Source organism: Vigna radiata, chromosome 9, assembly GCF_000741045.1.
Source record: "Vigna radiata var. radiata cultivar VC1973A chromosome 9, Vradiata_ver6, whole genome shotgun sequence".
NCBI classification, from domain to species: Eukaryota; Viridiplantae; Streptophyta; class Magnoliopsida; order Fabales; family Fabaceae; genus Vigna; species Vigna radiata.
The window spans coordinates 3,771,106-3,915,284 of NC_028359.1; the positions used below are offsets into that span (position 1 = coordinate 3,771,106).

General features: G+C 33.6%; 8 protein-coding genes across 42 annotated transcripts; 3 read left to right on the forward strand and 5 right to left on the reverse strand.

The window, feature by feature from the left end:
* The first annotated feature begins 2,736 nt into the window (after nucleotides 1–2,736).
* LOC106773993 (copper-transporting ATPase PAA1, chloroplastic) lies at nucleotides 2,737–38,068 on the forward strand. 2 transcript variants are annotated; one of them, XM_014660764.2, is made up of 17 exons: nucleotides 2,737–3,281; nucleotides 3,360–3,413; nucleotides 3,798–3,951; nucleotides 6,292–6,366; nucleotides 6,503–6,780; nucleotides 7,917–8,150; nucleotides 13,684–13,782; nucleotides 14,744–14,893; nucleotides 15,873–16,019; nucleotides 20,055–20,105; nucleotides 20,193–20,365; nucleotides 30,081–30,213; nucleotides 30,497–30,594; nucleotides 30,989–31,229; nucleotides 36,485–36,688; nucleotides 37,200–37,280; nucleotides 37,440–38,068. In XM_014660764.2, exons 1-17 carry the CDS (start codon nucleotides 2,862–2,864, stop codon nucleotides 37,674–37,676), a joined length of 2,829 nt encoding a protein of 942 aa, XP_014516250.1. In that variant the 5' UTR covers nucleotides 2,737–2,861; the 3' UTR covers nucleotides 37,677–38,068. The 2 variants fall into 2 exon arrangements, with proteins under 2 accessions (XP_014516250.1, XP_022642035.1); XM_022786314.1 differs by lacking the exon at nucleotides 13,684–13,782.
* A 332-nt stretch (nucleotides 38,069–38,400) lies between these two features.
* Nucleotides 38,401–49,327, reverse strand: LOC106773994 (potassium transporter 7-like). The gene is made up of 10 exons (XM_014660765.2): nucleotides 48,823–49,327; nucleotides 48,468–48,696; nucleotides 48,108–48,356; nucleotides 47,851–47,901; nucleotides 47,187–47,447; nucleotides 41,613–41,665; nucleotides 41,391–41,505; nucleotides 41,031–41,285; nucleotides 39,766–40,288; nucleotides 38,401–39,354 (listed from the first exon to the last, which is right to left on the reverse strand). The coding sequence occupies exons 1-10, from the start codon at nucleotides 49,084–49,086 to the stop codon at nucleotides 38,814–38,816; spliced, it is 2,541 nt and encodes an 846-aa protein (XP_014516251.1). The 5' UTR covers nucleotides 49,087–49,327; the 3' UTR covers nucleotides 38,401–38,813.
* A 7,612-nt stretch (nucleotides 49,328–56,939) lies between these two features.
* Nucleotides 56,940–63,090, reverse strand: LOC106773995 (pentatricopeptide repeat-containing protein At5g18390, mitochondrial). Of its 22 annotated transcripts, none has more exons than XM_022786124.1 (6): nucleotides 61,483–63,076; nucleotides 60,763–60,836; nucleotides 59,091–59,232; nucleotides 58,228–58,275; nucleotides 57,999–58,051; nucleotides 56,940–57,488 (listed from the first exon to the last, which is right to left on the reverse strand). In XM_022786124.1, exon 1 carries the CDS (start codon nucleotides 62,930–62,932, stop codon nucleotides 61,565–61,567), a length of 1,368 nt encoding a protein of 455 aa, XP_022641845.1. In that variant the 5' UTR covers nucleotides 62,933–63,076; the 3' UTR covers nucleotides 56,940–57,488; nucleotides 57,999–58,051; nucleotides 58,228–58,275; nucleotides 59,091–59,232; nucleotides 60,763–60,836; nucleotides 61,483–61,564. The 22 variants fall into 22 exon arrangements, with proteins under 22 accessions (XP_022641845.1, XP_022641843.1, XP_022641842.1 ...); XM_022786122.1 differs by having other exon boundaries at nucleotides 56,940–57,550; XM_022786121.1 differs by lacking the exon at nucleotides 59,091–59,232 and adding exons at nucleotides 59,485–59,564; nucleotides 59,725–59,838 and having other exon boundaries at nucleotides 56,940–58,051.
* Nucleotides 63,091–66,778: 3,688 nt separating this feature from the next.
* LOC106773997 (serine/arginine-rich splicing factor SC35) lies at nucleotides 66,779–71,324 on the forward strand. 7 transcript variants are annotated; one of them, XR_002669633.1, is made up of 11 exons: nucleotides 66,779–66,988; nucleotides 67,097–67,175; nucleotides 67,276–67,355; nucleotides 67,448–67,514; nucleotides 68,073–68,144; nucleotides 68,922–69,128; nucleotides 69,222–69,438; nucleotides 69,538–69,678; nucleotides 70,094–70,136; nucleotides 70,240–70,418; nucleotides 70,512–71,324. XR_002669633.1 is itself a non-coding variant. In XM_014660772.2 (8 exons), exons 1-8 carry the CDS (start codon nucleotides 66,913–66,915, stop codon nucleotides 69,541–69,543), a joined length of 804 nt encoding a protein of 267 aa, XP_014516258.1. In that variant the 5' UTR covers nucleotides 66,779–66,912; the 3' UTR covers nucleotides 69,544–69,818. The 7 variants fall into 7 exon arrangements, 1 of the variants encoding a protein (XP_014516258.1); XR_002669634.1 differs by having other exon boundaries at nucleotides 70,531–71,324; XR_002669637.1 differs by lacking the exon at nucleotides 70,240–70,418.
* A 1,520-nt stretch (nucleotides 71,325–72,844) lies between these two features.
* Nucleotides 72,845–76,458, reverse strand: LOC106773998 (heavy metal-associated isoprenylated plant protein 45). Of its 4 annotated transcripts, none has more exons than XM_014660773.2 (4): nucleotides 75,959–76,458; nucleotides 74,995–75,069; nucleotides 73,367–73,439; nucleotides 72,845–73,272 (listed from the first exon to the last, which is right to left on the reverse strand). In XM_014660773.2, exons 2-4 carry the CDS (start codon nucleotides 75,016–75,018, stop codon nucleotides 73,076–73,078), a joined length of 294 nt encoding a protein of 97 aa, XP_014516259.1. In that variant the 5' UTR covers nucleotides 75,019–75,069; nucleotides 75,959–76,458; the 3' UTR covers nucleotides 72,845–73,075. The 4 variants fall into 4 exon arrangements, with proteins under 4 accessions (XP_014516259.1, XP_014516261.1, XP_022641852.1 ...); XM_014660775.2 differs by lacking the exon at nucleotides 75,959–76,458 and adding an exon at nucleotides 73,989–74,517 and having other exon boundaries at nucleotides 74,995–75,014; XM_022786131.1 differs by lacking the exons at nucleotides 74,995–75,069; nucleotides 75,959–76,458 and adding exons at nucleotides 73,989–74,032; nucleotides 74,504–74,517.
* Nucleotides 76,459–76,607: 149 nt separating this feature from the next.
* Nucleotides 76,608–77,806, reverse strand: LOC106773999. Of its 2 annotated transcripts, none has more exons than XM_014660778.2 (3): nucleotides 77,397–77,806; nucleotides 77,101–77,271; nucleotides 76,608–76,968 (listed from the first exon to the last, which is right to left on the reverse strand). In XM_014660778.2, the coding sequence occupies exons 1-2, from the start codon at nucleotides 77,734–77,736 to the stop codon at nucleotides 77,138–77,140; spliced, it is 474 nt and encodes a 157-aa protein (XP_014516264.1). In that variant the 5' UTR covers nucleotides 77,737–77,806; the 3' UTR covers nucleotides 76,608–76,968; nucleotides 77,101–77,137. The 2 variants fall into 2 exon arrangements, with proteins under 2 accessions (XP_014516264.1, XP_014516263.1); XM_014660777.2 differs by having other exon boundaries at nucleotides 77,128–77,271; nucleotides 77,397–77,805.
* A 7,985-nt stretch (nucleotides 77,807–85,791) lies between these two features.
* On the reverse strand, nucleotides 85,792–89,110 carry LOC106774000. 3 transcript variants are annotated; one of them, XM_014660780.2, is made up of 4 exons: nucleotides 88,904–89,108; nucleotides 88,531–88,807; nucleotides 88,236–88,309; nucleotides 85,792–86,334 (listed from the first exon to the last, which is right to left on the reverse strand). In XM_014660780.2, exons 2-4 carry the CDS (start codon nucleotides 88,750–88,752, stop codon nucleotides 86,241–86,243), a joined length of 390 nt encoding a protein of 129 aa, XP_014516266.1. In that variant the 5' UTR covers nucleotides 88,753–88,807; nucleotides 88,904–89,108; the 3' UTR covers nucleotides 85,792–86,240. The 3 variants fall into 3 exon arrangements, with proteins under 3 accessions (XP_014516266.1, XP_014516265.1, XP_022641853.1); XM_014660779.2 differs by having other exon boundaries at nucleotides 88,531–88,754; nucleotides 88,904–89,105; XM_022786132.1 differs by lacking the exon at nucleotides 85,792–86,334 and adding an exon at nucleotides 86,873–87,615 and having other exon boundaries at nucleotides 88,531–88,754; nucleotides 88,904–89,110.
* A 42,842-nt stretch (nucleotides 89,111–131,952) lies between these two features.
* LOC106773595 lies at nucleotides 131,953–136,651 on the forward strand. Its single transcript, XM_014660302.2, has 5 exons — nucleotides 131,953–133,983; nucleotides 134,073–134,235; nucleotides 135,043–135,206; nucleotides 135,705–135,963; nucleotides 136,245–136,651. The coding sequence occupies exons 1-5, from the start codon at nucleotides 132,359–132,361 to the stop codon at nucleotides 136,350–136,352; spliced, it is 2,319 nt and encodes a 772-aa protein (XP_014515788.1). The 5' UTR covers nucleotides 131,953–132,358; the 3' UTR covers nucleotides 136,353–136,651.
* Nucleotides 136,652–144,179: the final 7,528 nt, after the last annotated feature.

Below are 144,179 nucleotides of genomic sequence, written 5' to 3' on the forward strand. Positions count from 1 at the left end.
TGATTAATTAATAGTTTAGGCAATGAATATAAACAATAATTGATTCAAATAAGTTACAAACATATAAAGTTACTAAATATAAAGGTTATAAAGTGATACAAGTAAAGATTCATCGGAGTTGGGCTTCATCACCCAAACCCTATGAACTCATGCACATAATATATCTCTAACATATTCAAGCATTCATATCACAAGTATACAAGCCCTAATCCCTTAGAGACAAGTTCTAAAACTTTATGTGAAAATACTAATCCCTTAGATATTCAATCACAAGATTTACATTAAGAAAAAATGTCTAGAAGGACTAAAAGCCTTAGTATATGTCTAAAACCAAGCCTCTTGGTTCTTCTATCCGTGTCTAGGTTACAAAGCATTTTCCAATGATTAGACACCATTAAAATAGCATAGATATTCCATCACGCAAGTGAATATAAATGATAGAACACAAGAAATATGAAAGATATTCTATTACATAGAAAGAAATACAAAGAGTTTAGGTACATTACATGCAACCCCAATGAATTGAAGTTTAGCTACTCTTATACATCTAAAACATAAGAATGGATTGAAATGATGAAAATGAATGAGGAAAATGAATTTCTTGAGCCCTAGAAATGCCTTAACCTATGTCTTGAGCGTTTGGTTCGTTTCCACGTCCAAAAACTACTTTTTTCTTTCACTCTCGACACTTTAAACCATTCATTAAAAAGTGCTTTCTCGTTAGGCCAGAAAATCCTATCATTGGGCAAGAGATGACTTTTTGACATGTTGGCTTGTTCAACTTCATGGGCTTCTTGGCTGGGCTAATGTTGTTAAGATCTCGCTAGGCGAGTGTGTGTGACTCACTAGGCGAGTTGCTTTTGGCAACATCTCTTTAATCATCTTCAATCCTCCATTTTCCTATAAAATAAACCAAAAAAAGATAATTGTCTTTATCTATGAAAACTATATACAAGTCTTGCATCTTTTCATGGAATTAATCACAAAATAAATGACAAAAAAACAAATAATGTATTCTAATAAGTGTGAATAATAAGTAATTATCGCACTTATTAGTAGGTATAGCTCAACCGTCACAAAGCCTCAACCATTAGATTTGCTTGCATCTAACAACCCAAAAGACTCGACACTTCAAATCCCCGGTTAAAAGTGACAAGCGTGAATATTGAACAATCTCAACCTTCATCCTCAACTGTCATATTTCAAACAAGACTTGGACGGTTGAAGTAGGTTCCCAACGATGCCAATCAAAGCAAATCCCTTCACATAATCTTTAACAATGCTCGAGCTTGGGAGCTGTGTACAATAAGAATCGACCAATCAAAGATCTAAGCATCAACTGGCCAATAGTTAGCCACTCAGTCAATAAAACTGGTTAAACCCGCTTACTACACCTTAATTAGAAAATTCGACCAATTAAGTTGGGCAAGTAAGTAATCTTGATTAAGTCAGTAATGAGGTTTAAATATATTTGAGTTGTGATTCGACTGATCTTCATCAAAAACCCATTGCGAAATATGGATTAAGGTAAAGTAGTACATTACACATTTAATATAGATTTATTACCCTTACATGTGAATCCGAATTGATTTTAACATCAAACTACTTTTCACATATATCTATCTACATTATAGACTTGTATAAGTGATTCACCAATCTTATGAAACACTTTCTCTTCAATACACTCTTTTTCCTTTTTTTTTTTTTCACTAATCCACTTTTAATAATTAATGTTTTTTCATCTAAAAAATTAGAGCTGTCAAAACGAGTAACCCGGCTCGACCCGGCTCTGCTCACCACGAGTTGGTCACTTAGTGAGCCAACCCAACCCGACTCACATGTTAGCGAGCTAAAAAAATTCGAACCTGGCTCGACCCACCACGGGTTGGTGAGTTAAACGGATTGCCTCACTAGCTCACTTAATTAGAAGTTTGTTTTTTAAATATAAAAAATTATAATTTTTTTAATTCAAATCTAAATAAATTTCACTCTAAAATGATCTTAAACTCTAAAGACAATTAAAAAAAAAGTATCATACAATCCAAGGCGAACAAATAAGTTTTTAATATCGATAATTTTTGTATCACTTGTCATTTATAATATTAGAGTCTTGAATAGATAAATTTATAATATTTTTCTCTCTTGAAACATCTTTTATTTATCCTCTTTTACAATATAATAAAAAAATGCTACCTAATAATATTGAAACACAAAATAATAAATAATTAAATTAAATTAGGTAAGTTGATAAACCAACTCAACTCACCACAGGTTCAACCCGGTGAGTTCGGGTTACAAGTGTTGAAAACTAACCCACATAAAAAAATTATATTTTTTTTAAACTTAACCTAACTAAAACCCATAGTGAGGTAGGTTGACTCGCGGATTATAACCCATTTTCACCGCATTAAAAAAAATCATTAATTTATTAGTTAGGACAAAATGAATAAGAATTTGTTTTATAAAGATTTTTAATAATAAATTTTTTATGTTAAGCTAGTCTTAAGAAATTGTTTTTTTGAATTAATCTTTTATATACGTAATTTAAAGAACTTTTTTTATATAAAAATTTCTTTTTAATTTTACATCTCAGGTTTGTAAAGCCTATACTAAAATCATATTTTTCTTATAAATTAAAGAATTAAAAATTCCATTAAAGATTCTCTTACTAAAAAACAAAAGAAAATATATAAAAAAAGGTGTGAAATTGGCATTGTCTATAGATAATTTTCTATTGTTTTAAGATTCCCAAAACCAAAGTCAAGACCCACCATAGCGTGCATAGCGTGGACGTCTGTACTATTAGAACTCAACTACAACGCTTGACGACTCTTCTCTTCTCTATTTTCCTACCCAATCCGATGGATTCTGCATTCTCCGTCACCACGACGGCGCACATGGCGTTTTTCAGAGTGCTCCACCGTCATTTTGCCGGCGCTCCTCAACGCACCTTCGTCCGCCGCAACCTCAGATGCCTCGTTGCTTCCTACAACAACTGCTGCCGCATTCCATGTTCTTTTACTTCCGCACCGTCGCCGTCCTCGCTCCGCTGCTTCGGCGGATTGCTCCAGCGAAAGCCGTGCCGACTCCGCTGCATTTCGAGCTCCGCCGCTTCCTGTGCTTCTTCCACCGGCGGTGGAAATGGAGGCGGTGGAATCGGTGACAACGGCGGTTCTGGCGGTTCTGGCGGTGAGTCTGGTGATGCTAATCTCCAATTGGTTGGTGACGCGTCACAGGAGCTTTCGGCACTTTCGCCTGACGTTATCATTCTCGATGTTTCAGTGTGAACTCTTCTCTCTGTGTAGAATTTTTCCTGTTAGTTTTATTTTTAGTATTTCACTTTTTTGTGCGTTTGATAGGGAATGGTGTGCGGGGGATGTGCGGCGACTGTGAAAAGGATACTGGAAAATCGAGTAAGTATTTCAAATTTGTATTTGGTTATGTTTACAGTCTAAACTCTGGATGCTTCAATTATTTTATTTGTAAGATGATTGGTATACTGCTTCTGTTGTTGAGGGCTTTCTGCTAGGTTTACTATGAGCGTGCGGTATTTTTTATTTCGTAAGTCTGTGGATGTCGTGGGAGATGATTGACCTTAATGCGGAAAAATCATGTTCAACAGTTTCAAAAGAACGCAGTAGTTTAGTCATTGGTGTCTAAATCCTAAAGGTGATTTTGATTGCTTGAGTGTAGAAGTTTTTGTGCCAACAGTACATAGTTGATAAACCCTCTCTATACTTTTTTACAGTAATCTAAATACTGTTTCTTTACTCTTTATGCAAATGAACATTGGGTAGCCACAGGTGTCATCAGCTAGTGTAAATTTAACAACAGAAACAGCAATCGTTTGGCCTATATCTGAAGCAAAGAATGGACCAAATTGGCAAAAGCAATTAGGGGAGGCACTTGCAGAGCATTTAACCAGTTGTGGTTACAATTCTAGCCTCCGAGGTATTATTCATTCCTACCAGTTGAGCCAGCCATTATTGAGTCAATTCAGTGTCTTTTTATGTTTTTTTACCTTGGTATTTGCTTATTTTTCATAAAATCACTTGCGTGGTTGGTTATACTACTTTTACATCATTTAATTATATTATTTTTCACAGATGCCCATCCTATCTTATTTATGTCATTTGGCGTGTCTGTTAACTTACTCAAAGTCATGTCTGTTACTTCTTGGAATTGTTAAAGTTGATTGCTTGATTCTTGGAATATTTGTCATAATGGAAGCGTACTAGCATAATTTCTTTGAAATATTTGGCTTGATTGGTATTAAACTGTTAAACTGTTTCAGCTTTCTAGATATTTTCTATTGGCAATAGAAATTGCTTTTTAAAGTTACCAAAATATGATTATACTGTATGTGTGTATTTATATAATAATGGTATTAGTACAATTGGCCTGCTATTTTTGGTCTATTGATAATTCATAAAGCTGTGAATAATTGTAATACCTATATTAGTCGGGCCTTTCGTTGTAATACAATGAGCTTGCTATCTTTTGTCTATATATCTCTGAATTTTGGATAAATATAATTCACGTATTAATTGAAGCTGTAAATAATACCATACCTATTTTAGTTGGGCTCCTTTAAGTCACACTTTGAAATGAATATCTTGTTACCTGTGAACAAGAACTTGGAATTGAGTATTCAAACCTTGCTTCATTTAAAATTATTTGCACCTTAATGTTGTCCGTTTATTTCAAAATCCATACATCTCTATATAATCAATGTTTTGAGTCCTTATATCATTATTTAGTTTTAATTTGTAAAGGTTCAATTGTACTCCATGGACTGAACTAGAAGTTAGGAATATAGTTTGAAATTAAAATGTGTGAATATAAATGACAAGCAACTGGTCTTCCTACCAAACTTCAATTGGGAACAATATATACTAGCTCTTTCCGAAGTAAGAATAAGATTTTTACGCATGGATTTAATAGACACAACATGCAATATTGGTCACATGACTCCTATAGTTCTCTGGCTGTCCACTTAGCAGTCATTACTTCATATGAGATTAAATCTTACGGCATGTCATAGAATTTCATTTCATTTACATAAAATTGGCGGGTTAAGTGGCAGGTGAAGAAGCTATCTACTGAAGGAGTTATTTCACCATATAAATGCAAAAGTGGTTTTCTGGAGTCAATGGTATGCCATCAATTCATGGGGTTCTAAGTTTTAATGCTTTACCTTCTGTATGAGTAAATTGTTTTCAAATCTTATACCCACCCCACTACTTAGATATATAGNATATTTTAAAATCCATTATTCATGTTATACTTTCTCCCTTCAGAAGGTGAATCTCCGTGGCTTCTTGTGATGGGTATTGGAGAGCCATGTCTGTGTTCTGGAGCCCCTGCACGGTGAAGAATTTTGCTGATGTTGAATATGAGACTAGTGATCCTTGTGTTATAATGAATTTTAGCGACTCTTATTCATGTGCAATTGGTTTATTTTGTTTTGTGCGTATGATTGGTGGGAATAATGTATGATTCAATGGTTGATTTTTCACCATATATTTATGTACCCAATTAATGTATAATGCTGTATTTTATTTTTACAAGCTCCAGTATAATAAACCCCTAACAGCTTTATATAATGCTGCATTATATATATGTGTTTCTTTGCTGTTCTTACACACACGGATTCCATTACACATGACTCTACCATTTCTCTCTACTATAACTATATAGGAAACAAATCATGAGATAACGAAACATGGTAAGTTGATGAGCAATCCTAAGAGGTATTGAGGGAATAGGTAAACTAATTGTTAAAGACAATCTAGTATAATCTAAGATACGATCAAGATAGTATTGGGCATTTCATAACTTTTGACATTTTCCACTGAATTTTGTTCCTGCAAAGGCCCGATTGGAATGATTATTTATTCTGCAACTTAAGTGAATAAAATATTGATTAAACTACAAAAAAGATGCAGGATTTCTTGACATATTTCCAGTGAAGGAATAATTAACCACTAAGTGATTAATTAGGTGAGGTCAGTAGGTGGTTGCTTATTAATCACTAGCCAGATGAGTGGTTAATGTTCTCAAATTTTAAACATTTTCATCAAGAATTTTCCTAACCTTTCCCTGTGAATAGTGGTAACAATCAGATGCTAGTCATTTATAAATTTTGATCTTGGTTCAAATTATAATTGTCAGGGATTATGTTTTATTTTTTGTTTTAGTTGAAGCTTAAGGCTTATATGTAGTTTAAATGGGAACAGATTTCTCCACTAGTGTGTTTGATTGCTGACCATTCTGATCCTGAAAGTGCAGATTCTACAAGAGAGAATTTCCTCCAAATTTTTGAAAGGAAGATGGAGGAAAGACATAGACAATTAAGAGAAAGTGGTAAGCACTAATTAAATCTACACTAATATTGCAACAAGAGCCCACTCATGCTATTTCTGAGGGGTTCTCTGATGATTTTACTGTTTTAACTTCTGGGACTAATTGGTGACCTTTCTTTTTTATGTGCTGTTTAAAGGTCGTGAACTAGCAGTTTCTTGGGCTCTATGTGCTGTCTGTCTTGTTGGCCATTTCTCTCATTTCTTTGCAGCAAAGGCACCGTGGATCCATGTCTTTCATTCCATTGGGTTTCATCTATCGTTATCTTTGTTTACATTGCTTGGTCCTGGCCGCCAGCTTATCCTTGATGGTTTAAAAAGCCTTCTTAAATCAACACCAAACATGAACACCTTAGTTGGTCTTGGGGCTTTGTCTTCATTTACTGTCAGCTCATTTGCTGCCTTAGTTCCAAAATTGGTAAAATGTCTTTCTGAAGTTTGTTATCTCTAATCTGTAATTTTGATTCAATTAGTTGCTGGCAACATTTAGTATAAGCTATCTTCAAATCATTAAAGAAAATAGAGAACTCAAATTTCTTTTGTTGCCGACTGTCAAGTTTATGATTCCTATATAGGTATGGTTTGCAAGATGGCTAAGTACTAGTAGCTCACAGATTATAATATGTAAATTCTCTTCTGGTTTGTTTTTCTAGATTCGGCTAAATATTCTCAGTGATCTCTTTTATCAAATCATTGATACATGTGTGTACACATTTTGATCCCCACACTTTCAGACAAGCATTGCTCATGAACAAGTAGGTTGGTAGAGTCAATTATATTGATCCAACAGACTGTATTTTTTAGCTATTATTAAGAAATAGTAGTGTACGTCTTCCTCCACAGTCCATGTTCATGATCATAGTTTGATTTGAGTTTTTAGCTCATGCTTATGTTCATTTACATTACAAAGCTATAGCTTTTGCTTGTCTTTTTCATTTTGGTAAATGATGGTGGATGTGTTAGGTAGGGGAGTACTGAGAGGGGTTGGAAAGTATATTAGAGGAATAAAAAAACGAGGTGTTTAGTTGTTATAAGAGGGTGAGACTTATGTTAGACAAAAGTCTATATATTCATATCATCCATGGTGTGGGAGGTTGGGAGAAAAAGATAGTTGTGAACAGGGAATGCCTTGTATGGAAGGAAGAAATTCCTTTGTATTCTTTGTACCTTGTTTTTCTCTTGCACATTAATTTTCAATAATAGGAGAAGTGGTCTCTTTTTCTTCTAATTTGTATCCTTGTTTTGTTACCTTGAATGAAGGCTCATGACAGGATGTGACTTAGGTTGATTCTTATCTATCTAGTTTTGTTTAATAGTGCTCTATTCATCTCATCTCATATAGGAAAAATAATAACTTATACTCATCACATTTATATTACACCAGTCAAAACCAGCTGTTGGTTAGACTTAGATGCTCAACATGTGCTTGTTTATATCTATTAATTAGAAGCTAGAAAACATATTTTCTTTGTGAAATTATGGAATTGGATTTGTAATTATATGTGTAAAGATAAATTTAATTGTGCTAAATGATATTTTTTAAATGTTATGCAGGGATGGAAGGCTTTCTTTGAGGAGCCAATTATGCTAATTGCATTTGTGTTGCTAGGAAGGAATCTCGAACAGAGAGCTAAAATTAAAGCAACCAGTGATATGGCAGGACTTCTTAGTTTGTTGCCACCAAAAGCTCGCCTTCTAGTTAACAATGAGGAAACAGAGGATGGCTCAGTTGTTGAAGTTCCTTCTGAAAGTCTTTCTGTTGGAGACCAAATTATTGTGCTGCCTGGAGTGAGTAATATCAGAATCTACATATTATCGGATACAACCTTGTAGCTCCTTCACCCTTTTTTTAGTATCGGAAGAAGCTTCAGTCGTGTATTCTCTCCAAATGGATGTTTTTAGTGGTGTAATTTTGGGTTCAAAAAGTATAAGGTGAACTGTTGAAAAAGAAAACTGCTAATATCAATACACTTGTTAGGAGGTTGAGAGTGTATGAGAGAAGAAAGAAATATCAATAGCCTAACTGCCTTGGCAGTTAGGAAAGGTGGGAATTGACTTTGTATAAATAGTGTTTGAATAACTGTTTAGAGGATTTTTGGATTGATTGTAGTTTCTAACCGGAGTTGTTATCCTGTGGGGGGAGGTTAGGCTCTCAGTGTTCTCTGTACATTTTCTTTCTGGTTATTGTTAATACAAGAAGAGGTATTTCATTAGCTGATGTGTGCGTTTTGTGTTGATTGTGAAGGTTTCTTGAGTAGAAACCTATCAATTTGGTCTGACCTGCCGGATCCTAAATTGGGCGCGAGAACGAGTTATGGAGGGAACCACAGAGGGAAGACTGGAGGCATTGGAGATTACGATGGAGGGGATGAAGGCAGAGTCAGCTGCCGTACGACGGGACCTGCAACAATTAATGAGGATGATGGGGGCATGCTAACAACAATGACGGCCACTCCGATGGGAGTCAAACATCCGTAAATGAGAATCAGCGGAGGCGCGAGGAGGAAACTGGAGGAAGAGGGGGCGGCGATCACCAGGAGGTACAGAGTAATTGGAGGAAAAGGGTGGACTTACCCACGTTTGAAGGGCTGGAACCTCTCAATTGGATCAATCGGGCGGAACGGTTTTTTGATATTCAGAAAGTGGCGGAGGAAGAGAAGGTGGAACTCGCATACATCGGCATGGAGGACAACGTGGGTTACTGGTTCAAGTTTTGGAAAGAAAAGGCCAAGAATCGTTCTTGGGAGGGACTTAAAGCAGCCATGATCGGCCGATTTGGAGGTGGATTCCGGGGGACGGTGTTTGAACAACTGGGGACGCTGCGACAGGAGAACATCGTGGAAGATTATGTCCGAGAGTTTGAGATATTGGTGGGGCAAACACGTGGCGTGATGGAGGAGCATATGCTGGGATACTTCCTCGCCGGATTGCGCGAGGACATTAAAGGGTAGGTTCGAACTCACGATCCGCAAGAGCTAATAGTGGCGATGAGAATCGCGAGAGACGCGGAGGACGCAATGCGTGGAGCGAGAGGGGGAAGTTTGAATACGACCAAGATTTGGCAATCTTGGGGACGAGGGGTTGGGGTAGTGACAAGAAACGAGATTAGTCGCCCTAATCTGAGTCGACCGAGCGGGGCATAAAGCGTAGGATCGGGGAGAAGAGAAGGCCCAAACGATATTGGCGGACCGAACGGTATTGAGGGACCGAAGGCCAACACTAGACCGAACTGTACGGGCAGACCGAACGACATTGGAGGAAGCGACAACAAAAACCGAACGGTGATGAACTTGCCCTATCCTGAGTTCCTGAAGAGAAGGGAAGAGGGGCGATGCTTTCGATGTGGGGAACCATTTGTGCCCAGTCACAATGTCCAGAAGGGAGCATGTGGGTGGTACTTTTAGCAGAGGATGAAAAGGGCGATAAAGAGGGAATGATCGAACGGGAACAAAGGCAAATGGAACTATCGACTTTTTCAGCCAAAGGCTTAACCCAGCCAAAGACCATGAAGTTGCAGGGAAAAATTGGGGAAAGAAAAGTGTTGGTGTTGATAGATAGTGGCGCAAGCCACAATTTTATTGAGAAAGGGCTGGCGGCAAAGTTGGGTTTAGGCATTATAGCGACAAACCCTTATCAGGTGAGCCTAGGAGATGGGCAGCAGAATAGAACCAATGGGTGTTGTGAGAAGGTTCTATTAACTTTGGAATAGAACCAATAGAGGAGAACTTCCATTTGTTCGAGTTAGGAGGAGTGGACATCATATTGGGGGTAGAATGGTTAGCAAAATTGGGGAAAGTAATGTTGAACTGGGGAGAAATGACAATGGTCTATAGTCAGGAAGGGAAGAAGGTGAAGATCAGAGGGGATCCTACCTTGGCTAGGCGGGTGATTGAGCCTAAAGGGGAGCTGACTAAGGAGTAAAAAGGGGAGCCTGGTGTGGGATTTGGGTCACACTAACAAGGTGGAAGATAGGAAAAGGCATATAGAGTTGATTGAGGAGAAAAAAAGGGAGTTGAAAGAGGTTTTGAAGTTACACTCGGGGGTTTTTCAGGAGGTGAGTGGGCTGCCACCCGAACGGGGAATGGCACACCAAATTGCCCTCAAGGAAGGGATTGAGCCAGTGAACGTACGACCCTACAGATATCCACACTTAATGAAGGGAGAAATAGAGAAACAGGTTGCAGACATGTTGAGAGCAGGGGTCATTCGGCCAAGTACCAGCCCATATTCCAGCCCTGTCATCCTGGTCAAGAAGAAGGATGGAAGCTGGTGGTTCTGTGTAGATTATAGAGCTCTGAACCGTGCGACTATATTGGACATATTTCCGATTTCAGTGATAGAAGAGCTCCTAGATGAATTGAGGGGGGCTAAATATTTCTCCAAGATTGACTTAAAGGCTTGATACCACCAGATTCGGATGGGTGAGCGGGATATTCGTAAGACCACTTTTAGGACCCATCAGGGTCACTATGAGTTTCTGGTAATGCTATTCGGCCTCACCAACGTGCCGACCACTTTTCAGAGCGCCATGAATGGCCTATTGCAACCATATTTGCGAAAGTTTGTGCTGGTTTTCTTTGACAATATATTAGTGTACAACTTGACGTGGGAGGAACACTTGGACCATGTCAAACTAGTATTACAAGTGTTGGAGCAGAGTAAGTGGGTGGCTAATAAGAAGAAGTGTGACTTCGGGCCGACACAGATTCGGTACCTGAGACATCAGATATCTGAGAGGGGTGTACAGATGGACTCAGATAAGACCAAGGCCATTCGGGGGTGGGAGGAGTCGAGAACCTTGAAGGGCTTGAGAGGATTTTTGGGCTTGATAGGATATTATAGGAGGTTCGTGAAGGACTATGACAAGATAGCCAAACCCCTAACTAAATTGTTGAAAAAGGGCAATTTGTGTGGATCGAGCGGGCCAGAGCTACAATGGCTAGGTTGAAGGAGGCTGTGACCTCGACACCAGTTTTAGTGCTGCCAGACTTTAACCAGACTTTTCATATAGAATGTGATGCTTCAGGGGGAGGAATAGGGGCAGTGTTGACGCAAGGGAAGAAGCCCATTGCTTTCTTTAGTAAGGCGTTGTCAGAGGGATCTTTAAATAAGTCAATATATAAAAAAGAGTTGATGGCTTTAGTCTTGGCGATCCAACATTGGAGACCCTACTTGGGACAGAAATTTATAGTGCACACAGATCAGTGTAGCCTTAAATACTTGTTGGAGTAGAGAATAACTACAAAGAACCAGCAGAACTGGATAGCAAAGTTACTGGGGTATGACTTTGAGATTCAGTATAAAGCTGGCAACACCAATCGGGTGGCGGATGCACTGTCGAGAAGAGAAGAAAGCGGAGAAGAAGAGGAGAAGGAGATAAGACTGATCACAAGGCCATATTGGCAAGATTTCGAAGAAATATTACAGGAGGTTGAGGAGGACGAGGAGTTGGTAAAGGTGATTAAAGATCTTAAGAAGGATCCCGAGGCTCATGCAGCTTTTACTTTAGAACAAGATCGATTGCATTACAAAGGGAGGCTGGTGTTGTTTGCAAAATCAGCTTGGATTCCAAAGCTACTAGCCGAGTTCCACGTAACCCGAACAAGCGGTCATTCGGGGTGTATAGACATACATGAGGGTTGCACAGTCGCCGTATTGGAGGGCAATGAAGAAGTCAGTCACTGATTTTGTTGTAGGGTGTTTGGTGTGCCAACAGCACAAGTACTTGGCAGCCTCTCCTCAAGGGCACCCTTACCCATACCTCAACTATTTGGGAAGAGGTGAGTATGGACTTTATAGTGAAGCTTCCAAAATCACAGGGCTATGATGTAGTATTAGTAGGGGTTGACCGGCTGAGTAAGTATGCTCACTTTGTGCCGCTCAAACACCCATATTCGGCTCGGACAGTGGCAAAGGTGTTCGTCAAGGAGATAGTGAGGCTGCATGGGATCCCAGTTTCGATTGTTAGTGATAGGTACCCCTTATTCTTAAGCGTTTTTTGGAAGGAGATATTTAAGATGCAGGGAACCCATCTCAGGATGAGCACAACCTATCATCTTGAAAAAGATGGCCAAACGGAGGTATTAAATTGGATTGTGGAGGGCTACTTAAGGTGTTTTTGCTCCGAGCAACTAAAGAGCTGGAAAGCAATGCTACCTTGGGCCAAGTACTGGTATAATACCAGTTACCAGGGGTGGCCAGATGCACTACATTGAAACTGTTTATGGTAGGGCTCCCCCATCTTTGAGTAGATTTGTGCCAGGAGAAACACCAGTGGAAGCAGTTGCTTAGGAGCTGAAAACAAGGGATGAAGCACTTAAGCATTTAAAATTTCATTTGACTCGAGCCCAAGATTTAATGATACAACAAGCGAATAAAAGGAGGAGACCAACGAATATTAAGGTGGATGATTGGGTTTATCTTAAGATTAAACCTCATAGACAATCTTCCATGCCAGTAAGATTTCATCCAAAGTTGTCAGCTCGTATTTTGGACCGTTTCAAGTAGTGCAGAAAGTGGGAGAGGTGGCTTACAGATTCAAGTTAACAGAAGCAGCTAGGATCCACTCAGTTTTCCATATGTCCCAGCTAAAGAAGGCAATAGGTGACAAGAAGGTGGAGAAGGACTTACCTTCAGAATTACAGGTGGCCTGTGAGAATTCTGGACATTAGGCAAGTACAACAAGGAGATGAGCTGATAAAACAAGTTTTGGTGGAGTGGCAAGAAAGAGGAAGAGAGGGTGCAACGTGGGAAGACAGGGTGACCATCCAAGATCAATATCCCGAATTCAACCTTGAGGACAAGGTTGTTGAAGAGGCGGGAGTGTATGAGATAAGAAAGAAATATTAATAGCCTAACTGCCTTGGCAGTTAAGAAAGGCGGGAATTGACTTTGTATAAATAGTTTTTGAATAACTGTTTAGAGGATTTTTGGATTGATTGTAGTTTCTAATAGGAGTTGTTATCTTGTGGGGGGAGTTTAGGCTCTCAATGTTATCTGTACATTTTCTTTCTGGTTACTCTTAATACAAGAAGAGGTGTATTTCATTAGCCGGTGTGTGCGTTTGGTGCGTTTTGTGTTGATTGTGAAGGTTCTATCACATGTTGTCCACTAGTTGGGAAGGAGGAGAGGAGGGAGGGCAGTACGCCTATAATCACTGCTTTCAAATTTGTCATATGTGATGTTGCTTGTGCTACAAAACCATTGCTAATATCATTTCGAAGTTTGAATTCTTCTGCTTAGATTTTGACAAGTAATATGCATAAATTACTTGTCAAAGCTGCTTGATTTTTGCTTTTAACCCATATACCCCTTTGTCTAGGACCGTATTCCAGCTGATGGAGTTGTGAGAGCTGGTAGAAGCACTGTAGATGAATCAAGTTTCACTGGTGAACCACTGCCTGTAACAAAAGTGCCTGGGGTACATTCTGCCTTGACATATTTTATGATAATTTGATATTTATTTGGCTTCTGACACATATTGTTGCTTCTATTGGTTCCTTTGAGCACCTATGGATGTTGTCCCAGTGGCAAATGTCTCTGTCACATACAATAAGCAATACCCTTGCCGTCTTACCGGCAAAAGTCTTCTATCAACTGTATTCTCAGTTCTCAAATTGCAAATAGCTTCTCACAGTCCAAATACACACAGCCTTTTATCATATATGTTGTTAGGAGTCCCTCATCGAGTGGGATAAACTACATATTTTCAATTTTCTAAAATTATAATGATTAATTTTAGAAAGGCGCCGACTCATAAGCCTGAGACAGAATGATCGAAAAGCTCATCTGAGCCACAAGCTGAGCAAAAATTGGTTTGCTTCAATTTAGGCTAAATATTTTCAGTCTGACACAATCCATTTTACGTACTATTCTTGAAATTGGGCTGTTTTGCAAGCTCTACCTAGAAGTTTTCTCCTATATAACGGACTAGTCTTTTAGTTGGACCGTTAAGTAGGATAAACTACTTGATGTAGTTCTTAAACCTTGAGTTGGACTCTCCTCTTCTGCCTAAGTCTGACATATGTTCTCCTAATACATAACTACCAGCTGTTATTTTCTACAAATAACTGTCATCCTGCAGTTTCTAATATAAAACTAACTACAACTAATATAGAACTGTTTTCTAAAGCAGTGTGTTGAGTGCAAACATAACTGTCATAACTGCCCTGAACTGAGTTTCCATCATTTTTTTTTAATCAGCAAATTTCTATAATGTGATCATGGAGTGCAATTTATCAATAAAACAGAAAACCATTTGGTTATGTCTTAACCGTTAATAAGAAGGCTTAATTTTCTGTGTATGTATGATTGAACCCTTCACGTTGTGAAGTGCTGAACAGTTGATTTTAGTGACTGATTGATGGATTTTATGTCTGTAGAGTGAGGTAGCAGCTGGTAGTATAAATCTTAACGGAACTCTTACAATGGAAGTGCAACGACCAGGTGGCGAAACTTCTATGGCAAACATTGTTCGTCTGGTTGAAGAGGCACAAAGTAGGGAGGCTCCTGTACAACGGTTGGCAGACAAGGTTCTGCTGAATCTCTAATAATTCTATAGCAAGTTCTATTTTATTCCTACGTCAAGCTGTTTTGCTAGTTGCTAAGGTTAGTTTCTGCAAATAGTGACCTAGATGTACAAATCTAGTATTGTAGTTGATGCTTTCTTCTGGATTGGAAAAAATTTCAATCTTGAAAAATAAGATGGAAAGCTTGCAGTCAGTGTAAGATTTGTTCTTTGTTTTTGAAGGATGGAGTTGTTGTAGTTGGCCTTTCTAGTGTAGTTAATGCACCTCTTACAAAGTGGATTGAGGTCTAACTTACCTTATAAAACAAGTATGTAAGGGTAGGTTTGCACTTATTGTATATAGTGAAAAACTAGGTATAAAATTAATCTTCTTTGTATAGAAAATATACATGAGGTACTGTATCGTTAGGATTCTTCAAGATTCTAACAATACACAACTAAGTAAACACATTTTTTAGAAAAGAAGTACAACAATAAGGAATCAAATTATCTACTTCACTATGTTTCATCCTTAAGATTTGAGCAATGAAGATAAATTTCCAACTCAACTTTTAATAATTATGGAGACAACAAGGATTGAACTCTAGTAGTGGAGATCTAATTTCAGGAGGGGACCCAACCCAACTCTACTTGAAATACTAGCTCAAGGGAAGAGGATTCCCAAGTCTTATAAGAAGTACATTTGTTTGTATTGGTAGTTGATATGGAACATTTGAGCATTAGCAATGGATGTCTTCATATATGCAACAAATCTATTTGTAGGCATGTTTCATTTGTATTACCTTTGTTGAAGCACGTGTTTCCTGTGCTGAAAAAAAATCAATAGTCTTCCAATATTGCAATAACAAACATTGTCATTCTGATATCCTCGTGATTCAAATGGTCTTATTCCTTGAGTCTTCCTTTGTTCTACTTTATCGGTAACTGAGTATTACTCTTGCATCTTTTATTGAATTGAGTAACATCTTTTTGTTTATATCCAGGTGGCTGGACATTTCACTTATGGAGTGATGGCAGCCTCTGCTGCTACTTTCACATTCTGGAGTCTGTATGGGGCACACATTTTGCCTCCTGCTTTATATCAAGGAAATTCAGTTTCACTGGCTTTGCAGCTTGCTTGCAGCGTTCTGGTATTTTTCAATTCAAATGCTTTCCATGAACCACATATATCCAATGCGTATAATGATGATTGGGGCTCTGGGCAGCTTGAGTGTATTTTCCCTTCATCTTAATGATTTTGGATCAGAATTATAAAGTCTGTTTTGTTACTCTTGCTTGATGGCTTGGCCATTAGACTAAATATTCTTTGACACTATTAGAAACAATATTAAGAATTCTATAATAAGAAGAAATGATTTTATGATAGGCCTAAAGAGAAGCAAGGATGGATTGTATATGAGAGGAGGAATAAGAGAGTTAGTTAGATGGGTTAGTTGGGAGAGCGTACACTTAACTGTCATACAGTTAAGTGGTGTGGGGGGAATGATTGTATAAATAGAAGTTGATTGGTTCAGTAAGACACTTTTAGACACTTACTTGATTGACTGGTTTCATCCAGTGGTGGAGGGTTAAGCCTCTGATATCCTTGTTGCATACTACATTCTTGTTGAATAATACAATTCAATTCTTTTCTTTTCTGTGTTTTGCTGTTGAGAGAGTAAGAAGAGTGCTTGCTTGGGTTTTCACATTGAAAACCTATCATTTTATTTACAATCACACCTATTACATTCTTAGCTCCTCTGTTTGTAACAAAAAATCTCTCTAAATAAGAAAACAAAGTATGCTGAAATAAAAATATTATAAAAATATTTTATCTTAATCAATATGGATATCCTGAAGAAATTTTTATCCCTATAAACCGCTATTTTATCTGAATCAATACATGTGTCCCTAGTAAATATGTTTAACATTTGTCATGTTTTCTACTTAGAATACGAATTAAAGGGTAACGATTAGAAGGAGTCCAGTTTTCCTTATTTATTATGTTTTGCTGGGGAATAGTTTTGGCTGATTAGCAGCATTGTTTATTTTTTGCATCTCTACTGTCTTCTAAATAGGGATCAATAGTGTGTACCGAAAAATATACAACAAATACAGAGCACTTTATGATTTATGATATCCTAAATGATGTCAGCCACCAACATTTTTCCAATACCCAACAAATGGGCCACGGATAACTTTAATAGCCCTATGTGTGGTGAGTTTGGTTCTAAAATTTCAAGCCCAGTAGTAATTTGGCCCAGCCTTGCAACTGATTGGCCCATAATGGGCAGAACCATATTTCCTTATTTTTGTACTTAGATATGAACCCTTATATGTTTGGACTAGGTTTTTTATAGTGTTTAAATCTGCATGTTAAAAGGAATTAACAAGAGATTAAGGGTAGAAGTTATTTCTGATGACCTTCAAGTTTTAAATAAAATATGATAATTTAATAAATATAAAATTTTGAAACATAATATGTTGGATTATGATAGAAAATTAGTGGTTTTATATAGATTTCATATACCTCTTAATTATTATATCATTGACGTTTCTATGAAGTACTTTTTATTAAAAAGTAAATAGTAGACGTTTGGGCTGTAGCCCACTTAGTGACTGCTCAGTGTTGGGCTGCGCCAGCGAATTGTCAGCCTGCAACTTAATTGGTGCAGCTCAGCCAGAAATGTGTTTGGTCGCTGCAGTCCTGCCTGATGGATCAAACCAGCCAAAATGTGTAGTAACAGTCTAAAAAGATTGTTATTGTTAGATATATCTTTATTTTATATTTATCTTTTATCTTTAGTTAGTTTGTTATTATTTCTTATTTGTATTTTGGATTTAGTCCATATTTCTTCTATTATAAATAGAGAACCCTATGTGTGTATTTAACGTAAGAGAGATTAATCCTAAATATAGTTTTTCACTATATTCAACATGGTATTAGAGCCTAAGGTTCTTTTGAGGAAAAAGTTTTTGGTGCCTCTACCACTAGATTTGCCGCTGTCGGTGGTGGTGCCATCTACTGTTGTCGCCGGTGTTGTCATCTACCGCTATTGTCTACCGCTGCCACTACCAATGTTCTAGTTTCGACCGAAGGTCACATGGTTTTTGTTGTCCCGGCTAGGAAACCATCATGCCATCAACAACGCCTTCATTGGAGCTCCTACGCGCTCTTAGCGTCTTTTAAAGTTGTGGATCTTCTCCTTTTTCCATCATGCATGGTGGCATGTCTCACAGCGATATAGAGCATCGAGGTCACTCTTTTTCATCGTGTGTTGTTGCACATCCCGTCTCCTCTCAGGCAGTTATTCAGAACATCGAGGTTGCTCTTTTTCCTTTTTCAGTTGCCTTGATTAGAGAATTTTTTTATTTTTATAATTTCTCTCTCTTGTTCATTCATGGTTTCTTCTGCTGCTATCTCTTCAGACCTCTCTTTTGTCACCATTGCGTTTGACTCGTCCATATATGTTTTTTTTTTCATGGAAAAGATGGTTTTGTTAGCTTATTTATAGCCGTGGTGGCTCTCCAACAATTACCTCTTTATCCATTGGTGGCATTCCTCAAGGGCGATTTGCAAGAAGAGATTTACAGGGAGCAACCTCCCAAATTTGTTGCTCAGGGGAGTCTTTTGGGTTGGTATTTCGTCTTCTATGTCGTCTTGCAAATCATTAGCAATCTGGTGTCACTCGAGTGCAGAAGCAAATATTTTCACCAAGTCTTGATGGATTATATTAGTAACAAGCTTGGTACATATGTATGTACCAGCTTGAGGGAGAATGTTAGATATATTATCTTTATTTTATATTTATCTTTTATCTTTAGCTAGTTTGTTATTATTTCTATTTGTATTTTGGGTTTAGCCCATATTTTTTCTATTATAAATAAAGAACCCTATGTGTGTATTTAACATAAGGGAGATTAATCAGAAATATAGTTTTTCACTATATTCTATAGTTATTTTATTGCTACTAGTTGTCAAATGGTTTTGGATGGGCTATCACTATGGGTGCTAGTGAATTGATAAGTCAACCTCTAGGGACTCTTTACATAGTTTCTTTTCTTTAGGGATTCTTTACTTAGTATGGGGATTTTCCAGTTTTTGTACCTCTACTCTATTTTAAACCAGAAGCAATATATTGCACAGAATAACATACAACGATAGAATATATTCAGATTTTGCACTAGCATTTTATTCTTTTATATCTCTTAGATGGCATTTGGGGCACCTTTTTTTGGTTTTTCTGCTCCTTAAAAGGAACAGTGAGTAAACACGATTTTAAGAAGCGCTCTAAAAATTAAAGGAGCTTCCACAAAAGCTCATTGGGGTAGTGTTTAACAGTGCAAAGTGTTTGCCATAATTTACAATGATTTTGGTGCTATCAATTTTATCAAAATGTTTTAGGTGTTTTCTTTTTTATAGAATGCTATGATAGTTGTTAAGCACCAAGTGTTGTAGGTGCCTAGTTAGCATTTGACCGAACTAACTGAAATCAGTTATGCTGAGCTGTCAGTTAGTTATATCTTTAGTCTAATTGCAAAAAGGTGTAACAAACTAACTGAAGTCAGTATGCTGAGATGTCAGTTTATTAGATCCATAGTCTTGTTACCAAAGCTTGAGCATATACTCTTCACATAAGAAATGCAATAAATCACTTTCAGTTTATGCAAATTCTGTTCCTTTCTTTTCTCAGTACTGCATTACTTCCTTCACTTTTGTTAGTGAGAAAAGGGAGGGGATAAATAAACTCTCTTGTGTAGTTTAATTGATCGACCATTTTTCGTATGCAAGCAGCTAGGATGTCAGAGATTTAGGTAGAGAGCAAATTGGTATATAGAGTGCAAGGGATGTCGAATATTTAGATCTGTCTGCATTGTTGTATGGGTTTGTTGTGCATGCCAAGTGTTTGATGAAATTGTTTGTGGTATAGAAGTTTCAGATAAGCTGTAAAACCATAAAATCTCCAAACGGTTTTAGCTTTACTTTTGAAAGTATTGTTTTTAAACTTAAATTCTGAAGTAACTTTTAAATTGAAAAAGAAAAAGAAAGGGAACTCCAAATGCTATATTATTCCAAGGAATCAGTTTCTTCCGTATATTTAGGGCTTCAAGTACATCGTTTTTTCCCTTGATAGAAAACGGAAAATAAGCCTATTTTAAGCCTTTAATATTGTTTATTGGTGCAGGTTGTTGCTTGTCCATGTGCACTTGGGTTAGCCACACCTACTGCAGTGCTGGTAAAGTTTTCTGAAGACTACATTTATCATCGTTAGTTATAATTATGTTTGAACTTAGCCATATTGTACAATTTTGTGTATAAAAAGGTTGGAACATCTCTGGGGGCTAAAAGAGGTTTACTTCTACGTGGTGGAAACATTCTAGAGAAGTTTGCAATGGTAAACACTGTTGTGTTTGACAAAACAGGGACCCTCACAATTGGTAGACCTGTTGTGACAAACATTGTCACTGCGCCATGCATGAAAAATGCTATTTCAAGGTAGTGTAGGGATTTTTTATGTTCATTTATTACAAACATTGCTAAAGATGTGAACTTTGCCTAGTTTTTCATCTACCCAACATATCCATATTACAAGTATAGAATCAACCCTAGGTTTGGAGGAACTAAATGGGTTAGAGGAAAACTCTTATGATATTACAAGACTTAAACTTTGGTACATAAGAAAGGTTTTGAGGAAACAATGAAATGGGCATTATTATTCTTAAGGATTAGAAGGAGACTGTGGTGCATATAAAATGAACGTGAAACATAATTTTATGTGTAAAATAATATTATACTTGAGAAAAATAAAATGAAATTAAAATAAATTTGAGAGTGTTTACCCCTCTCAGGTTTTCATATTTATAGTAGTTTGAGATACATTAGATACAATGGATGAGAGAAAAGAAGAGAACTCTAGAACATGCTACTAGGAACTAGGTCTAAAGCATGCTCCTGGGAACCAGGTCCAAGTCCAACACATAGTACAATAAATAATAAGTAGAAAATAGGACTGATTTTATTATTTTGATATCATAAAAAATACATTCTCATACCCTCTATTTGTAATAATCTAATTTTCCAAAAAAGGGAAATAGAGAAACTAGGAAAATAAAACAAAATAAAAGATTATATATCTATTTCCTCTAATTAGGAAGATTCTAAAGATATTATCTCAAATCACTCCCCCTCAAGTTGGTAAATGAATATCAATCATTTCCAACTTGCTTACAAGATCTTGAAATTTACCCGAGGAAGCTCTTTTGTAAAAATATCTGCTATTGGAAGTTCTGTAGGAACATGAGTTGTAATCAAAAAGCCTCTGTCAAGATTATCTCTGATGAAATGTCTGTCAATTTCAATGTGTTTGGTTCTATCATGTTGTACTAGATTATAGGCTATGCTCATAGCAGTCTTATTGTCACAGTGTATGGGTTTTCCACTTTGACTTTAAGATCATCCAAAATGTTTTTCATCTAGAGTCCTTCACGCATTCCTTGAGCAAGGACACGAAATTCAGCTTTTGCACTAGAACGGGATACTCTATCTTGCTTTTTGCTTCTCCATGTTACCAGACTATCTCCAAGAAATACATAATATCCAGAAGTAGATTTTTTGTCATTAATAGAACCTGCATAGTCAGCATCAATATATTTCTTCATAGTCAATGTCTCTTTCCTTTTGAATAATACCCTTTTCCTGGACTCGATTTCAAGTATTGGAGAATTTTGTCAACTGCTTGCATGTGTCTCTCTCTTGGGTCATGCATAAATTGACTCACTACACTAACTGCATAAGCAATGTCTGGTCTTGTGTGTGATAGATAAATCAATTTTTCCACCAATCTTTGATATTGGGTCTTCTCTACAGCAGCACTTTCTTCACTTCCAATTCTGTGATTCTGTATTATAGGAACTGTTGAGGTTCTATATCCCAGCTTTCCTGTTTCTTTCAGGAGATCAAGTACGTATTTCCTTTGAGAGATGAAAATTCCATTCTGGGAATAGGCAACCTCTATTCCAAGAAAATATTTGACTTTTCCTAGGTCTTTCATTTCAAATTGAGCTGCCAATTTTTCCTTTAATGCCAATTTTTCTGTTTCATCATCTCCTGCAATAATCATATCATCCACATAGATAAGCAATAGAGTGAGTTTACCTGTAGAAGAGTGCTTTATGAATANAGTATGATCTCCTTGGCTTTGTCTGTATCCCAAGGAAACCATTGCTTTTGTAAATCTTCTAAACCATGCTCTAGAGGATTGGTTAAGACCACACAATGCTTTCTTCAAGAGGCATATCTTGTTTCTTTCATTTTTCACTTCAAAGCCTAGGGAATCTCCATGTAAACTTCCTCACCTAGATTTCCATGAAGGAAGGCATTCTTCACATGCAGCTGGTGTAAGTCCCATCCAAAATGGGGAGCCAAAGCGAGAGTAACTCGAACTGTATTCATCTTTGCCACTGGGGCAAATGTTTCCTCATAGTCAATCCCATATGTTTGGGTATATCTTTTTGCCACCAATCTAGCTTTATATCTTTCTATTGTCCCATCTACCTTATGTTTCACTGTGAATATCCATCTACACCCTACTGCCTTCTTGTCTCTTGGCTTATCAACAATCTCCCAAGTTNAATTTCTTTCTAATGCATTCATCTCTTCTTTCATGGCTTGATTCCAATGTTCAAGTTTCATGGCCTCCTGGATTGAGGGAGGAGTTTTTGTGACATAAATGGCAGCAATAAAACTTTTGTGCTTATCAGAGAGATTGTTATTGCAAACATACTGAGAAATAGGATATTTAGAACATGATCTTCTTCCCTTTCTCAATGCATGGGTAAATCCTCAGTAATACTTACCTCCTCCTCATTGATATCTTCAGGGATCCTCACCTTCGGATTAGACAATTTTTCTTGCTCGAGAGTCGAAGTGGGTTGTTCTCTTCTTTCATATTTTTTGTTATAAAATATGTCTTCTTCCTCTTCTTCGTCACTGTGGACTATGGTAGCTTCATTGCTCAGGTCTTGAGCATCCTGCAAAGACAAACACGGTAATGACAAGAAGGAGAGTTCATCCACTTCAAGTGCTTTCTCCCCNTGAAGTGGTGGACTAACATAAAAGGATTTTTTTTCATGAAAGGTGACATCCATGGTAATAAAGACATGACGACTCTGAGAATGACAACATTTGTATCGTTTTTTATTAGAAGGATACCCATTAAAGACACATTTAAGAGCTCTGAGATCTAATTTGCCACGGTTAGGATGATGAGAGTGAACAAAAACAACACATCCAAAGACTCGACTAGGTAGACTCGTTATTAGGGAAGAAGGAACAAAAGACAATAGAGACTCTATAGGACTAATATCATTTAAGATACGAGTGGGTAACCTGTTGATGAGATATGTGACCGTTAACACAACATTTGGAATAGACATTTGAAAAAGAAGAGCTCTAGTTACTTTAAGAAGATGACGATTCTTTCTTTCAGCAACCCCATTTTGTTGAGGGGTGTTAACACAAGTTAGTTCATGAACAATACCATTATGAGAAAAAGAAATTGAGAAATTCATGATTCACATATTCAGTAACAATATCAGACCTAATTCCTTTGATATATTTTCCAAATTGATTTTGGACAAGACGGAAAAAATTAACAAAAATTTGAAAACCATCGGATTTATTTTTTTATAAGGTATGCCCACATGACACATGTACAATCGTTAATAAAGGTAATGAACCATTTGGCTCCGGAAATAGAATCTATGATAAGACCCCAAACATCAGAGTGAATTAAATCAAATGGAGAAATACTTTTTTTTTATTACTAATATGATAAAATACACGATGGTGTTTTGACAATTGACAAATATCACAATTAAAAGACTCAACAGACTCCTTGGTAAACAAATGGCGAAACAAGGACTTGATAAGACTAAATGATGGATGCCCAAGCCTTTGATGATGTAACCATATTTGAGATTTTGCCCACGTCTCCGATGTAGTTTGTTGACTCATGATTTGTGTGTTGCTTTGGTCATCAAACTCTAAAAAATACAACCCACTTTGCTCCTTAGAAGTTAAAATTGTCTTCCCTGTGGCAAGATCCTGAAAAACACAATAAGTTGGAAAAAAATATTACTAAACAATTTAAATCCTTTGTGAGTTTTTGCATAGAGATAAGACTATTAGCTAATTGAGGAACATGTAAAACATCCTTCAATATAATAGATGAGTCCAAAAATATATTCCCAGAACCACATAAAGGTATACCCTGACCATTTGCAATAGTAATGAGTTGTTCTTTATTGCTTTTTCCATGAGTCAAAATACCCACTAAAAGGTGTCATATGATCAGTTGCACCTGAATCATGGATCCGAATACCTTGAGACACATGACCAACAATATGGAGACAAATCTCACCTTTTATGGATAGAGTACATGATCCAGTGGGCTTACTCATTGATTCAACTATTGCTTTCAAGCGCTCGAGTTTCTCCTTATAAGCTTTCATATCAAGATCTGATGGTGGTGGTGGATTAGACTGGGAAGGACTAGATTGATTGGTAGGTTCCCGTTCTGAGGTAGTATGATTTACCCATGTTTGAGTAGGCCCTTTGTTTTTTCCCATGCGCTCGAGAATATTCTTTCTTCCATGGAGTTTGAAGCATGTTTCCTTGGTATGTCCAGATCTTTTTCGGTATGAACAATAGTCCCCATGAGTATCTCTTCCAAACGTCTTTCCCCCAACGTTTGTTCCCTTGTGGACTTCCTTTCCAATTGTCATGGCAGAACCTGTGTTGGAGATCGCTCCATGAAGCATGACAATTCTCCGAGTTTCTTCTCCTCTCACTATAAAAAAACTTTTGACAAGGGTGGTAATTTTTCTCTTCCAAAAATTTGAACCTGGATTGGGTTGTTCTCATGATTCAGGCCTTGGAGAAATTTAAAGATTATTTCCCTTTCAATGAATTCAGCAAGAGCGACAACATCTGTTTTACACATCTTTATTGTTTGGATCTGATCGAGTTCCATCCAAAGACCATTCAGGATTCCGTGATATTTTGATACAGAAAGGGAGCCCTGTTTTGTATTAAATATCCTGTTCTTGATGTCATAGTAAGCAACAAGATCCCTTTTTAAAGAAAAAGTACTTTGTAAATCATCCCATATTTTTTTTAGAAGAATGAAACAATTTTTCCTTATCTCAGGAATCATGGATTGCCACATCCAAGTCATAATTAATGAAACGTCCTTGTCCCAAATTCAAAAATGAGTGTCGTCTGGTCCTGGTCCTCCTCCATCAATGTGATCAAGTTTTGAACGACCCTTGAGAACCCTTAGAATAAATTGGCTCCATTGTAAGTAATTTTGGCTATCCAACCAATAGGTACTTCCTATATTTGGTAGGTCATTAGGTACCCCCAAAGGAATACTTTTTTCTTCAGACATCCCGTACCCAAGAAAAAAGAGCAAAAACTTCAAACTCAGATCTACTCAAAAAAAGGCCAAACGGGTCGTCACCAACCCTAGGAACAGACTCATGAGGCTCCGGCGACTCTTCTGTGGCGGTGATGGCGAGTGGGTCACGTCGAGAAAAAAGAGAGCAAAACTTAAAACTCAAATCTACTCAAATACACCCCAAACGAGTCGTCACTGACCCTAGGAATAGACTTAAGAGGCTCCAACGACCCTGTTTATGGCGGCGACGACGAGTGGGTCTCGTCAAAGGTGGGCGCGTGGGCTACACGTGCCAATGACGGTGGCGGCGCGTGGCAGCTCCTCTCAGGGAGCGACTTCCGACATTGTGATCGCCGGTGTTGGGTGCACCTTTTTGCGTTATCAACAGCCCCAACCGGCGACGTCGGCAGCGGCGGTGGTTGGACAACGGCAACGGTGTGACTTGTTACAACAGAACCAAGACCTAAGATCAGGAGCTCTGACACCAAGTTGAAAATAAGACTTATTTTATTATTCTCAATGATGAAAATACATTCTCATACCCTTTATTTGTAATAATCTAGTTCTCCTAAAAAAGGGAAATAGGAAAAGTAGGAAAACTAGGAAAAATAAAATAAAATAAAATAAAAGATTATGTATCTATTTCCTTTAATTAGGAAGATTCTAAAGATATTATCTCAAATTACAACAAATAGCCCATTTACTGGACTTGACCTTAAGTACAGTAGAATTTTGTCAACTACTGGTATGTGTCTCTCTCTTGGATCATGCATTAATTGGCATACTACACTAACTGCATAAGCAATGTCTAGTCTTGTGTGTGACAGATAAATCAATTTTCCTACCAATCTCTAATATTGGGCCTTCTCTACAGGAGTATTTTCTTCACTTCCAATTTCGTGATTCTGTTCTACAGGAACTGTTGAGGTTCTATGTCCTAACTTTCCTGTTTCTTTGAGGTGATCAAGTACATATTTTCTTTTGGAAGATTAAAATTCCATTCTTGGAGTAAGCAACTTCTATTCCAAGAAAATATTTGAGTTTTCCTAGGTCTTTCATTTCAAATTGGGCTACTAATTTTTCTTTTTGACATTACTTTTTCTATTTCATCATCTCTTGCAATATTCATATCATCCACAAAAAAAACCAATAGAGTGAGTTTACCTGTAGAAAAATGCTTTATGTATAGAGTATGATCTCCTTGGCTTTGTCTGAATTCTAAGGAAACCATTGTTTCTTGAATTCTTGAAAAAGAGAATGAATTTTATTATTTTCATTCATGTTTATTACATTCTACTTACCTCTATTTGTAACAATCTAATCTTCTAAAAAAGGGAAATAAGGAAATGATATACTGAAAAATAACTAGAAGACCCAACAAATATTTTCTCTAATTAGGAAGATTTTCCTCTAATTACAACACTCCCTTTCAAGTTGGTAAATGACTATCACTCATTCCCAACTTGCCTACAAGATCTTGAAATCTACTCGGAGGAGCCCTTTTGTAAAAATATCTGCTATTTTATGTTAGAAGTGGACTTTAAGCCTAACTCAACCCCACAAAACCGGCTTGTAGGGTGAGGTTTGCACCCACTTATATACACTTAAATGACCTCATCTCTAGTCGATGTGGGACTTTCAACANNTNNCCCCCCCCNCACGCCGAGGTATATACATCTCGAGCGTGGGATTAGACTTTTTAATGGGTGGTCCAATAGCGGCCCGATAGCGGGTGGAACAACATGCCCAACGACAATAGAAATCGCTAGGATAGGCTCCAATCATGGCTCTGATACCATGTTAGAAGTGGACTTTAAGCCTAACTCAACTCCACAAAACCGGCTTGTAGGGTGAGGTTTGCACCCACTTATATACACTTAAATGACCTCATCTCTAGTCGATGTGAGACTTACAACATTTTAAGTTTTGTAGCAACATGAGTTGTAGTCACATAGTCTCTGTCTAGATATTATCTTTAATGAAATGTCTGTCAATCTCAATGAGTTTGGTCCTATCATGCTGTACTAGATTATGGGCAATGCTTATAGCAAAGTTATTGTCATAGTGTAGTTGCAAAGGGTTGTCCACCTTGACATTAAGGTCATCCAAAATGATTTTCACCCAGAGTCCTTCACACATTCCTTGAGTAAGAACTCGAAATTTAGCTTTTGCACTAGAACAAGATACTCTATCTTGCCTTTTCCTTCTCCACGTTACCAGACTATTTCCAAGTGTGAGAAATATTATATTTAGTTTATATTTATCTCTTATCTTTAGTTAGTTAGTTTATATTTCTTATTTAGTTTGTTTATATTTCTTATTTGTATTTTGGGCTTAGCCCATATTTCTTCTATTATAGATAAAGGACCTTATGTGTATATTCAACACAAGGGAGATTTCTCCTAATCTTCTTCCTATTTCATATGGTATCAGAGCAAGGTTCTCTGATTCTTTAGCCATTGTCTTCGCCGTCTGCCGGCGGCCGGGCGCCATGGCTGCCGGCAGCCCCTACTAAAAGTCTTTCAACCTATGTCATTCTACTGCAGCCAAGAAAGGCCACTGCCGCACCGGAGCTGCCGCCATCACCGGAACCTCACCGGAGCATCGTCGGAGCATCGCCGGAGCATCGCCGGAGCCGTTGACGGAGCCGCCGCCGGAGATTTGATTTGATAGAGAGAAAATAAGAATGGGTAGTTATGATTTTATGTTTATTAGATAGAATATTATTTTATGATAGAATGAGGATATTTTATTTTTAGGTAAGTTAATATTTTATTGTCAGTTTTTATTATTTGTAATTGGCCCAAGGCCCGATTTGCACCTATTTAAAGGTTGCTAAGGTTTAATAAAAATAACCCACCATGGATTGAAAAGTAATATTATTTGTGTGGGTCAAACCCACAATGGATTGAAGAGTAATATTATTTGTGTGGGTCACGTTATAAGTGTGTATAAGGAGATTTTTCCCAACAGTGAAACACACAATACCCAAAAGTAGATTTTCTGTCAGTAATAGAACTTGCATTGTCAGCATCAATATATATTTTCATGGTCAAAGTGTCTTCCCTTTTGAATAATAGCCCTTTTCCTGGACTTGACTTCAAGTACGGGAGAATTTTGTCAACTACTTCTGGGTGTCTCTCTCTTGGATCATGCATAAAGTGGCTCACTGCACTAACTGCATACGCAATGTCTGGTCTTGTGTGTGATAGATAAATCAATTTTCATACCAATCTCTAATATTAGGCCTTCTTTACAAGAGCACTTTCTTCCCGTTCGATTTTGTGATTCTGTTTTATAGGAATGTTGAGGTTATACATCCCAGCTTTCCTGTTTATTTGAGGAGATCAAGTACATATTTCCTTTGAGAGATGAAAATTCCATTCTTGGAGTAAGCAACCTCTAATCCAAGAAAATATTTGAGCTATCCTAGGTCTTCCATTTCAAATTAAGCTGATTTTTCTTTTAACGACAACTTTTTTATTTCATCATCTCCTGCAATAGTCATGTCATCCACATAGACAAGGAATATAGTGAGTTTACATGTAGAAGAGTGCTTTAGAATAGAGTATGATCTCCTTGGCTTTGTCTATATCCCAAGGAAACCATTTTTCTCTTAAGACCATATAATGTTTTCTTTAGAAGTTATACCTTGTTTCTTTCATTTTTCACTTTAAAACCTGAGGGAATCTCCATGTACACTTCCTCTTCTAGATTTCCATGAAGAAAGACATTCTTCACATCCAACTGTTGTAAGTCCCAGCCAAAATGAGTAGTCAAAGTGAGAACAACTCGAACTGTATGCATCTTTGCCACTAGGGTAAATGTCTCTCATAGTCAATCCCATAAGTTTGGGTATAGCCTTTTGCCACCAATCTAGCTTTATATCTTTATCCGGTGTCTCCGGTGACCCTATCCGAGATGACGACGATGTGTGGGCTACACCGGGAAAAAGGAGTAGAACTCAAAACTCATTTACTCAGATCTGGGCCAAATGGGACGTCACTGACCCGTGGAACGGATTTAGAGGGCTCCGGCGAACCTTTCTGTGATGGCAGCAGCGAGTGGGTCTCGCTGGAACTAGGCGCTTGTGCTACACGCGCCGGTGACGATGATGGTGCATGGCGGCATCTTTTCCGGAGAAATTTTCGGTGTTTTGTTTGCTGGAGTTGGGCGCACCTTTCTTCTCTATCAACAACCCCAACGGCTACGGCGGCAGCCACAACGGCTAGATAGCGGCAGCGGTGGCAACTGTTGCAGTGAAAACGAAGCTCTATTTGTAACAAGATTGGTAGCTTTGGTTCCAACTTAAGAAGAGAATGAATTTTATTATTATCATTCATATCTATTACATTCTCCTTACCCCTATTTGTAACAATCTAATCTTCTATAAAAGGGAAATAAGAAAACAATATACTGAAAAATAAACTAGAAGATTTTACACATATTTTCTTTAATTAGAAAGATTCTATAGATATTTTAGGAAGATTTTCCTCTAATTTCAACCGTCTACATTTCCATAATTAACTTAAAACTCTATATCAAATAGTTTTTGTAACACTCAAAATAACGGTTTGTAGGATGCTTTGGTCCAACAACTTTAAGAACAAAGAAAAAGAGTGGATATATTTTGGGAAACATAGATATAGTGAGAAATCATATCTCTAGATTTAGCGCCTATACTCTGAATTCGGATACTTTTTATTTACTTTATGAAACTAAGAGGTTATATAACCGTGTTTTCTAATGCAGCGAAACTGAAGAAAATGCTTTGTCTGATATTGAAGTTCTAAGGCTAGCAGCTGCAGTAGAATCGAATTCCATACATCCAGTTGGTAAAGCGATTGTGGATGCTGCTGTGGCTGTTAATTGTCATAATGCTAAGGTTCCTCATCTTATTTCTTGTTAATGTTCTCTGTGTTTGGGGTTATCTTATTGCCTTATTCAAGCATTTGTCATTTTCCTGTTGAGATGAACACCAGTTGACCTGTTTAGCAACTTATCTTTTTCTACAGTTTGGTTACTATTTTACAGTCAGTATTTTAGTTGTCAGACTGACTAACAAGTATTGTAGAATTGAAACAGAGGAGTTATAAAGTATGCCTTTTATTTTTCAAGTACACATTAGCTTCTTGTAGTCAGCTTATGCCTTACAGCAAATTTTACAGGTAATAGATGGAACATTCCTGGAAGAACCTGGGTCTGGTGCTGTGGCAACAATTGATAACAAAAAGGTTTCGGTTGGTACATTGGAATGGATCACCAGGTAACTGGTCATTTATCCAAGCATACACAATATATGATGTTACTCAATTTCTTTAATATTTCTTATTTATTGGATTGAATGCCTATCATTAATAATTCGTAGTTAGGGTTCAATTCTTTTACTTAAGAATGTAAGGCTCCAAATTTCATGGTTCGATTATAACTTGATTCACTTGGCCTACGTCATGAGACAATTAATACACCTTGCAGCATTACTTATTTATTTTTTATTACAGCAGACAATTCCTTCAAACAATTGCAGCATACTGGTGTTTACTTGCTTTAGACTCAGTTCATTTCACTAAGAGGCCAATAGCTTTCGTTGTATCTAACAAACATTTATTATTTTTTCTTTATAAACTTCAAACCTTCAGCAGGTGATTTACTTTGTGCAGGCATGGAGTTATTGACAGTTTAGATCAAGAAGTGGAGAAATATAATAATCAATCCTTTGTCTATGTTGGAATTGACGATACTTTAGCTGGCCTAATTTATTTTCAAGATGAGATAAGGGAAGATGCAAGAGACGTTGTTGACAGATTGTCAAAGCAAAATCTAGATATATACATGCTATCAGGAGACAAGAAGAATGCTGCTGAGCATGTTGCTTCTCTTGTTGGAATTCCCAAAGATAAGGTGAAAGGCTTTCAACTATGATATAATTTTATATTAAGATCACATGTATGGCTGAGATTTTAGTACAATATTGTTTAGATATGACTGGTAGAGCACCGGTCTACACTTGGTCAATGCCATATTGAAGATGTTACTCCATCGAAAAGAGGCTGAGAACTGAATATTACTTTGTTTTATACAACGAAATTTCCCCACTATAAATTATCTTCAGCAGCTTTGAATCATCAATGGCTTAATAATCAGAAATTTTTACTTGTTCACTTTAGATGATAAGATACAAGGTGGAGCTACACAAGATGTATTATGCATAACTTCCCATGCTTAAACATGTGAAGTTTTATTTTCCTTTCATAGTAAGCTTACAAATATTAAAAAATCCAATTAGAAGTTATTGTACAAGGCTTGAATTAAATGTGCTACCTATTATGGTTTGGTAGCAATAAAGCTTTAACACGCAATTTTTCCCTCTCTTAATACAATGAGTAAATTCTCAATAACACGTACCTTCTCACTGTTAATTTTAACGATCCTTACATCCAAGTCAGAAAACAATTCTTTCTTGAGAGCCAAAGTGGGTTGTTCCCTTTGATAATTTATGCAAAGAATGTGTCTTCTTCCTCTTTCCTTAGTGTGGGCTAGAACTATCCCATCTATGGTGGCTTCATCTTGCAAAGACATGACAGGAAGGAAAGGTCCTCCTCTTTAAGAGTTTTCTCCCCCAGAAGAATGGCTAACAAAAAACGAATATGCTCCATGAAAGGTGACATTCATAGTTTTAAAAACATGACTATGAGGAGGAGGATAACATTAATGCCTTTTTTGTTGGAAGGATAACTAATGAAGATTCATTTAAAAGGTCTAGGGTCTAATTTACTACAATTAGGATTATGAGACTGAACAAAAATAGCACATCAGAAAACCCAATTAGGTAGACTTTACTCTAAGAGAAAAACAAAAAACAATTGACAATAAAGACTCTGTAGGACTAAGGTCGTTTCAGGCTTGAATAACTTATTAATGAGGTATGTATCAATAAAAATAGTCGTTTCAGGCATGAATAACTTATTAATGAGGTATGTGTCAATTAACACAGCCTCTTCCTAGTAGGTTTAAGGAATAGACATCTTGAAAAGAAGGGCTCTAGCACAATGATACTAGTAGAAAATAAGACTGAAATTTATTATTCAAAATTAATTGAAAATGTATTCTCATATCCTATATTTGTAACAATCTAATTATCCTAAAACGGAAAATAGGGAAACTAGAAAAACAAAATAAAATAAATAAAATAGAAGATTGTATATCTATTTTCTCTAATTAGAAAGATTCTAAAGATATCTTCTCTAATTACAACAATACTTTAAAACAAATAGTACATTTGAAAGACTCAATAGGCTCTATGGAAAACAAATGAGGAGACAAGGATTTGATAAGGTGGAATAATGGATGTCCAAATCTTCTATGATGAAGCCATATTTGGGAACTGCTCACGTTTACGGTGTTGCTTGTTAGCATATGATCTTTGTTTATTTTTGGCCCTCTGACTCAAACACATAATACATCTTCCTCGTATCAAGGTTTTGAAATACACAATAAGAACAAAAAGTTATTGAATTATTCAAATCTTCTATAAGTCTATGTATAAAATATGATTATTGGTGAGTTGTGAGACATATAAAGCATTCTTTTATATAATATATGATTCTAAAGTTATGTTCTTGGATTCATATATGGATACACTATCATCATTTGCAATTTAATGAGTTGTTCTCCAATCATTTTGACATATGAATTGAAGAGCATAGGAAATGGAGTCATGTGATTAGTTGCTCCAAAATCAATAATCCAAAAACCATGAGACATAGGACCAACTCTTACCTTTTATGACCAAAGTAAATGATCTAGAGAACTTAAGCATTCATTTAATTGGTGTTCTGAAATGATATATTTCCTCCTTATAGACTTTTATAAGAACATCCAGTTGAGGTGAAGCAATGGGTTGATCTATTTCTTCATGTTCTAAGGTTGTATCACTTGCCCATCTCTAAGGTTCCTTTGTTGCCTCCCTTGCATTCCAAGACTTTATCTCTTTCATGGGGTTTGAAGCATGTCTCTTTAGTATGATTAGATTTTTATACAATGTGAACAATATTATCCACGATTGCCTTTTGCAAAGGATTTCCATCCGTTGTTTGATCCCTTGAGGACCCACTTTTTTCCTAGTTTCATGGTACAACCAACGCTGGAGATTCCTCTATTAAGCATTAGAACTCAGGGTTTCTTCCCCTTTAAAATAAGAACCAGTGTTCTATGACAAGAACCAAGAGAATCCTTTCTCAATGAATTTAAAATTCAAATATTGACTATTAGATATTGCATATAGTAAAACTATGTATAGGATTAATCTTCCTTATGTAAAAAATATACATAAGATAATGTATTTATAATAATAAGAATGTGGACAAAGCCCAAATACAAATGAATATGTAAAAACAATATAATTAACATAGAGACTGTTTCCCTAATTAACATAAAACACAATATATCTAACACAAACAAAGTAACACTTAACAAATTTTTAATAATGGAGGGAACATGCAACAAATTTTTTAACTGAAACAAGACTCTAGAATCATAAGGTTTGTTAGGAGTTGGATAGTTATTCTCGGATTCCTAACAAGGTGTGATACAAAAGATGAACCAGCACCATAGATACTCAAACCTGCACCATTTGCAATGAATATCTGATTTGGACCTTCAAATTGTTGGAGTTGTTTAATATTCGGTGGTTCACCAATGACATGAAAACTGGCAGCAGAATCTGGTATCCAGAAGCATGAGCATTTCCTTGAGAGTTAGACTTAATCAACATAGAACTAGGTTGATTATTGTTATTAGATTTAGCATTCAGATTAACCCAAGTGTTTGAAGTCTTCTATGAACCTGCTGAATAGGGAATAGATTGTTGTGAGCTGGATCAATAAAAAACAGTGACTCATGCGTCTGATTAGAGAAATCAAATTTGAAGTGCAGACATTGGTTGTATGACCAAATTTTAGACCAATTTGGCATTGAAAGTTAGCAAACCTCCACCTCGTCCTTTGGCAAGACCTCCATCATGAGAGGATCCTTGATAACCTCCTCTTTGATTGGCACCACGAGAGTAAGAGACTTGAGTGTAGTTTAGAGACGGTGTAATTAAGCTGAGTCTCTTGTACATAACGAGTAAGCCATGTTTCCATGACCATACAAGAGAGCTTCAATCTCAGTAATGGAAGGAATGCACTTCTTACTTTCAATGACAGAAACAACGGTAGCATAATTGGATCCAAGATGGCATCAACAGGTTCTACATGCCTGATAGGAACACCAACTCCAAGTTCGTCAGCATAGTTCTTAATTTTTAGCAAGTACTCCTCTATCAATTTGGAGTCAAGTTTGATACATTGCATAGCAGTACGTAGCTGTCCCGCACAAGATTTAGTCTGGAGACTAAAGTACTCGTGAATCTTCTCCCACACCTCATAGGAATGAGTGCATCCAAAAACACGAGACATAACAGATTTGGAGAGAGTAGACTGAAGTCACACTAGCAGTGTTTGATCTTGAACTTCCCAAGCTTCATATTTAGGATTAACAGTGTTAGCAGCACAGTCATGTTCATTGAGATATCTAAATGGAACCACTAGATTAACAACAAAACGCTGGAGTTTATGTGACTTAATTATTGGCTCAACATAGTGATGCCAATGTAAGTAGTTAGAATCATCCAATTTCTTAGCAGTAGATGTAGGAAACGAAGCAAAAGCCATAGCAAGCAGAATTATGAAGATTGCAAAGCAAAACAGAAATGCTTAGCAAAAAGAATAAGAGAAACCAGCAATTCACTCTATGCATATCCAAATCACCATGAGCAAAGCAAGTGAAGCCTTCGCAAAGTGCAAATTCAGAGATACGGTTGAACAGAGAAAAATAAGAACAAAGAACAATTCACCAATTGAAATGGAAAACACTTGAAAAGAAGCAATCACGAGTCAGATCAGGATCAATTCGGCGATTGAATCCTTAAATTAACAAAGCTGAATCAATTTCGAGCTGAATTGAGAACATATCACCAATTAGAAACGTGAATTAAGGAAGTGAATCAACCTTGAATAATTACTGATTGAATTCAAAAGGGGATGAAGTGGAAGCAATCGCAACTTGAAGAAGCTAGATTGTTGAAGAAACTCTAGATACCATCTTAGAGAAATTGAATAGAGAAAAGATATCACACTTAGAACCATGGGTACAACATGTATTTATAGGTGTAGTTTACTACTAGCTATTATAAGAATTGACAGTTGTACAAAGTAGTAAAACAGTTTACAGGTAAACCTATAACTATTCAAAGAAAATAAGTTGTACAATACATTTGTAAACTATACAAGTTAACTGTAGTGTGTATACTAACAGCTGGTACTGGTGGCACGTGGCAACTCTACTAGGGTGCACCTTTCTAGCTCACTATTGACCTCATCAGACCTCAACAGTGGCCGCGATAGAGTAACAACAATAGCAGCTTTTTACACGGCAATGGAAATAGAGCTTCTAGGATCAAGATCTCTAACCAACTTGAACTATAAAAGGAAAATAAGAATTATTTTATAGATAATAATCACACCCATTACATTCTCGTCACCTCTATTTTTAACAATCAAACTCTAAATAGGGAAAGAAAATATGCTAAAATGAATAACATTCTAATGATATTTTGATAGGATAATGGGTTATAATGGGTAATAGGGAAGGACAGAGAAAACAGTTTAGGAATTAATTGTTGTTGGGTAGTTAGAAGTGGACTACCTTTATAAGAAGGCAGGGGGAGTCTGGTGGCATAAGAGTTTTTGATATTCAGTGTATTGATAGGAGGTTGTTCATGTGGAGGGAGAGTGCTCCCTTGGGGAAAGATTGTAAACACTTCACTCTTTGATTACAGAAGCAATATACATACATATTCTTTCTTTTTTGTGTGAGTGGGTACTGTGAGGAGTGAAAGATTGGTTTCTTGACTAAAGAAACCTATCATATTCGTTTCCTAATCAATATAGAATATTGAGGATATTTTTATCCAATAATCCTTCTTTTATAACAGGTAGATATAGATGTCTTGGATCTGAATCCTTGTGTGCCTAAATATTTTTTGCTTGTTAATATTTTTTTAATAAACGGAAAAAATTGTTTATTTAATGTTTGGCTTATGTTGCCATTTGCAGGTGCTATCTGAAGTGAAACCAGATGAGAAAAAGAAGTTCATAAATGAACTACAGAAAGATAAGAACATTGTTGCTATGGTTGGTGATGGAATTAACGATGCAGCTGCCTTGGCTTCTTCACATGTTGGTATTGCATTAGGTGGAGGTGTCGGGGCTGCTAGTGAGGTGTCTTCTATTGTATTAATGCGCAACCAGCTATCACAGGTCATTGTTATTTAATTAAGCTTTTTCTTGAAACATTCTTATATTTGTAAGAAGTCATGTTCTATTCTATTCAATTATTTTTGAATTATTTTATTATTTGACTTCATCTTTCAATCTCCTTTTGTACTTCGGAAACAGCCCTTTTTGATGGTTCTGTTGCCCTTGTCAATGAGCCTCTTAGCTTATAATCACTTCTGAAAGTTTAGAAGACAAACTCGTTGGAATGTTGCACTAATATAATATATAGGATTGGCCAGTTTTATTTAACACTTTTGCATTTTTCTTTTAGTGCACTTGAGATTCTAGGAGACACCTGGGTGTGGATTGAAAGTAGTTGATTTACATAAAATACGTATTTTTACTTCAATAACCAAAGAATGATTAGGTTACGTTCTCGATGCCTTTATTTCTGCTAAGACACTTTATTATGTGCACCCAGACTATTTCTTGGATGTGGTTGATTTAGACAATCGAATGTTAGTAGATAATTAATCTTTGTATTTAATTGCAGCTACTTGATGCATTGGAGCTTAGCAGGCTGACCATGAATACTGTAAAGCAGAATCTTTGGTGGGCTTTCGTCTATAACATTGTAAGTTCTTCTACCACCCAAATATAGAAATTGATGAGCGTGTATGTCTAAGAATTTGATACTTTCTTTTGTTGTTTTAATGTTTCTGTTATTTGCGATTTTGAAATATCTGGAAAAATATCGTTCTAGATTGTTATTCAACCTTCATGGTGTATACAGGTAGGAATTCCAATTGCAGCTGGAGCGTTATTTCCCATAAATGGAACTATTCTGACTCCATCAATTGCTGGGGCTCTCATGGGGCTGAGTTCCATTGGTGTAATGACCAACTCGTTACTTTTGAGATTAAAATTTTCCTCAAAGCAGAAACAAATATATAGTACATCGCCATATACCAAAGTCCATGTGGATTCTGATCTGGCACAACAAAACCAGAAAACAAGCCGACCATACTAGGATGTTGGATACACGCAGGCACAACGTAGAACAACGGACTCTCCTGACGTCAGCTCTGTGTGTATACTGCTAAACTTTGATTTATGGTGGATGAAAGGAAATCGGTTTACACGAGAATTCGGATGCATAGAATTGAAAGATTCACACCTTCAGGAAACGGCGAAAACTAATGAAGCAATTTATGTTATGTGAAAAAGAATAAATTGCACCAATCATTTTACTCTCTTTATGAGCTCTCTAGCTTTCTCTTTCAACCATAAGCTTTTCTCTATAGCAGTTTCCACTGATGGCAGGTTCATTATTCCTTGGTCTTTTTGTTGTTTATAATAAGATCTTCAGTCTTCGTCTCTCATGAAAATGACTCTTTAATCCACGAATCTTGGAATTTGAAAGGGACTGCAGTAAAATCCATTTATATTTCTGCATCTTAAAATATCTCCAAGTGTAGTCAGAAAGCCTTTTAGAATACAACTATAGTTTCAAATAAAACTTAAACATGCGTAGTTGGGATGAAGTATTGGTTCCTCAGTTTTGTCAATTTCCAACTATTAACTAGCGTCAATATCCAGAGCGTAAGGATTACGTACTTTCGGAGTAAAAAAGTCAAAATTAATATCTGTTTTAAAATAGTTATTATCAGTTTTTCTTTATTACCATCATCTATTTTCTCGTCAAAAACTAAGAAATCCACAACGAAAAAATCTTCAAGGGCCATAATGTCTTGTAGTCTAATCACTAAAATGACTTGTAAGATGAGATCACGCAAACTACAGAAATTTGTCTTTAGATAGTACAAAATTCGTGTTCAAGTGGAATTTGGCACATCCACGATATGTGTACATAACAGCCTACAGTTTCTTTTATGTAATGACAATTCTACATTTATCTCCTTTTTCTTTTCTTTTTTTGCTCAAAGCTATGTCATTTCCATATATCTACAATCCAAGCTCACAACCATAAAAAACATTGGAACAGGATCCAGATTATGAGCTAGAAAGATATATAGCAATATGAGGACCCAAAAAAGTGACGATAATGCAAATAGAACTGCAAAATGAGACCTTTCCAAGACCAACTCACTGCTACCAAATTATAATTTAAAATTACCTGTCAAATGTTGGGTCGGAAAATTGATGGTTAAACCATGTAGGTCATGCCAACCTGCATCAAATGTGAATGGGGTACACTTAAATTTGTGATCCCCCTCCGGCAGTTCTTTCTCAGAAAAGAATAAAAATAATTTATAATTAGCTTCTTGATAAACCATGAGTCTTTCCTAGCCCTTATATCCCCATGACCAAGAAGGTAAACCACTCCAGATTCTTTAGCCTTGCGTATAAAAGATAACTCTCTCTCAAGACTCTGCTCAGCATCAAGCACTGGGGGCTTAGGAGATTCAGGGTTTGCATCCTCAGATGTGCTTGCTTCCAAATTGGGTATGGGTATGTTTGTATCAATAAAATCAGCCAGAAGAGGGACGCCAAGAGAATAAACACTCCCATTGGGAGCTATGAGAACCCTAGAACCAGAGTACTCATCCTCAGAATCAGAATCATCATCCCCATCACTCTCCAGTGACCTCTCCTGAGCTTCACGACGTATAAACTTCTCTAGGCTTTCCATCAACAGTTGCTCAAAAGTCTGGTGATTTTCTTTTCGAACATCTTTGTAACCATACCTGTTGAAAATGTAAAATGTTCTGATCCGGCTTATAGAATTGAGAAAAATGAAACTATAATTAAAGTATATATTCCAGGAAAAAATACAAAAAAGATAGTAAAAAGTATTCCTGTTTCTGACTGTTGAAAAGTGGCTAAAGAGCAACCATTGATTAACTCAAATTAGCAACTTATCAATTGTCCTGAATTAAATACTTTACCAACAATCACAACATCGAGACTTTTCCTTGTATTATTGACTATTTTCCTTGAGATTTCAAGTAAAGCTATAGCACAATTCCAAAAGTAACGTGTATGTAGGACTTCTTTTTCACAACCTATTTGGCTTTTTAAAAGATAACACTTCCACTGATCCAATACAGATGAAAAACGCACAAATATCCCAAAATGTAAAATATTTAGCTTATTACCTGGCAATGCAGCGAAATATATGATAGCTTCTCTGGCAAACTCGCCGAAAAAGAAACCTTTCACTCTGAGGAACCATAGGAACTGGAACATATTTAATACTCACTAATATAATCATAGAGTGTATAGCTGGAAGTGTGGTTAGAAAATGGCCAAAAATGCCTGGAATTCCTTTCACCAACTCATTATAGAGCAAACCGATTCCAGGAGCTCGTATTGTCCCAAGATTACAGCCTAATTCTCGCATCAAATCCATTGACAGTTTTTGCTTTACTTCAGTTTCATATTTGAGCTTGCTCCCATAATTCCATACAAACATTATAAAAAACATTAATACAGCAAAGACCAATATGATCCAACTCCCATCTGTTACACTCCACAAAACTGATGAAAAGAAAGTCAACTCCAATCCCAGGAAGACTACTGCAAAAATCAGCACTACAATGATGTGAATCTGCCATATAAGAAGCATAACAAGAGTTACTAAAATAGTGGTCATCATCATCACACCCAGCTCAGCAATGCCTGAAAGAAGACAAAGGAACAAGCTGTAAACAAATTTGCATTTTATATAATTTTATGTAGTATAGTAAAATAATAGTAAAGGTAAATTCAGTGTATAAAAACCAATGAAAGATTAACTCCCTCCTCCCCGTAAGAATCGAATTATTATTGATGTATTCATTTTACAAATTTACACGTAAGGTGAAAGCTTGTCCTGAAGTAGACTGCCAGTTTCCAATGAAGGCTAGTTCGACCACTAGGACCAAACACCACATAGAGTTTTTGCTTGATTCCAATCAGTGGGTGTGGGTAAAGCCCTTTTTGAAGCTTTTGACATGACCTAACCTTGAAAACCGGTAACCTGCCTGTTTGACCACATCCATTTGGAATAAAATGATAACCGCCACCTCTTAAAAATGCTGTGAGTGCAAGATAATTATATCTATATTTGTACAGAAAGTCATTTTTTCTAAAAATAAAGTCAGTATTTGTAAAACTGCATAAATAATGGTTTTATTTTATACACTTTAAAGGTTTCTTAAAGAAAATTTGGTCAAGGCTCGACCTCCAGTTTTATTATTCTTTCAAGTGTGATTATAAGAGAGAAACTCAATGTCTTTCCAAGCAGTTGCAATACCAATATGCATTGATCCCATAAAAAAAGCAACATGATTTAAAATTTGACATGTCATGTGAATAGGCTGACAAAAATGACATTATTATCTTAGAAATAAAAATAGAGAAATTGAAACAAAATCATTACCATATGCATTTCCAATCTCATCAAGGCTGGATATAGTACAGACAAACACCAAAGAAACAGCCAAGAGAAACCAGTTTATGACAGGGATATAGATCTGTCCCATAAATTTCCGAGAGGTATGAACTATTTTAAGACGAGGGAAACAACCAAGTGCAGCAGACTGTTTTATACAAGAAAATGTGGCTGTTGTCATAGCCCGACTTGCAATTAATGCAGCAATGTTAGCAATGAGGAATGTTGGCCAGAATGCCCCACCTGCAGACACAAAATAGTCTTACATGAAGGTTCTGTAAAGTGCAAAGAAATGTCACTGGAAATGTTGACAAACACTAGTACAGAAACCAAGTAGACTAAACTTACTTGGAACAGAAGAATAGAAAGCATTGCCAGCATCAGCATGGTTTTCCATAAGGTATGCAGCTTGACCCAAATATCCCAACATTAGGCACGGTAAAACAAGAAATACAAATGTAAGCTGCAAAAAAACCACCATCGGTCTCATCAGGTATTAGCTTATAAGATACAGAAAGTATAATAATGGAAACATAAGCTGTCAGTTATAACATAGTCAGCATTCATTACCTGAACTGACCGTACAGGGAAATAGCAAAGATCTGCAAACATTGCCTCCGAGCCTATAACAAGATCCAGTAACAATGTTAATCAACAGTTCAAAATAATATGTACCTTAGCAATTTCAAAATGCAAATTGCTTATTCACCGCATTACAATAACAAGAGATTGGTTTCAAAAGGCAGGGATAATGTTGCAGATAGCATATTATTAGGATAAAAATAATCCCAATATTTCCACAATATTAGGAAAAAATATCTTCAAAATCTCCCTATTTGTTTAAGCATATTTTTATTTCCTTATTTTAAAGGATTTGATTATGACAAAAGTAGAGATGATGAGAATGTAATTGGTATGATTAATATTGTTGCAAATCCTACATTAGCTAGTAATATAGCCAAATTGTAGTATATGGGTGGGTGAAATCTCATTTTGCAAACCAGTTTTATAATTGAGTTAAGCTTAAATTTCACTTTTTTAAGAAGGTATCAAAGTCATTCAGAGTCTTAACATAATCAAGTTTGTTAGACCTATCATATCACCTTCTATCAGGCTCCCCTCTAGTCTCACTCCAGATGTCTAGTCCTTAGTGTGGGGTGGTGTGCCGGAGATCCAAAATTGACTAAAGATATGGTTTATTCATATAATATATATATATATATATATATATATATATATAAGAAAAAACTAAAGAAAATTCAAATTCACGTAAGACATCCCAAACCAACTAGAAATATGGTCAAATTAAAACATGTAAGTATATGCAAACCTTACATTTCAAACCAATTTTCTGAAGTTGGGTTAGGGTTAAATTCCACTTTCTTAAGAGTTATCAATAAAATAATTCTTTATTTTCTTACATAGCTCAAGTGATATTGTGATAGATAGAGCAAGCAATTTTGTTTGGAGAAAAATAGAGCTAGTGATGTTTTTGTAGATAAAATTTTGTTTCAGTAAGCATTTAGGATTCTAACAGTTCCAATGCATCTTAGATTTCAGTTCATTCTATCATTGGAAGTCTTATCAAGTGAGGATAGACCTTTTATAGGTGTGGGACCCTTCCGCTACCACATTTTCAATCGACATTCTAAACTCTCCACCTTGAGTATAGCTTCCAAGTTCACTAAGCAAGTACTCCATATCTAAAATAAAGAAGCCTAAAGCAAAGATACCACTTTTACATTTTAGAATTGTTGGAGATCTCATATCCACCAGTGGTATAGCTAAACTAAAATATAAAAGAGGGGCACAAATGTCACCTCACAAACCAATTTTGAGGTTTTGATTTAGGTTTAAACTCAAACTCTAAGATAGTACCAAAATATATCCTTCATTCATTGAAAGAGTCACTTACCACCGTATTATACACACATCGAGGCTAATAGTGTGAGACCTGAGAGATATATTGAGAAAAACTTCAGTACCACATTGAGTGCATGGGGTTAACCAAAGAGCATCCCCCACCTCACAAACCTATTTTATAAGATTAAATTAAGCTTAAACCCAAATTCTAAGAACAACATACATATATCCTACAAAAACAATCAGGATAAGATAAAGAAAACTAATAACTAATAATCCTAAGACATAACAATGAAATAGTTTGTTAGTTTTCTTGATGGTTATCCCATGTCACATGGACATGTTATAAAAAGTAAGTCCGACATATTTCTAATCTTTGTTAATTATTTCCATCTTGTTGAAAATCAACATAGAAAAAACATCAAAAGAGTTAGGTCCAATAATGGGACTAAATATGTGAATAATGAATTTTCCAAATTTTGGTCTCTCACTGGTATTGCCCATGAACTAAAATGTGTTAACACTACAAAACAAAATAGAGTTGTAGAAAAAAAGAATCATCATCTCCTAAAAGTAGCTAGAGCTTTGTTTTTCCAAATGCCTTTTCTCAAAACATACTAGGGAGAAGTTGTATTAACTACCACATGCCTCATTAACAGGTTCCCAACTTGTGTCTTAAATGGCATGGATGCTATTAAGTGTATATTATCTTTTGTTCACTCTTCTCCCCTAGTGTCAACCTTGTCATTGGTCTTTGGTTGTGTTGCTTTCATTCACTCTCATAACCATAATTGCAATAAATTGGATCTTATAGCTCTTAAATATGTTTTCACAAGGGGCAAAAATGTTATCAACCTCAGAGTCATCTTGTCTTTATCTCAATAGATGTCACTTATCATGAAACTGAATCCTTTTTATAAGTCCTTCGCTTGAGGGGGAGGAACCACTTGAAGCAGAGGATCTATACTTCTTGTCATTAGATTTAAGTGATGAAGCCACCACAAGTAGGATAGAATCACATGATAGTAAAGAAGAACTCAAATTCTATGGGAAAAATATCAAAGACAGCCCACTTTGTCTCTAAAGCAAGAAGAGTTGTCTCACTCAGAGGTGGGGAACCATAAAGGTAACCGTGAAGAGGTAAATGTTACTAAGGATTTACCCATTGCATTGAGAAAGAGAAAAAGATCATGTCTTAAATATCCTATTTCTCATTATATATGCACTCACAATCTCTCTTATAGACATTGAAGTTTTATTGTTGCCATTAATGCCACAAATCCTACCTTGATCTAAAACTCCATGAAAAATGAGCATTTGACTCAAGCCATGGGAGAGGAGATGGAGGCATTAGAAACAGACTCGAAATGGGAGATTGTTGACAAACCAAATGACAAAAAGGTTGTGGAGTGCAAATAGATATTTACAAAAACACATAAGGTGGATGGCGGAGTAGATAGGTATGAAACTAGATTGGTTGCAAAGAAGTACAGTCAAACTTATGAAATTGACTATGAGAGACTTTTTCACCCATGCCAAAGATGAATATAGTTTGAATTTGCAATTCACTTTGGATGGACTTGAACATGTTGAATGTGAAAAATGTCTTTCTTCATAGAGCTTTAGAAAAATTGTACCTGGAAATTCCACTTGGATTTGATACTCATAGTGAAAGGGATTAGGTTTTCCTCCTAAAGAAGGCCTTACATATGGTCTTAAACAATCTCCAACGGTATAGTTTAGGAGATTTACAAAAGCAATGGTGTTGGAAGTCCCACATCAACTAGATATAAGACCAATTTATAGTATATAAGTGAATGCAAACCTCACATTACAAGCCAATTTTGTACGGTTGAGTTAGGCTTAAAGTCCACTTCTTAGCATGGTATCAAAGCCAGGTTAGGCCCATCCTAGCGAGATTTGTGTTGTTGGACATATTGTTCCACCCGCTATCAGACCACCCATTAATGTCTAGTCTCACGTTCGAGATGTATATACCTCGGTGTGAGGGGGGTGTTGAAAGTCCTAGATCTACTAGAGATAAGGTCAATTTATAGTATATAAGTAGGTGCAAACCTCACTTTAAAAGCCAATTTTGTGGGATTGAGTTAGACTTAAAGTCTACTTTTTAACAAATGGTTTCCTTAAAATGTAAGCAAAGTCAAAGAGATCATACTTTATTTGTAAAGCACTCCATTACATGATTATTGCAAGAGATGATGAAATAAATAAATTGGGTTTAAAGGAAAAATTCACAGGCCAATTTGATATGAAAGACCTAGAAAAACTCAAGTATTTCCTTGAAATAGAGGTTGCTTATTCCAAAAAGGAGATTTGCATCTCTTAAAGAAAATATGTTGTCGATCTCACTTGAGATTGAAACTCTAAAATAATTCTAGAGGGCTTGTAAGATCTCTCTCACTCTCATTCTATATATAAGAAAGTTCTGATACAAAAGTACATGGAAGATTATGGGTCTACCCCTAGAACCCTAGGCGCAGACCTAGGTACTACTACTATAGATTATAGGGTAATTATTCTAACAATCTCCTTCTAGAAACAATTAAGTTGGTATGTAAACCCTCAAAAGTTCCTATTGAACAGAATCATAAAATTAGAAATGAAAAGTGCACTCATAGAAAAAACACAATAGAAGATACTATATGTTTATGGAAAAATCCTGGTCATCTAGAGAAGCAATAAACAAGATAGAGTATCTTGTTCAAGTGCAAAAGTTGAATTGTAAACCCCTAATCAAGGTGTGTGTGAAGGACTTTAGATGAAGATCATATTAGATTACCTTAAAATGAAAGTTGACATCCATGTGCAAGTGTACTGTGATAATAAGTCAATTAAAGCATTGCTCATAATTTCACGATCGGACCAAATATATTAAAATTGACTGAGGTAATGTGGTCACAACCAATGTGCACAACGAAAGTTGAGAATGACCAATATTTATTTACCAACTTGAAGAGAAGTGTTATAAATAAGGGACTATAGGCATAAAAATATCATAATATCTCTATAGTTATCAACAAAAATATCCCTTGAATCTACACATTCATTTTAGCTGATTTTATTTCCTCTTTTAAAAGAGTGTGATTGTTACAAATACAGGGGTTGAGAATGTAATAGTTGTACTTGTAATAAATAAAATATTTATTTTCTCTGTTTTTGATAGGTTCAAAGGAAATGTTTATATTAGAAGAAATAAAAGGGACAGACAGTCATAACTGTCTGTGGGTAGGTTTTGTTGTCTCAGACTTTTATAAAGTCTGTGTAAACAGTTGTTTTTAGCAGTTTTTTTGAGGAAGTTTGTAAAGGGAAGGCTAGGGAGAGTCTGGTCCTCTCAAAAGACCAAGGCTAGTGTAACAATTTAGATTATTGTGCTTGTTTCATTGTTAATAAAGTTGTCTAGTTTCTTTGAGTGAACATCCAAGAACCTGTCTTGGAAGTCTTTACAGTTTTAAATAAATTTGGGTACCTGTCAGTTTTTTTGGTCAAGTCCTGTCATAAAATAATTACCCAACTGATGACTATTTGTACAAGTAACAATTGCAGATCAGACTTCATGAAGATGTATTGAATTCATCAAATACGAACATTTCACGTATTTAATTTTGGTCTTCCTAGACTAATACCCTCACAAAGAAATGAACCAACCAAATTCAAACAGTGCCTGAGTATAATGAATCCATTCCCAACTTCTTGGATTTAAACAAAGCTTGTTTGAATTTGTCCATTACTAATCTATTCACCCTATCAAAATAAATTCATTACCAGAAGTCTGATTTCACTAGAAGTTTAGTGGTCCTACCAATTAGTCAAGCAGTTAAAAATAATAATTTTATCCCACACCACAGCTAGGAAGATCTAAATCTAATACTTCAATGAACCTCGCATTCTAATAAAAGTCATTGGGCATGTTGTTCCATCAAGACAGATAGCGAGCATAAACTTAAGGCCTACTTGTTTTACATCAATAATCAATTTCCCACACTGTGCCCATGTCCCAATGTGAAATTTGTGGTCAAGATGAATATTGGCACACATACCAATTACATTCAACAGACCTAAATCACTTCTATAAAAAATCAACTATACTCAACTTTAGAACAAATGAGTACTAGGAGATTAGTCATTCAATATCATGCAAACAATTGGTTTATAAATACAGAAAAACAAACACGGATTGAATTGAATCCACAAATATACATGAGAAGCAGAACATATATTACTGAATATGCCATATCCATTATCCTACATATATGTGCTTACCAGTTGCACACAGAAGACAGCCCCCAAGAGAATACCATGCTTTAGTTGAATTCCTTGCAAAGAAATAATATATGTGAATAGGATTAAATGCCCTCAAGACACTGCTGTCATATTTAACAAGGTTGTATATACCAATGCCCGCCAGAGAACAAAACCATATAAACAAAGCAGGCCCTACAACAAGCCCCACTTTACTTGTTCCATATTTCTGTACACTGAATAAAACGATAAGGCAGGCAACAGAAATCATCACCACTTCATCTGCATAATAGAGGAAAAAGAAGAAAAGATTAATTCAACTTCAAATTACACTAAAATAACAATATTTAGCCAAATTCATCTACAGTCTCTACCAGGATTACCTAAATTCTAAGAACCTCATCCCATACCATTACACTTTGGTTGGAATGACATGCAGAGCAAAAGAATTCTACAAATACATGACTCAATCTGTTCAATACTAGGACCAAAGCATAGTTCAGACAATATTATAAACGAAAAGGCATCCACAAACACTGTTTTATAGGAAAAGCTCCAAAAATTTATTCCATAGAAGAAGGACAGAAATCAAAGTTCTCCAGTTGTGTTTGTGCATAACAACCTAAAATGCAAGTGTTGATTAATAACTATCGAATATAAATTTGTTAATAGGTTAGCGTGATACCTTGTTTAATTGCATCTACCCCAACCTTCAAACCATTAACAGATGATAGCACTGCAGAATGAAAAAGATATAAAGAAAGAATTAATATGAAGAAATAAAGAAAAGAAGTGGTTACTGAAGAACAACAGTGACCAGGTACAAAAGCAACAGGATGTCATTACATTACAAGTATGACATTGGCTTCAGTCAAACACAATGTGACAAAATATTATTGTAAAAGAAGTTATAGAAGATATGACCCAACAGCATTAAGCAACCTGACATTGCCGGCGTAACCACCCCATTAGCTATGACCATGGAAATACCAGCAAGAACTAATAATAGTATAATCTTCTTAAGAGTCAGCGAATTCTCTAGTCTTTCCTTGATTTTTAAAGACCTTTCAAGCTCGGGAGATGGCACCTTCAGTCTAAAGCCCGATATTCGAGCATCCGATCGCAACTGATTGGGAAGAAGACTCACCTTAGCATTTCGACAAATCAACGAGTACAATGCAAACGTACCACCTGCGGTGGTTATAAAATAAGCATAAACTTGAGTGCAGAACCCCGTGTGAAAAAGAGAAAGAAAGAAAATAATACCGAATACTTATCATTAAAACACCCAAGTTAACATACCTTCCCCATCATCATTGGCCCAAAGAACAACAAGCACATACTTCAGTAAAGGAATCAAAATTAAAGTGTACAAAACAAGTGATAAAGCTCCAAGAATATCTTCATTTCCATTAACAGGAGCCTTCCTGAACATAACACTGAACGTATACAAAGGACTCGTTCCAACGTCACCAAAAACAACACCGAGAGTTTGAAAAGCCAACAGAATCCCCTTCCCCACACTAACATCCTGCAACAACACACAAATCAACGACGACAAGCAATAAGAGAATGCAAACAACACAACACAATACACATCACCAATACATCATAATTGAACGCTTCATAAGCGGAAATCAAGCTCGGAATAAATAACCTCGTAGTCATTTCTCTGAGCGCCGGGGACCTCGAGAGCTTCGACATCAAATGAATCGATTCGCGGACCGGTGCGAACGAGTCTATGTTCGCCATTGTCCTCGTCCTCAGAATCAAACATAGGCTGGTGGCGTAAATCCGCAGCGTCGAAGTCCTCGATCTCGGAGGGATCCTCGTCCTCCTGGAAAACCCACCGCGATTCGTATGATTCGGGATCGCCCTCGCCCCCCAGCGAATGAAGACTCTTGGTTTTAGGGTTCGCCATGGGAAATGGGAATGGTAGTGATGATTACTGATTACTGCTTGGACCGGTGCTTAGTCGTAACTGAAATTGTGTTTGAGATACTGAATCAACAACAGCAACATGCGCTGCCTGTGCACTGTGTGTATCAGTGTGAGTGGAGCAATGCACGAATTGAAATTTTTCACGTCAAGAATCTCATCTATCTCTGTTGATTATGAATATTTTCCAAGTGTTCTGTGTAGAATAGTCAGTTAAAGAAATATGTTGTTACCTTTTTTTGGTTAAATAACGAGATAGGTAGTGATAGTTGTTTCCCACTTTTCCGAATACAGAAGGGAAAAGAAGTAATAATTTTTTTACAGTGGTGTTCATTATATTAGTTGACATCAATTTGTTTTTATTTTAAAATAAAATAGAATCATGATCACAAAGATATATAAGTCACTACTATGGTCTGTTTATTTTAGAACTTAATTATAAAGTTAAAGTATTTATTTAATTTAAGATTATTATACTTATATTTTAGAATTCAATTTGCCTTGTGTTTTTTTTTCATCTGTTTGATTTTATTACAAGTTTCTAGATGTTATTTTATCATAATTGAAATAAATTATATAAGAGAATTTCAATATGTAAAAAATAATTTAAAGTCATACCGTAACAGTTGATTATCTTAAAATTAGTATTTTATACAACCCTATAGTTTAAGATTGCACTATAATAATACTATTTTTCCTAAACAATAATCAAGGAAAAGTCATTGTTTTTTAATATAAATTATGGGCAATTAATTTAACAAATTTTTAATCTAAAAATCATCATATCTTTAATTGGCAGAAAATATAATCAAACAACATATTTATACCACTTATTTTAATATTTTATTAAATTATTTATATTGATACTGATAACATTGATTCAGTATGAGTATAATCTTATTTAAGAGGTTCTAAGTAATTAATATAGTTTAAATAAACTAGCAATTACATATGCAGTGCACTGTATGTGCAGTAAATTCAAATTAAATTACCAGTTTAATATTGTTTATTCTTCTTGTTCTTCTATCTACCTCCTACCAATTAACATTTGTGTGGTGGTTGTTTCTAAATAAATTTATGAATTATTCCATATCGGATATATTTTAATTTGTTATATATTATACAAGTAAAATATGTTGAATACAAAATCAAAATGATAAATAAATAAATAATAAGGTTATTTTAAAATGAGATAAAATTGAAAGAAAAAAATGTAAAACTTAGAAGATTGATAAAAAAAAATATGGTGGCACCTTTATTCTTGTGACTCATGTTTTTTAGTAGTAATAGTGGTAGGAAATAAGGTGGCTAATATATATATATATATATATATATATATATATATATATATATATATATATATATATATATATATATATAGACTGTCCAATCTTATATAAAAATTTAGACTAATTTTTTTACTCGTTTGAATAACATTTTGTCAACAAGCTGTAAGTCAACAGCATAAGGAATTATTAGTTTTGTAATTTTTTTTCCTTTAGTTATATTATGTAAAATATTAGAGTTCAGGTTAACGACCTTATTTTTATACAATTAAATTAATAGAAATAATAAATTCTATAAATCTTTTTATGAAAATAAATAATATTCAAAAAGTTATAATTTCTAATTTTTAAACATAAGTTTGTTAGAAATTTCATAATAAATGTATATTAACGTGAATATAAAAATATAAGCAAAAGAAAAATCAAAATTAAATATTTTCTATATAAATAATATGCAAAGCAATGAAATCCCAAAAATAAAGAAAAGAGAAACTAGCATATACCAAAACTTTTAACCTGTGAAAATCTGTGAAAGAAAAATCTATCGGATTTAGTCTAGTAAAATCTTTTACTAATAATAAGTAATAGATACACCACAATATAATAAAATATTTTCTTTTTAATAGACTTGCATAAGATAGCTCTATTTTTTTTCTCGAGTTCATGGTAGCTTTCTTTTTTTTTTCTCTCACTAGAGGTATTTACATCTTTTGTTTATCTTTTTCTAGGAAACATGATGTAAAAGATTACATAACTTTAAATTGCATAATGGACTGGTAGAGCATAAAGAAAAATATTTTTTTCATTTCTTTTCCTTAAAAATTCTCTCTCTTACTAATTAATTGAGATCATAGTCAACCAAATTATTTTTCAAGTTACAGCTAGCAAAATATTTTTTTTCAAATTCAGATTTTTATCATCATATTTGATTTACTATTGTAAGTGTGAATTTTTCTAATTATAGTTGTTTCATCGTTAATGCATCCCATATCCAATGATATTAGACTTTAATATGCTTTGATCTTGAAAAGTTTAATTTTTGCTAAGATGAATTACATGATTATTACATTACAAAATATATTTTTCTTGTAATAATCTCAACTCTTTTACGAATTTATTCATCCATAGAAACTCCTTAGCAGCTTTTATAACAACAAAATATTTTGCTTATATAAAAGATAGAGCAACACATATTTGTAGTCTAGATTTCCATGACATTGCTTCCCCTACAAAGGTCATCATGTAACTAGAAGCAAACTTCCTATAATTCACATCATTAGTCATGTCTGCATATGTGTAACCATTTAACACAAGCTTACTAGTTTTACAGAATAAACAAACTCTAGAAGTACCTTTGAGATACCTAAGCATCCATTTCATATATTGACAATGCTCTTTCCCATGATTATAAGGAAGCGACTCACTACACCAACAACATGAAAAATGTTTAGTCTTATACACACCATAACATACACCAAACTACCAACTGTAGATGAAGTGGAATCTTCTACATTTCTTCTTTCTCTTTCTCACTTGTAAGATAATGTTTTGAGCTCAACTTAAATTAACTGGAAAGTGGAGTGTTAATCGACTCAAAATTGTTCATATTAAATCTCTCTAATTCCTTTTCAGTATATTTTTTGTTGGGACAACCACAACTTTGCATTATTCACATCACGAACATTTCTCACAAACAATTTTCATCCTTGTATTTCAAGTTTACTAGTTTTCTAACAAGGAATGCCTTGTTTAAGGAATTTTTAGACTCAAACAACTAGTTTAATATCTTCCATAAGTTGTAAGCTAGAGTATCATTTAATACATGCTGATAAATTGATTAATCTTTCCATTGTCTGATCATGCCAATAATCTTTTTATTTATTCTTTTTTCCAATCCCCCCTTAGATTTATCTAATGCTTTAATACTTTGTTCCTTAATAGGACCATGAAGGTCTTTGCAAAATAAGAAATCTCCCATGTCGGATTTCCATAATGAATAATTTGTAGAATCCAATTTAATCATGGTTCCAACAACATTATTATCTCCTATTTTTATAACACAAATCAAAGCTCCTAACTGGAGTTTTGATACCATTTTTTGGGAATATAATAAAAATAACAAATAACAAGTAGAAGAAAAAACCAAATCAAATCTTCTCTATATAAATAATATGCAAAACAATGAGATACACAAAATATAAAAGAGAGAAACCAATAGACATTAAAACTTTTAACACGAGAAGGAAAACCCACACGACCTAATATAGTATCACTAACAATAACTTATGAGTACACTAACCATTAAGGATCAAAAGAAAAAAATAAAACTTCTTCATCAACAAGGTGGATAACAAAAGAGAAAACCTCATGAAATAAAACCTTTTCTCCAAGTTAGCTTATTTGCACATGATATTTTTCTCACCCAAGGCACTCACATTTTATCTATATGTCTCCCTCATAAAAACTTAATGCAATGGGTTGCATAATTTTAAATTGAATAATGGGTTGGTAGCCCATGAAGAAAAATATCTCATTTTTTTTGGGTATTGCTCCCTCCATCACCCTAAGTGCTCCTGCACCTCCTCATTATTTTCTTTTATTCTAAAAATACTCTACATCTCCCACTATTTTCTTTTATTCCAAAAATACCCTACACATCCCCACTATCCTCAACAATCTTTCTATTTCTCTCTCTACATTAATAGAGCATTCACCTGGCTCAGAAATAAACTTGTGATATATTGCAAAATTTTATTTACACTTTTCCTTAAATAAGTTTGATTCAATCTTATTTTCATTGTTCAATATTTTTTTTCTTCAAATTACTTAATAAATGGTAAAATTTTGTTCTAAATTTCTAGAAAAATGTTTATATATATATATATATATATATATATATATATATATATATATATATGTGTGTGTGTGTGTGTGTGTGTGTGTTTTTACATTTAATATCTATTTTTTAACATTATATTATTGTTTAAGTTACCTACATGTTTGACTCAAATAACTTGAATAAAGTATTTAATTTATTAGATAAATAATATAAAAAATATTATTAAATACTTAAAATATAAAAGAAAAGTTATTTGTTAAAAATTTGGAATTTATTTAGTTCTTTCGTCATTATAAAGTTAGTATATAATAATAATAATAATAATATATTATTATTATTATTTACTATTAATATTATTATGTTTATTATTTTGTATTTGTATCTAACTTTTAAGTTTATAAAATGGAAGTGGTAGAAGCAATAATATTGAAAAGTCATATAAATGTTCCATTAATGTAGAGAGAAAAAGAGAAAGATTGTTGAGGATAGTGGGGAGGTGTAGGGTATTTTTGGAATAAAAGAAAATAGTGGGGAGGTGTAAAGTATTTTTCGAATAAAAGAAAATAGTGAAGAGGTGTAGAAGCACTTGGGATGGTGGAGGGAGCAACACTCCATTTTTTTCTTAATTAAGTTAGTGTGAGCCCAATAAATTTGCAACCCACCTGACATACTTAAATAAAACAACAGCGAAAATTAAGTTTGTAGTAACTAAAGTTTTCAAACAAAATTGAGAATTGATAAAAGACCCTTTTGAAAGTAAACTTAATTAATGGAAAATTCACACAATACTCATATTAGTGAACACATCATAAGTTATGGACACATGTTGAGAAAAATCTACACAATGTGAGCCATGTGGACCAACCTGTCCTATTCCATTATTGGTCCACGTGGGCTGTGGGTTTTGCAGGGTGGACCTAAGTGGGTTAATGAGCCAAATTACTCAGGCCACCTTGTACTCAAGCTATCGCCCTTAACATGACTCGCTCTGCATTTTGATCCTAACCTAAGGTAGTAAGATTTAGAGTTTGCATAGGCCCTTATTGGATAAGGTATAAAAGGATTCTTTTGTTGAGATTGTTGATAAGGGAAGCACTGTTTAGCTAACCTTAATCTCACAGTGCTTTAATCACTCTGGTTTTTTATGATGACAACACATTATTAATAACACATGTCTTGTTATGTGTTACATGTTCTGTTGCTTATTGTTTGATATCTTACCATGTATTGTGTTGATCTTGATATATGAATGCATATTCAGTGTTTTGATATATGTTACATTTGTTGTGATTGCATTACATATGTTTTGGAAATGGAAAACCACATGCACTTTGATGAACTTATATTGTGTGACACATCTGCATGTCCTAAGTCGACTCCATTATCAATAGTGTCAATTAAGCCTAAAGACTTTACACAGATTTTCAAATACAGTGTTATGTGAGATTTTACGTTAAAAGAATTTCAATATGTGCATATGTGTTAAAGTCGACTATGTGCGCTATGTACTCGACTTTGTTAGTTGTTTTATTTGGAATTATGTTATGCTTGTGAATAATAAAGGCTATATTTTCAAATGTTAGTTAAGCATTGAATGAGAGTCAATTGTATTGAATGTGGAATTAATTTGTTTGACTTGACTGCTACTACTCTGACTTAACTGTTATAACTGTCAAAAGATAGTCGATTGTATTAGTAGCTTAGTCGATTACATGAGCCTCTGATTTATGGAAATCTATAAATACGCGAGACCTGAGTTATTCAGAGAACTTTTGGAAGAACTGGCATTTTCATATTCTGTTTCAGATTGATTATCTGTGATTTAGTGCTCCAAGAACAAATCAAGAAGACTGTGGTAATCATTCTTTGAAGAGGTTCTGAAGGAGAATTCTGTTGTGCTTACTACTTGATCATTATCTGCACAATTGAGGTGTTCTTTGGTTGATCAAGGCTCGTGTTACAATCCGTTGGAGATTGTCGTACCTGTTGTGATTACAAGGGGTGGATTCGTGGAGTCTGGACACTTTGAGGATTGTTCAAAGTGGGTTGAAAATTGCAGAAGAGGGGATATCTTGCTGCAAATCTTTGTGTGTTTCTGCCTATATTTTGGTTAGAGGGTTAAAGAGGTGTTTTATATTTTTGACGTGAATGTCTCTATAAAAGCCTTGTTGTAAAAACCTTGACCATTATAGTGCATTTGCTTCTTGGGATTGGAAGGACACTGGATGTAGGCATTAAGGCCAAACCAGTATAAAAATCTGCGTTTGAATTCTCTATCCCTATTCTTTTACTTTTAGTCGACTCTGTGATTAGCGTAGTCTACTTTGATTTTCCACTGCACTTAAATTTTTATTACTTGCGATTCAAGAAATTGTGCAAAGATTTCTACTTTGTGAAAAAGATTGTAAAAAGACTCTGATTTTCAAACCTCACCAATTCAACCCCCTCTTGGTGTTGAAACAAAACCTACTTGTTTTCCAATATCTTTTAAGATCAATCCATTTACCTTAAAATTTGGTGAGAATGTTTTGGCACAAATCATTAAAAGGAGAGACAATTGGTCCAATGTCATTAAACTTGGATAACTTTAAACCAAATAGCTATTAGGCAAGCAAATAATGTCCGCATTGCCCCCAACTACTATTACAAAGGTTGGGACAACATGTATAAATATGACGATGCTATGTAACATGTATTGTATAGAGTGAACTTTGTAATAAAGTTAGTGGGCAAGAACATAGTTTATAAGAAGTTTTACTCACAAGAAAAAGAAATAACAAATCTACAATGAGTTCATATTACAAGAAGATAGTTTATAACTTTGTTTGAATTAAAAAGTTTATTTTTTTATTAATTAGATAAGTTGGTATTAAGTTCACAAAAATAATCACTAAAAAATCATTATTATTTATTGTAAAAATTTGTAAATAAAACAGTTTTACTTACAAATTACTTTAGAGTAAATTAATCATAATTAACATTACTTAAATATCTATTTGTAAGTATTTTATCTACAAACTCTATAATTATATACATATAAATTAATAGATAATTACCTAATGACAAATTTGTAGATGATTTACCTATAGATAAATTTATAATTAATATATTAGTTTGTTTTAATATTAGTGATTTTTTTCAATACATAATGTTGTCAAAACGGACCAATGTCCTAATCCGATCTAACTCATCACGGATTGGTCATTTAGTGGATCAACCCAACTCAGTTCACTTATTAGTGAGTTGAAAAATTCAAACTCGACCTGGTTAACCACAAGTTAGCTCACTAGCTCACCTAATGACAAGTTTTTTCTTTCAACTAAAAAAATAACAAATTTTTTTAATTCAATTATAAATAAATTTCAATATAAAATTATGTTAAATTCCAAAGACAATTTAAATTAAAAAGAAAAAATAATGCAATTCAAAATCATCTTAAACTCCAAATATAATCCAAAAACATACAAAAAAAAAGACAAAATTAAGTGGATTGATGAGTCAATCAGACTCACCATGAATTTAAGCTGAATGAACCAAATTCTTAATGGATCAAACTCAAAATTAGTCAAAATTTCAAAAAAAAATTTCAACTCAACCAAGCCCAAACCCTTATGGACCAAATTGGCTTATGGATACCAACCTATTTTGATAACACTTGTTATAGAATCCTAAACATTGAAGTTTATTATAAAAGTTCATAATATTATTACATTGCAAAGAATTATATAATATATAAGAATCAATCATGGAAACAAATAATTTAAATATACAATATTCGTAAATAGGTTTAACAATGTTAAAAATCCAAACATTATGATGACAATCACCCGGGCTTACAACATGGGTCCATTGATTGACCAAACTTTAGTTTCTTTATTTTTAAATATACAAATAATGTCTGCAGAGTTCCCATGTTACCTGCCAAGCTTTCATTCTGCCTGTCGAGTTAGTTATACTACCAACCGAGTTCTCATGCTGCCTATCGAGCTTTCTTGCTTCCTGTTAGACTAGTTATAATGCTAGTTGAGCTTCCTCGCTAACTACCAAGCTATCATACTACCAATCAAGTTCCTATGATGCTTGTCGTGTTGTATGCAAATATGTTAAACTTCTATGACTGCTATGAGGTTGATCTTCTAAGTGTCGGGTTGTCGGGCTATATGCGTGAGGCCGATCCATCCTTTTTTGCCATGTCTCAACCCATTTTCTTCTTCTTAGACATCTTCACAACTCCTAACACCATCATCACTTTCACTTTTCCTTGCACACACAGAACCAATCCACAACCATCAACCCAAAGAAAACCATCCTCCAATTCACACCTTACAATACAAATCAGAAACAGAGGAAGGAGAATAAGGGTTGTGGCATTGGGCCAAATATCATTGATTAAAAAACACCAACAATCTTTCTATAGGGTTATACTTTACACTTCCTCTAACTTCAATTTATAAGAACTAACACTAAGTGAGCCATCATCAAAATAAGAAACTAATTTACAACTTGGGTGGATTGGACTGGATGGCATATGAATAGCATCAAACATGAGAATTATTCAAGCAGTTAATAAAATTAGAGAAGAGTTTCCCCACTTATTGTCAACACATTTTTTGAAACAGGTCTAGGTCATCCTATATATAAAAATTAACAAAATTAGCCAAATGAATTATGCCACCAACGAATCTTCTCAAACAAAAAGTACCTATACCCTACATTATACTTGCTAACAACAGTAAAACTATCAAGGCAAGCAAGAACAGGGAAACCTACTTGTTGAATAATTCGACCCTATATTCCATCTTCTTTTCAACCATTCCAAATACCTGTTCCATTATCACATGAATGATTGAAACTCATCGAAAAATAATAATTACTACATAATCAAATAACACCAAAATGACCTAAAGTTGAAGTTGAACTTATTTTCAAATTATCAGATAATAACATCAATCACCAGGTTAGTTTTTTCAAAATTGGCGGAATAAAAAGGAATATCTACTTGTTCTTTTTCAAAGGCAGAAGGTGAGATATTGTCAGCCATAGTAGTCTGAAATAAGATAATAAATTATTAGACCATAAGATAAAAGGCATCACCGAGTAGATTTCCTTATGTTTAATCGCAACCATTTACAATCCAATAAAATGTCAACTATTATTCCTAATCAAAATCATGAATCATCTTCAACTAGAATAGTCATATCATATTTCATACAAGTCATATTAAGAAGCATAGAGGTGGTCCTTGTAGACTAAGATTTGACTAATTCGAGAATTAAAAGTATATAAACATGATCAACAAAATGTTGAAAGAAACTTATGTCTACAATCTGGTATAAAAAGTTTGCAGAATTAACCAAATAAAACAACACTGAACAACAAAACATAGGAAAACACTACTTTTAAACTAAAATCATACAACTCTACTATCATAAACATACTACTTTTAAACTAAAATCCTCAAAATCATAACAAGTTTTACGTACATGCAGAGGCAAATCAACCATTATTATACCAAACAGAATAAAACTATTGATAAATATAAAACTATTGATTTGTCAATTTCCAATTCATTTTTAAAGATTGCATATGAAATAAAACAATTGATAAAACACCAGGCTTTTAGTATCCAAGAAGGTTTTCTTTCACCACCCCTGTAAAATTCTTGAAAGCTCATTCCGGTACAAATGCAAGTGTATAGGAATTTTACGGGATACAAAAAAAAAAATATCATCAAAGAACTGCATACTAAAATCAAAGAACTGCATACTCCATTTATCTTTTAAAGCAAAAAATCTCGGATCCAATAATGGCATTGCATGGGAAACAAGAATAAAATAAAGCGTGACTACCAAAAGGACCTACTTATGGGTGGCTCTGAACGTCAACCAACATCTGGTGTTACGCAAACAGCTTGATTAGCTTGGACTACCTTTCTGTTCACCAGTATTACCTTGATTAGGTTTCCCGCCACAACAGAAAAAGCGTGGAAGCCTAACCACAACCCCTACGGAAAAAAGTGAGGTTAATTACTCACCTAAAATGAAAAAATACAAAAAGTTTAATATTTTAATCTTTTGGCAAAAGTATGGAAGGGACCTACACTAAGCAAACCAACCTATGCACACCGTATTTATACAATAGAAATTCAGTTGAATTTTATCAGTGCAAGCATGCTTCACTGGCAGTTGATGATGGAATCCACACATCGCAGATATATGGGAAATAAGATATATGGGAAATAAATTTTAAAGTTTACCCTTCCCTGCCTCTCTTTATCCCCTTTTCACAGAAACAAGTTAACCTCTTCGATAATGCTGAATCGGCTAAAAGGAGTGCCTAAGAAATCATGATTCATGAATCAGGCTATTCAAGAACTAGGTTGAAAGCGAAGTTCCCAAACTATTTTTATAATTTTCAAAAAATTGGAAATCAATTCTCCTACAAAACATGGTGAGAGAAAAAAAACAAACGTTATTAATATTTTACATATACGTACTCTAGCTTAAAGTCTACCAATTCTTGGTGTGATGATTCTCAACTACTTGTTCTCCTTCAACTTTGTATAAGAATAATTTGGAACTGAGAGATACTGTGAGCAACTTTCTAACTTCTGTTAACAGTTTGAGTAGCAATAGAAACAAACAAAAACAAATTTAGTTATTTGATAGCTCAATACAGTTTTTAAGCATAACTAGAGCATATCAGTGACTTTATTGATTAATTCCTCTCGAACTGGTACCACAGTAATGGTTTAGAGGAGTAAAGTGTAGTAACTCTCTCCTCGTGATCTTACCATAATTACTGTTTTCTAGACTGTTTATTAGCAGGTTTGACTCATTGTGGAATAACATGCGAGCAAGAAGGGGACCACATCTATGGCATGCAATGAAATAAAAAGTCCCATTGCTCTCCAAACTGCAGAGTAGTTTCGCTTTAGCTCAAGTATAAGGATGAAGTGTCTTTTAGACCGCAAGATATAAAGAAATTCCACCCTCCGTTCTAACCTCTTCCTTTTATCTCCAGCATTGGTTCTTGGTTCATTAAAGAAATATTTTAACTAATTGAACATGAACTCTTCATAATATTAAATTATTGTAAACATTTAAAAAAAATTATGGAATCTCATATTACCAGCAATTAGTTAGAAAAATGTATTTTCTTTGTTGTGATCCTTAGCCTTTCTTTGGCTTAACAGATTGATTTACCATTCAACTTCTTCAAATTCAGAAACTCAAACTATTTCTGTTGCATGATATAAATTTAAAACGTACAAAGAAGAAAGGACACAGTTCGCAAGCTGAGGGAAATTACAAAACTATAACATTATAGACTAAAAGATATGACCAGGTAGAATTGAACTGTTCATTAGAAGTTTATTTCACGCCTAAATTGCACTGTCTTACACTGATATATATTTCATTTAAGTACCTATCCTTCAAAAGTTCTAATATAGCTGATAGCAGAGAAATTACCCGATATTTGCAAAATACACCAAATAATAACAAACAATAAGGCGAAACAGACGAAGTCTTACTTGCATAGGACAACCACGGGGATAGGTTTCAGAGCTTTTGGTCCATTTCTTGTTCCTCTTTCATGGGAAGAAACCTGTACGATAGACAGAACCATTAAAAATATGTCAAAACACAAAGTCGAAACGATAACAGCGCACAAATAATGACACTCACAGCAAGTTCTACAATAGCTCGTTTTTTACTATTGTAATTTCTTCTTCAACAAGTTGAAATCATTTCTAACAGGAAGATGCCGGTGAAAATAATTTCAATGCACATAGTACTTACTATTCCTAAAAACATGATCACCTGATGGTATTGGAACTAGAGAAAAAAACGGTGATGCATCCGACATAAAGAATAGCTTTCTCTATATGCTACATTCTGAGATATTTCCCAGGACACTCATGTGCTAAATGATAGTAATATATTTATAATGACAACATTCTCTTTGCTCCGTCTGTCTGTCTCGTCTTACACGTCACAAATGTGGTTTGCTCAGGTTTTCAAACGTCATTCATTCACAATGTGTTATGTAATGTACGTTATTCTGCCAAACAACAATAAAGGTTTTCAACTTTTCAGAAAGACACAAGAGCAAGCAGTGCAACCAACAAGTTCCTTACAGGAATGAATTTATGATATAAAAAAAAAATCAAGTTTGTGAACACAATTGACAGAAATAAGCTAAGAACTTTAGCCCAACACAGATGGAATAGAGAGAGTAAAGGATTTGAGACCTATATTCCAATGTATAGAGAACTTTTGAGCTTGAGAGAGGCAGGGAATGAGCAATAATGGTAGAGACAAATACATGATGCATCAAACACCACGGATAGAAACTTCGAGCTGTTGCACTCTACTAGCCAAATCATGTTTGCCAGAATTCTTCAACCCATCAGTAACCATGTCAAAACAGCGCGAGATGGGGACCAACCCCATCTCAGTCATTTCAAAGAGGTAGTTAGCGGCCTCCACAAACTTCCCGGCACGGCCGCACATGGTAATCAACATGGTATAGAGAGGGCGGTTAGGGGGATGTGCCTTGGCCTTCATATCCCCAAAGAAACAAAAAGCATCATCAAACTGCCCTCTCCTACACAGAGCCTTAATAACAGGCGCATACAAGCTAGGAAATGGGCGGTTACCATCTTCAACGAAATTGTTGAGTAACCTAAATGCCTCATCAATGGAGCCACTTTTTGAAACAGCGGGAATGAGAATCTTGTAAGTGTTGACATCAGGAACCATCCCTAAAGCACAAACCTCGTGATAAAGATCAACGCAAAATTGAACGTCTTCCTTGCACACTGTCTCCACCACGGCATTGAAAGTTCCAACGTCGGGAACGATCCCTTCCTTGATCATCTTCCTGACCATTCCCTTGGCGGATTCAACGTAACCGGCGTTGAGCAGGCCTTCGACGAGAAGGTCGCGGCCACGAAGGGGAGGGTTGAAGCCTTTGTCACTCATTTCCCTGAGGAAGAGCTTGGCCTCGCGGAGTTTGCCGGAGGAGCACCAGGCGTTGACAAGGATAGAGTAGGTGGTCTTGTCGGGGTGGACGCCCTTGCGGAGCATGCGGCGGAGGAGGGCGTAGGCGCCGTGGAAGAGGCGGTTGTGGCAGAGGGATTTGAGAAGGGCGTTGTAGAGCGGGAGGGTTTGGGGGCAGTTGAGGACGGCGGCCTTGTTGAAGACTTCAACGGCCTGGTCAATGTGGCGGTGGTGGCCGTAGGCGTCGATGAGGGTGGCGACGGCGGCAGGGGAGAGGGAGAGACGGTGGTGGAGGGTGACTTGACGGATGAGGGACCACATGGTTTGGTAATTGTTGGCGTGGGCGAGGGTGGTGACGATTTGTTCGAACTCGAGAGAGGTGGGGGTGTAGGAGGGGTGGGATAGAGCCCAGTTGAAGAAGCGGAGGGAGGGCGTGGAGGCGGTGGAGCACGCGCGGAGAACACGGAAGACTAGCTCCGGGGTGACGTGAATGCGGAGCTTGTTGAGGGTGCGTTCCAGGTAGAAGTCGCGGCGCACGATGTTGGAGACGTGGTGAATCACTGCAAAGTACTCGTCTCGGGGTGAGGCCGCGGTGGTTAGGGTTTTAGGGAATGAATGGGAATTGAGGAGAAGTGTTTTCGAGAGTTTTGCGTAACTCTGCAGCATTGCGTTTGCAGCATTTCTCAGGAGCCTGTTCATGTCTTAGTAGCCTCGATGAAATTATTAAGCAACAAAATCTCAAGTATATCCTCAAAACTCGTCAAGACCGAAAACACGTATATTACAAAGACTAGGACAAAGGAGCAGAGAAAAAAAACAATACACAAATTTCATAAATATATCAGTTGCTAATTCATTTTTAAAGATTGCATATCAAATAAAAGTATAAAGTATTGATAAAAATAAGACTAGGCTTTTAGTATCCAAGAAGCAGATGATGCCATATCTTTCATTCTTACGGTGCAGCCAATGTCACTTGTGGTGCTTGGGGAAAACTGGTTCATAAATATAGACTTGAGGCAGTAGTTTTATGCTGGAACTAGTGCTGGACAGAAGTGTATGCTGGAGCATTTATCTTGGTGCAGCAACTGACGCAGTAATACTTGGAAAGCAAAGACGAACGTATAAGCTGGACTGATTGCAATGTTCATTTTCTGGGATGAATGGCTCACTAGAATCAATGCTGGAAGGAAGTAGGTGTTTGACGTGCTGTAGTGTTATTTTTGGATGGAATTCAGATGATGGAAGCAGGTCTAGGAGCTGGTTTGGATATGGAATTTCTGGTCCATATTTGAATGCAGTGTAAGAAATGAATACTCGAACATTAAACTGGTGCAGTGGATTTATGGACTAAATTTAAACTGGAGTCAGTTAGCTTCATGTTGTTTGTTGTTCTGGATTGAAATTGAGTGCCGGAAAGTTTAAGATGTGTTAATATTACAGTTGATAGGTATTTTAAAATAATTGATTATTATAGTTAACAGGTATTTTAAAATAATAAGGTTAAACATTTTAAAGTTAAAATAATTCAATAATATAAATAAAAAAGTTTAAATTCGTCTCATCATCAAAAATATTTGTCATATCTTTAGAATCTTTTCTTTTAGTTCTCTTTATATTCTTTTTACAATTTCTAACATTTAAATCATCTGTTTAACGATTAGGAGGTGTTTGACTGATCATGGTAAAGAATTTTTTTTCTTTTCTATCAAATCATTTTTCCTTGTACAACAAGTAAGTTTCTCTTCTTTTTTCCTTTAACTTTTCAATCAAATTCATACATAAGAGTTCTCTACGCATGTGTTAAATTAGTTTTCTTAGTATCTCTTCGTTGATAAGAGATTCTAAAGACTTATTATGATCATGTTCTTGTGGTTTATAGGTTTTTCTAAAGTTTCTTGAGCTCGAAGCAAGAGTAGCGAGCTATGTAGAGCTATGGTTGTTTCTTTTTATGTTAAGGAAGTTAGTTTTATGATTTGAGTATTAAATTTAAAGTATGATTGATGAATTTCTATATTGATAGGATGATTTGGTTATATCAAAGATGAATGACTTAGTGATAATTATGTTTTGATTAAGTGAGATTAGTTGTGTGATGTTGGATGTTTTTTATAAATATGTGTTTTGATTGAAATCAACTCGTGAATTATATTTTATGGACTGGTGATGTTATATTTTGGTTGAATTGTTGGGTGGAAATGCATTTGTTGAATTTTGGATCATTTTTTGATCAAAATGGGTGGTGTTGTTAGCTGACTTTTGGAAGAAATGGTAAAATGGAAGAAATGGGAATTTGGAATCATTGGTAATGTCATTTGAGACTGGTTTGGGTGATGGGTGAACATGTGAATGGTCTAGGATTGTATAGTAGAAGATATGTTGTGTTTTTCATTGACTTTTAGGTATATATTGAGGTTTTGAGTAGTGAATTTTAGAAGAAGGTTTAAAGGAAAAAGGAGGATTTAAGGTTTGTTTTTGAGTTCATTTGGACTTATTCAGCCTCGTTGCTTGGTTATGGGCAAGAATTAGTAGATTTGAGTTTTGATCCATAAAGTATAAAATGAGTTGATTTTGAGTGGAATTTCATGGTAGAAAGAGTCACGACTTGTTTATATTAGGTTATTTGCCTATACACATGTTGGTTGTAGCTCAGATTACCATTTGAAAGTGTTAGAAATTGGTGGAAGTGCATGAGAAAGGACATGTGAGGTTGGAGTAATGTCATTTGGCAGTTTGGAGTGTTGTTAGATTATGAAGAGGGGTCTTAATGAGCAAACTGCTCGTTAAGCGAGTAAATCAGGATTCTGACATTGAGTTCAGGGGTTGGGCGATCTTTCTCACTAGGATGTAGGAGTTCTCTTTTTTCGCTCTTGTTAGGCGAGTGGATTGGTTCATTTGACGAGTTTGTAGGGTGTTTGAGTTGTGGTTATAGGGGCTAAGCGAGTAAGCTCGTTGGGCCTTAAAAGCTCACCGGTTTTGCTCTCGCTATATGAGTGAAGACTACTCGCTAGGCGAGCAAGTCTGGATTCTTTTGGTTTTTTTAATTGATTTTTTATATTTGGTTTAGTTGTAAATGGTAGAATGATGTACCTTGTATTCTGTGATATAATTGAAAAGTGTGATGACATCTGAATGATGGTTATAAGGATTTCAAGGAGAAAACCTTTAAATGTATATATTGGTATAGGAAACTAGTAATTAAAGATTATTTTGATGTTCTCGATAACTTGAAATTTCAAAAAGAGAAAAATAATTGTAGTTGTAAATGTTGTATTTATATTTATAGCTGTTTGTAATTTATCTTTTTTTTTTCGACTTGTAAGAAATTTATTGATAAGATATTTATCTCTTTTATAGTATATGTTATATTACACTTCTCATAATTATTCTAATTTTATTGATATGTGATTTATTTTATAATAATGTTAGTATTATTGAAATTGAAAGGTTGAAGATAAAATAATTATTTAAAAAAAATTAAATTTAGAAAAAAAAATTTAGAAAAGCAGTTACAGAATTAAATTGGTAAATATTATTTATTAAAGGATAAACTTGGAAAAAATATATAAAAAAAGGAATAATTATATCTATTAATGAAAAGACACGTGTTCTTGAATAATTACAAGTAATAATAGTAGTGATAATTATTATTATTGTAATTATGAAATTATATATGTAATTATTATAATTTTGTTGTAAATGTTTTTTATTCTATAAATATTTTTATAATTAGAAAATTGTTAAGTTGGAAAAATGGTTAAATTTTTAAAATGGTGAAATTGACAATATAATTATTTTAATTTTAAAAAACTTTTATTTAAAATGTAAATTTGGAAAGAAATGTATACATAAAAATGAATAATTTTTTATTATAATAATTATTTAAATTCTCTTTTTTATTATAATTATTTTTAATTTACTTTTTAAATAAAAATTTCTTTAAAATAAAGCAATTATTTTTACAATTTTATTCTTAATCACGATTGCTTTACATTTACTGTGTTTTTTATTTAACTATTTTTTAAACTTGCCCAATTTTTTAATTATAACTATCTACAAAACGAATAAAAATAATTCACAAAGTTATAAAAATATTTATATTTAGTTTTATAATAATAATAATAATAGTAAAAATAATTTTTTATTATTATTATTATTATTTTACCATAAGAAAAAATTATCGCACACGTGGTACATGTATCATGTATTTTCACCAATAATAATATTATAATAGATTTTCAAATAATTCAAAAAAAAAGTTTAAATAAATATTAAAAATACAAGTATAAAAGAGAAATAATGATTAGCATTGAAAATGAGTAAAGGACAATCAAATAAATTTACTGATATTTAAAATTTAAAACATATATAAGTATTTAATTAATTTAGTATAATATAAAAATTTAACAAATAATATTTTTCAATTTTAAAAAAATTGAAAAATCAGGTGAATAAATATTGTGAATAGTAATAATTCATTTGGTAAAAAATAAAATAAAAGAAAGAGTTGGATGTGAAGATAAATAGAGGGTTTGGCACAAGGAATGTTCAAGAAGGTTTGGTTTTTGCGGCCAACGCTTCACAAACCCAAACCCTAGCCCCTTCTTCTTCTTCTTCTTCTTCTTAATCCCTAATTTCTTATCTTCTTCTTCGCTTCTGTCTCTCTTTTGCTAACAAACATGTCTCACTTCGGACGCTCGGGTCCTCCTGACATTTCCGACACTTACTCTCTTCTCGTTCTCAACATCACCTTCCGTAGCTTCTCTCTCTCTCTCTCTCTCTCTCTCTCTCTTTCTCTCTTTCTCTTTTTCTTTAATTTTTATGCTAAACCCTTAATCTAACGTTTAATCTTCTTGTGTTCAGGTACCACCGCCGATGACCTATTTCCTCTATTTGACAAGTATGGGAAGGTTGTCGACATCTTCATCCCCAAGGATCGAAGGTACTTTTAAATTTCATTTTCAATTTTTTTCTCACCGTTTATTCATAATCTTTTTCTCTATTTAATGATTTCTTCTTTGTTTATTAATTTTGTCGTAAAGGACCGGTGAGTCGAGGGGTTTTGCCTTTGTGCGTTACAAGTATGCTGATGAGGCTCAAAAGGCCGTTGATAGGCTCGACGGTATGCTTTCTTGTTTTTGTTTTTGATTCGTTCATTTAGTCTTTGTTTTGTTAGATTCTGTTTTGAATGGCCGAGTCTTGTAACCCTTTCAGGAAGAATGGTTGATGGTCGTGAAATAACGGTCCAGTTTGCCAAATACGGGCCTAATGCTGAGAGGATGTAAGTGGTTCCTTTTACTTTTATACTTTTGTTATTTATTTATTTTGCTTTTAATATCTCAGTTGTAAATTGTAATTTTTGTTGGAATCAACCTTCACTGTGTTATTTCTGCTTTGGGTGGTTTTTTGTTTTTGTTATTTCTGAAAATGAAAATTTGTTGGGGGATTATTTCCTAGACCCTCTTTTTCCCTTTTGAAGTTGTTGCCATTGTCTGTTTCTCTATTTAGATATTCATCATGGTTTTAGCTTAATTTGCAAACATACACTGTTGTGTTTGGGGTGTTAGCATTCCATGTGGCAGTGGTGATGTTGCTAGGTTTTGAGATTGAGAAGTGCGAAGAATTAAAGAAAATGATATCATCTAATTTGTGTTCTCAATTTTCTCTCTATAAATTTTGGCCCACGGTTTGAAAATGACCAGTTTCAGAAGTTAACCTTATTAATAACAAAGAGTTTTGGAAAAACAGTAATCAGACTGGCCTTGCTCCAATTTAATGATTTTGCATGAAGATGACATGTGAGTTTGTCCATGGCTTAGTTAATTTTTTCAATTTGCAGTCACAAAGGAAGGATTATTGAAACGGCCCAGAGATCAAGGCACCGGTCAAGAAGCCGTAGTCCCAGGAAAAGGTTTGCTGTTGTTGAATTTACTTGCTTCTTTAAAGTGTTCTGTTGGCTTTACTGTAATGAGAAGTGTTGAACTACAATTGTAGAATTATTTAATTTGTTGATAAAAGTTGTGCTAGTATGCTTTGATTGCCTGTTTTTGCCTTGAGTTTGATGTTCAATTTCATATTTTTTCTTAGCTTTTGTTTTTATGTTATGTGATGTCCATGTTACAGCTAAAACAATATTTTGGAATCTAAATTGGTACACTATGAGCTATGCTTTTGTGGCAATCAAGCTGTACATCATGCAATCTAATTTTGTACTTATGTTGTTTTTCAGAAGTAAATGCATAGCTTTTTTTTTGTTGCTGTTTTTTTGCCTTGGATTCTTAATGTTGTTACCTGAAGTTCAGGGATAAAAGGGGAAGTTAAAACAGGCCCGTGTTCAGCATATACTAGCCTTCTCTTATCTAGTGAACGCTGAATGCTTTCTCCCTGGCAACTGTCATTTATTGGACAGAGTTTAGTTAACATACATTCAAGTTGTCAAATGTTTTTAAAAGAATTGTGTTAGGATTAACAGGGTTTGGGAAACATTTTTTTTTTCAGTTTTCTTTTTGAAGAGAAAAGCTATTATTCCCCCAAAATATTATTTTCAAACATACCAAATGCCATTTATCCAGTCATTATGAAAATGATCTTTAGCAATTAAAACGAGTTTTTATAGCCAATGTAGTTTAGTCGTTCATTTTTTCAGTTGATGTAGTTGGAGAAATGAATTTATTAATGTCATCTGCAGGTATCGTGATGACAGAGACCGGGATTATAGAAAGAGAAGTCGCAGTAGAAGCTATGATAGGTATGAACGTGACAAGCACCGTGGGAGAGACAAAGACTATCACCACAGAAGCAGAAGCCGTAGTACCAGTCTTGATTACAAGGGTCGTGGTAGGGCACGCTATGATGATGAACATCATAGTAGAAGCCGCAGTAGATCAGTTGACAGGTCTTCATTTGTTGATATATAGTTTCTTGCAATTGTTTTTACCCCATTCCCTATTGCAATTATGTTTGACTCTTTCCTTGATATTCCTTATAGTCGCTCCCCTGCACGACGCAGTCCTAGTCCTCGAAAGAGTCCTTCCTTACAGCGGAGCACTTCTCCACAAAGGAGTACATCCCCTAGGAAAAGCCCACGGGGTGAAAGTCCAGCAAATCGTAGCCGTGATGGACGTTCTCCTTCCCCGCGCAGTGTATCACCACGCGGTCGCCCTGAAGTTTCACGAAGCCCTTCCCCTCGGAATTCGAATGGTGATGTAAGTAACTTGTCTTAATGCAGTAATGAAATTTTTACCAACCTTTTAGTCAACAAGGTATTTATTTATTGTGGCTTTTCCATATTTTTTCTCTTGCAGGAATAAGATATGCTTCCCATGAAAAATTCTAGAGTGCCGGACTATTGCACCTGTAGCTGTTTTGCTATTGTTGGATCTTTTAGTCTGTGTGAATGGTCTTATCAGAGTCATTGAAGGATTTTATGATCTAAGTGCTGTTTGGTAGGGTCAGACTTCCTTGATGTTTGGTTTTTATATTTGGACTTGCTATGTTATCTACTTCAGTGTTTGGTAACTATTAGACCTTGTAGTTGATAGGATGATTCTACCTCAGTTTAAGGGATTTTTGCATTTTATTTTCATTCTGCTGTTTACAATTTTCTCTCCACATCTCCATTTTCATTTCCCATTATAGGAAGGAGTGAGATCTAGTTAAAGCTCAGTTAATTTATATTGAAAAACTTATTGGGTTTTATAGTTATGATCCGGAAAAGTGATGGGGGCCTGATAGGCGCATGTTGGCATTGTTGCTGTTGATGCTGTTTCTATGTCATTGATGATTGGTCGTGAATTTGATGCTGGTTGCAAGAATATGCTGATTTAAGACTGATTTTTTACCAATGTGCTGATTAAACAGACAATTAGTTGACTTGGTTTTTTCCTGAATGATCTGATCATTGGTAAGCTTTTTTTGGTCAATTTTTTTTTTCTTCTGAGATCCGTAATAACCATTGAGAATATTCTGATTTTTGATCTGGTAATCGTGTTTGGCCTCGGAAAAAGTGTCCTAAACGGGATTCTTGATGCTGTGACGAACAAGTTGAGCATATTTTGACATGTAGCCGATGCCTCATAGGAGTTGGACCTGTCATTTGTTGATTCAGATGCGGATACTAAACATTAAACTGTGGGTCGTAAATATGAACTTTAATGTGCTGGTGTTTATTTGGAAGTGGACAATGGTAACACACTCATGGTTACTTTTTTTAGGGTATTTTAATGGATAATTTTTAACATTGACCTTTCGAGATTATAACATCTGTCACTTAATGTAGTGAGATACGTTTGTTGTAGCACACTGCTCAATGACACTGTAGCTGTGAGGTGGTAGCTGATGCATCTTTAGTAGTAAGATATGCATGTGTTCGTGAATAGTTTGAAGCACTAACCAGTTACTGTAGCTGACTGTTGCTGCCCTCTTTGCTGAGATCGGGTTTGCAACGGTATTAGCAGTTGGTACACTGATGATGGCTGTCTAGCTGTGCTGCTGGTTTCTGTTGATTCCAAAGCCGCATGACAGAATTGTTTTTCACTATTGAACTGGTGTTTTATTTTCGTATCCTCAGTTAAGTTATTCATTCGTTCTTATGGCATTAAAAGATTTGTTGCTTATTCAATTGTGATCGTGGTTAACATTGTGTCTGGTTGTTATTGTTTTACAACTGAAGCGACCAATGTGTTTGCAACAAGTTTCTCCTCAACGAATGAATTTCTCTCTAGGTTGTAGGTGTGCACTTCAATTTATTTCAGTTCTTGGCCGTTTCCTTGAATGACTGTCTACTATTAAACAAAGGTTATTAAAGAGTGCTATGCTGGCTGTCGAAGCACGCAGAACCAATAAACAGTTTTGAATAGGCACAATGAATATTTATAGTTGGTCAGTCTTGAGCATATTAAGATCTGGTGGGTAATTTTTTATTTGAGGTATTATAGGTATTTCTAGGGTGTTAAGCTGAGCTATTCCCGGTTTAGAAGACTAAATCATTGGTGGGAATTGTGATCGTTTTGCTTTAAAGAGAATTGTGGATGATTTAAGGTTGTGGATTTTTTTCGCGTACTCAATAGTTAAATTGGAGGACTCTTGATGATGATGGAATTGCCGTTGGCTATTTGCTTTGCGTGACATGAGTTTTTTTTTTTTTGTTTTTTTTTTCTCTTAATCTGGGTTAAAGGAATTTGATTCAATTAATTGTAAATCAGAAAACTAAAATTTCTAAGTTTTGTGGAATAACATTCTTATTTGGCTGAGTTGTATGTTGGAGATGTGGTATTTAGAAGGGGTCAATCTAATCAAAATTAAAGCTGTATGCTTTGCATAGTCTTATTTATATATTGAATGATTTATATGTATGGTTGTATTTTCGGAATAAATGTTTGATGTTTAACTTTTGACATTCATATTTTAATTAAATATACTTTGTGAACTTTTACGTTTATTTGGTTTCTTATTCTCTATATTATATGTGGCTTCTTGTAGAAGTAATTTCAAATACACAACCAAGAAAAATATGAAGTTTAATTTCGGCTTAAATTTGAACGTAAATAATGTTTAATGATCGACTTTTAAAATGGGTCTCTCTAGTCAATTAATTTCCACTTTATTTGATAAAATAATTATGCTTTTGTATAAATTAAGCCTTTTTGAAGGAAGCATTTCATAAATGGTTACAATTATGTTATAACTCTCCACTTAAACATAATGGATGTGTTAGAAAATTAATTCTCATGCTTATATTAACAAATTTATAAATTTGGTAAGTTAAGACCCAAAGAAAGTTCAAATTAAAATACTGATGTTTAGATGATTGAGTCCTTCTATAATTGCAACTTTATCTGTGGCTATAGGAGGTTAACTCGTAGTTATATTCTTTTATATTTATCCAATTTGAAAAATTAAATCTTAATAAAGGCCACAACTGTGGAATAACTATATTTAGATTAGTTGAATCATTCTGAAACCCAATCTGTTTTCTCAGGTAGAGAATAAAAATGTTGAGGAATATCGCAGAGGGATAATTGGCACGAGTTATTGGTCAGAAAGGAAGAATCATTGAGAACTTGTGATTGTAAATGTAATACATGACATCGCAATGAAGATTGACCAAGCGGTCACTGCAATCATGAAGTTTTACAGACACATGTACGAGTATCATAACAGTAAGGCATCAAATGCCGAAAAGTAAAATCTTTATTTGAGAAAAAAAAGAAGAAATACTTTAAAAATTATGTAAATCTAAATAAAACGAAGATAATGATTTCACCAATAAACAACGAGAAAACTATAGAGATAAAATATATAAAGTATGAAAAAAGAGATGTTTTTGTTTTGTTTCTAATGAAGATAGGCAGAACAATTTGGTATTTCTGATAGTCGAGAGAATTGTATAATTTATGTTGGCTTAAACCTTCATAGAAGGAACTTTAGTTTTCATTTTTGTTTTTTCATGACATTGACAGATTCTTAAACCAACTTGCATTAAACTTAACTACAATTAGAAGTAAATAAGAACATGTTTGAAATGAGATTTTAAAAAATACATCTTGTATATTGTAGTTTATGATCTTTCAATAATTAACTGGAGTTGCATGCAGACAAAGAAAGCTTGAGTTTGAAATTTGTAAAAACACCAAAAGCCTCAAAATTAGTTGGATATGTCTCTACTACATATTCCTTGGACATTGTGATTGGTGATGATTTCTATGGAAATGAGAAGCATTATGAATACAAAGTAGTGTATATATCTACCGTCTCACACTGGACAGAAAGTACTAAAGTCCAAAAAGAAACCCTCAAAAGAAAAGAATATATGAAATTTGGTGTAACTGGGGATGATAAAAACTAGAAGAAGCTGAAGGGGTTGAATCTCAAGTTGGTATAATTGGCACTGACATAAGCATTAAGTAACTCATTTTGAGCAGACCAGAAATCAGCCTTCAGACCCCCTCTCCTAATTGCCTTTAGAATTTTGTTCTTGTGTGTGTATCCAGTGACTACTACTTTTTGGCAGTTAGTGTCTACCTCCACTTTCTCTATCCCTGCATGTAATGATCATCCATATGTTAGTACAACAACAACTAGCTCAGAATTATGGTGACACTGCTTAGCGAAATCTCTTTCAATTAAACAAACCTTTCAATTTTGAGAGACATTTCCTTAGTCTTTTCTCGTGTATACAAACCATCTCCACCTTTAACTCAACAACCTGCAAAGCAAAACAAGTGATTGAATGTTATTGAACAGATTTGGCTCCAATGCTAAGAGACTAGCCTGTTAACTGATATTATTCTTTTTATAAACGGATTTATCTGCTTAAGCCATGGTAATAACCTTTCAGTTTATAAACAATACATTGATGCAATTCTCTAAGATGCTGTTCTCCATCAAAATTAGAATTCACCAAAAGCAAACTTATACTGATATTTAATAACTACAATAAAACTTTATTATGCAGAATATTAAAAAAAAATAAAAATCCAATTCTAAATTGAAAACAACATAAACAACACCCTAAGAATGTCCACGATTTCTTTCCAGTTTATTTGGTAATCATTTTGTTGATAGATCACCATGCATGTTTTCATTTATTAATTTAATGAATAGCATACTATAAAATACAGAGATTAAAGTTAAAAATACACACAATCATGATTTTTCTGCATAATATTAAAGGCCATGTATGCAAGGATGAGAGATAATGTCTAAACAAACCACATAATAGTCAATAAGAGATTAAAGGTTAGAAGAATAATACCTCCATAGAAACAGCTGAGAGGAAGTGATGCTACAGAATGATGACTTGGAGAGAGAAGACAAGAAGGAGTGAAGGATAAAGTGAGACAGAATGATTTGAAAACAATTGGAATGAGAGTTAATCAATGAGACTGAGACATTCAAGGTTATTTATATACGTTAGACGGAAGACAAGATCAAAAGTTGGAGAAAAAATTAAGTGGGGTGTCTCTTGGATTTTTAGTCTGCTGGCTGTTTAAACAAGTAATATAAGGCAAAACCATAAACTTTTTCAGACAGAAGCACATTAAACTTTAGAATATGCGACACGGGCCTCGAGGTTTTGGATCCAAGCAAAGCAATGAGTGTATGAGAATTTGAAATGATTGGCTTTGACAGGTCCAACCTGACCTTTTTTTTCCCTTTTGACTGAAGTTTACTCACATAGAGATAGGAAACAAAGAATGAAAGAAATCAGACAAGGACTTCTTGGATTTGATGACAAGTGCATCACCATGATTAACATCTGGCACATACCTTGTAGCTCTAATCTGTCCATTACCATGTTAAATTATCACATCTAGTACTCAAACTCTATTTATGTTATCACATATAAAAGAAACTCTTTCAGTTTTATGTTTTGTAATGCTTCAGATGAATTTCAATATCATATTACTTTTCCTTAATGATATTTAACTATGTACTATGGTTGTATTATTTTTATCTTTTTGATTGATATAAGTGATAGAAGATTATATTTTCCATTTTTTGCATAAACAAAAAGTGGTCTGTAAACTTCTTATTCTGCACTATGTACAGGCATGGTATGCGTATGAATAAAGTAGATTAATTCTTTTCTTGTTATCTGACATATGGTATTTGATTTGGTTCAATGCGGAGCACATTTAAAAAGGAAAAGGAAGTACAGATGAGAAAAGAAAAAGAGAATAGAAACGTCTAAACAATGAGAATGACAACAGGAAACAGACCAAGCAGCAAGTTTGGTATAATTTAGTTGGGTGATGTACTTTTTTGCTTAGATTGATGTCCATCCTCGGAACACGAGGTTTCTCTCACACCACTTTGGATTCAGCTCCTGTATCCTATAGTCACAGAATAATTTTCTCATGAAACAAAAGAAATTAACATAACCAACAAATAAAGAGTTATTTAATGTTTAATGATAACTTCATGTAGTTAATTTCCTACTCCTAAAGTTCCTGGTCCAACAAACTTCATTGGAATCTGTAGTGCTTCGAATGTCCATTCCAACATTCTCTTTTTGTCAACTATTATTGCTATCTGCTAGTCCCAGGTAAGGAAGATCATTTACCAAAGTTGTAAGCGCCAAGTTAAAGTTAATTTTAATTAAACAAATTCTAAAATGTTTCAAATTTTGTATAAATAAATTATCTTTTAAAAAGTCTCTATGCAAATAAATTGCTTCCACATATTCTTTATTAACTAAAATTAATTACAACTTGCAATATTACGAGTAAAATTCAATTAATAAAGAGTGAAATGTCAGTACAAAGAATGTGGTTAAAAATGCGTTTTCGAAATAATTATATTTAATAATTTATTTCCTTTAATAAGAAGAGTTGAACTATGATAACAACTATTTAGGAATTTACGACTTTAATCAATATGATAATATATTACTAAATAACAGTTTAAAATTAAATTCCGTGTCAACCAATGAGTTTTTTTTTTTTTTTTTGTTTTTTTAAGATTGTCTTAACTGAAAGAAACTATTAAATAATCACGTTTTAATCTCCAAATGCCACATAATTAGTCTTTCTTAATCCTGATTTTCATCAAATTAAAAAAAAAAAAAAACTGAGTTGGGACCATTAATATTGAATTGGGACCATAGTCATGGTAGTATTACACTAATTTCTTCCCAATAGAGAATCCGTTAGTTTCTTGTAGAGCCAACAGTCTCACATGATCTCATACCACGATTATAAAAGGAGGAACAGAATAAGTTACCAGACAAATAGCTAGAGTTTCTGGGAGAGTGAACAAAGAAATTGAGAGTTGAGGATAGAAAATGGATAGCCTGCACTAAGAGTTCAAAGAACAAAGAGATCACTGATTTTTTTAATTGCAACAGGCCAAAGCCACAGATACCCGTGATTAAAGGTAACATAGGGAGTGTTTTAGTTTACCTTGGAATTTTAGCAAGTGTTCATCAAACATCCATACATACCTCAGAACATTACTAAACCTTGCACACAGCGCTTGCACTTAAATCCAAGGAAGTGTTTTGAGACATGCATGCTTCATTCCATTCATTATTACATTTTCCAATAAGCATAGACAATTACTTTCAGTCTTTCTCCCAACTAAAAAAAGGTTGAGAAAGGTAGACCAACTAGTTAAGGCATCAAAGAAAAATATATATAAAAATTTGGCAAAAATTTTGAATTTATACTCATAAGAAATGACGTGAACTTTCACAAGAGTAAAGTATTTAATGCCCATTTAAAGAAACTTATTCACGTGTCATTTAGATTTATCTTATAAGACTATCATTAGTACATATATTTGGAAACACTCATAACAGCTTATGATATATCCAGGATCTAATTTCAACTTATTTTCAGAAACTCGAACACAACCTATAACAGATCACAAATCACAGTAAATGAAAACAGTTTAATCATATGTATTATTTGATTACATAAACAACTTGTAAACAAGTAGTTTACTCAAACACACACTCCTAGTTTACACACTCCTTATGTAAACACAACTTTTACATAAGAACACTTACTCAGCAAGCACTTAATTTAACTGTTTACTCAAACACACACTCCTATTGTGATGAAACTATACACGCAGATCAGAAGCAATACAATGTATCGTAACTTATGGCAACTGCATGCTATGAAACCGATGACAATTCGTTTCAAGTTAAAACAAAGTTCAACACCTGCAAGTTGCAATCTACCTTGCACTTCCTCCATTCTTTATCCTCATTTGGCGCAGGAGAATCACTAGAGCAATCGTGCACAAAGAATTATCAATATTCATTCATACAGAAACATTATTTATTACAGTCATAAGATGAGAATCCTTCACTTGCAAGTGTAAAATTGAATTTATAAAGTAATGAAAGGGGATACTGCCATTGGTTAGGGTTGACCAAGACTAACGCGTATGGTTTTACTGAGACGTAGAGAGCGATTCCTTTCCTCCAAGTGTTCGAATTATAGCTTCGAGAAGCTTGATGTCCTCGTCGCGCTTCTGGATTTCTTCTTGCTTCGCGCGCAGCTCTTCCATGTGCAACTTAAACACCTCTGTTAAAGGAAAATAAAAAACGATTAGCTTAGATCAGAGACCAGAACCATTCCAAACTTCAATTGAAAGATGAAATGCAATGATTGAGAAGAGTAAAAACAGAGTAGGATGAAGATGATGATACTTGTGGTGTTTTCAAGTTCCGCGGTGAGCTGTTGAGCGCGAGATTCGGCGGCTTTCTGAGCGGCCTCAGCCTGTCGTTTCTCGGAGCGAGCGCGAGCGGCAGCTGTGATGGCGGCGTCGACCTCTCTCTCCAAGGTCTCGACTCGTTGCTGGAGCAGTTTGATGGAGCGGGCTTGGTCAGCTGTGAGGGAGGCTTTGGAGAAGGTGTCGTCGTCGACGAAGACGGCTTTGGTGAGAAGAAGCTTCTGGAGAGATTCGAGATTCGACGACATCTCCGTCAGATTCGTCATCGCTCCGCTCCATCGCTCTCCTTTCTCGTTATCTCCAGTCATCGTCATCATCTCACTAATTAATTTCCTGCTACTGTTCTCGTTTATTACATTCTGCAGGGTTTAATTGGAAATCCCCAATCCTCTGCATTTTACTTATGGAAAACGATACCGTATCAACAGTTTTTGACACAACACATTCCATATTTCACTTTGTTAATTATTTTTTAATATGCTGATGTAGAAGTAGAAATAGAAAACTGCACAAACTTTTCGTTTTAGTTTTTGCAATTCAATTGTTACTTCTTATTCTTGTATTGTTTCTTCAGGGTTTGTTTTTGTATGTCATTTTTCTATTGCTTCCATTCAGATATTTCTTTAGAAATGAGTTTTTTAAATTTCCAAAAATTTTTTGTCTAAAATTTACTATATTTTGTTTTTGTGCTTTGAATGCAGAAAAAAAAGTTTGTGTTAGTGACAATGATACTAAAAAATTGTGTGACAAATGAGGATGATACTTAATAAATTGTGCAACATTAATTTTAAAGAGAAAATAAATAAAAATTTAGATAATTTAATTCAAAGGGTATTAGATTGAGTAGGAAATTTTTTTATATATGTGATTGATTTAGTTGAATTAGGAAATATTGATGAATTATTATTAGTTTAATGTTAAATATACCTTTTATATATTTTTAACATATCAATTTTGTTAGTTATAAAAAAATTATTGAAAAATTTTCAAAGAAGCACCGAAAATACCACATGAACTTAATTACGATTGCAAAATTTTTCTAAGAAAGTGTTTGATGAATAACCCTCAACAAAGATGGATGTTTTATTCAAAAAGAATATCCAACATTATCACCTACATATAATTCTTAGAAATAGATATAACCATTTAATTAAATACTTCGATTATTAAACTTGTTTTGAAAAGTTTGAGTATATTGGAGATTCTTATTTGTTAGTATGGTTTATTAGTTTAACAAAATTAGTAACTAATGTTTCTCTATCTTAGTAGCAGCAATAATTCATTGTTTACATACAAATTATTCTTCTCCTATCCTATTTCTATTTACTACAAAATTTAGAATTCTACTTTTGAATTCTAGAAAAATGAAACGTGTTATTGAATTTTAGTGGATAGATTAAGAAAAAGTTAATAATTATAGTTTTGTTGTGAACAAGGTGTTTCAAAGTAGTAAACAATAATATACTATTTTTTTTTATCCAATTTAGTAAGTGTAAGACATTTTTTATATATATATATTTTTATAGCAAGGCAACTTTTAACTTAGCATTTATCTCATATCGAATAAAGACTAAATAATTGAAGTAACTTTGAAGACTAAATAATTGAAGTAACTAATTTTTTTTCAATATTATTTGGGTTGATAAGTAAAAGAACATTCAAAATCTAAACATCATCAGATCACGTATGGAGTAGGTTCTAGATTTTTAATTTATTTCTAAAATGTTGGTGCAAAATGAAGACTAATAAAATATTAAATTATTTTGCTTTAAAGTTTGTTAATTTAATTATTTTATATAATATAAGAATATATATATATATATATATATATATTAAATATTTTTGTTATTTATTTTATCATATAAATATATAAATACTTAGAGTAATATTTGGACTCATAATGATGTGAAATAATTGATTCTATGTTTATTTCTTTAGAAATAAACGGTTTAATTAAATTACGAAAAAAATTCTCATCTAAAATTTACTTTATTTTGTTTTTGTCTTTTTGTGTACATCGAACAATAATTCTGTAGAAAAAAAAATGTATATGTTGGTGAGAATGATATTTAAAAAATTGTGTGAAAAGTCCAACATTAATTTGTAGTAATTTAAAGAGAAAATAAATAAAAAAAAAGATAATTTGATTCAATTAAAGGATATTAGATAGATAATTTGATTCAATGAAAGGATATTAGCTGAGTAGAAAATTTGTTTATATCTGTGATTGATTTAGTTAAATTAGGAAATATAAATGAATTATTTTTAGTTTAATGTTAAATGTACTTTTTGATATGCTTTTAACATATCGATTGTTCGTTATATAAAACTTATTGAAATATGAAAAAAAAATTATATTTTAAAAATAATTTTATTAATTTCTAATAATATTTATAAAAAAATAAAATAGAGTTACTAAATAGAATTATTTTTAAAAACTAAATATTAAATATTAAGTATAGAAATGAATTAATAATTTATAAAATAATATATCAAAATACATCCTTTTCTCTTCGTCCTATGTTAAATATAAATATGTGACTGAGTAAACTATAAATCCACTAGTTATAAGATGAAATTTATTTTTACATAACATTATAAAATAAATAAGATTATAAAATTAAATTTAATATATTTTATAAGTAAATCAAATAAATAAGCTATCGATTATAATAAAAATATAAGGGAGATTATTTTAGAAAGAATATGAAAAAACAAATTATCACATAGTTTTAAATGATTGGATAATCTTATCATATTTATTTCATAGATGATATTTTATCATTACCTAATGAAATAAAATTTTAGTCTATAAAAACAATAAAAGGATATTGTACTATATGGCTAGACGGTCCTTAAAGAGGAACAAGAAGCTTAACATGTTAGACACCGAAATCTGAGATAAACACAAAAGCCACTCGGTCAAGGAGGAGCGGAAGCCGGAGAGGCGCTCTCAACAACAATATACTTCTTAAGGAACATCAAGAGTCAAGGTTAAAGGTAAGTATCCTGATGGGCTGAGATTGAGCCGTAATTAAGATCACACTAATTTTAGGTCCATATAAAAAACTATAAATAGAGGTCAAAGGTAGGTGATCACATTTATTGTGAATTTAAGACTTGGCTCTGACCTCGTTCGGACTATTTACTGATTTAAGCATCAAAGTACCTTTGACAGGTACACCCCGATCGGTTTGGAGCAAAGACAAAGGAGAATTCAGACAGAGGACGATTACCATGACTCATGCAGTTAAGAAGTAAAAGCGTGAAGGTGTGTTATGTTGTTGCCCGACCCTACACCCGAAACATTTTGACGCTCACCGTGGGATCGAGTGACTTAAGAAGACTCAATGGTGACCATAAGAAACATGAGCTCAGAAGACCCGACGAAAATGATCAAGATGCTTCAACAACGAATGGAAGAAATGCAACAACGTTATGAAGGGGAGCTGGCCGCCTTCAAAGCCGATAACGCGACGAGGATTGCCAAGGAGAAGGCTCCGAGGGCGATAAGACCGTTCAGGCGGAACAAACAGAACTGAACTCTGTGCTTGCTGACACTGGTCAGGTCGCCTGCACGAGGGTTAGATAAAGTCGGATAAGGACTGTCCCAGAGGAAAGCATTGCTGTAAGTAGGGAACACCATACAATGAAGGCAGAACACACGATTGGAATGTTGTCGTTCGTTCCAGCCATAATGGAGGTCCACATTTTGGAGCAGTTCGCTCCCCCCAATTTCAACATATATGATGGTTCGACGGACCAAGAGGACCACATCAAAATGTTCACCAACCGAATGGCGTTCCACACGAGTAACGACGCATCTGGTGTCGCGCTTTCTCCTTGTCCTTGGAAAGAGAAGCGTTGGAATGATTCAACTCTTTGCCACCCAATTCAATTGAGAATTTTGCGAGCATTAAGCGCATGTTTGGGCACTAGTTCGGGGGAGTCAGGCCCAGGATTTAACTGCTTTCTCCTTAATGACTATCAAGTAGGATAAGGAGGAGTCGTTGAAAGCATTCAAGGACCGGTACAGGCATGATGGTTCTTGGTGACATAGCAGATGGAGAGCTATTTTTGTTATTTATTTTCTTATTTTAGTTATTATTTGTTATGGTGTTTTGAAGTATGTTATTTGGATTATGTTTAATTTGGTGTAAAGACACTTGATTTCTGATTTAATGGGTTATGTAATCTCTGGATTAAGTTTATATGATTCTGCAAGAAAATAACATGTATGAATGTGGTTGCAATGTGCTTCATATTTGATCTTGTGCATGAGTTTGAACTATGACCAGATGTGAAGTGTTTGAGAGCATGAGTGAGATTGAGAGAGATGAAATGATGAATTTGTTTAAATATGGAATTGATTTTTGCATGATTGTGATTCCACACATACACACTTTTGGTTAAGGATGAGAAAAGCAATGTTCTTATTGATTTGTATAGCTACTTGGCCAAATAGCCAACCTTGATACATCGTGATACATTTGTGAATCCTTGTTGAGCCTTGATAAATTTTCTTCCACCTTGAGCCTTTTAGATGTTATCTTACCTTACACCTTAGAATAGAACAAGTATTATGTTTTGGTTGAGGGTGTGATTGGGTTAAAGTTTGGGGGAGGAAAAGTTGTTCAATAAAAGTGTTCAAAACAAAAAATGAGCAAAGTGTGTATGAACTGAAAAAGAAGGTTGAATTGAGAAAGAAGATGGTATGGATTGGTTGATATATATTGGGGGTTTGATGACTGAATTAAGAATTGAAGTATATAATGTTGTTCTCTTCTTAAGAGGTGTCTTTGAATCCAAGAAAAACCACAATTCTTTTTCTAGCCAAGCCAAGCTTTAACCCTGAAAAGACCTTTTGACTTAACCAATGGTATGTGAAGTGTGTGAATTAGATGATGTGTAAAAGTTGATGAAGTCTATAACAAATTTATTAATACACGTGTGAGGACATACACTAAATTGGAGTGATGTAAATCTTTGGTCTGGTTGTTCATATTCTATGTACAAGTGAACTTTTGGTTGATGAATGCACCATGTCATGCTTGTTTGAAATCTTTGGGAATTCATGTAACTTGGTGTGTAGATTCGTTTTTATCAAAATGTCATATGTCTATGTTGCTTTTGGTTTTATAATTTCATGAGGACATGAAATAATTCAAGTTTGGGAGAGTTGATAGGTATAAAAAATACATGTTCTCATACTTATTCATTAGCTCGAATTTGTACTTATTAGTGAATTAATGTGTTTCCTCATAGAAAAAGTGTAATAGGAAGTAGAAAAGTTGTGTAGCAAAGTGTATAGGAAATTCTGCATTATTTGGAGTGTTGTCAGCCCTTTGTCGCTAAGCGCCAACCATCATTCTCTCAACCAAAATGAAGACTTCTCGCTCAGTGCACCATCGCTACACGCTGAGCGAATTGAGCCAATTGAAGGATAACAATTGAGATTTTTGCTCAGCGCATGCATAGTTGTACCTGAGCGAATTAATTAAATGAAATTTAGTTTTTAAAATCGAGACATACAAAAAAGAGACATCTTTTGACTGAGCAAGAAACGAAAATTACCGAAGAAACATCAAGAGACGACTTCAGGGCTTCCAGACATCATTTTCTGCAAGGAATTGCTTAAATAAAAGAGTATGTTCTAGCTGACTAGGAGTGACTAGACTTCTTGATCATTGGAATTGGTTGTAAAGACTCTTCATTGATGTGAATTTTCTATTCAATATATATTTGTGCTCATGTGCTTTTCTTGATTTACTTGTAATATATGGAAGTACGATATTATTTAAACATTCTTTTGTACTGGGAAGTATACTTGAACATGTTCTGAGAAGTATATTTTAACATGAACGTAAGAAAAGCAATCAAAAGTAATGATGATTAGAATAGTTTTCGATCTTATGGTAATTCTTAAAATCAAAATTTAATGCAAAGTATCTGTTGAATTAATTAAGGAATTAGTGATTTAATAGATATCTTTAGAATTTGCTTTAAGGAATTAAATCAAGATATATTGATGTGAATGCTTGATTACAGAATATATATTGTTCAGAATATTACTTTAATGTGAGTCATGAATCCAATTCCAATGAAACTTTCATTTAAATTAACAATCTTAAATTTTTACATTTGTTATTTTCATACAAATTTCCAAATATGAAATCAATTGCTATCATCACTAAATTTATCATGGTAAACGAATCCAATTTGATAACGTGACTCAAATTCTCTTGAGACGATACGTTTACTTACTTTATTACTTCAGACGATTTTGATATACTTATCAAACAGTTATCATGGGATTGAGTCATTCGTGAGCTTTTCTTCCATGGCAATTAACAACCCAAGTAGGTGCTTGTGTTTTAATCTTACAATTGTCATGGATCCAAGAGGTGCTTGGAGTAGTTTTGGTCGAAAGGGTAAGTTTGGGTAAGTTTTGGTGGTCCAAGTTGAAGAGGTTAGGTGGTGATGGTTTTAAGTGGTAAGTTACAGTAAGTTTGGGATGGTTGGTGATGGAAGTTTGGCATGTATGGTGTGGATGTGCATGTTTGGGTTTCAAGGTAGTATTAGATGAGTATGAAGTGGGGAAGTGTTTAGTGAGTGTCTAAGGGAGTTGGTATTGGTGGTAGAGAAATAGGGTTGTAAGATAGATTTAGAAGGTAGGTGAAGTGTTTGTAAAGTTTGGGTTTGTGTTTATCGGAGTAAAAGGATTTTAACATTGAGGGTATGTTTTGAGGTGGTGGCTTGTGAGGTTAAAGGTTGAGAGGTGCTTGTGTCTCTTTGGGGTGAGGCTTGTTTAAGTAAAGAACGAGTTCTTTTAGGGGAGGCTGAGGTGGTGGTAAGGGAGTTTAGGAGGGGATTGATGAAGAGGAGATTTGACAAATGAGGCAAGGTGTACCTGGTCATTGTTTAAGCAGATGGGAATAGGTGAAAGCACATGCACAATGCTGGAAGATGTAGCTTTAGATGCTTGGCAAGAGAAGTGTCTAATCACCACCTTCTGCTTAGAAGCAGGTTGATTGATGGTACTTTCGATGGACTTACGGGGACACTTTAAAACAAATCCACAATAAAAGTCTTAAGTTCCTTCAGGACACGTTGTTTCAGATAAAGACACCTTGGTCTTCTTGATCTTCTCTTTGATAGCCAAAGAAAAAAAACATCTAGAAAGAGGAGGAAGAGCATCTATCTGAGGCATTTCTTCATTAGATGAAGCAGATAAAGGTTGAGTAGTAGACGTTTGTGCCTTATTTAGGAGCATCATGCTTTCGATGTCCTTTATCCTCTATCAAGTAATGATCTTAACATTGATGTTCATCAAGGTTAGGCTAAAGTTCTTCAACCTTAGAGGCTCTTTAAGTTGTTTGTTCATATGGGGAGGGACTAGCTTGTCCCTTCTCCTCCTTCAAATTCTCCTTGCTTTAAAGAAATTATTATGGTTTTCTGCTTTTTAATCTCTACCCACAATTGCATCTGCTTTATGTTGGTGATGCCAAAACATTGGTCTTTGTATGCACCACTCAACATTATGTTGTTCCTCACCTGTAGAGGAACATCAGTAAAAAAAAACATGTTCGACGATCCTTGGTGGCAAATAACACAAAAGTTCAGGGATCCATAATAGCTCCAAAATATGTTTCTGTGCAAGTTTTTTATAGACCTGATCAAATTAATTTAGATGACGTACGGTAGGTTAAAGGGTACCCCAGTCAACAAATGGTATATGGCATACCTATCCAGCTCAGGGATGACAGTCCCTCGATCTATTCTTATGTAGAAAGGTTTTAGAGACATGTTCCAAGAAGATTTTTTCTTTCACCACTCCTGTAAAATTCTTGAAAGCTCATTCCGGTACGGATGCAAGTGTATAGGAATTTTATGCGATACAATAAAAGATTATTAAAGAACTGCATATTAAAATCGGAAAGCTATACACAAATTTCATAAATTTATCAGTTGCCGTTTCATTTTTAAAGATTGCATATCAAATAAAACTATTGATAAAAATAAGACTAGGCTTTTAGTATCCAAGGTTTTTTCTATCACAACCCCTGTCAAATTCTTGAAAGCTCATTCCGGTACAAATGCAAGTGTATAGGAATTTTATACGATACAAAAAAGGATTATCAAAGAACTGCATATTAAAATCGGAAAGCTTGGCTTAATTGCGCGTTTTTTCAGATTAACGATCTTTTGTTAGGCGTTTGGTGTTCCACTTATGCATTAAAAGGTAAATAAAAGACATCGGTCACTACTTGTAAAACAGGCCAATCGGCCACGAACTTTTGTTAGGCGTTTGGTGTTCCACTTATGCATTAAAAGGTAAATAAAAGAAATCGGTCACTACTTGCTGGAGTGGATTCGACATAAAACAGGCCAATCGGCCTATACTTGTAATGCTTCAGTCACTGGTCCAGTAAATTCAGATTCCTGGACTTTTACCATCTAATTGATGATAGTGTAAATCTGAATCATTAGCATTATTTAGCAGGTTTAGATACGAGCAATCACCCCTACTTATCTTTCAAAAGAAAGATGTTTGCTTATAGGTGAAAGATAAATGTCTTTAGATCAATACTAAAGCACTAAAACAACTTACTCTAAAATGGATGTGGAAGAATATCATCTTTCAAAATCCACAAATTTTATCCACCAACCACTGCATTTATCTTTTAAAGCAAAAAATCTAGGATCCAATAATGGGATTGCTTAGGAAACAAGAAGAAAATAAAGCATGACTACCAAACGGGACCTACTTATGGGTGGCTCTGAACATCAACCAACATCTGGTGTTACGCAAACAGCTTGATTATCTTGGACTACCTTTCTGTTCACCAGTATCACCTTGATTAGGTTTCCCGCCACAACAGAAAAAGTGTGGAAGCCTAACTCGACCACAACCCCTACAGAAGAAAGTGAGGTTAATTACTCACCTAAACTGGAAAAATACAAAAAGTTTAATATTTTAATCTTTTGGCAAAAGTATGGAAGGGACCTACACTAATCAAACCTACCTATGCACACCGTATTTAGACAATAGAAATTCAGTTGAATTTTATCAGTGCAAGCATGCTTCACTGGCAGTTGATGATGGAATCCACACATCGCACATATATGGGAAATAAATTTTAAAGTTTATCCTTCCCTGCCTCTCTTTATCCCCCTTTTTCACAGAAACAAGTTAACTTCTTTGATAACGCTGAATCGGCTAAAAAGAGTGTCTAAGAAATCATGATTCATGCATCAGGCTATTCAAGAACTAGGTTGAAAGCGAAGTTCCCAAACTCTATTTTTATAATTTTCAAAAAAAATGGAAATCAATTGTCCTACAAAACATGGTGAAAAAGAAAAAACCAAGGGTTATTAAATATTTGGTTTAATAGCCAATTTAGTCCCCACTTTGGTTGAAAAATCTCAATTTAGTCCCTCGTTATAAAAGTGTTTTACATTAGTCCTAACTTTTAAAATAGTGGGTCAGATTGGTCCCTTTCGTTAAATATAAGTTAACGAAATTAATGGATGATGATGTGACACAGCTTAAAGCTGATGTGTTAGTTGGTCTCTCGTTAGCTTTAAGTTGTGTCACATCATCATCCATTAATTTTGTTAACTTATATTTAACAGAAGGGACCAATCTGACCCACTATTTTAAAAGTTAGGACTAATTTAAAACACTTTTATAACGAGGGACTAAATTGAGATTTTTCAACCAAAGTGAGGACTAAATTGGCTATTAAACCTAAATATTTTACATATATGTACTCTAGCTTAAAGTCTACCAATTCTTGGGTGTGATGACTCTCAACTACTTGTTCTCCTTCAACTTATGTATAAGAAAAATTTGGAACTGAGTGATATTGTGAGCAACTTTCTAACTTCTGTTAACAGTTTGAGTAGCACTAGGAACAAACAAAAACAAATTTAGTTATTTGATAGCTCAATACAGTTTTTAAGCATAACTAGAGCATATCAGTGACTTTATTGATTAATTCCTGTTGAACTGGTAGCACAGTAATGGTTTAGAGGTGTAAAGTCTAGTAACTTTCTCCTCACGATCTTACCATAATTACTGTTTTCTAGACTGTTTATTAGCAGGTTTGAGTCATTGTGGAATAACATCCGAGCATGAAGGGGGACCACATCTATGGCATGCAATGAAATAAAAAGTCCCATTGCTCTCCAAACTGCATAGTAGTTTCGCTTTAGCTCAAGCATAAGGATGAAGTGTCTTTTAGACCGTAACATATAAAGAAATCCCACCCTCCCTTCTAACCTCTCCCTTTTTATCTCCAGCACTGGTTCTTGGTTAATTAAAGAAATATTTTAACTAATTGAACATGAACTCTTCATAATATTAAATTATTGTAAACTTTCTAAAAAATTATGGGATCTCATATTACCAGCAATTAGTTAGAAAAATGTATTTTCTTTATAGTGATCCTTAGCCTTTCTTTGGCTTTAACAGATTGATTTACCATTCAACTTCTTCAAATACAGAAACTCAAACTATTTCTATTGCATTATATATCTTTGAAAAGTATAAAGAAGAAAGGACACAGTTCGCAAGCTGAGGGAACTTATAAAACTATAACATTATAGACTGAAATATATGACCAGGTAGAACTGAACTGTTCATTAGAAGTTTATTTCACGCCTAAATTGCACTGTCTTACACTGATATATATTTCATTTAAGTACCTATCCTTCAAAGGCTCTAATATAGCTGATAACAGAGAAATTACCCGATATTTGCAAAACACACCAAATAATAGCAAACAATAAGGCGAAACAGACAAAGTCTTACTTGCATAAGACAATCACGGGGATAGGTTTAAGAGCTTTTGGTCCATTTCTTATTCCTCTTTTATGGCGAGAAACCTGCACGATAGACAGAACCATTACAAATATGTCAAAACACAAAGCCGAAACGATAACAGCGCACAAATAATGACACTCACAGCAATCCTGCTTAAAACATTATTACACCATATCATATCACCATACTATATCAATTGATATTCCCAGCAGTAAAATTCAAAGCCTCTAGAGTGCCAAGCAAGACCAGAAAATCCAAAACGGCAGAGAAGTGAACTCCGTACCTTGTGATTTGGGACACCCATGAGCTCCATAGAGCCACCAAAAGAGAAACTCGGGGAACTGAACTCGGGCAAAACGGGTTGCGGTGATTGAACCCCAAAATCAATGCTTCCAGATAAAGGAGGAGATTGGGGCACCGTTTGAATCAACCTATTAAACCCTAAAACACTTCCTAATTTCCCTTTACCTCCGGTGCCCCTCACAATTGCGAGTCTCGCAGCCATTGCTGTGGTTGAAGAACAACATCAGGAAGACGTTGAAGGTATATATGACAAAATACTGGAGATTAAGAGGAAATAAAGCGAACGAGGAATTTGAATAAAAAAATTAATGATAAATCGACCAAAAAAATAGAAGAATGAACTTGGGTGTTACCTGAAAGATATTTTGTAGGAACTTCGATGTTTGAAATGGATGATTTATTTAAGCGAAAATAATTATTGGTGGAAAAAAATGGAGTGAGTATCGCGAAGGAGCATTAGTTTGAGCAAGTGTTCATGGTTGCTGGAACTGAATGAAGTGCCATTCTCCAAACCCTAACATAACAGAGGATAAAGAGAACAGGGTAAATGCAAAATCTCATATTCAGGATTTTTATTAAAGTATCGTAAAAAAGTATGTGTAAAAAGTGTATACAACTATAGCACCACAATGTAAAATATTTTTACACTTATATAAAGAAATAATGTTTTTAATATATTTTTATTTACAAAATACATATTTTAGAACTATAGATAATGATTATTTTTAAACAAATTAATCAAACCAAACGTAGATTATTAATAATTTTGGTAATTAAAAATAAAGTATATTTGTAATTAATAAAATAAATATACTTTATAAAAGTATTATTAAGATAAATATAGTTTTAAATAATTGTATTGAAATTTAAATTAGATAAAACTAACTTAACAAAATTAAATGTAAGTTTAGATCTTATCATCATAAATCTATTAACAAAATATGTGGAATGTAGTTATGATTTTCTATGAATAAAACTTAAGTATGATTATACATGAAAATATATATTTTGAGACACGTGATGATGAATGTATGAAATTCATTATTTATATGAATGAAACGTGTTATTATAACTTGTTATTTATATTAATTAGTTTACATGACAATTATGAATTAAAATTAAATCATATGTTTGGCCAATTAAAAAGTTTAGAGTAATTAATTAATTAATAGAATGAAAATTTACTTCAAAATTGATTATTTGTGAATATTGTAAGTTATATATCTTTATGTTAGAATTAATTATTTGTGAATATTGTAAGTTATATATCTTTATGTTAGAATTGATTATTTGTGAATATTGTAAGTTATATATCTTTATGTTAGAATTGATTATTTATGAAATATTGTAAGTTATATATCTTTATGTCAGGAAATGTTGTTATTGAAATTAGGAGTATCAAAAGAGGTTAATTTGACTTATTTAAGTTTGTTCATTTCTAATGTGTCATTCAACATTATAAAACACATTGAAAAGTTTAATCTGTCCTATCACTAAGTGGATTAGACACGTTAACTCATTATGTCTTCATCTTCAATCATCCAATATTATTTTTTCTTCTTCATCATCATCATCATCGACCTTTATTTTCTCCATCAACAAATGCTTGCAATTCATGCTCTTCATCTTTGTTCACATATGCACTAAGAACGTAGCTCACTGTACAAAAATCCCAATTTGTAAAAACTTCAATTCGTAAAAACCCTAACCCATAAATTCATCAACTCTAGAAATCAACCACGATTCTTATGTTGTGGAAGCCGAAGCTGGTTCATGATCATTATGGAGAGAACGAGAAATAAAATCGAAGACTTTGTTACCGTGGGTCACCTTCGCCTTTGTGGAGACTTGCTCTCACTATGGAAGAAGATAAATGAAATTGAAGAGAAAGGAACTTATGTTGCTATTATGGGTGAGTTTTACTACCGTTAGTGACATATGTTGTTGTTGGTGAGGTGGCCACTAAGGAATGTTGTTGGAGTCGCTCGAAGTGGGAGGGAAGGGAAGGAGGGTTATCGAAGTGGGAAGGGAAGAAGTGTGAGGGAAGGGAAGTCTCTCAATGGTTTATCACGAGAAATGGGAGAAAAGGAAAGAAGAGTTTTTTGAAGTAGGGAAAGAAGAAGTGTGAGGGAATGGAAGTCTCTTAATGGTCTATCATAAGAAATGAGAGGAAAGGAAAGAAGAGTTTTTCGAAGTGGGAAGAGAAGAAGTGCGAGGCTCCATAGTTTCTCTTTATGGTAGTGAAGTGAATAAAGAAAGGGATACACAAATTATACATAGCAAGAAAACAGGCTGACAGATTGGTACGGGGTGACCTGTTTTTTGGCTTGGTAGGCTGGCGGGTCAGGCGGGTCAGGCGAGTCAGGTTGTAGTGGGCTTACAAGTTCAAATTGATACAATCCAGGAAAGAGTACAATTGCTTATGAATTTGAATCCTCTAGAGACACAAAAAAATAATAATTCAAAGAACTCTAATTAAGATAGAGATAAGGATGCCACAATCTAGTAGATTGATGACTCAATGAAGATTCACCATAAAGATTTTTATCTTTGATAAGAATCAAAGTAAGGGGAAACCACAGTATAGTAGAGAGTTGTATGATAAGAATCAAGAGAATCCCCTCTTACTGAATTCAAAATTTATATATTGACCAACCTAGGTGTCTACATATGTATTTGGTGTCCCTATATATTGGCACAAATGTTTAAGCAACCTAAGAAATCTTAAAAAGAAACCCAAAGACATCGGACCCAAAAGTAATTTGAAAATTTAAAAATAGAAATTAATTTTTCGTCCAACGAAACACCTTTCTCGCCTAATAAAATTACAAAATTAAAATTAAATTATAAAACTTTTAATTGCCTATATTATTCTACAAGAGTGCTCAAATCCATGATATTTATTTCATTTAAGTTCCAAACTTCATGGAGCATCATGAGCCTTAAGGAAATTTGTTTTCCAAGTGTTTATTCATTGATCTTGTCATAAGTCCTTTGAATTGCAACGACTCTTCCTCAAGTTCGTTTTGTAAAGGATCCGAAGATAAACCTCTATCATTCCCTCTTTCTTGAAGCAAAATTGTCCTCGAATTTGTACCTATGTCAAACGGAGACAAGTCATTAATGTTGATACTAGAACAAAATCCATAATTATTAGGTAGATCAATGATGTAAGCATTCTCATTAATTCTCTTAAGAACTTGAAAAGACTCATCTTTTCTAGGTAGAAGCCTAGATTTCCTTTTGGAAGGAAACCTCTCATTCCTAAAGTGAACCCACACCCAATCTCTGGTAATACAAGATCATCTAAATAGACTATATTATCTAGGAACTCATGTTTTAAACTTTAACAAACAATACTCAACAAAATATTATTTATAAAATGTAACATTTAATGAATGCATGCGTTAAAGAATAATATTGAATGAGGTAAGTGTTTATCAAATATATTCATCTATTGAAACGTGTTGAACAAGATAAACATTTATCTTAGGCTAATGAAAGCAACAATCTAGATAATGTTTGATAGAAACATTCAAGTAAACACTAAGATAAACATTGAAGATCAAAAGCTCGTGTCAAATCATATTGAGCCATAGAGCGTCTGACAGAACGAATCTAAAGTATTTATAAAACGCACTAAACATTACCTATATCTCAATTGCATCTAATGCATAAAAAGTTGTAGACAACTCCTAATAAAGTGTCTAAACATTACAACATCTTTAAATAGAATTTACAACACTTGAACAAAATGATAAAAGTGTATGAACGATAACATTGTTACACGATGTAATAAAGCCTATACAACTGGATGAAACAAGCTTTTAATGATGACATCATTTATATCCAATGCTTTATCCTTTAACGATGATCTTTATCAAACGATGTTGACTGTGCAACTATGCCTGAAACACACAATGTGTTTTATGATCTTCAAACACTCAAAAACATTTAATGCTATACAAAAAAGTGCTTCTTTGCTTACATGTTTTACTCTATCTTTTTCTATGTAGGAAATGACAACACCAAACTACATTAAAAAAATTTGCACAAAAATTAGAAAGACATTGAGAGATAAGAAAAAATTCCTAGAATGTTCTCTTAAGGTTTTCAACTCTAAAAGACCGTACAAACTACCTATGAAAGAAAGCGTTGATAAAGAAATGTCACTCTACAACGAAGACTTGAGTTTGACTACCTACTCAAAAAGGCTATAGAGTCTATCATGGAGTTAACTTTGTGTCCAATGGTCATCTCTCGAAGAAGGCTATGTAAAGAAGTCTCATAGAAGAAGAAAATAATAATCAAGAGAGATCATATTGAATACCAACTCTACTACTTTCCAAGCTCTCATCGTCTAAAGCTTTCATTCAGAAAGAGAGAACCTTTACAATATCTCAGAAATGATTTGTATCATTCTTATATGTTCTCTAACAGAGTTGTTTTCTGTCTCGTAAGAGAAACCAAAACACTGATTATGTTTGTATATTCAGAAGTGAATTAAAACACTTATATTGTTTAACTCAGTTAAGTAAAAAGATCTATATAAGTTGTATAGTTGAAACTAGGAGTGGGTAAAGTCGTTGATCTAGTTTGGATTGTTAATATGAAGAGTGGTTAAACTTTGACTAGTCAGGTTAATAATACTCGTTGTATACCAAGAGTGATTTATACTCATTTTTAATCTTGTAAAATATTAGTGAAACCCCTTAAGAGTGATTAAGGTTGAGTGAACTAGTATGTCAAACCCATAACATCTGGTGAAAACAATATGAAAATCAAACAGTATGTCAAAATCTAGGTCTTCTAAAGACAAATGCTGGCTACTTTCACCTCCCAAGGAAGGATCTTCTAATGAAGCCTTGAAGGAAAACTATTAGAAGAAAGAATCAAGTCAACTACTACAAAAGGAGTAAGATTTTTATAGCTAACAATAGTAATAATGTATTGATTATGCGTTAATATATTAAGCCTTCTTAAAGTCATAAATGTAAGTGTTTAGTGTTTAAATGTCTAAAGACATATTGTTTGATGACTCATATTATAACATTGTCTAAGAAAAATCATTTAAGAACACTACATACATGCAAGACATTGTTTAAATGCTACCACCTAAACCAAATGGCACAACAAAAACCATCTAAGTTTAAAAGAAATTCAAAAGTTGTCAGATAAGTGGAATCGTACATATAACATTAAATATGTCATGATTTCCCTTGAACCCTAGCGATTACCATTCCAAGAAATGATTTTTATCCCTCACACACATAATTGCCATAAATCTAAATTGCCTTCTTGCCCATTAAGTTATCCCAATTCCTCTTTCTCAAGTAATCACTTCTCAAAAACCCTAATCCACCAAAACTCTCTCGAAGAAGAGGAAGAAGAAGAAGAAAACCTTCAAATACTACCATGGTCGTTGCACAAGAAATTGTTATCTCCATTGATGAAGTATATGGTGCTACAACATATGTCTCTGTTATTCACGCTATCGAAGAAAAACTCAGAAGGCTCTACCTTGAGCACTAGATGGATCTCAAAGACCTAAGAGCCTATGGCTATGACATTCTCCATAACACTCACAAATGCAGCATTACAATATTTTTCAAATGAGATACACCAATAGTTCCTGAATTGGTGAGGCAGTTTTGGACGAACACAAAAATGTGATCCAATGACATTGTCTCTATGTCATTAGACAAGAAGTGGTCATCAACATTGAGACCATCACGACTGTAATAGAATGCCCTATATATGAAAATTGTTACTACAAAGGTTGGGATGTAATGTATGATACAAATGGAACCATTAAATGTACTCTCTATGGAATAAAGTTCAAAAGGGAGTACATCGACAAGGAAATCATATATAGAGAGTTTTGCGCATACGCAAAGGTTATTCAACATGTCTGCTCAAAGGCTTTCCTGCATACGAACAACACTAGAGACCATGTGACTGAGTTGGACAAATTCACTATTCACTATATTATGACTGAACTATCATTCAACCTGCCATATTTGATCTTCATCCATTCCATCAAGTCAATCAGAAACCTAGATGAGGATGTGATAAAATGTTATTATTCCTCATTAGTGTACATGTTACTTGTAAAACAAAGGGTCATTAAACACTTGTTGTCAACAAATGTTCTTGTTCCAACAAGGAATAACATATTTATGGGTGGTGCCTTTCGTAGACAGAGCTCAATATTTGCAACATGGGACATATGTAAGTGTAGGCAAAGAAACTAGTAAAATTCCTCCACTCAACATTAACAAAATTTCCATATTTAGACAAAGCATGTTGGATCCTTCTCACATGAACCTAGAGAAAAAGGAAACTCTCAAAGTTGTATGCCTCGCCAAGGCACTATACATCACAAATCTAGAACTGAGAAGACGCTAGACTAAATGAGACTATGATTTGGAAAAGACTTTTGGAAAAAGAAGTAGAAACAACAAATAAAGGTCAACAGTCTCTTACCCCATCTATTGCAATTTCGTCTAGTTATAAATCCACCACTCTTACTCTGACGATTGTAACATCGAAGGGTGGAGTGTTCATTAAATGACCTCGACGAGCAGCGTCGAAGGCAAAGGATAATAAAATGAAGAAGTCCTCTCCTACCACTGAATGTCCTAAAGAGTCTGACAACTCTGATGATGAACTAGTAATCAAAGAGCTTTAGAAGCACGCATTGCATCTAAGATGCATCCTTATGCTGATAAAGGGATAATTTTTGTTGTGCCCATTCCTAAAACGAAAAAGATAATCATCAGACGTTCCTCCCAGACAACGTCTGAGGAGGTACCCTCAAGCACTCTTGTGACAGAGTTTGTTGTCCATGATGAACAACATTAGGAGCCCCCTATTCAATCACCATCTAGATATCCCACTCCTCTTAACCATACTTCAACTTCCTCACCCAAATAACCACCCTTCACAAGTCACCGAAAAAGACCTCTCCCAAGAAAACCTCCTCTCAACACTTACCCAAACAAACGTCTAATCAAAACCTGCTTAAAGAATTCCAAACCAATTATCACACTTACTATTCGTCTAAGAATAATCGATTAAAACTAGCCGTTGGAGTTTTCTGGTTTTTGAAAACTATCCGTTGTACTCATTTTAATCGATTAACAATAATATTGATTAAAAGCGTTAAATGGCTAGTTACGAAGAATGGAAGAGTTTTTGCTTGAGTCTATAAATAGGCTCTCTTTATCCTTCAAAAGAAACTCTTCCCTTGCGCTAAAATACTCAAAACTCTTTGAGAATTGTGTGCTCTTGCTCAACTAAGGAAACTTTTGTCTGTGGTGTTGGTACATTTCTACTACGGTGATGGAGGAATAACCGGTTCATCCTTGGTGCGTCTGAGAAGGTGTGTGGAAGAGGATCATCCTTCGTGAAGTATTAGGAGGAGGTGTTTCATCCTTCGTGAAGTATTCAGAGGAGGTGTCTCATCCTTTGTGAAGACTCAAAGGAGGTGCAGGTTCATCTCTTATGGTATCAAGATAGGTGGTTTCTAAACTCTTACAAATTGTTTCTTTGTGAATGTAGTTTGTAATTGTTTTGTGCTTAGTGAACTATTTATCTTTATTTGAGATAAGCGACTGGATGTAGGATTGGTAAGATCTGAACCAGTATAAAAATCATCTGTGCAAATTTCTCTCAACCTTACTCTTGTTATTTATTTTTATTATTTGTTTAGTAAGATAAATTGAGTAGAAATTAAAAGGCACACGTTTACATTAAAACCCCTCTTGGTTTGTTATTCCATGTTAACCATTCTGCTGTAGCCTCTCTGACAATTGGTATCAGAGCTTGATTTGATAGTTATTCAAATGGCAGGATTATATCAAACTTTTGCAGAGGGTGCTTCCATTAACAGACCCCCAATATTCACAGGTGAAAATTATGCATTTTGGAAAGTAAGAATGCAAATATTTATCGAGTCTGTTGATATTGATATTTGGGAAGTTGTTGTGCATGGTCCTTTTGTTCCTACTAACAATATGCAGGAACCTAAACCTCGTGATATGTGGACTCTTGAAGATAAGAGAAGAGCACAATACGATGTAAGAACTCGTAACATTATTTCGTCTGCTTTAACTATTGATGAGTTTTATAGGATATCTGTCTGTAAGACTGCTCAAGAAATGTGGGAAATGTTGAGAGTAACCCACGAAGACATAAATGAATTTGAGTGTGCTCAAAACAACTCATTGATCATGGAAGAGTATGATTCAAGCTCTTCATCAAGCACAACATCAAGTATGGGTGATTCTAATGAGCAAGCATATATTTGTTTAGTGGCAGATGACGACGTTGGAAGCTAAGTAAGTACATCTAGCAATTATGATAATTATAGTCAATATAGTAAAAGTGAATTGCATGAAACTTATGCTGCTTTAATTGTAGAATCTGAAAAATTAGATAAAGCTCATAAGAAATTGAAAAATGATTTAAAAAATTTAAAATTAAATTTTTGAAAATATTTCTGAAGAAAATAAAAATTTAAAATTAAATTTTGAAAATATTTCTGAAGAAAATAAAAATTTAAAATCAGAATTTGAAAATATTCTTGAAGAAAATAAAAATTTAAAATTAAATTTTGAAAATATTTTTGAAGAAAATAAAAATTTAAAATTAAATTTTGAAAATATTTTTGAAGAAAGTAAAGATTTGAAAAATAAAGTTTTATTTTTTGAAAAGGGTAAATTTACTAGTAGTGATGAATGTGCATCTTGCGAAAATTTTAAGAAAATGCTAGAACACACAACCTTAGAAGAATGCAGTAAAAATAATGAAAATAAGGTTGTTAAAAATAAGTATGTTCCTAAAATTAAAAATAAGCATAACAATAGAACCCGTTGAACATGGGTAGAAAAAGGAACAACTTATAGGAACACAAACTTTATATCATGCTTTTATTGTATGAAAAAGGGTCATACTTCAAATAAATGTAAAATTAAGCATTATGGTGTTCCAAGTGGTAGATATGTTTGGGTTGTGTCGCAATCGGGATCGCGACGGGACGACGAACCGAAAAACAAGCGGGTTTAAGAAAAGATTTTGGGAGTCTCCACCATAATTTATTATGTAAAACTATGAAAAAACCCTAAAATAAAAGCATGGTCTACGAAAAAGAGATTTTGAAGTTCGGGAATCAGTTACACGTAAGGAAGGTGTTAGCACCCTACAGCGCCTGCCCAAAGGCAGTACCTTTAATTAAATGTATATAATTAATGTGGTTTTCCAAAATAATTAATTTTCCCCAAAAGTAAAAGCAAAATAAAATAAAAGAAATTATTAGGAAACAAAAAAAAATATTTTTGTTTTATGAACCCGACAAGGATTGACCTTGGTCTTACGTATATCCATTAATGGACAATCAGGGATCACGTAGTTCTTTATCTAGAAAAAAGTTTGTGAGTTTGTTTACCAATTATTAAAGATTGTGTGACATTTTTCGAAAAGTGAAAAGGTTTAGTTTAACAAAGTTGACCTTTTGGTTTTAAATATTTTATGTATTTTTTTTTTGTGTTAAAAAAATGGTGGAAAAAAAAGAAAAGAAACTGGCCATAGGACGACGCGCACTTATATTTAAAAATTCATGATTTTCAAAAAGCATTGTCTGTGTGTAAAAATATCTTTGGAAGAAAACTTTAAAGTATAATAACAGGAGAAGAATAAGAGTGTAGAATTGACATACCTTTATAGCTTCTGGAATTCCCTTAGTGCTTCCTTAGTGATTATTGTTCATAGAACCCTTATGTGTGAGAATATATTTTTTTCTCTATACTTTTTCCTTCAATCTCTAATATCTCTAAGTGTTTTCCTCTATTTTTCTGTCCCTTTTTTCTGTCCCTTTTTTCTTTCACAAAGTGTGTATTTATAGGCACATATTGTAATATTATGACAATCTTGTCTTAATTGAGAATTAAATGACAATGGACAAAATAGGGAAAGAAATGGTCTTGATTGTAAGAAAAAAATAAATCAAACAAATATTCAAGACATTGATTGTAATTATTGTCAGACAATATAATTCAAATTATTACCATATTAAACTAATATTTCAAAAACATTCTAAAGTGACGTGTCCTGCATTAAGGAAGATTATTTTATTATTTTCTTTTTCCTTTTTTCCTTTACCCACCATTAATTATTATTCTCTTATTATTTAATTTTGACTATTTATTTTTTCGGATGAAATTGGGTGTTGACAGGTTGTAAAATGATCTCAAATTTTTATATAACCCAAAGGACAAAGTTTGAGAAAATTTTATTCCAAACATGTTGTTTATGATAAAATTGTGGACCTTGAGGCAAAACCTCTTGAGTCAATTGAATCAGATGCAGGTAATGATGAAAACTTGCAAAAGACAACAAATGAAACAAAGAATGATGTCAATCCCCAAGACGAAGATCTCAACAAAATATCTTTACACAACAAATTTGGAGATATATCTAAAGGGGTAAACATTAAAAGAGATCTAGGATTTTTAGAAATCTCTTAGGATTGCATTTTTTTTTTTCATTTTGTGCATTTTTTTAAATTTAACCATATTTTTGTATGCTTTAAAATTCCTATCTTATATGGTTCAATGTATGATTTTTAAAAGTTCTTTATCCTAAAATTATATGTTTTAAATCTCTTATTGTGTATATTTGAAAGAATCTTTATATTTGAAATATTTTTTTTTATGCATACATGCTTTTATTAAGGGGGAGTATTATCTTAGGGGGAAAACATGAAACACAGCTTTTTAATTATTATCAAAAAGGGGGAGAAAATGTTTAAAGCTTATTATTATTCTCTAATGCTCTTCTCTTCCATAAGTTGTGTTTTTATCCAGATTATTACTAAAAGCTTTAATTCAAAGGAGTTTTTGATCATCACTAAAAAGGGGGAGAATGTTAGCAAAATGATGAAGATGAAGTTTTGATGATGTCCAAATCAAGTCAAGAGAAATGAAGATTCAAGAAGATCCTTTGAGGACTTGTTTTGCAATGGAAAGCTTTTGTAATAATTGTAGTTTTATGTTTATGACTTAGATTTGTAGTAGGTTTTGATTATTGTACTTTCATATTTTATATATACTGTTCAGAATAAAAAACGCACGGTTTTAATCGATTAAATCAAGTATTAATCGATTAAAATGTTGCAGGTGCTGAAAACTCAACTGATATGGAAATAATCGATTAATACCTATTTTAATCGATTAGCTAATCGATTAATCCTAAGAATAATCGATTAAAACTAGCCGTTGGAGTTTTCTGGTTTTTGAAAACTAGTCGGTGTACTCATTTTAATCGATTAATAGTAATATTAATCGATTAAAAGCATTAAATGGCCAGTTATGAAGAATGAAAGAGTTTTTTCTTGAGTCTATAAATAAGCTCTCTTTATCCTTCAAAAGCAACTCTTCCCTTGCGCTAAAATACTCATAACTCTTTGAGAATTGTGTGCTCTTGTTCAGCTAAGGAAACTCTTGTCTGTGGTACTGGTATATTGCTACTACAGTGACAGAGGAATAGCTGGTTCATCCTTGGTGCGTCTAAGGTGGTGTGTGGAAGAAGATCATCCTTCGTGACGTATTCGGAGGAGGTGCTTCATCCTTCGTGAAGTATTCGGAGGAGGTGTCTCATCCTTTATGAAGACTCAAAGGAGGTGCAGGTTCATCTCTTGTGGTATCAAGAGAGGTGGTTTCTAAACTCTTACAAATTGTTTCTTTGTGAATGTAGTTTGTAATTGTTTTGTGCTTAGTGAACTGTTTATCTTGATTTGAGATAAGCGACTGGATGTAGGATTGGTAAGATCCGAACCAATATAAAAATCATCTGTGCAAATTTCTCTCAATCTTACTCTTGTTATTTTTTTTATTATTTGTTTAGTAAGATAAATTGAGTAGAAATTAAAAGGCACACGTTTATATTAAAACCCCTCTTCGTTTGTTATTCCACGCTAACCATTCCGCTGCAGCCGCTCTGACAAATGTCTCCTGCCAAAGCTACCAACAGGAACAACCTTGCATCGACTAGTTGTCATAAGAGACCCTGTGTTGATTGAGGATGCTTTAGGCCAAGTCGTTGAATAGTTGTTTGTATCAACAATAATGGTTGACATACATGCTGCAACAGATGACGACATCTGTTGGTATTCAAAGCTTTCAGTTGTTGTTGAAGAACCGTATGAAGAAGAACAAATTGTACACGACATATCTGAGATATCATCCAACCCTCCATCAACCACTACCTCCCCACCTCAACAAAGAACAAAACCAACCACAAAAGACCATGATCATGTTATTCAATCCCTAGGACCAATCTTACCTTTAATCTCTCAACTTGACCTATCCAACCCATCTTACCAAATCATCACAATCAACCCTCAACTTTTAACTTAAACCTCTCAACCCAAACAATCTAACTAATCATCCTAAACAACCACATCCAATTCTTAGCCTTTAACCACTCTCCCACCAAACCCTAACCTACCTACACACCCAACTTCTCTTGCCCTGTTAAAACATATGCATAATCTCATGGCACAACACGTTGCACACATTACTATAGAGTTTGCTTCTACTCGGATTGAGCATAATGACAAATTCAAGGAAGTGGCCAACACCCTAAATGCCCTAGCCCATAGACTTCTTAATCCACCTGAACCAACTACTCAACCACCTCTACCTCCTCCATCCTCCTTTAAGCACTAAACAGTATCATCTAAGGGGGTGACATGACATATAGGAGAAGATTAAAAGAATTAGGAGCTTGAGGAGTCTAGACAATATGAAGCATTTCTTTTACTGTGATACATTATTTTCAAATACAATGATACATCAATTTTTGCTCTGATAAATTTTGCTTTATTCTAATAGTTTGCCTTTTAGTTGCTCTGATACGATATCATCATAAGATGCTATGATCCATACATCAATCTGCCATATATGCTCTAATAATTAGATTTATGCTTACTTTGGTATGCTTGTGTGACTTCTCTAATACTATGATGCATCACATATGTCTAAATGGTTGACTTATAGAAGTCATATGTCATTCACATAATACCTATTTCATATCCTTCTGATAAATATTATTTCTATATATGCTTCTTGAAATTACTCTAATTTTTGCTCTGATCCATATGATATGCCATTAACAACTTGTTTTGATAAAGTAACAATTATCTTTGATGAAGAAAAGAAATCATAAGAAATTATTGTTTTGATATGTTGTGCCCTTCTTAGAACCCGTTTTGATATTTATCAAATAAGGGGGAGAATTAGATGATGTTAAAAAAAAATAGTAAAACAGACACTAGAAATTAAAAGAAGAAAATTATTAATAAGGAAGAACATATTAAGGATAAAATATGCTAAATTCAAATAGAGAAGGTAATAGGTTAAACAATGTCCTTTGTATGCTAAACACTAAACAATGTTTAGGACACCAAAGTCAGGGGGAGTATACCCCTATCATCTATTAACATTCATTGCTCTGATGCCATATCTGTATATAACTTTGATACCTTAAAATCTAGATGTTTTTATAACTATAAAAAAACTTTGGTGCCATATATTTTTGATGAACTCTGATGCTATAAACCCTTGACGTATATCAAACAAATCGTAATACTCTCATAACGTAAACCCTTGATGTTTGTCAAACAAATTTTATGACATAGCTCTAATATTCAACATTTTGGAACATATTGCCAAGACTATTAAATGATCAACCGTTTTGAACTATAGTCTAACATAAAATCTCCATAGACATATTACGTTTATCATATGTATTTGTTAAACATAAAAAAGGGAGATTGTTAAGACAAGATCGTCTAGAAAGACTAGATTGTCTAGCAACTCATGCTTTGAAGTTCAACAAACAATACTCAACGAAATATTGTTTATAGAATGTAATGTTTAACGACTACATGCCCTAAAGAGTAATATTGAATGAAATAAGTGTTTATCAAATATATTCATCTATCCAAAAATGTTGAACAAGATAAACATTTATGATAGGCTAATGAAAGCAACATTTTAGATAGTGTTTGATGGAAACATTCAACTAAATGTTAGGACAAACATTGAAGATCAAAAGCTTGTGTCAAATCGTATTGAGTCACTAAGCGTCTAACAGGACGAATAATCTAAAATATCTGTAAAACGTGCTAAACATTATGTATACCTTAAACACATATAATGCATAAAAAGCTCTAGACAACTTCTAACAGGATGTCTCTAAATAGAAGATACAACACCTGAACAAAATGATAAAAAACATATGAACGATATACTTGTTAAATGATGTAATAAAGCCTAGACAACTAGATAAAACAAGTATTCAATGATGACATCATTTTTATTCAACGCTTTGTCTTTTAACAATGATCTTTATCAAACGATGTTGATAGTGCAACTATGCCTGATACAAGCAATGTGCTTTATGATCTTCAAACGCTTAGAACATCTAATGTTATATGAAAAAGTTATTCTCTACTTGTATGCTTTGCTCTCTCTTTTTTTGTGCAGGAAATGACAACACCAAACTACATTCAGAAACTTTGCACAAAAATTAGACAGACATTGAGAGATAAGAAAACATTCCTAGAATGTTCTCTCAAAGCTTTTCAGCTCTAGAAGATCGTACAGGATACCTATGAAAGAAAATTTTGATAAAGCACTACCACTTTACAACGAAGTCTTGAGTCTGACTACCTACTAAAAAAGGCCATGAAGTTTATTCTTGAGACAACTATGCGTCCAACGACCATCTCTCTCGAAGGTTATATAAAGAAGTCTTGCAGAAGAAGAAAATAATAATCAAGAGAGATCATATTGAATATTGACTCTGTTACTTTCCAAGCTCCCATCATCTAAAGCTTTCATTTAGAAAGAGATAACCTTTACAAGATCTCAAAAATACTCTCTAAGAGAGATATTTTTTGTTACCAATAAGATGGATTGAAGCCTTGAGAGATTTTGATGATGACACACTTAAGACCTGAAGAAAAAATTACATGACTGAAAGAATTTATGTTAAAGCTTTTTGTTGTAGATTTCATTGTAATAGCTTTAGATTTTCAATAATAACTTAAAGAAGTCTTGTATATACTTTTTAGTATAGAATGTTTACTACAATAATTAATTATCACATAGGATAATCAATTATCACAAGAAAACTAAGAAAACACTTTGATTCGGCAATACTCGATATCACTCAGGATAATCGATTATCACCAAAAGCATGAATTATGAAGGTTCGCAGATAATCGATTATCAATTGGGATAATTGATTATAACCGAATGAAACTCTTTTTAACAGATAAATCGATTACCACTTGGGATAATCGATTATCACTTGCAGTTGGGAGTTTCAACTTCTGACCTAGCTCGAACCTTGAGTTATAAATACTGTGTTTCATAGTTCACAAAAGGTAACTTAAACTTTTGCAAAGTAGAGGGAATTGTTTTAAATACTCTGTGTGTTTAAGAAAACTTGTGGTTTCAGTGCTTGAAGAAGGAAAAGCTATTACTTAGTCTATCTAAGTTGGAGGTGCTTCTCTACCAAGTAGAATCAAGTTGTTCATTCTTTTGTGTGTGAAAAGAAAGTATTAGTCATCTCTTATTTGTTACGAAAGGTGTTTTCTAATCTTATTCTCATTATCATTTTGTAAACTGTTTTACATTTAGTGGAAAATTTGATCTCTCTTTTAGAGAGTTAACAACTGGACGTAGAATCTTTTGATTTGAACCAGTGTAATAAAAATTACTTGTGTAATTTTTCTTCTCCCTACTTTACTTAATTATTTTCTTTTGAACAACACGAGTTTCAGTTTTGTTGAAGAAATTTTTAAAAGTAAAAATTTGTTCAAAGTAAAACGAATTTTAACTTGAACCAATTCACACCCCTCTTGGTTTTATTATACGCTCTAATCATTCCTCTACACATTTTCTACATTTTTGGTCTTGTAAGATAAACTAAAACACTAATTGTGTTTGTATTCAAAAGTAAATTAAAACACTTGTATTGTTTAATTCAATTGTAGTGATCCTAAACCAAGAGGATAAATTGATTTATGTTAAAATGTGTGGTTTCCTTAAAAGAGAAGCTAAAATTTAAGAACAACTTTATGTGAGAAAGGGTAAGAAGGAACATTTGAGTTTAAGAACATTTTTCTAGTAGAAGAATGAATCCTAAACTCTCATATATCCTAAATTTAAACCTTTAAAACTTATATGTTATATCTATATACAATTTAGAACATATAAATCAAATTAGTAAGAAATATTGATTTAAATAACTATATATGTCATAAGTAAATAAGATTAATGTTAGCATCAATTTTAACAAATATTAAAAATAAATTAGATTAACTTAAATAAATATTAAAAAAAATATTAGAGTTGATCAAGTGAATGCAAACTAAACTAAAAAAATAACCATTCATTAAACTAACATTAATTTTAATAAATAGTAAAAGATAAATTATTTTACAGATAATTACATATATAAATTTCATATATACAATATTAATAATATATCTCAAATATAACCTACAATCTTAAAACAAAGTAAATTCGTTTAAACAAGTATAATTTGACCAACAAATTTAAATAAAAAATATCTCATTACTCTCAAGTTGAGATTTATTGTATAAATATATTCTCATACCCTAGGAAAATTTTGTATAATTAAGTTAAAAATAACAAATTTCATAATACCACCAAACAACACAAATCACAAAATCTCAACTCCCCCGTTCTTATGTATTTGATATCTAACCTAGACTTATAAAACTCAAATATGACGCCAAAAACAAAATTAAAACTAAATATAATTTTTTTATATATAATACTTAATCATATCATAACTATATCACAATTAATCTCAATTCTAAAACTTTACTTAATCATATCATAACTATATCATAACTATACTCAACATGTTTATCTCAATTTCATGATCATAAAATTCTCGTCATTTATATTTCTTTATCAAAATCCATCTAACACATCTATCATGGCAGAAAATAAACTATTTTAATATTAACAATATTCAATAATGTTTTATTATTAAACATTAAGAAATTGAGAGATTGAATCATCCGCAGTCCTAGAAACCTACATAAACAACGCCATATGAACTAAAACACTCTTTTTCTCAAGATACCTAGCCTTTGGAGGATCAAAATAAGCGTGATTGTGAAAGAGAGAGACGAAAGGATCACTGTCAGTTGTTGTATATAATCCAAAACTACACTGTATTAGTTTCCTTATATTCTTGTAGCCTATAAAGGCAATACGTCTGTTAATGAGAATACAACTCAGTTCTCATATTCTCTCTATTTTTCCTCTTAGTCTCACTCTCACTCTTCCTACGCTAATTGTGTTTCACACTGCTTCTCACACACACATCACGTTCCTGCACTATCAGTGGTATCCAGAGCGTCTGGTTGACGAACCTAGGAGACGACAAACAAGAAAACGACGCTGAAAGGATGGCAGGATTAATCCAGGGCAGTCTACCAGTCTTCGACGGGAAAAACTTTGAAGATTGGTGCGTCAAGATGGACGCAATCCTCGGGTTCCAGGAGATTGATGAAATCGTGAAGATTGGGTTTAAAGAACCCGCAAAGAACGCTACAGATGAAGAAAAGAAAGCGTATAAAGAGAATAGAAAGTTAGATTGCAAAGCATGCATGATCTTGCATCAATGTATTTCAGCAACAATCTTCCAAAAGGTGTCCAAGGCCACGACAACAAAAGAAACTTGGGAGATTCTACAGGATGGATATGGAACTGCTGGAAATCTAAAAGAAGTCAAGCTACAGTCACTGTGACGGCAGTAAGAGCTTCTGAACATAGGGGAACAAGAAACTATCGGAGAATACATCGGCAAAGTCCAAGTGATTGTCAATGCAATGAGGGCATGCGGAAAAGTTATCAAGGACAAGATTGTCCATAAAATCTTGCGAACTCTAACGCCCCAATACGACCATATTGTCGTGGCTATTGTAGAAAGCAGAGACTTGGAGAAAATGAAAGTTGAAGAGTTGCAAAACTCGCTCGAAGCCCATGAACAACGTCTATTAGAAAGGAAAGCTGTAGAAAAGGATGTAACTCAGAACATGAATTAGGCATTGCAACCTAAAATTCAAAAGGGTCGCGGGTTTGGCAGAGGACGAGGAAAACACGAGGCGGTCGTGGATGTCGTAGTGGAGGTAGGTTTTCCAATTACTCCGAACAGGCTAAAGATGACAACAATAGTGATCAAAGAGAGGGAAACTACAGAGGGAGAGGAAAACCAAGAGGAAGAGGAGGCAAAAAGAGTACCGACAAGAGGAACATACAATGTTTTACATGCAACAAACATGGCCACTACTCATCTGAGTGTTGGTATAATGAAACAACAAAGAAAGGAACAAAGGATGAGGCAAATCTTGCGAAAGAAAATAGCGAATCGGACTCGGAACAAGTTTTGTTGATGAACATCGTGGAGAACAATGAAAATAAAGAAATTCTGAGACAATCACAAGAGTTGTGTGTTCAAGAATCGAAAAAAGGCGAGGACGGGTGTCAAATGAAACCGAAAAAGAGAAGCCACATGTCACTTTCTGGAAAAACAGAACATGCAGAAGACGAGGAAGAGTGTCAGAGGGAAACGAAACGAGAAAGATATGTGTCGCTTGTTGGAAAAATTGAACATGCAGAAGACGATACCTCGTGGTATTTAGACCCAGGTTGTTCAAATCACATGACAGGTAAGAGAGACTGGCTACTCGATCTAGACACAAGCATAAAGAGCACGGTGCGCTTCGCTGATAACAGTACCATCAAAGCTGAAGGCACGGGGAAGGTGATGATCACACAAAGGAATGGACAAGTTGCTTACATGCATAATGTTTTGTACGTCCCAACAATGAAAAGTAACCTTTTGATCCTCGGACAACTTCTTGAGAAGGGTTACACAATGATGATGCAAAAGAAACACATTGAGGTGTTTGATGAAAAGCAAAGGCTGGTGCTTAAGGCTCCTCTTACACGCAATCGAACTTTCATGGTAAGTCTAAATGCAATGGAGGTTCAATGTTTGACTGTAACAGGTTTTGAAGATGAAGGTTGGTTATGGCATTATCGCTACGGGCATTTGAACTTTCGAAGTCTAGGCCAATTAAAGACTAACGATCTAGTGAAAGGCGTCCCCACAATCACTACACCGAATAGAATCTGCGAAGGATGTGTTGTAGGGAAACAACCCAGAAAAGAATTTAAGAAGACTTCGTATAAGAGGGCCAAGCAACATCTGGAGGTGATATACTCGGATGTTTGTGGACCGATTGATGTGCAAACCCTTGGAGGTAATAAATACTTTCTTCTATTTGTTGATGAATACACCAGGAAAATGTGGATTTACTTACTTAAAGAAAAGAAGGAAGTATACTGATATTTCTGTAAATTTTGTTGTATGATCGAGAGACAAACTACACCGAAGATCAAGATCTTCAGAACGGATGGTGGTGGAGAATTCAATTCAAGGGAGATGAATGAGTTTTGTCAAGACAAAGGTATCTTGCATGAAGTGATAGCTCCTTACACACCTTAGCACAATGGTCTAGCCGAGAGAAGAAATAGGACACTGATGGACATGACAAGATGTATGCTCAAAGGCAAGAAACTACCACGTTTTCTATGGGGAGAAGTTGTCTCCACTGCTGTCTATCTTCTTAACAGGAGTCCCACAAGAGCTCTTGAAGGCACAACACCAGAAGAAGCTTGGACTGGGTTCAAGCCATCAGCAGGGCATCTGAGAGTTTTTGGATCACCTTGTTACGTACATGTTCCAGATGAAAAGAGAAAGAAGTTGGATGACAAAAGTCAAGTTTTGATCATGGTTGAATATCATTCCACTGGCGGATACAAATTGTATGATCTTGAGAAGAATCAAATTGTTATTAGTAGAGACGTGCTTGTTGATGAAGCTGCCACGTTTGACTGGAACAAAACAGAAACCGTAACAAAGCCTAACATTGTGGTGTCCAACAACGTTGATGAGAAGAAGTCTGATGAAGTCGTCGAACAAATTGATGCTAATCTGGAGAACAACAACAGAAGATCTCAACGTGTGAGGTTTCCCTCTTCAAGACTTGTAGATCATGAGATCTTTGCTGATAGTGAAGTCACAGACTCAGGTGACCTTACTCACTTTTCCTATTTTGTTGATGCTGAACCTATCTCCTGGGAACAAGTTGTGAATAATGAAGAATGGAAGAAGGCCATGATAGAAGAGTTGAAAGCTATAGAGAAGAACCGAACTTGGGAAATGGTGGAGCTTCCGTAGAACAAACGGGCCATTGAAGTCAAGTGGGTATTCAAGACTAAGTACAATCCTAATGGAAGCATTGCGAAGTTGAAAGCTAGGTTGGTAACAAAGGGTTTTCTACAGCAACCGGGAATAGATTTCACAGAGGTCTTTGCACCAGTTGCTCGTATTGAAACTGTTTGATTGGTTGTAGCTGTGGCAAATTTAAGAGGCTGGAAAATCCATCAAATGGATGTTAAGTCAACTTTCTTGAATGGGCCATTGGAGGAGGAAGTGTTTGTCAAACAACCACCTGGCTTTGTGAAGAAAGGTGAAGAACAAAAGGTATATCGGTTGCACAAGGCCCTGTATGGTCTCAGGAAAGCACCCCGAGCCTGGAACAATCATATAAATGCTTTTCTTCTCAGGATGGGATTTCGGAAGTGCTCAGTAGAATTTGGTGTATATGTGAAGAATTTGCAGCAACAAGGTACATTACTAATATGTCTATACGTTGATGATGTTATTGTAACTGGAGAATGTGAATATGAGATCATTGAGTTCAAGAAACAAATGAAGAAGGAGTATGACATGACAGATCTTGGGTATTTGACTTACTTCCTTAGGCTGGAATTCACACAGAATGAAACTGGAATTCTGATTCATCAAAGAAGATATATTAACAAGGTATTGAAAAGATTCAACATGCTAACTTGCAACGACACTTCAATTCCAATTATGGCAAATCTGAAACTGTCCAAATCAGAAGATGAAGAGAAGGTAAATGCAACTCTGTACAAACAAATTGTTAGGTCACTCAGGTTTATATGCAACAGGAGACCCGACATCAATTTTGTAGTTGGAATGGTGAGTAGGTTCATGATTGATCCCAGACACTCACACCTTACCACTGTCAAGCACATTCTGTGATACCTGAAGACAATAGCAGACTTTGGTTTGTTCTTTCCAAAAGAGACCAGCAATATGGAGAAAAACTTGAAGGCTTGGAGCGACTATGATTGGTGTGGAGACCAAGTTGAGAGAAAAAGCACGCATGGCTATCTGTTTAAATATGGTGGAGCATCCATATCCTGGTGTTCAAAGAAGCAGAGCGTTGTTGCGCTCTCCTCATGTGAAGCTGAGTATATTGTTGCAGCTTACACAACCTGTTAAAGTGCTTGGATAGAAGCTATTTTGGATGAGCTGCAAATTACTTACAAGAGACCAATGCAGCTCCTTATGGATAACAAGTCTACAATCAACCTATCAAGAAATCCCATCTCTCACGGAAGGAGCAAACATATAGAGACCAAGTTCCATTACTTGAGAGATCGCGTTAGCAAAGGCAAATTAAAGCTGGAGTACTGTCCCACCGAAGAGCAAATCCCAGACATTTTTACAAAGGCATTAAGACATGGAAGATTTGAGAAATTAAGAAATCTGGTAGGTGTTAGAAGTTTGAGTAGTTTGAATTAAGGGGGTATGTTGTATATAATCCAAAACTACATCGTATTAGTTTCCTTATATTCTTGTGGCCTATAAAGGCAATACGTCTGTCAATGAGAATACAATTCAGTTATGATATTCTCTCTGTTTTTCCTATCTGTCTCACTCTCACTCTTCGTTCCTACACTATCATCAGTCACCTCCAGCAGGTTAAGGAAGAATTCTCTGATCATCAAATTTTGACCCAACAAGGGCGACTATAGCTGGTTTGGTGTGTGGGTACCCTAAATTCGTCATCGAAAGGGGGAAAATTGCAGTGTGCCCTAGGGATTGAGGTTTAGCTCCAATTCCCTAACTGGACGAAGACGCATCCAACCTGGATCACTATTGGTGGAGCGCCGTCTCATGGTTTTTCGTGTTTTGGGGAAACTTGCGTGGTGGTTTTGGTTGTTTGAATATGGTCTTGTGCTCAGGTTTCATATTCTGTAGGGATGTTTGCAAAATCACGGATATTTACTGTCATCCAAATCATCTTTGAGTGTTTGGACATAAAAACGTTCTTTTGCTTAAGTTATCATTAATTCATGTGATGTTCCTTTTTTATAATTGTCTTCTCCTTGGATTAAAAGAAGACATTGTTTATGTGCATATTGCAGAGGAAGTTTATTTTACTGGTACAGTTGTAAAATTCACTTACATCAGTGTATCCTATTGAAAAAAGATAAGCTTCTTACGCATTTGAACCTTTATAAGATACTTAATGATTTGGAAGCATTATATCAATGAAAGATAATTCCTCTTGATAAAAAACTTATATGGATTTGTTTTCTCTTACAGAGAGGATATGAAAAGGATTTTGACTATTGGAACTTAGAATTATTTTTTGGTATTCTTTATGTTCCATAGCTCTCTGTTAAGGTATTGTTAATCGAAATCTATTTTTCCATAACATGTGATATTGATACACTTTTATCTTTCAATTGTACCATGAATAAGTCTTCTAAAATTGAGGATAGGTATTCTCCTATGCATATACTTGATACTACCATTGGTCATGTGTCAATGAATTCAGATTCTTTGGCTCATATGTCTTATTTGGAGTATGTTATTTTCATTGGAAATAATTTTCATGACTCACAATAATTTGATTCTTATAATAAAAATTTTTAGATTATCTTTAATTCTTTTATGTTTGAGGAAGCTTGCCTTGCAGAAGAATTGAAATTAGCTTTTAATTGAGGTAATGTGGTGGAAATTCTACTATTAAAAAAGATGATGCGCCAATTCAAACTATTAAGAAACCAAATAGGAGAAAACCTACAAATAATGCTAATATCAAATCCTCTAAAGTAGGGAATTCTAAAAAAGCAATTGTGAGTTTTAGAGCTTTTTTTTTGGAATATGAGGAGGTTGGTTAATGATAGAACTCTTAATAGGCTACAAAATTTGATTGTTAAACACTAACCTAATTTTCTTTTCTTAGTTGAAACAATGACTTATTTTAGTTCTTATCAAGCAATTTTTTTTTATATAGTTTGAACTTTAATTTGTTGGTTATCTATGATTCTTATACCAAGGTTGCTTGTGGTTCTTGGATAGAAGTGAATTCATGTTTGATATTATTGATATTACTAATTAATTTATTTCATTTTTCGTTATGGTCAATGATGTTAAATTATAGGTTGTTGAGGTTTATGGTGCAACTACTTAGCTACTTTTGGCTCTTTGTGATATTCTCTTGTTAATCTTCATGATTCTTGGTGTATCCTTGGTGATTTTAATGTTGTTCTTTGTGTTGAGGATCTGAAGGGTGGTGTTTCCTCTAGTCCAATCTCTTGTGCTGAGTTTTTAGATTTGATCAATTTTAGTGAACTTATTGTGACTCCATCTTCTAGATCTTACTATGTTTGGTTAAACTTTTAGAGAGGTATGCATTGTGTTGATAGAGCTTTTTGTAATTTTCCTTGTCTTGAGAATTGTTCTTCCTCTCCAGTTAACGTTTATACTAAAATTACTTAGATCATCATCTCTTGCTCTTTTTTCTTTCTCATTCAATTGCGGTTTCCAAACCATCATGTTTTAGATTTCTAAACATGTGGATATCTCATCGACTGTCGTTTCCTCATCAATAGCTCTTGAAATGCTCTTATTTCTAGTTTCCTATGTTTATTTTGTAGAGGAAATTGAAACGTCTTAAAGTTGCTTTGAAAGAGTGGAAGAAAAATATTTTTTGGGAACATACATAACTTAGTAGTGGATTATCAATTCTAATATTCACCCATAGATTTTGAACATTTCTCTATCTGATTTGGATTCTTTGGTAATTCTAATATTCAACCATAGATTTTGCTCTGATTCTCTGTTTACTAGAAAAGTCTAAAATGAAATGGTTTAAAGATAAGGATAATAATATTGCGTTTTTTCATGTTATTATTCGCAAGAGGCATAATGCAATGAGTATATTTAAGTTGTGTCATGATGATAATTGGTAACATTATCATTGTCAGGATGAAATTAATACTACTAAACTATAACAACTTAGTACTGCTAAGATAATAGCCAACGAATGTGAAATTTATTCTTAACAAATTAGTTCGTATAAAAACTATACAAAATGGTTACTAAAATAAAAATAGTAAAGAAAATATAGATAATAAAAGAAATAAGATTAAATAACAAAATAACAACAAATAGAAAAAAATAAATTTATAAAAAGATTTAAAAAGATAAAAACAATGATAAAGAAAATATGTTGATTTCAATTCTTTATCAAAATAAACTTTATCATTGGTTATCTAAAGATTATTGTTCAATTAATTATTGCCTTAGATTTTCAAATTAATTATTGTCTTAGATTTTCAAATTAATCAATGTAAATTCTCAATTAATTGGTTGACGTTCTCACTATTAACCAAAGTACATTCTTAACTAAAAGAAAAAACTTTGTAGATTAATCATAGTAAATTTAAATAAAGTACATTCTCAATTGAATATTACTACACCTAATCATGTCTATTCTTTTACTCTTATATCAAGTAAAAATCTAATTAACCAAAGTTAATTATTTATTAATTCTTGTTAAAGTTTTCCCTTTAATCAAAGTACATTCTTAATTATTGGAAAAAACACATTCAATCACTTGAAAGTTTCTAACTTTAATAAAAGTAAATTCTCAATTGAAATTAAAAACCATTGAACTCATTTGAGTGATATGTTATGTAGATTTAACATCATGTTATCTTGCTACAATGTAAAAATCATTATTTTTACTTGTTTAAGAAGCAAAAAACATAGATAAAAATAAATTACAACAAGAATCAAAAGAACAACCAAATTTATTCGTCTAACTTAAGAATCCAGTTAAAAAATTACAATAGAATCAACCTAAGAGACTTAACACTCCATAGAATGTGGGAATAACATAAAAATAGAAGAAGATAGGGTGGAAAACATAAGAGAAGAGAGAGGGGACGAAATTAGGCTCCCCAAAGGGTTCTTAAGCTCCCGTAATGTGTTTCCCTAATGCTATTTATATAAAAATTGGATTGAGCTTTGTTTTGGGTTTTTTTGTTGTTGTAATCTTCTTTTTGATAATGTAATTTCCTCCTGTTATCTTCTAAATAATTCAATATCATAAAGATATATTTGATTATTGTGGAGATTTAAAAATATTTGAAAAGATCTTTGCTACATTAAAAAAGGTTTGACAAATATTATCTTTTGATATTTACTGATATAGTTAAATAAGATAATTATTTAAAGATATCAAATAAAATATCTAGAGATATATTTTTCCAAAATCATATTTTACCATAAACATTTATCAATTACCAAAGTATTTTTTGTAGAAAAAAATAGAGAAAACAACAAGGTCTAATTTTTGTTGTTTGTTCCCTCTTTCGGATTTAGCTAAATTTCTTAACTTTTTCATGCTTTTCTTACCTTCTTCATGCAATGCTTGGCTTGACTTCTTGTGGTTTTAATTATTTGTTATTCTTGGATTTATCTTTAGGGTGTCATTAAGCTTTAACCAATTAACTATCTCAAAATATCTAAAGAACATTTATGCAACTAAAACGCTATTTTTATCATGTTTTTGTATCTCACGCTCAATAAATCCAATTATAACAAATCCTACTTAAAGTATTATTTTAAAGTACAAAAATCAATGAAGAATCCAAGATTAAAGGTTAAATGAGGACATAAATATGAATTCATCAATAATCAAGTTATTTTTGATCTAAAAATGATTGATGATTCTATTTTGTCATTTTATACAAATTTATATGTTGCACCTACTAATCTTGCTATTTTATTTACTTCTATGTAGTCTTTTGTTGCTTTTTATATTCCTTCTCTTGTTATTGATGATGAAAATAATTTTTTTATTAAATGCCATGATTTTGATGAAGTGAAGCATGTGATTTTTTCCACTTAATGGTGATAGTGCTCCTAGTCTAGATGGATTTATCACTCTTTTTGAGATATTGTTATTATTGATGTTTGTAAAGTTGTCCAATAATTCTTTCGGCAGGGTTGGATCCTCCCTAGTATGAATTCAAATATTGTTTCTCTTGTTCCTAAAGTTGATGAGACAGAACATATAACTGATTTTTGTCCTATAACAGTGGCTAATTTTCAAAATCATTATAAATTTTTTTTAATAGGCTTATTTTCCCTAATAAAAAATGGTTTCATGAAAAGGAGGAATATTAAAGATTGTATTTGTATTATTTCTAAAATTATTAATCTTCTATCTTAAAAGGTTAAGAGTGGTAATGTAGCCATTAAGATTGATATAACCAAGGCTTTTTACACCACCGATTATCATTTCTTAATTTAGGTGTTGTGTTGTTTTAGTTTTCATGAAGACTTTTTGACGTGGATTCTTCATATCTTGCAATATGCTTATCTTTTCTATTTAGGTTAATGGTAGTTTGGATGGTTTGTAGTAGAAGAGTTAGATATGGGGATCCTTTCTCTCCTTTACTTTTTTGTTTTGTTGAGGAAGGTTTGAGTAGGGGCTTCTCAGAGCTTGTTTCTAAAAGCCTTATGCTTCCTATGGTTGGTTCCCGGGGGATATAATTTCCTTCTCATACTATCTATGCTAATGAATATATTTGTTTAATGTAGAGGAGATACTAAAACTTTGCAGCATTTGAAATCTTTCTTACATGAGTATGACACTTTCCTAGGTCAATAAGTGAGTCCTTCTAAATGTCAGTTTTTCATCGCTGATGTTTTTGCTTCTTTTGTTAGACATCTCAAGAATTTTCTTTCTTATCATTAAGGAACTCTTCCTTTTACCTATTTTGATGTGCAAATTTTTGTGGGGATCCTAAGACACAATTTTTCAACCTTTTTTTTATAAGATTTGTAATAAGTTTTCTTCTTGGAAAAGAAAGTTGCTTAGTATGATGGGAAGAATTAAGCTAGTAAATTCGGTAATTGTTGGCTTATTGTCTTATAATTTCCAAGTTTACAAATAGTTTATTAAGCTTCTTCTTGAGTTGGAACATTGGATTCAAAATTTTGTTTGGACTGGAGATATACAGAAACAATGATTGTTTATTGTTAAATGATCTATCTTGTGGGATTCTAAGGTGAGTGATTGTTTGCAAGTTACTAATATTTAATTGGAGAATAAAGCATATATACTATGTTTAGCTTGAGAGTTTGCTTATGGAAAAATGACTTGAACTAAGCTCATGTGTATTCAATTTCTTAAGTCTAAAGTATTAGAAATATTTGTTCTTTAAATTGTTGTCAATTTGGCATAGTATTAAGGATACAAATGATGTTGTTCTTGAAAATACTTTTTGGACATTAGGTAAGGGTAATTGTATTAATCTTTAAAATTATTGGTTGCGTTCTAAATTGGATAAAATTCATTATTTTGACAAAGTAAGGTTATATTTATTCTTTATTCAACTTGGATAGGTATTCACTGGAACTTTCCTTCTTTTGTTGTCAATTTATGTGATATTTCTTCTTTAATGGTTGATAAGGATAAGGATGTTGGTTATAGGCGATACTAGTGTGCTATCTCAAAAAGTTGCAAAAAGGTTTTACTCTTCTCGCATTGAATGTGTGGATTGAGGAAACTTGATTTGGTTGAATGAGGTGCCACCAGATAAAACTTTTGTTCTTTGAAATTTGTTGTATGGTCATTTACATATTGATTTGGAAGTTATAAAAGAGGAGTGGTTTTATGTTCTATATGTTCTTTATGAGGTAATAATGTTGAATCTTTTTTTCATTTGTTCTTTCATTATTCTAGTGATATACCGTTATGAGAATGGTTGAAGGAAGTTTTTCAACATTTGTATTTGGTTGTTTAGTTTATGAAGTTTTGTTATAGACCTTTGCTTAAAGTGATTAAAGTTGCTATCATTACTACAATTATTTAGATTATTTGAAGGATGAGAAATCATAATAGAGTTTAGGATCCAATAGCATTTGCTTATGATATTTTTCAAATTAAGGAGTTATTGTGTATGGTTGAAAATAAATTTATTAAGATGCATATGAGTAATATTATCTCTGATTTTTTGGTGTTGAAATTTTTCAATATTCAAACTAGGAAAGGTACGATAGTATCATTTATGGATGTAATTTGATAAGTTCCATCTACCAATTGCATTAAGGTGAATATTGATGGTGCAATTAGGGATTGTCCTGGTTTGACTTCATGTGTTGGTGTTTTTAGATGAAGTCTGGATGAATATATGAGTAGATTTTCTATGTTTTTTTAAGGGAGCAAACTTCTATTTATGTTGAGTTTATGAGAGTTATTTATGCTTTAAAGTATGTTTTAGAGGGAGGAAATTTTTAGGCTTTGATGGAGAATGATTTTTCTTTAGTCTCTCATGGTTTTTTGGATTAACAAGTGGTTCCTTGGAGTCTTAAGATGATGTTGGTGCTGACACTTTTGTAAGTATATGTAGTTCAAAGTTTCTCCTGTTTTTCATGAAGAAAATCATTGTATTGATAGATTAGTTAATTTATCTTTGATTCATATAGAATATAAATAGTTTAATGTTTTACCTCATATATTTATTTAGTTATTTTTTCATAGTATAATTCACCTATGTTTTATGAGATATAATTTTTATCATAGGTTTGATATAATTCTTCATACTTTGTATTCTTTTACTATATTTTTTATTTTTAATAAATTTTTATGATGAATAATTTAAAATATTAGTATAGCTACTAAGATGTGAAAGTTTATAAAAATATATAACTTTATTTGAAACTAAAACTCAAAAGAAAATGAACACTAGCTAGGATAACAACACTTTTCAATTTATAAAACAAGGCGAACTTTGAAATACTAATATAGAACAAAAGTTAAGAATATTGAGATTTAAAAAAAAAAAATATTTGAAATCAAAAGAAGTTTTTAGTTTTTATCATCTTTTTTTAGTTGGTAAAAGATGTATGTGAAAAAGATTAGGAAATAGTTTTAGAAACTGAAGAAATGTGGGAGAAAATAAATAGCTAGAAAGAGAATAAAGCTAAGAAAAATGAAAATATATATAAAAGTATAGACATTCACATTATGAATTGTGATATTTACATATGGAAATTTAAAATATCAATATTAACATTAAATTAATTAAACTCACTTACATTAATGAAATTTATTGTAGTTTATGATCTGTCATTTCTAGACATTTATTAATGTAAATTATTGCAGTTTATGATTTATAATTTCCATACATATTAAACTGTTACATATATATTAGAAATATTATCTCAATATCAGGTAACGTTCTGTTTATTGATACGCATGGTGATAAAGGAAGAGAATTTCAAGCCATCTTGTTTTAGTAGTTAAAAAGTTTCATATTAGTTTGATAAAAATGTAAATCATAATTTACAGACTTTTAAAAATAATCTGTAATAAAAATATCAATGTCTTTAATAACCCAAGTGAGCATATGTAATATTTCAATTTTACCCATTTTTAAATTAAAATTTTATTTATTATAGTTATTATTTTGTTTAAATTGAAAACAATTAAAGTAATATCTTTGAAGGGATATCATAAAACAAGTAAATTTGAAAAAAAGACAAAATCAGAAAAAAGTTCCAAAATTAGACAAATTGTATTCGGAAGCATCACTTTAAAATGAATAAGTAAACTTTATATCTCGATTTTTGTTTAATCTATATATTTTAATTTATCATATGTAAAGTAGAGAGTTTTAATTCGTGAGTTAATTTAGTTTGTTCTGTGTTAAAGTTGTATTGAGTATTCGTGTTGAGATTAGATGAGAAAATATTAATTTTTTTATTAAATGTGAATCGAACTAAATTTGATTTGTTTAATCCATTAGTTAAATGATTTCGAATTAGTTGAAGGTGGATTGATAATACTTTATTAATTTTTTTATAAGCTTTTTATTATAATTATTTTCTCGTTCAAGTTATATAGATTCATTTTTTTAAAATACTAAAATATTATTTAATAATGTTTTAATAGTTTTGATATTAAATTTATTTATTTGTCAAAGTTATATATGTTATAGTTTAATTTCAAACTATAATTTTTTTTGAATAATTAAGTGAATATTTTGATTCCATTAAAAAAAATCAAATCAATCTATTTTTATTCTATTATAATAAATATATAAAATAAATTTTAAAATCTATTTACAAAATTTCTTGCTATCATCAATCAAATCTATTTACAAAATTTCTTGCTCATAAAAAAGTAAGTTGATTAATTTAGTCATTTTTAGCATAATCTTTGGGATTCTACCCCCAAGCAAGTTTTCTCACTTTTAAATCCATATTCATGTTTTATGAGACAGAGTTCTAATTTTCTTTTTTACATTTGAACTTGTATGTTTTCAATTCTTTTAAAGTCATGTTACAAAGCATGTTTTTCTTCATTTTTTTTTATTTTTTTTCAATTTTTTTTTGTTGAAATCGTATTCACACGTTTTTTCCTTTTTAATTTTTGTTATTTTTTGTGAATTTTTTAAGAACGAAACGTGAGTATTTTACTTTTACAAATTTAGATAATTTAAAACGATAAGAATGATGCATAAAATATATTTACTTCATTCTATTTTAAAAAATAGTTAAATATAATGTTTACTTTTTATTTATGTAATTCTAGTTAATTTATTTAATTAATTAATAAGATTATTTATGTTAATTGAATAAAGTTTCATAAAATTTAAAGCAATGCCATTAAAATATATGTTATGATCGTAATAAAATAAATTTAAAACGTCTAAAAGTAAATATTATAAAAATTATTTATTATTGTCTGTGTGGCAAGTATTTATTATTCGGCAAAAATAACCATTGCATAGCATGTGGAAATAGTCACACGCGGAACAATATTTAATGGATAATGATATTTAGACAACATTTTTTTGACAACATTTGAACATTGATTACGTGTCAATCTGTGATTCGTTAAAAATTACTCCACAATCAATAATAATAATAATCATAAACATTATTGTGAAGTAATTTTTGACCAATCACGGATTGACACATAATCAATGTTCAAATGTTGTCAAAAAAATGTTGTCTAAATATCATTATCCATATTTAATATATGTAAATGGTACATTCAATATATTATCCGAAATTGTACACATTGACTTTGATAAATAATTTTATTGTAGTTAAATAGTAAATTTAAGGCTTAATACCTCTATTGGTGCTCCTATTTGTATGTCAATCTCAGTTTGGTCCTTAAGTTTTGAACTGTCTCTATTAGGTCATAATTTTTGTAAAAATGCACACATTTTATCCTAACCGTTAAGTTGTCTCAAACGGCGTTAATTGATACTGAGATAAATTTTTTATTTTAGGCTTAATTCTTCCCTTGATCCTTATATTTGTGTGAAAATCTCAGTTTGGTCCTCAAGTTTTTCCTTAAGTCCTTATGAAATGCAAACATTTTATAACATTTTACCTCAACAATTAAGTGTATTGAGACGTAATTAACTTTGAACTGAGCTGTAATTTTTTTTTTATGTTTTAAAATCATTAAATCCATATGGCTATGGTCTTTCTTTTTCATTCCAATCACTTATCACACTTTTTCCTCAAGTCCTTATGAAATGCAAACATTTTACAACATTTTATCCCAACCGTTAAGTGTATTGAGACGGCGTTAACTTTGAACTGAGCTGTAATTTTTTTTTTATGTTTTAAAATCATTAAATCCACATGGCTATGGTCTTTCTTTTTCCTTCCAATCACTAATCACATTTCACTCATTCCTCCACCCTCAAACCCTCAAACCTCCCGACTCACACCTTTTCTCCCTCTCAAACTAAAAAATGTNGCCGTTGTCGACAGTTCAAAAATTATGACCCAATTGAGACAGTTCAAAACTTGAGGACCGAACTGAGATTTTCACACAATAAGGACCAAGAGAGGGATTAAGCCTAAAATAAAAAAATCATCTCAGCATCAATTAACGCCGTTTGAGACAACTTAACAGTTAGGATAAAATGTGTGCATTTTTACAAAAATTATGACTTAATTGAGACATTTCAAAACTTGAGGACCAAACTGAGATTTGCACACAAATATGAGGACCAATGGAGGTATTAAGCCTAAATTTAAAAAATGTATGAAAATAAATTTAAGATAAATAAATTTGAATGTCCCATGACAGTGTTAGTTTCTTTAATTTTGACATCATTAGAGTTCGTGAGTTTAATAAATTTAAGATGATTTCACAATAAGACTTTATAATCAAAATTTCATAATAAAGACTTTTACTTAATTAGAGTTATTAAAATGTATCACAACTCATGGTCAATCTGGCTCATTACGGGTTCGGGTCAAGTAGGTTTAAAAAAATTGTATTTTTTTATGCAGATCTTATTTCAACTCGACTCATTTAAACCCGATTCATCCGAGTTGAACTTGTGGTGAGTTGCGTTGGCCCACAAACTCACTTACCTAATTTTATTTTATTAAATTTTAATTTTAATTTTATAAAAAAATATTTATTATTTTTTTTGCTTGAAAAAATTATTTAAATTCCCTATTTTCAAAACTAATAAAACACCGTCATGTTGGGAGTGAAATTTATTTAGATTTAAATTATAAAAAGTTTGTAATTTTTTTTTATTTTAAAAAAATTATAATTAAGTGAGCTAGTGAGCCAACCCGTTTACCTACCAACCTGTGTTGGATCGGGCCCAGTTCAAATTTTTCTAGCTCGATAATAAATGAACCGAGTTGGGTTGACTCACTAAGGGATCTACCCGTGGTGGACCAGGCTGGGTTGGGCCGGGTGACCCGTTTTGACAGCTCTACACTTAATACATATCCTAATACAATATGACAATTCTCCTTATAATTAACCATATTCATACAACACATCAAGACATGAGATGAAATAATTCAATGTTGAGGTTTCATGACATAGAAGCACACTCTCTATTCCACCTAGCATTTACTGATACCATAAAATTATCATTCTTCCATTTCATCTAGTCCTATATGTTAAGAAAAAAAATCATCTAAACAAAATATGTCAAGACAATATTGTCTAAACACTATGTGTTAAGACAAATCCTCTAAACGTTATATGTTAAGACTAGATCGTCTAATTGTTGTGTTAAAAAAAGTTGTTTAAGCAAACTTAGTTTTGAAGATTAATTATTGTTGTCAAAACGAGTTGGAACTTGTGAGCCAACCTAGTTCACCACGGGTTTAGATCAAGTTGGGTTGAAAAAAAATTTAAAATTTCAATATAGATCAATTTTAAACTTGGTTCACTAAAAACCCGACTCACCTGGATTAATTTTCAATATTGGTTAATGTTCTAATAAGTACTTTCTTATTGAATTAGTCATTTTTGCAAAATATTGAAATGGAGGCTTGTGTGAAATTATTTTTGTATGGAATAATTAGGAAACATGAAAAATCCACAAATCTCTACTTAGTAACTCAATTTTTATGTAGAAACAAATTTGAATCACTATGAAGCCTTTAAAAATTTTATTGAGGACATTTTGCAATATCTTTATATGAACGAAATCTTATGTTTGATTGATCATAAATATATTTTAAGACCCTTCCTGTTTACTTCGATTTGAAATAAACAAAATTGTTATTTTTTAATTGAAAAAAAAGCTTCTAATTAAGTGAGTCAGTGAGCCAACCCAATTAACCCATCAACCTGTGGTAGGTTGGACCGAGTTCAAATTTTTTTCGACGACTCACTAATAAGTAAGTCAGGTTGGATTGGCTCGCTAAGTGGTCAACCCGAGGTGGGCTGAGATGGGTTAGGCTGGATGCTCCATTGCACTAAGTTTAACAATGCGTACAAATGAAATATTGTATGATAACATTTAAACCATCTAGGATAAAAATGAAAAATGCTAGATGCTATATATTAAAAATATCCTAAATGTTATAAGTTACTTAAACAAACAACACCAAAATGATAATACACGTATAATGCCTAAACGACTAGGATCATCTAACGCTTTATTGCATGTACGTTGTATTCACTAGTACAAAAATACCGTATAACATCATTGTTTTTTGGCCTTTCATGTAGAATTCGAGGTCAATGTCATATTGGGAGTCGTTAATCAAATTGACGTCGAATTTTGTCAATATTCGACATTAAGCAATTGTTTTGTTTTTTTAATTAATTTTGATCCTTTTTTAAAACTCTACGAGACCTGAAAAACAGAAAAATAACAAATTTTAGTTTTTCGTATTTTATAAAGCATGAACTATGAACATGTAGTATAGTATCAACAACAAACAACAAACAAGTTCAATCAAACAACAACAACAAACAAGTTCAACCAAACAACAACGACAAACAAGTTCAACAAAAGAAATAACAAACAAGTTCAACAAATAAGTTCTTCAAAATGAAAATGAAAATGAAAACTAGCCTTCAAAAGGTGAGTTCGTCAGAATAAAGTGTTTCCACCAGTGAGAGAGAAAGCATAATGCGCCTATGAAGGACAAGAACACAAAAATAATCGGTCAAAACAAACAAAAACCACACATAAAGTAGTTAATTAACATGCATTTGTGTCAAATGAAAGAAAGATTACATGTGATGGTCGTCAAACTTCGTTTGATAAAAGTTTGAGAAGAAAAGGTCTCGCGTGCTAAGATAAAGTGAATGAATTTTCAATCTCCCGCTGAAATTAAAAAGGGGAAACTTTTGGTTGACAAATAATACATCGAAGACCCTACAGAATTCGACGTATTATTGGTGGTTTAAAAGAAAAAAGAATTAAAAAGGAGTAACTCTTTGGCTTCTGGGTGAAAATTAATACGTCGAAACCCCTACAGAATTTGACGTATTATATGTGGTTTAAAAGAAAAAAGAAAAAATAACTAAAAGGGGGTTACTTTTTGGCTTTTGGCTGACAAATAATACGTCAAAGCCTCTACATAATTCGATGTACTATTGGTGGTTTAAAAGAAAGAAGAAAGATAATAAAGCACTGGTTTAAATAGTTACCATAATAGAACGTCAAATTGTATGGGCTTCGACGTTCTACAATTGCATTTATTTACAAAAATTTCATCGGTCATTTTTAACGTTGGTTATTCAGTGGTTGGACGTTGAACGCGTGACATTATACGTTGTTTTTGCACTAGTGAGTACTCTTTTGTATTTTAAAGGATCTTTCTCGAATCCGGGTGTTGTGGCACCGGGCTAGCCTCTACTTAGCTACTACTTTTCTTACTTTGGCTTCTTCTCGGATCTTGCACATGAGATCAAGCTCAGCTCGAGGATTTTCTTCATTGTGTGTTTCATCAAAATGTTGGCGTCTCCAAGAGTTTTAGCTGAGCTTTACTGATACCATGACATCAACGTCGTAGGGTAGACAAAATGATGTTTCCTTTGTTGAAGATTGTGGGGTGTAGTGATAACCCCATAATATGACCAGTATCTCCTTGACCCAAAGCCCTATGCCTTTTCCAACTTCTTCCTTAGCTTAGTAAGGATAACTTTGTTGGAGGCTTCAACTTGCCCGTTTGACTAGAGGTATTCTACTGACGAGAGTTTAGGTTCTTTGTCTAGATGGTTGAGGAACTGCTCGAAGTCAATATCAATGAATTGTTAGCCATTGTCCGTAATTATGTCATGTGGTAGTCCATGGCGACAAATAATACTTTTGAAACAAAACTTTTACACTTGTTGGGCCGAGAAGGTGGCAAGTGGTTCTACATCTATCCACTTATTAAAGTAGTTTTATGACCATAATGATAAATTTCACTTGCCCCTTTGCTAAGGAAAGGGGTTGAGTATATCCATGCCCTATGTGGCAAATGGTCAGGGAGAGGCCAATGTGTGTAACTTCTCAAGAGGAACTCTGTGTAGTGAACCAAATTACTAACACTTTGGGCATTTCATAATGTACTCGTGGGCATCTTTTTCAGAGTAGGTCAGTAGTATCCAACTCTTAACACTCTTGTGACCATGCATCGGGCTTTGGAATGCATGCCGCATATACCTTGATGCATCTCTATATGCATGTAATGAGCCCCTTTTGATCTAGGCATTTGAGTAGAGGAGAAATGAAGCCTCTTTGGAAGAGTTTTCCATCTTGCATAGTGTAGAACATGGCTTACTGCCATATGCACTTTGCCTTTTCCGATCGGTGAGGAGTTTGTTCGAGGTAGGGTAAGCTATAATCAGTATCATCCATTTTGGTGAAGCGTTGGAGACCCTGAGGACATCTTCCTGATCCCAACTCGAACTCGAGAGAGTCTGTTGGATGATAGTGGCCAAGCTTCTTTGTGCTAGCAAGCTTGGGTATCTGCAGGATTTGCTTGGTAGGGTAGTTGGTGTGTACACATATATTGAAACTGAAAAAATATTAGTGCAGTCATCGAGTGAAAAGTCAAAGCTAGGACGAGCTTCTCTACTGTTTGATGGCGTTCTTCAGTAGGTTGAAAAGTCTGGCTGATCAAATATATCGGGTATTACTTTTTACTTTCTTCCATTTTAAGGACCGAACTTACTTCCAAGAAAGATACTACTATATATAAGGCCAAAGGTTGATTTGATTGAGGATTGTTAAGAACAAAAAGTGCTAAGATTTCCCTCTTTAATTGGTGAAAGATGGCCTCACATTCTTTATTTTAATTATAAATTTAAACTTTGTCAAGATTTTGTAGAGAAACTTCACCTTTTGTTATAATAATGTTAGATTATTGCAAAAGAAACGTTGCTCAATGGTAAAATGCCAACATTCAAAATTTTCAATGTCAATTAATTTTGCAACATTAAAATCATTTATTGGCTTTAATTTCTTTTATTTCTTTTATTCTTTCCTAGCTCTATAAATAGAGAACTCTTCCCCCATTCCAAAATACACCAAGTTGAGTCTTTCTTATTCTCCTATCTTCTTAGTTTCATTCTCTTTTCCATCTTGGTCATAAACTCTATCAGAGTTTCTTGCTAGTTCTGTGCTTCTAAAATTAATAAAAAGGAAGTTTGGTAATAGAATCTATTAATTTTATGTAATTTTAGATGTTGGAATCATAAGGAAGGGAGATAGTATATTACTATTCTAAAACAATACATTGAGAAACTTCTTAAAAAGTTTGAGTTTTATGATTTCAAACATGTGAGTACCCCTTATGATGTTAATTCTAATTTAATGAAAAATAGAGGAGAATTTATATATCAGCCTTAGTATGCTCAGATAATTGGGAGCTTACTACATTTGATGAACTTTTCTAGACTTGATATTGCTTATGTAGTAGGTAAACTGAGTAGGTACACTCAATGTCCAAATAAGGAACATTGAGATGCACTTGCTAGGCTTATGAGAAACTTAAGAGGTTTAATGGATTATGCCATTGAATATAGTGGATTTCCCGCTGTACTAGAAGGGTACAATGATGCTAACTTGATCTCTGATTCAGATGAGACAAAATCCACAAGTGGTTATGTATTCACACTTAGGGGTGGTGTGATTACATGGAGATCAGCCAGGCAAACAATTATTGCAAGATCAACAATGGAATCTGAGTTTGTTGTTAACATTGCTCAACGATAATATGCCAACATTGAAATTTTTCAATGTCAATTAATTTTGCAATGTTAAAATCATTTATTGGTTTTAATTTCTTTTATTTATTTTATTCTTTCCTAGCTCTATAAATACAAAGCTCTTCCCCCATACCAAAATATACCAAGTTGAGTCTTTCTCATTCTCCTTTCTTCTTAGTTTCATTCTCTTTTCCATCTTGGGTATACACTCTATCAAAGTTTCTTGCTAATTTGCGATTTGAGATCCCATGAATAAGGTTCATATGGGTAAAAACAAGTCACTTGTTAGTTCTGATAGCACTAAATTGATTTTAATCAATTATGTCCCTTCCTATGGTGTGTGTGAAAGTGCTAGAGACTACATTATTGAGAGGTAAACTTTGTCATTAAATTCTATGTGGTGAAAGAATTTTAGCCTAAACAAAGTTTTTAATGATTTTCATATCCCTTATGGGTGGTGTATGATTTGTAGCATACACTTGATGAAATCACCTATGTGAGTGTCAAGTGGGACTGCTTGCATGAGATCTTGGCACGATTTCTAGAGCACTCATGAATACCGGGCACACGCATGGCCTAGTAAGCGCAACACAACGATAACAACAAGGATATTTGACATGTATTATGATTGATAAACCTCTAACCCACATCAAGTGTCTTTGGTTCATATAGCTTGCTATACCAACTACACTGTGTGTTATGTATTTCAATCTAAAACTGGTTCATATAGCTTGTTATACCAGCTCTGATGCATTACATCCTATCCTATGAGACCCAGGATAAAAGTTTCTTTTCTTTTCTCTCAACTTTCTTTTGCAATAATTTGGGGATTGTTGTAATAATGTTAGATTATTGCAAAAGAAACGTTGCTCAATGGTAATATGCCAACATTCAAATTTTTCAATGTCAATTAATTTTGCAACGTTAAAATCATTTATTGGTTTTAATTTCTTTTATTTATTTTATTTTTTCCTAGCTCTATAAATAGAGAGCTCTCCCCCATTCCAAAATACACCAAGTTGAGTCTTTCTCATTCTCCTCTCTTCTTAGTTTCATTCTCTTTTCCTTAAGGACAATGATTAACACGTCTCAGGAAATTATGGCTTGAGTTTTTTTATATGGACATATTTTACCATGATTTCAGTATTGAATTAAGAGAAAATATAAACTCTTTCTTAACTTTGCACCTTCTTTATGCCTCAATTTGTTAAGTTTGTAAGTAGCTACACCTTTAGTTGAATTAATTTAAATTTCATCACTAATCCCCACTTTTTGGTTGTTAGATCACATACATGAAGTTTGTTGGCCGATTCGAGGAATGGAAGAATCACAAAGTTTGAATGAATGTAAAAGAGAAAATTTTGAGCAAAGATAATTGCTGCAGCTGAGGTACAGCTGAGGTGCAACTGAGCCCCATTCTTCTCTGGAGTGTTGTAGCTGGGGTGCAGCTAGGGTGCAGCTGAGCGCCCTGTTCTCTGGAAGGCTTCTGGAAGGCTGCAGCTGGGGTGCAACTGGGGTACAACTGAGCGCCCTACTCTCTGGAAGGCTGAGCTGGGGTACAGCTGAGCGCCCAGCTCTCTGGAAGTCTGCAGCTGGGGTACAACTGAGCGGTGGCAATGCTGATGTGGAAAAATTAGCTCTTTTTAGACCTAAAACGCGAGGGGCTTTGGATCTTTTTGCAACCAGACATGATTCCACTCATTGGGAGCTCTTGGAGGCGAGCTAGGAGCTGTGGGAACAGTCCATCTTCTTCCTTGGGTTCTCTTCTTTCTTCCATTTCCTCCATTTTTGTAACCTTGAGCTCTCCATTCATGGAGAGCTAGTTCCATTATTGTTGGGGAATTGATGTAGTCACTAAACTCTTATGTAAATCATTTTGGTTTGAATGAATATATGCCTCTTTCATTGATTGTTAGTGTTTAATTCCTTCTCTTAATGCTTGTTGTGAGGTTGCTACCCATGACATGATTTTAGGGTTTTCTTGATATTGGGAAATGTTGGGTAAATCTTGACTTGGGTTAAACACCTAAAGGAAATAGTTTCTAGGGATAGAACTAGGACCTTTGGTTGTCTTAAAATCTCATTTCTTAATGCGGAATTAATTGTTAGGTTTTCCAAGAGATTGGAGCCTAATGAGGAAGTCTAGGCTCTTTCTACCAAGGGATTGGAGTTTGAGTAAATTAGTAGATATATTAATGAAAAGGAAGTAATTTTCTATACATAAGAGTGAAGTAGGTGAAATCATACCCCCAACAATACCATTCCATATCATTTCTCATCTTACCATTTCCAAGTGTTTAAGTGTTAAAGATCACTTTTACTATTTATGTTTCATGTTTATTTTAATTGCACTAAAACTTAATTTATGGAAGCATTCTTTAGTCTAGGTTAGTTAGAAATTATACGATTGTCTAGTACAACGAGTCTCTTAGGAAACGATGTCCGGTCTTACCAATTTTATTACTTGAACAATTTGGTACGCTTGTCAAAGTCTCAACATTTTTCTCAATATTTTTACTGCATTTTTTATGTCACACATGGCTACAAAACAAGTCAAAGTGACTAACCCCCATTAAGAAAATGAATCTCTTTAAAATTTACAGAACTTTTCATACGGAATATATGATTACGTACTTGTATATCTAAATTATCATGAAGTTTAATAATTTTTCATTACCAAGAACTTTATTCTTATATATTCAATTTTATTTGTATTTTACTTTATTCAATAAATTAATTTTTACCTCAGACTTTTTATAAACATTAAAAGATTTATTTTTATGTCGGACTTTTTATAACATTAAAAGATTATATATGACAATACGCATGTCAATAAACTTAGTGAAAGCCCATTTTTTTCCCCAGTTTTTAACATTATTTTCTTTCATGAGTTACTCTTCTTTTCCGTCCAACATCAAGATAAATATAAAATATATAGTTTATGTTATGTTGGTTATCATATTATTAAAGATGGAAATAATATAAAATGTTTTTACATTTTAAAAAAGTATATATTATATATGTATAGTTTTTATTCCTACATTAAGGAGACCAAACATTGCATTAAAGAGCATGTGAAAAGTTAATTTTGTAACTTATGAGAACATAGTTTTATTCTAAAATTTTAAAAAATTATAAAAATGTGAAAAAGTTAAGAAAGACATTTTAAAACACGTGTAGGAACAACATAGATATCGGTTACTAACTTCCCAAGGATTGTGATTCCCAAGAATACAACGTGCAATTTCAAACAAAAACTTCTCCTGACATCTGCTTCATTTCTTGACAAATTCTCCGTTAGTTTAGGATAGCTACGATCAACATGGGTAACCATATAAAAGGTGTTATTTATATAAAAAAGTAAATAAAAAATTGTGTAACTGATTATAAATCATTGGTTTAATCCGAAATTAAACCCATATATTTCTTAAAAACAATATAGAAGCTTTACTTTCATAAGTTTAATTTAAAAAATAATCATTAAAGTATTTTATTTTAAAGTTAATTACCTACTTTAATTATTTTGTATGAATTATCCTTTTAATTATTACACTTTTGTGCATTAAAATTAAAATTAACGATATTATTAATTTAAATAAAAAAATTCACAATTATTACTTGACTTTAAAACTTAAATAATTAATTTTTGTATAAAAGAATTTTATGAAAGATTATTAAATAATTAATTTAAGTAAATTTTATAATATTATATATATATATATATATATAATATAATTATTTGGCTATGTACCACGTATATAGTTAAGTAATAAAATGATCTCTATTGTAGGAGTACTTCTCATTGTTTTTTCACCCTAATAAAATTAAACCAAATTGTTCTATAGATAAAAAATCCAAAAGCAAAATTATTTTAATCAATTTATTATTATTATTATTATTATTTTATATTAGTTTATGGTTAAAATATAAAAAATAAAATCTATAAAATACTTTTACTCATCTTATAGCAGGTTAATCAGACCTTTTAGAAAATAAAAACAATACTTTTAAATATATTCTTATTAGTTAAACATGAGAACATAATTTTATATATATAAAAAAAAAACACATTGAATTCCTTTTTAGAAGAGAAACCATATCCATGATTTGTTTGGAAATTGAAATATCAAATTCATTTATATGAAAACAACTTTGATTAAACTTGATAAAAATAATCCAAGATTTCTTACTTAAAATTATTCTGTTGTAAATGCTAAATATCAACTCATTGAAAAAAATATATTTATTTTTAGACATAATATATGAATTATTTAAATAAATATAAATATTGTTTTTATTTGTTATGATTATATATTTTTACAATATATTGAAAGTAGGAGTTATTCATTTACAATAATTAGTGCTTTACTGCAGTTTGATATATTATGAATAAAAGTAAAAAATTATCTATGTAAATATTATTTCATGCTAAGATCAATAAAGTTTCATATTTATAAACTTTGGTAAATGATAAAAATATATGTGTTATCCTGTAATATAAAGAAGTTAAACTCCACTATTATAAAATAGTAACTTAAATACTTTTACTCACCTAACTTGTAATTATTTTTATTTTCTTAATCTAAATCTATAAAAAAAAAATACAATGTACTGTTATCCTGTAATAAAATCTATAAAATACTTTTTTTATTATGTTATTAGTTTCTTAGTTTCTTTAGAAATACAATGTACTGTTTTACAATGTTTAATAGGATTTTAAGAACAATGTTGTAAAATTGGATTGAACTAATAACTCAAATCCATTTTAGAAAACAAGAACTGTATTTAGATAGAGTAATTTACTTACTTGATTATACCATCAACTTTTTCTTGTTACTCAAATGGAACAAAATAGTGTTACGTGTGTAAATTAAACTAAACTTTGAATTCAAGTGGTGCCAAAAAAAGATGTTAGTCATGTTAAAATAAACAACCTATACTAATATACTTTTTTTTTTCAAATTAAAATCTTGTATAGTTATCATAATCTGAAGTATTATTTTTCTTTAAAAAAAATCAAATCTTTAACATATTTAAATTATTCACTCTAAAATATCTTATTTATGTCACTCAAAAAAATTATTTATTATTTTTAACCATTATTATTATGATTAATTATTATTAATAATAATTGTTATTAATTATTATTGTTATTATTATTATTATGTTCATTTATTTAGAATAATAATGATCAAAACAGAAATATGATTAATATGATTGGTTAAAGACAACATACTATTTTAATTTAAAATAATTTGATATTAACATACAAAATAGTTATACTCTTATACTATTTCTTGATAAAAAAAAAATTACATCTAGTTTAACTATACATTACCCATTATGTAAACTAAAAGGATGTATAATTATCTTTATTTTAATAATACATACAAATTATTTTATTTTCTAAAAAAGGTTTTTTCTTAAAAAAATAGGTTTAAAATGTCACCTTCCAAAAAAACTAATCATCTACCATATAATTTTATAAATTTAGTAAAAATCATGGAGTGATTTTTATTCTATAAATAAATATATTCCAATTAAATATTCCCTCTATATAAATATAGAAAGCCCATAGCGTCTGTTCTTGCTTCAGCTTTAATGGCCTGTGAGACTACGCTGAGTGTGTACGCCTACGGTTCCAAGTGACCGCATGTAAATCTTCAATATTTGCATGCTTCACCAACTCCCCTCAGACAATACCCATTACCCAAATAATATGATTTTCTCAAAATGCAAATGCAAATGCAATCCCAATTCTCTTCTTAATAACAAAGAACCTAACTTTTTCAGTTTTTACAACCACTGAGCGCAACCCAGATGACCCCAGGCTTCTAATTTCTGATGGGATTGTGTTATTTACTCTCTTTTAATCGATGTCTGAAATGGGTTTTCTGATTCATGGAGTCTTTTGATTGTTGTGTGTGAGTTTGGTTTGTTGTTGTTTTTTTCTTTTGTTTTTTTGGTTGTGTTCTGTCACTGGTTGTTGGTGTGTGAAAGCATTGAGATGGGGAAAGAGATGTTGGAGAATGTGAAGGACGATGGGGGCCTTGAAGAGCTTGAGATGTTGCTGAATGAGATCCCTCAGGCAACATCAAACAATCTTTACCAGGGGAAATCATATGATGTTAATGATGGTGATGATCATCATAATCATGGTTTTTTTGTGTCTAATGGAATGTGTGGTGTGTGTGATGATGACCCATTTAGTCAGATTCAGTATCCATGTGTCTCGTCTCCTGCGAGTGGTTTTTCTCTGCAATCTGATGGTTCTTCCTCAAGCTTGTTCTCTTCTGGACATGCTTTGTCTGACACTGGATCACCAACCCCTCCTCCATTGGAGGATCTTAAATCCACCATGCCTTCTGGAGGTTCTTCTTCTTACCCTAATAACCGTTTCATCACACCTGATTCAACTGTTTTTAATAATGCCAATGGAGGTTTGCTTGATGAATTTGGCCTGTGTGCCAATTTGAGTCGAATGCATATCAGCAATCAACAAGAGAGGCCTTGTGATTTCAAGGAACATTCGATGGGCATGAATAGGCCACTGTTTCCAGAATGTTCGTTCACTGGAAATGGTCCCAGCAATGTTCACACAAACGGGGCACATTGCAGTTTCAGGAGAGGTTCTTTGGATTGTGTTGGGGTTCAAGCCCCTGTGCCCTTGAGCCCTGTAAATCATGATGGTGAAATGAATATGGCCTTGTCGGGGTTGACCCGGGACTATAGAATGGCTAATTTATTTGGATCAAGACAGTGTGCTGAAAGGACTGAGACAATGCTTTCTCAATTAAATGACTTTAGTGGTTCATTGAAGTCTCCATGCCATCAGACAAGGCAGCTGATGAATAACTACTATAGTGGAGGAAGTCGAAGCCAGCCACCGGAGTACACTCCTTTGAGTATAAATCCAGTGGTTGATGCGTTACTTTATGCTCAGAATAATGGAATGCATCTAACTGAAGAAACAGCCATGCAAAGATGGCCTACCTCTCCCCAGTTTGTTAATTTAAGACCTTATTTGGGTGTTCAAGATTTACTGCAGTATAGCCGTTCTGTGCCTAATAATGCAAGAGCTGTCCCTCTATCAAATGCTAGAATCCCACAAGGAAATATTGATGCAATTGCTAGTGAGGGAAGCTTCATCATACAAGGTGAAGGTGTAAATTATGTTGCTGGCAGAGGTTCGGATTCTTCCATGTATCACAGTAAGTCTGCACTACGGGGCACTAGCTTTGATAAGCATTGCAAGAGATCAGAGCTAGGCATGCCTTACCAGGTTGTAGGAAATTTTGACAATCCTAGGAGTGCCAGGATAGGTTGCTCCTTACCTTTGGTGCCCAAATACAATTCTCTAGCTGAAGCTCAAGGTTATATATATTTAATGGCTAAAGATCAGCATGGCTGTAGGTTCTTGCAAAAAATGTTTGATGAGGGTACACCGGATGATGTTCAAGTGATATTTAACGAGATCATTGATCATGTAGTGGAACTTATGGTGAATCCTTTTGGAAATTACCTTATGCAGAAGTTATTAGATGTATGCAATGAAGAACAGAGGATGCAAATCCTTCTAATCCTTACTGAAGAACCGGGTCAGCTTGTCAGAATCTCTTTAAACACTCATGGGTAATGGCACAACTTATGCAACTACTTAAATATTTTATGGTTGTGTTATATTACGTTTGATTTCACTTCTTTGCCTTTTCTTTTATCAGCACTCGTGTGGTACAGAAGCTTATTGAGTCTCTCAAAACTAGGCAGCAAATTTCATTAGCTGTTTCAGCTCTTGAACCAGGATTTTTGGCTCTCATTAAAGACCTAAATGGAAACCATGTGGTTCAGCGCTGTTTGCTGTGTTTGAGCAATGAAGATAACAAGGCACGATTTCTATCTTTCTCAATAAAGCATACATATTGTATAATATTGTGCATGATATTGTTATCAATGAACAGAAATCTGTGTGCTTATCTCACTCTTGTTTCTGTTTTATACACATTTTAGTCGGTGATAATTGATCATCTCTTGTGAAATAGAATTTCATTGTTTTCTTACACGTTCATTTGATTCTGAAAGTTTTCCGTCCTTAACATACTACCATTTTTAGTATGGTAACAATAATGGTACTTCGAAAAATGGCACATATAAATGTTTGAACTTTTTTGTATCGTGGACTAGGCTTGTTAAATGTGCTAAAAGTTTTATCTTCAAGACTAATAATGAATATAAATTTATATAAATGTCTTGTGTTGCTGTGAGATTCCAATTATGTTTCAAAGAAAAAAAATTGTATTGATCCATGATGAACAAGCACCACTCTAACGACTAGTGATTTGGTCAGATGAAAATTGCTTGCGAAGGGTTTTGAATTTAACGCCTAGAGAAAATCCTATTAAACAATTTTTAAAACTTAGAAAACTAGAGTTTTAAGGACATTTGCTTCGATTGTGAAATTAATATCTACACGGTTGTTAAAGGAGAGCAATATTGGAATAGGATCAAAAGAAACGATCTTGTAATAATCTGGATTCTGGGATAAAAGGCTTGTGAACTATGATTGAAATGCTAATTTGTCTTTTGTTCTTGACTTGAGCCATCACTAAAGTGTGATGAAATGCAGAATAAATTTGCAAATTGATATCTGGTTGCATAAGTTAAACATTTACCCTGTTATTTTGCATTCTGCAGTTTATATTTGTTGCTGCTGCAAAGTATTGTGTTGACATTGCAACTCACCAACATGGATGTTGTGTTCTGCAAAGATGCATTGGCCATTCCAGCGGGGAGTACCGAGAAAAACTGATTGAAGAAATATGCGCTAATGCACTTCTGCTAGCTCAAGATCAATACGGGTAACTATTGGAAGCATTATAGTTTACAAAGCACAAAATTCCTTTGGCTGGTTCATCTTCTTCTTGTTAGAATATCCACTTTCCATCTCATAAACATGCCTTTTTTTCTTCCCAAAGTGAGAACTTAGTTGTAGTCAAGTGTCATTGACAATTTGTATAAAAAGTTCTAACCCATTTTCATGAGGCCAAGACTAATGAGGACTGGAAAATGTGGCGGTCAGACAGTACCTGTTGTTCTTCACTTTCTTCTTTTACATATGACCATTCCTTGTGCTACGCTGGTGAAGATATATGTACCACTGAAAAAATGAATAGTACACTAGGAAAGGAGATTGTTATAAACTGAAATTCATATGTTGCTATCAGTTTTAACATCTCAGGAATTTGTTAAATCAGATGGTAGTACAAAGCACTCAAACAACAGTGAGCCTTTTTCTCTATTGATTATGAATTCTTTCTTCTACCCTTTCATCACTCTGTTCTTTTTGCTTGCTGCAGAAATTATGTTGTTCAGTTTATCTTGGACTTAAAGATTCCATCTGCCACCGCATATATAAGGTCGCAATTTGAAGGTAACTACGTGCACCTGTCAAGGCAGAAGTTTGGTAGTCACGTGGTTGAAAAATGTCTGGCTGTATTCAATGATGAAAATCGATCAAGAGTCATTCTGGAGCTGCTGTCCACTCCTCACTTCGAACACTTGCTTCAAGATCCACATGCAAACTATGTTGTTCAATCAGCTCTTCGAAATTCTGAGGTTTGTAACATGGCCACCTTATTTTCATTCAATCCTCATTGAAAAGCCAATGACAGAATATAGTAAGTGCAAAATCCTGTCATAATTTATCACTAGCCAAAATCTATACCATCTACAAATATGTTGTACTACTACTGTTTTAGATAAGTAAATAGTGCATATAACTTTTATACTCATATTTTAGCTGTTTAAGAGGTTCATTTCATGACTGAGTTTTGATCCTGATCTAGTGGAAATGTTTGTTTTTTTTTTCTCTCTTTGCCTTTTTCCTTGTAAACTAGGGCCGTCTGCACAATGTACTAGTTGAAGCAATTGAGTCCCACAAAGCCATTTCTCGAAACAGCCCATATTCCAAGAAGATTTTCTCGCAGAAGTTTCTGAAGAAATGATGTACATTCTCCCCTTGTGCAAGAAGGGTTCTTGTTGTTTAGGTCTGCCACAAAAGTTTATGTATGTTTTGGATGGTTATTTAACTGTAAGTTGAAATGCTGATAACCATACAAAGGAGTTAAGGTCTGTTTATAAGTGCTTGTCCATCTGCTCAGCTAATTATGGAAAAAAGGGGAAGAGCAGAAATTTTGCTCACGTTTTAGATCTTTTGCATGTACTATTTTCTTGTATTTCAACTTATTGGGTAATATTATCATGTTAATTATGCTACTCTCACTCTGTGGGAATGATGGTGTGTATATATATATATATATAATATATATAACTAGCTGTTTGCTTTTGTTGTGTAATGAAGAATGCTATCAAACCACTCTTTAAGATACTGTTTTGAACACTAGTTTTTACTATTGGCTGAAATTGATAGAAAATCATAAACATTGTTAGATTAGAAAGAGTATATAAAAAAGGCATAGTTTTCAATAAAGACCACCTAATAATGGTGTGTATTAAAATTAAGAGTAGGTTTCCAATAATAATAATAATAATCCTTATGTTTGCTCCTTCATTGTGTGTAAATTTATTACCATTTCCTATTTTGTTAATGGTTCTGAAATCTCATGTGTTGGTTCTTCCACATGGAGGCTGAATTTGGCATTTTGGTCCCTCTAAAATGCATTCAGCACCTTAAAAGCAAAGTAGTATAAAACGATAATAGGTCACTGATAAATAAAGGATTAAAATTGTTATTATATACGTAATCACTTAAGAATTTATTAAATTCTCAACCGTTTTCTAAAACAATCTTTTCTAAAGGACGGATTAGGGTGGCTTTTCGGCTAAAATTTAAGGAACGTACCTAAACCTTTTAATGAAACAACACTACGAGGAATGTAAAAGTTTTAACTTATTATTAAAATTAGTGGAGTAATAGTTCTACCATAACCTGATGGGACATGAAAATACATATTGTATGAGACGATATTTCTTCAGTTAGGCGTTCTAAATTTTAATCCTTCCTTGATTCTCACATTCAAGGCCGGTCTACTCGTTATTTGCAGAATTTGCTTCTCATTTTTCATCACTAATGAATTTTTTCATAATTTTTCTCTTAGAAGATTGAAGATCATTGAACAAGTTGTATAAGAAGTAAAATCTTTTTGAGTTAGAAAAGCGTATAAACTCTTGATTGAATAGGATGACCAATGAATATGTTATCTTGGTTGTTGTTCAAATTTATTTTGATTTTGATAAAAAAAAGAGTATTGATAATACTTGATTTTTTGAATTGGATATGAAAACTAGGATATATATATATATATATATATATCTTCTTTCTTTCCCATACTCATACTCATTCTTATTCTTCTCTCATCATCATTTCTAATTTTAAAATATCAAAACACCTTTAATTTATTAGGTATTTTAGAAAATCTTATATTAACTTTTGTATGTTCTTTAGTAAGTTGTTTTTAAAATATAAATTTGATCATTTTAACTTTTGTTTATATAACTATTTGATTTTTATCTAATTATTGGGCAAAGGGTGTGTGTATTGAACCCCAACATATATTATCTAAATCATAGTTCTTACTACCTATAACACATTTCATCATTTTAATAATATCTTTAAGCGTTTCGATATTTTGACACCAAAATTCTAACACCATTTTGACACTGTCAGGTGTCGGCAGGGGATTGGTTGGTTTTTATTTTTTTTAAAAATAGAATTTGTGACGTCACTGCAGAGGTTCAGACTTGAATTTTTCATTTCCCGTTTTGCCCTTGACCTGTTTCATAGGATTGAAACGTTCTCTTTCATCTCATTTCTCCGTCTCCCTGCCGCTGTCTTCGTTCTTCCAATTTTTCGATTTCTCCATCTCTTTTGTTCTGATTTCGGTGCGGTTGGGCTTCGTTCTTACCATCGCTGACGATAGCGTCTTCGTTGGTGTGTCATCTCTTCGTTCGTTACATCGTTCTTCGTCATTGGTGTTGGCGTGTCATCTCGTCGATCTTGGTGTGGTTGTGTCATCCCTTGGTTTCAAAATGGCCAGTTCTTCAACGAAAGTAAGCGGCATTATCCTTGGGCTATTTTAGTTTTCTCCATTTTTTGTTGGGCTTTTGTTCTAGGGTTTTGAGCATTTGTGGTTGATGCAGTTGACGGTTAGGCACTCATTTTCCATGACCTATATATCAACTTTGAACAAGGAATTGACAGAGGAGCAGCGGTCATTGATTTTTGGGACTCCTTTTGGTTGGTTCCTAGATTTGAGTACTAAAGTTAGGTTAGCTAGGAATATATTGAGTGAATTAGTTTTGAAGTGGGTTGACTCTAATGGTTGTTTTCTAATCGGAGATAAAGAAGTCCTATGACTGAGAATGAGTTTTGTTTAGGTTTGGGGTTGAGTTCAGAAGGTAAGGAGTTGAACTTGAAAGAAAATTTTACAAAAAGTTCATGTGTTAAATATGTAGGGAAAGACACAAAACATTTAAACTTGGTTTATAAATGTATGATGAGGAAATGTAAGAAGAAGATTCCTTGTTCTGATTTTTGTAGTTTGTATATTTTAGTTAGGATATCTGAGTTATTATTTCCCAATCGCAGTGGAAGAGTGTTTCAAGTTTTGTATGAAATTGTTGATAATTTAAGTGGGTTGGGTAATTATTGTTGGGGTAGTTTAGTGTACCGTTACTTGGTACGTAGTTTGTGCAATGCTTCAGATGGATTGAAGAAAGGAAAAGGCACAAGCAATGTTTACATTGATGGATGCACTTACATGCTGCAGGTAATATGAGTAAATTTATTTTTAATCGTGTTGTGAGTTGTGGATTGAATTGTATTTTTGAGTAGCGTTTGTGATGATGGATTTTTTGTAGGTTTGGTTATGTGAGAAATTTTTACCTCCGAAAGGTCAAATACATAAATCTCCTAGAATTTTGCATTGGATGACTGTACATTTGGGAGACAACATTGTGAAACAAGCTTTGCAAAGTGGTGTGGTATGATGTTTAATGTTTGAGTTATTTATTTTTCGATGTATGTGTTGCTGGTATGATATTATCTGTTGAATTTCAGGTTGGTGATGATTTTGATGTTGGCGCAACGAATGATCACAAAGATGACGAACCTAGCCTGAAAACTAAAGTTGATAACCCACCCTCGGCAAAGAAAATATTGAAACGAAGCCTGAAAGATAGTGTTATGCGTACCTTGGTGCATCAACAAAAACTAGTTGCAGGGCTTAAAAGGGAGGTTGTTAAGTTGGACGAAGAAGTTGCTTTTGAAAAATCTAGACGAAGAGGATCGGAGAAAGGTGGACCGAGTGTGGGACGTGAAGATCGTTCCTTCTCCCCAGGAGGCATTTCCCCGGAAGGCATTTCCTTCAGAGCCATGTCGACTGATGCAGCTGCATTGAAGACTTATGTCAGGAAGGGTTCACGACCGCGGTTCAAGAGCAAAGCTCTTAAAACTCCTTTTACTGGAACTCTAAGAATAAAACATGTGTGACCTTATGATATGTTTAATGATTTTAAACTTTCCTTGTTGTTGAGATATGTTGTATTGTTGAAACATTTGTTTAGTAATTTGAAATTGTAATGTATGTTACATTGAACTTCAATTTTGTGACATGGTATTGAAGTTAAATGAATTAGTTATGTCATTGCCCTTGGGAAATAATGTTACGATACAGTTGTTAAATGTTACACTTGACAGATATTGTTATTGATGTTGGACTTAATGGATGAAAGAAACAATGCATGTGGACATTGCCAACATTCTTAGTTGAATACAGAAAGTTGATTCATTGAAAAAAGGTGTTGTAATGGTTTAGAAAATGGGGGTAAACACGTTTACGCGAATGGTTTGTTGAATTTGTACAGAAAGTGCTTCACAAGGGACCACTTTTTTGTACATAGGGGACCAAAATGTAAAAATTTAAGTTTTTGGCAAACTTTGCATGTGTTTTTGATTTTTTTGGTTTTAAGTTGTGTTGTGGGTGGAGAGTTGATTTTGGGGACCCCAAATTCCATTTGGAAGGTCTTGTGTTCATAAGAAGTAGTTGGATCAAATCCTGAGTCAAGTGCATTGAAATATGGTGGTGTAATCGTTTACCAATAGGTGGTAAACGTTTACGTGAATGGTTTGTTGAATTTGTACAGAAAGTGTTTCACAAGGGACCACTTTTTGTACACAGGGGACCAAGATGTAAAATTCTAACTTTTTGGCAAACTTTGCATGGGTTTTCGATTTTTTTTTTGGTTTTAAGTTGTGTGTTGGGGGTGGAAAGTTGATTTTGGGGACCCCAAATTCCATTTGGGAAGGTCTTGTGTTCACAAAAAGTAGTTGGGTCAAATCCTGAGTCAAGTGCATTGAAATAAGGTGGTGTAATCGTTTACCAATAGGTGGTAAACGTTTACGCGAATGGTTTGTTGAATTTGGACAAAAAGTGCTTCACAAGGGACCACTTTTTTGTACAGTAAGTTTTTGGCAAACTTACTTTTTGGCAAACTTTTCATGGGTTTTTGATGTTCGTTTACCAATTTTTGGGGAAAAGAAATAAGAATATGGTGATTTCACCCAATGATATTCAGTCAAAATAACATTAAACATATATTTTTTTAATAAAAAAACAAGTACAGGAATTGAAAATAACATAAACTAAGTTGTAAAAGCCTATACTTGATGTTACTTAAATTCATTTTGTATGTTCATATAAGTACCATCATTGAGTGACTCTTGAAGAAACCACTACCTGAATATAGTGCATCGCAACGTGGTGAAGGTGTTTCCGGCTGAAATTGGACCACCTACGATTGAGCTAGTCAAACAAACACCAAAACCTGTTATTCAACTACCTATGTGGGCAGAAAACAACAACCATGTCAATGAAATCCTCAAGAAATTCATTCCACCACCATCTGACCAACCATCATCGTCCAAAGAACCAAACAACAACTAGTCTAATTAAGATATATTTTGTTCAATGTTTTGTTATGCACCTTAACTTTTAATTTCTATGGATAACTGTAAGATGCTATTATGACAAGTTCAAAAACTTTGTCACCATTACTTTTATGTTTCAGATGTTTATCATTAAGATGTTATTCTGTAATATTGTTCATTAAGGTAAACTAAATCCAATGTTGGACATTGCTTTCTGCCATAAATGATGTGAAAAAATCACAAAAAACGTACTTGGTCCCCTGTGTTATAAAAACTGGCTCCCTGTGAAGAACTTTCTATACAATTTCACAAAAACTCTCGTGTAAACGTTTACACTGCCCTGTAAACGTTTACAATGGCCTGTTCTCACTTAAGTTGCTCAAGTGACTAACATGGACAAATTCCATGAACATTGGGTGCCCAACCATCACCTCCACACTCCTAACACACTTTACCAACCATTCCCAATAACAACCAATGTCCTCATGATAAAAAATCACCAAAAACATACTTGGTCCCCTGTGTTATAAAAGTTGGCTCCCTTGGAAGAACTTTCTGTACAATTTCACAAAAACTCTCGTGTAAACATTTACACTGCCCTGTAAACGTTTACAATGGCATGTTTTCACTTAAGTTGCTCAAGTGACTAACATGGACAAATTCCATGAAGGTGCCCAACCATGACCTCCAACACTCCTAACACACGTTACCAACCATTCCGAATAACAAGCAATGTCCTCATGTGAAAAAATCACAAAAAATGTACATGGTCCCCTGTGTTATAAAAACTAGCTCCCTGTGAAGAACATTGTGTACAATTTCACAAAAACTCTCGTGTAAACGTTTACACTGCCCTGTAAACGTTTACAATGGCCTATTCTCACTTAAGTTTCTCAAGTGACTAACATGGACAAATTCCATGAACCTTGGGTGCCCAACCATGACCTCCAACACTCCTAACACACTTTACCAACCATTCCCAATAACAAGCAATGTCCTCATGTGAAAAAATCACAAAAAAACGTACTTGGTCCCCTGTGTTATAAAAGTTGGCTCCTTGTGAAGAACGTTGTGTACAATTTCACAAAAACTCTCGTGTAAACGTTTACACTGCCCTGTAAACGTTTATAATGACCTATTCTCACTTAAGTTGCTCAAGTGACTAACATGGACAAATTCCATGGACCGTGGGTGCCCAACCATGACCTCCAACACTCCTAACACACGTTACCAACCATTCCCAATAACAAGCAATGTCCTCATCTGAAAAAATCACAAAAAACGTACTTGGTCCCCTGTGTTATAAAATCTGGCTCCCTGTGAAGAACTTTCTGTACAATTTCACAAAAACTCTTGTGTAAACGTTTACACTACCTTATAAACGTTTACAATGGTTTGTTTTCACTTAAGTTGCTCAAGTGACTAACATGGACAAATTCCATGAACTTTGGGTGCCCAACCATGACCTCCAACACTCCTTACACACTTTACCAACCATTCTCAATAACAAGCAATGTCCTCATGTGAAAAAATCACAAAAAACGTACTTGGTCCCCTGTGTTATAAAAACTGGCTCCTTGTGAAGAACTTTCTGTACAATTTCACAAAAACTCGTGTAAACGTTTACACTGCTCTGTAAACGTTTACAATGGCCTGTTTTCACTTAAGTTTCTCAAGTGACTAACATGGACAAATTCCATGAACCTTGGGTGCCCAACCATGACCTCCAACACTCCTAACACACGTTACCAACCATTCCCAATAACAAGCAATGTCCTCAAGTGAAAAAATCACAAAAAACGTACTTGGGCCCCCTGTGTTATAAAAACTGGCTCCTTGTGAAGAACTTTCTGTACATTTTCACAAAAACTCTCGTGTAAACGTTTACATTGCCCTATAAACGTTTACAATGGTCTGTTTTCACTTAAGTTTCTTAAGTGACTAACATGGACAAATTCCATAAACCTTGGGTGCCCAACCAATGTCCTCTAACCCTCCTAACACACTTTACCAACCATTCCCAATAACATGCACTGGTCTCATGTGAAAAAATCACAAAAATCATAGTTAAGTTGTAAAAACTGGCTCCTTCTGAACAACTTTCTATACAACAACTCACACCTATTAACTTAAGTTGCTCAATATGATCAATATACAAACAACAATTCACATTCGTATACATTTTAAATAAATAGATACACATTGTACATAACACTGGTTGGATATAAAACATATGCCATTCAAATTCAACAATCTGCACATATATCACTGTCTGTAACAATCATTACTTTTTACAACTAAAGATGAACAATTGAAGATGAATACATATATCACTGTTCGTCTAAATACATATGAAATGAACACATTAATCATTTGTAGATATCCATCAAAATCTTACAACAACCCATATTCATCTAACGCATTAAATAGTCTACTGTTGTCGTTGTCTAGGATCCAATATTTGACATAGTTTTTCCTTATTTGACTCAACTCCTCCTGAAAAAAATTAGTTGTAAACTTTAGATATAATTAACAAAATCATCAAACTATGCTAACAATGAAATTCATACTTACATTTGTGTAGTACGACATGTTTTTCTCGTTGTATCTATCCTTTCCATTCCACATTTCCATGGCTTTTAACATGATAACTCCACAATCATATCTTAAATAATACAACCATTTATAAGTAATTACAACAAACGATAATAAAATATCCAAATATTTCATTACAATTAATAAAACAACTTACAAGTTTGGTTGGGATGAAATATTTGCTTGTTTAATGGACAGAGGACCTATACTCCCTTCGGGTCTATTGTACAACATGCAAAAGAATTTGGCCATGTTTTCACCCTACCACAAAAATTCATTAACAGGTACA

Bases quoted from the DNA above. Each gene is read 5' to 3' on its own strand.
- LOC106773595 (XM_014660302.2), top strand. From the start codon at position 132,359: ATGGGGAAAGAGATGTTGGAGAATGTGAAGGACGATGGGGGCCTTGAA. The intron at 135,207-135,704 runs GTAACTATTGGA...TGCTTGCTGCAG, and splicing joins CTAGCTCAAGATCAATACGG to AAATTATGTTGTTCAGTTTA. The intron at 135,964-136,244 runs GTTTGTAACATG...CTTGTAAACTAG, and splicing joins CAGCTCTTCGAAATTCTGAG to GGCCGTCTGCACAATGTACT.
- LOC106773995 (XM_022786125.1), bottom strand. From the start codon at position 62,932: ATGAACAGGCTCCTGAGAAATGCTGCAAACGCAATGCTGCAGAGTTAC.
- LOC106773994 (XM_014660765.2), bottom strand. From the start codon at position 49,086: ATGGCGAACCCTAAAACCAAGAGTCTTCATTCGCTGGGGGGCGAGGGC. The intron at 41,506-41,612 runs GTAATGAATGCT...GTTTTTTTGCAG, and splicing joins TCCCTGTACGGTCAGTTCAG to CTTACATTTGTATTTCTTGT. The intron at 41,286-41,390 runs GTAAGTTTAGTC...TTGTGTCTGCAG, and splicing joins TTTCTATTCTTCTGTTCCAA to GTGGGGCATTCTGGCCAACA.
- LOC106774000 (XM_014660780.2), bottom strand. From the start codon at position 88,752: ATGGCTGCGAGACTCGCAATTGTGAGGGGCACCGGAGGTAAAGGGAAA. The intron at 88,310-88,530 runs GTACGGAGTTCA...TCTATCGTGCAG, and splicing joins TGGGTGTCCCAAATCACAAG to GTTTCTCGCCATAAAAGAGG. The intron at 86,335-88,235 runs GTAAGACTTTGT...TTTCTTCTGTAG, and splicing joins CCCGTGATTGTCTTATGCAA to GGGTTGTGGTCGAGTTAGGC.
- LOC106773998 (XM_014660773.2), bottom strand. From the start codon at position 75,018: ATGGACATCAATCTAAGCAAAAAA. The intron at 73,440-74,994 runs GTACATCACCCA...TTTGCTTTGCAG, and splicing joins ACATCAATCTAAGCAAAAAA to GTTGTTGAGTTAAAGGTGGA. The intron at 73,273-73,366 runs GTTTGTTTAATT...CATTACATGCAG, and splicing joins ATGTCTCTCAAAATTGAAAG to GGATAGAGAAAGTGGAGGTA.
- LOC106773999 (XM_014660778.2), bottom strand. From the start codon at position 77,736: ATGATGACGATGACTGGAGATAACGAGAAAGGAGAGCGATGGAGCGGA. The intron at 77,272-77,396 runs GTATCATCATCT...TTCCTTTAACAG, and splicing joins GGAACTTGAAAACACCACAA to AGGTGTTTAAGTTGCACATG.
- LOC106773997 (XM_014660772.2), top strand. From the start codon at position 66,913: ATGTCTCACTTCGGACGCTCGGGTCCTCCTGACATTTCCGACACTTAC. The intron at 67,356-67,447 runs GTATGCTTTCTT...TAACCCTTTCAG, and splicing joins GGCCGTTGATAGGCTCGACG to GAAGAATGGTTGATGGTCGT. The intron at 67,515-68,072 runs GTAAGTGGTTCC...TTCAATTTGCAG, and splicing joins GGGCCTAATGCTGAGAGGAT to TCACAAAGGAAGGATTATTG.
- LOC106773993 (XM_014660764.2), top strand. From the start codon at position 2,862: ATGGATTCTGCATTCTCCGTCACCACGACGGCGCACATGGCGTTTTTC. The intron at 6,781-7,916 runs GTAAAATGTCTT...AATGTTATGCAG, and splicing joins CTGCCTTAGTTCCAAAATTG to GGATGGAAGGCTTTCTTTGA. The intron at 31,230-36,484 runs GTGAAAGGCTTT...TGCCATTTGCAG, and splicing joins TTGGAATTCCCAAAGATAAG to GTGCTATCTGAAGTGAAACC.